Below are 107538 nucleotides of genomic sequence, written 5' to 3'. Positions count from 1 at the left end.
GCACATGCGTCTGAGAAGTAACAGTTATGAAGTCAAGTTTTAGTCTATTTTTAGAGGGTATTTCACCATTTCAAAGTCACAGACTCATGTTTCACTCAATTGTAACTTTATCCAAATGTGTTACAGGTTTGTAGATTAACTAAACTTAGTGTTAATTTTCACGAGTTAAAACTAGGCTCTGTCCCTTTAATATTTAGTTTTAATGTTTATTATTAGAAATTAGCTACCATTTTGAAGTTAAGATGTGTAATTAGTAGCCTTTGAAATATATTAATCAATTGTTTTGATTGAAATCCAGATGTGTAATTGTATAAAATCATGCACATACATGAATGCACGATCACACGCACGATTATACGCACACATGCACGCACAATCACAAACACGCACGATTATACGCACGCATGCACGCACGATCAGGCGCATGCATGTACTCACCACGTTTTTTAAAATTTGTTATTTATTTTTACTTGTTACATAAACATTACTCGTAAAACATTTTAAAAACGTTTTTCTTATAATGTATGTAGTATAAAATAAAATTAATAAAGCAAATAGCAATGTGTCGTGTTTTTTTTTACCAACTACAAGTTCACTGCCATACTACAGTGCATTTATTTATTATTCCCTTTTAGTTTTTTTAGTTTTTTTTTATTGTTATTTTTAAAGATACGTTTCTTTTATAACTCAGTCGGTTGGATGCTCGCATGAGGTGCTTGTGTTGCAGGATCGAACCACCTCGTTGGAGTCATTCAATTGATTGTTTTTTCTCTCGTTCCAACAACTGGTCAAAGGCCGTGGTATGTGCTTTCCTGTCTGTGGGAAAGTTGGAGAAAATTACATCACAACAGTCAAGTTGGCTAACTTTCTGCTGGCAGTTGACAGTCTGATCCTAGCATGACGGGCATGAATGTAGTGTTATATTTCTTATATATTCTCAAATTAAAAAAAACACCGCCCCTAACCCCCCCCCCCCCCCCCCCCCATTATAAAAGAAATTAAAATACTTTTCAAACTGAAAGCTATTTACGGTCCTAGCGCTTATAATTAACTTATGCCTCACAGACACGTCAATTTTAGGTTAACTTGTGCGTCACAGTCAAGTCCTTTTCAGATTAACTTATACGTCACAGACAAGTCAATTTCAGGTTAACTTGTGCGTCACAGTCAAGGCAATTTCAGATTAACTTGTACGCCACAGACACGTCAATTTCAGGTTAACTTATGCGTCACAGTCAAGTCCATTTCAGATTAACTTATACGTCACAGACAAGTCAATTTCAGGTTAACTTGTGCGTCCGGGTCAAGGCAATTTCAGATTAACTTGTACGTCACAGTCAAGTCAATTTCAGATTAACTTGTACGTCACAGTCAAGTCCATTTCAGATTAACTTGTACGTCACAGTCAAGTCCATTTCAGATTACCTTATACGTCACAGACACGTCAATTTCAGGTTAACTTGTGCGTCACAGTCAAGTCCATTTCAGATTAACTTATACGTAACAGACAAGTCAATTTCAGGTTAACTTGTGCGTCACAGTCACGTCCATTTCAGGTAAACTTATATGTCACAGTCAAGTCCATTTCAGGTTAACTTGTGCGTCACAGTCACGTCCATTTCATGTAAACTTGTGCATCACAGTCAAGTCCATTTCAGATTAACTTATACGTCACAGACAAGTCAATTTCAGGTTAACTTGTGCGTCACAGTCAAGTCCATTTCAGATTAACTTATACGTAACAGACAAGTCAATTTCAGGTTAACTTGTGCGTCACAGTCAAGTCCATTTCAGATTAACTTATGCCTCACAGACAAGGTCAATTTCAGGTTAATTTCTGCGTCACAGTCAAGTCCATTTCAGATTAACTTATACGTCACAGACAAGTCGATTTCAGGTTAACTTGTGCGTCACAGTCAAGTCCATTTCAGAGTAACTTATACGTCACAGACACGTCAATTTCAGGTCAATTTGTACATCACAGTCAAGTCCATTTCAGATTAAATTATACGTCACAGACAAGTCAATTTCAGGTTAACTTGTGCGTCACAGTCAAGTCCATTTCAGATTAACTTATACGTCACAGACAAGTCAATTTCAGGTTAACTTGTGCGTCACAGTCAAGGCAATTTCAGATTAAATTATACGTCACAGACACGTCAATTTCAGGTTAACTTGTGCGTCACAGTCAAGTCCATTTGAGATTAACTTGTACGTCACAAACACGTCAATTTCAGGTTAACTTGTGCGTCACAGTCAAGTCCATTTCAGATTGACTTCTACGTCACAGAGAAGTAAATTTCAGGTTAACTTGTGCGTCACAGGCAAATCCATTTCAGATTAACTTATACGTCACAGACAAGTCAATTTCAGGTTAACTTGTGCGCCACAGTCAAGTACATTTCAGATTAACTTATACGTCACAGACAAGTACATTTCAGGTTAACTTGTGCGTCACAATCAAGTCCATTTCAGGTTAACTTCTGCGTCACAGTCAAGTCCATTTCAGATTAAATTATACGTCACAGACAAGTCAGTTTCAGGTTAACTTGTGCGTCACAGTCAAGTCCATTTCAGATTATCTCATACGTCACAGACACGTCAATTTAAATTGTTATCACACGTATGAATGTTAATCTAATTTCTTACATACCTGTTGGTGAGAAGAGCATGTGTTATTTTTTATAACACATAGTTGTTTAGACACGTACGTGTGTTAACAATTTCAAGAAATAGTATTGGCTGCTCCTAGGTGATGACCAGGTCACCAATGCCATACGTCCAATAAAAAAAACCCAGCACGATGGAAATCGATTACGCTGTGACGTATAGTTAATCTGGCAATCATGTGTCTGTGACGCGTAAGGTAAAGGGTTAAAATTTGAAATTAAAATTAAATTAAAATTTAAAAGATGTTAAAATTTGCTTAAAACATGGAATTTGAGGATATTTAAGAAACAGAATAATACAATCGTGTCCGTTAGATACCATTTATGAACCTTTCGTTTCAAAATGTTTCAAACTCGCTTTCGCTCGTTAGATATGTTTTAAAACAATTCGTTGTGAGATAAATGGTATTATTCTCTGTGTGTTATCAAAAATAACGAATAAAAAAAATAAAAATAAAAATAATAATAACGAACAATATTCTCACTAAAGGGTGTGTAAGAAATATTATCTTCAAAGTAAAGCACACAGGTATCAAAGTAAAGTTTCACCATTAAAGGGACAAACCCTAGTTTTTAAAGGCATATTGTCACAGACCACTGACCTATTTAAAAGTCTAACAAAGTATTACCTGAACAAATGTTTTTTGATTTGTCCCTAAATGTACGTTATTCAACCATCTTCATAACCACCATGATCCATTTATTAATGATATTTTGTAAAAAATAATTGAATTATGGCAATTGTCCATAATTCAAAAACTAAGATTGCCAAGAGGGTTGACATGGATTTCACTCCATCATGGTTCAGTTAAGGTGATGCGATAGCTATGTTTGGTTTCCAACAATTAATGTAATTTTTATTTATTATCATTTTTTTTGAGAAATTAGGTCCTAAAATCTGTGACAATATGCCTTTAAACACAACAGCATATTTTTTGTTTTTTTACTATTAGAGCCGTTTATGATCACTGAAATCAAACACCACTCATGTTTTATTGTTTTGATTATCCATTTCCGTACAACCGACGTTTTTCTGGTCATCCTGGTGTTTCTAATACCAAAAGAAAATGAAATTTTCATATTTTAAAAATCGCACGTGCGTCTGAAAGGTAGCGATTTATTGAACCGTGTTTCGGTCTATTTTTAAGGACATTTCCCGTTTTAACGTCACAGACTCTTCTCTCACTCTAATGTAACTTTATCCAAATGAGTTACAGGTTTGTAAACTAACTCAACTAGTGTCCATTTTTTTTACGGTTTAAAACTAGGGTCTGCGCCTTTAATAAAAAAAACCCCCAATAACATGATGTTGTGCAAATATTCAGTACTCTAGTTTGTTTTCTTTTTTTCTTACTCTTTTGTGTGATTTGTTTCATTGGATGGTATGGCATTGGTGACCAGGGGCCTAATTGACTAAACTCTCGCAACTTTGCGATCTCGCAGTGCCATGCTAAACGATTTGCAAAGAGGATACTTTGTTGTCTAGTAGAGCCTAAGAGACCTTTGTGAATGAGGCCCCTGATCATCATCTAAATCGTTATCACACGTATGTGTGTTAACAGTATGTGTTATGAAAAAAATAACGAATGATGTTCTCACCAACGGGCTGTGTGAGGAAATATTTTAAAGATGTTCTCAAAGAAAATATTACATACGTACTGATAATTACACCCGAAGGAAAGTCAAGGTTTGCTTGGCTTAACGACACCACTAGTTCTAAGAGTATATTGACTTATTAATCATTGGCTACTCGATGCCAAACATTTGGTGTAATTTTTGACACGAATAAGTTTGTTTTGTTTAACGACACTACTAGAGAAGATTGATTTATTAATAATCGGCTATTGGATGCCAAACATTTGGTAATTTGAGACAGGACAGTACAAACCACAGCCTGTGTTAAACTAGTGTCGTGGGGCATTGTTTGGGATGGAAGAAACCCATGGGTCCTCAGAAAGGAAAGAAGGAAATGTTTTATTTAACGACGCACTCAACACATTTTATTTACGGTTATATGTCGTCAGACATATGGTTAAGGACCACACAGATTTTGAGAGGAAACCCGCTGTCGCCACTACATGGGCTACTCTTTCCGATTAGCAGCAAGGGATCTTTTATTTGCGCTTCCCACAGGCAGGATAGCACAAACCATGGCCTTTGTTGAGCCAGTTATGGATCACTGGTCGGTGCGAGTGGTTTACACCTACCCATTGAGCCTTGCAGAGCACTCACTCAGGGCTTGGAGTCGGTATCTGGATTAAAAACCCCATGCCTCGACTGGGATCCGAACCCAGTACCTACCAGTCTGTAGACCGATGGCCTAACCACTACGCCACCGAGGCCGGTTATCCAAATGAGTTACGGGTTTGTAAACTAACTAAACTTAGTGTCCATTATTTACGGTTTAAAACTAGGTTCTGCGACTTTAATAAACAAACAATAACGTGATTTTGTGCAAATATTCAGCACTCTAGTTTCTTTTCTTTTTTCTTACTTTTTTTTGATTGGACGATATGGCATTGGTGACCTGATCATCATCTAGGAGCAGCCTGTCGTATGACTTTAAATTGTTGTCACACATATATATGTTAACAGTATGTGTTATGAAAACAATAACGAATGATGTTCTCACCAACGGGCTGTGTGAGGAAATATTTTAAAGATGTTCTCAAAGAAAATATTACATACGTACTGATAATTACACCCGAAAGACAGTCAAAGTTTGCTTGGCTTAACGACACCACTAGTTCTAAGAGCATATTGATTTATTAATCATTGGCTACTCGATGCCAAACATTTGGTGTAAATTTTGACACGAATAAGTTTGTTTTGTTTAGCGACACCACTAGAGAACATTGATTTATTAATCATTGGCTACTCGATGCCAAACATTTGGTGTAAATTTTGACACGAATAAGTTTGTTTTGTTTAGCGACACCACTAGAGAACATTGATTTATTAATCATCGGCTATTGGATGCCAAACATTTGATAATTTTTACAAATAGTCTTAGAGAGGAAACCTGCTACATTTTTCCATTAATAGCAAGCGATATTTTGTATGCACCATCCCACAGACAGGATAGCACTAACACGGCCTTTGATATACCAGTCGTGGATCACTGGCTGGAACGAGAAGTAGCCCAACGGGACACCAACGGGGATCGATCCCTGACCGACCGCGCATCAGGCGGACGCTTTACCACTGGGCTACGTATCGCCCCTACCAGCAAATGATATTTCACACAGACACATACCACGGTCTTTGATAATATACCAGTCGTGGTGCACTAGTTGGAACGGGAGAAAAAAACACAATCAGAGAATGGGTCCACGGTGATGGTTCGAACCTACGATGTACGCAACTCATGTAAGCACTCTACCAACTGAGATCCTGTCCCTCGCACAGAGACGGCCAGTTTAAAGGTAGGTGCATCGGGTTTCTTCTTGTAGCGTTTGTAGGCTATTAGTCACTAACACGAAAGTTGCAGTTGTCACACGTCTCGCCCCTTAATGTTCAAGTAATCCTACCTCTTTCGCTACTCTCACTATGGTTTGGAATAGGACAGACAGACAGAGTAACAATCAGCATTAACGAAGGAGGAATTTATAAAGGCATAGAGTTGAAAAATAATAGCGAAATGAATGTTTGTTTAAGGACACCTCAGCACATTTTAGACTACAGGAGAGAGAGAGAGATAGAGAGAGAGAGAGAGAGAGAGAGAGAGAGAGAGAGAGAGAGAGAGAGAGAGAGAGAGAGAGAGAGAGAGAGAGAGACACACACACACAGACAGACAGACAGACAGAGACAGAGAGACAGAGACACAGAGACACAGAGAGAGAGAGAGAGAGAGAGAGAGAGAGAGAGAGAGAGAGAGAGAGAGAGAGAGAGAGAGAGACACACAGAGACAGACAGACAGAGACAGAGACACAGAGACACAGAGACACAGAGACACAGAGAGAGAGAGAGAGAGAGAGAGAGAGAGAGAGAGAGAGAGAGAGAGGGAGGTAGAGGGAAATAAAGAGAGAGAGAGAGAGAGAGAGAGAGAGAGAGAGAGAGAGAGAGAGAGAGAGAGAGAGAGGGGGAGGTAGAGGGAAATAAAGAGAGAGAGAGAGAGAGAGAGAGAGAGAGAGAGAGAGAGAGAGAGAGAGAGAGAGAGAGAGAGAGAGAGAGAGAGAGAGAGAGAGGGTGTGTGGACAGATAGATATATAGAGGGGGGATAAAGGGAAAGAGGAGAGAGACAGAGAGACAGGACAGTACAAACCACAGCCTGTGTTAAACTAGTGTCGTGGGGCATTGTTTGGGATGGAAGAAACCCATGGGTCCTCAGAAAGGAAAGAAGGAAATGTTTTATTTAACGACGCACTCAACACATTTTATTTACGGTTATATGGCGTCAGACATATGGTTAAGGACCACGCAGATATTGAAAGAGGAAACCCGCTATCGCCACTTCATGGGCTACTCTTTTTGATTAGCAGCAAGGGACCTTTTATATGCACCATCCCACAGACAGGATAGTACATACCACGGCCTCTGTTACACCAGTTGTGGCGCACTGGCTGGAACGAGAAATAGCCCAATGGGCCCACCGACGGAAATCGATCCTAGATCGATCGCGAATTAAAAAAGTAAAGTTTGTTTTATTTAACGACGCCGCTAGAGCACATTGATTTTTTATCTTATCATCGGCTATTGGACGTCAAACATATGGTCATTCTGACACTGTTTTTAGAGGAAACCCGCTGTCGCCACATAGGCTACTCTTTTTACGACAGGCAGCAAAGGATCTTTTATTTGCGCTTCCCACAGGCAGGATAGCACAAACCATGGCCTTTGTTGAACCAGTTATGGATCACTGGTCGGTGCAAGTGGTTTACACCTACCCATTGAGCCTTGCGGAGCACTCACTCAGGGTTTGGAGTCGGTATCTCGATTAAAAATCCCATGCCTCGACTGGGATCCGAACCCAGTACCTACCAGCCTGTAGACCGATGGCCTGCCACGACGCCACCGAGGCCGGTTCGATCGCGAATCAGGTGAGCGCTGTACCGCTGAGCTACGTCTCGCTCTGGATCCTCAGAGTATACGATCCTAAGAACTATGGCTCTCGGGCGACCACTCTACACAATAAGTTATCATTCAACCCACACACCCCAACACACACACCGCTTCTATCTGTGCTTTAAATGAAATAGATTATAAGTTACCGTTTGCAGTCTGATTTGAGGAAAAAAAATTAATTGCAGTAAATATAATTATTGACCATTTACAAAACAAAAGAAAAAAAAAACAAACAAAAAACAAAAAAAAAAGTAAAAAAAACAAAAAAAAACAAACAGAAACTAAACAAATCTCAAACCCCCGAAAAACAAAAAGGGGGAGGGGGAAGAGGAAACAAAAAACAAAACAAAACAAAAACAAAACAAAACAAAAACAAAACAAAAACAAAAACAAAACAAAAAAACGGTAAAAGGTAATTTTGTAACCATAGTTTTGTATTCCTAAATGCTCTGATAAATATTTTACAATGCTTTTAATACAGTCACCGTTCAGCAATTATTCTGTAAAATAATATAACTGTCGTGGAAATGGGATGTAGGGTAACAAAACGGGTAGATACACACAGAAAGTTGTGAGTCTCGCAATGCTATCATACATTTTTCATCCCTAGGGATGTAGGCCTTCACAAAAATCACTATGAGCATTCGTCCCCTCAGATGGTACCGACCGACCCCTCTGGCTTATGGGCAATGGTATAATTAACCTTTTTTCAAACTGTCAATTTAATATTATTAACTCCTAGAAATGTTAATTGCCCCATAAGCCAACAATTAAACTCAAGAGTCAACAAGGTACACAGGTATTTACGAATTGGTGGCTTGGAGTGTGGACAATAGCTTCGCTGAAGCACGTGAATAAACAAATTTATGTCTCCCACGATGCACTTCACCTGTATTTTGCTTCATGCTTTCGAATAATCTCAAATCAACTCGCCCACGCTTTTCCCCCGCTTTATTTTTATTTTTCTGTATTCTAACTTGAAAACAACAACATCAAAATCAACAACAACACCAAACCAAGAGCAACACTGTTACACAATATCAGCAGTGACGAGCCAAGGGCAAATGTAAAAGTTTATTTTGTTTATCAACACCACTAGAGCACATTGATTAATTAACCTTCGGCTATTGGATGTCAAACATTTGGTAATTCTAAAGCAGCCCATACACGACCAATTTTATTGACAATAATATTGATACAACATTATTGATGAATATTTATTGGCCACCGACAATGCAATTATTTACACACTATTTTAAGCCATTTGTCCTCTAGCCATTGCTCTAAGCTATTGCCTTTGCTTTGATAAGCGAAAACATAAAAAAGAATTACATGGTGCAATGGTTTCTGGAGCGAAAAACGTTTGACCATGTTGAACTGCTAAAGGAACTTAAAACAAATGAGCAAGGCGTATTATCGAAATTTTCTTCGTATGGATGAAATAGCAAATCATTATTAAATAATTAACATTTTATTCATAAAATACTAATTTGTGTAATTTTGCATTAATGATGACATCAATAGGTGAATATGAGAAAATGCTTTTGGAAAAGAAAATGCTAGTAAATATTGCAAGAAAATTAGTATAGTTAGTATATATTTTAATACAAATAAAAGAAACAAAGCAGACAGTGGATTGATAATTTTATTAATGTTATATTTATAAAGAAGAAGAAATTTTCTCTCTTCTTCTTTTTCCTGCCTGGACATGTTTATCCTTAGATAACTGGCTTCAGAGTGAAATAGTGTGCAATAATTTGATAAAGTGCCATCAACGACACAATAGTATTGAGAAACCTTCAATAAATATCTACCGATGTTTGATTCTGTCAATATATTGTGTCAATCAAAAACTTGCTTCAGTATCACACACTAATGATCAATAATATTGTCAATTTTTATAAATGACAATATTATTGTCAATAAAATTGATCGTGTATGGGCTGCTTTAGAGGAAACCCCATCCCCCTCTACATCGACTTTTCTGTGACTGTCCAGGAGCCAGATGGTGTCTACTGCTATTTGTTTTTTAGGCGCCAAATAGTAAAATTAGGAGCCACATTTACATACTAATAGAGTGTATGTGTGTGTGTGCATGTATGCATGTATGCATGTATGCGTGCATGTGCATGCGTGTGTGTGTGTGTGTGTGTGTGTGTGTGTGTGTGTGTGTGTGTGTGTATCATCAGGCGTCTCGCTACATGTCATAAGCAATGGCGGGCCCGCCATCTCTTAAGACTAATTTCCAATATGCCCGCCATCCATTGGCAGCGATAGTAATATCCGCCATCCGTTTATTTAGGCCGCCATCCAAAATCACAAGTCATGCCATCGTCTTGAACTACCAGAGTTATCAGGTTCATCGTCGTTTACAAGACATTTTCGAAGTACTTGTACCCTGCAAATCTTAGGTACCATCCCTTCCTATAAGTGGAACCAGCTCTACCGATTCCCTCCATCCCTTTCCTGAATACTGGAGAGACCACTGGTATGTATGTATGTATGTATGTATGTATGTATTCATTTATGTATGAATATCTCTATATTGTATGTATGTCGAGATTGACTGTTACATACATAAATATTAACGATCTGGCACACGGGATAATTAAACCCTTTCTGGTTTCACCTGTGGCACCGAGTCGCCCGCAAATTCCAGACTAACCACGATGCGCTCTGAGCTATTGAGGCATTCATAAAAAGGATGCTCTTTAACTCAACGACATGCATGGTGCCTACAATTTACGCGGTTGATCCCGTTTACGTGCATGAAACAGTGGGCAGACCTGGCACTGGCTAGTATGTATTTATGTATGAATATCTGTATATTGTATGTATGTCGAGATTGACTGTTACATAAATAGATATTAACGCACTAGCACAGGGAATAATTAAATCCTTTCTGGCCTCACAAATTGTCCCATGCCGTTGCTGGGACTCGAACCTGTGGCACCGAATCGCCCGCAAATTCCAGACTAACCACGATGCGCTCTGAGCTATTGAGGCATCCATAAATATGTATGTATGTATGTATGTATGTATGTATGTATGTATGTATGTATGTATGTATGTACGTACGTACGTACGTATAAATGTACGTATGTGTATATGTGTGTGTTTATGTGTGCGTATGTGAGTGTGTGTAAACTATTGGTGCAAATATTAAAGCACCTTGACAAGCATGAAGTGTATTAGAGAAACAATTATGCAATCTGTAATTGTCTGTTGAGTATTACATCAGAAAGTAAATTCTAAGTCTCTATCATAACACATTGATTGTAATAATTTTATTGAAAAAACAACTTACTAAAATTCAACGCTGGCAAGTGTCAGTTCTCCTATACACGAAACGCAAAATAGTACTGAAACTCGACTCCATAACTGTTACTTCTCAGACGCACGTGCGGTTTTTAAAATCTGAGAAATGCATTTTGTGATATTAAAAACACCAGGAAGACCAAAAACACTTTGAATGTACCGAAATGGATAATCTAAACCATAAAATCTAATTAAAGAATGATTTCAGTTATCAAAAACAGCTATAATAGTCAAAAATATGTCTTAGTGTTTAAAAACTAGGGTATGTCCCTTTAAGTAAAAAACAGGCTTCGTAAATTCGGCCCTTGGTATTTAGACATATAGTTTTAGAGCAGACCCGCTACATTTTTCAATTAGCGACAAGGGATCGTTTATATTTCTTCCCCCCCCCCCCCCAACAGGCAGGACAGCACATACTACGGCCGTTGATATGTAAGTTATGGCAAACTGGCTGGAACGAGAAATAGCCCAATAGGCCCCCAACTGGGATCGATCCTAAGCCCACGGCGCATCAGGCTACCACTGGGCTACGTCCCGCCTTGAAATGCAAAGAGAGAGAGAGAGAGAGAGAGAGAGAGAGAGAGAGAGAGAGAGAGAGAGAGAGAGAGAGAGAGAGAGAGAGAGGGAGAGGGAGAGGGAGAGAGAGAGAAAGAGAGAGACAGACAGACAGAGAGAGAGAGACAGAGAGAGAGAGAGAGAGAGAGAGAGAGAGAGAGAGAGAGAGAGAGAGAGAGAGAGAGAGAGAGAGAGAGAGAGAGAGAGAGAGAGAGAGAAGAAAGAATGAATTTGCTGGGATATTCTTAAACAATCGTATTCTCCTTTTCACGAAACAAATTTATTTATTCGTGCATAAACCCGACGACGTCTTTATAGGTTGGACGCTTACAGAAAATCTAATATGCAGAATCAATAAAGGAGGGATTTACACCGAACACAATTCACTTTTTTTTTCTCTCGCGCCAGAAATTATTTGCGATGTATGTATAGCTCAATAAATATATATGTACTTATAAAGGAGAGAAACATCAATTTGTTTATCAAGCTGACAAAATTGTTTTCTGATTCGATATTTGATTTGCCTCTTGGTCGCAACAACAAAACACAGCAGAGTCGACGATGGTGATGACAATACAAAGTGATCCGAATTTACAGTCCGTTTGGGTCCAAAGGGTAGGCAGGGCGGAGCTGTGTGTGTGTGTGGGTGGGGGGGGGGGGGCATAAGGGAAAGGGGGGCCCAATAATTCTTAATAAAAAATATTGGTAGTAAATCTTAAGGCAGAGATGAACTGTACTTGTAAAACGCAGAAAATTGCATTTCAGGACATCTAGTTTTCACAGTTTTACGGGGGAGCATACCCCCCAGCACCCCATAGAACCCATGCTTTGCGCTCTCGATCTGTCCGCCTACCCAGAGCCGGTTTAAGGATCAGCGGGACCCCCTTCCCAGGATATATATTTTGCAACCCCCTTGGAGAGAGGGGAAAACTGACCTGGGGAAAATAAATGTACACATCACCGCAGGCCCCCCTGAAGCATGGGGTCCGTAGCACATGCTCTATGTGCTACTAGGATAAACCAGCTCTGAGCCTACCACCCACCCACAATGTTTACTTTCTTCCGCCGTGCCCGAAGAGAACCGATTAAAGTGGGCCTGTAATTTTTTATATGCAGCATCCCACAGACATGATAGTACATACCACATCCTTTTTTTTCTTACACCAGTTATGGTGCACTAGAGAAAATCCGCTATATTTATTTCTAATGCAACAAGGGATCTGTTATATGCACTTTCCCATAGACAGGATAGCACATACCATGGCCTTTGATATACCAGTCGTGGTGCGCTGGCTGAAACGAGATATAGCGCAATGGGTCCATCGACGGGGATCGATTCTAGACCGACTGCGCATCAAGCAAGCGCTTTACCACAGGGCTACGGACTAACAAATACCGGCTCACTCACCCAATCCCAAAAGGTTCCAGCAAGGAGCTACATTTCGATCAACTAAGTCAAATTAACCAATTAGTTTCATTTTCAATTTGGCTATTTCTCGTTCCAACCAGTGCTCCACAACTGGTGTAACAAAGGCCGTGACATGTACTATGCTGTCTGTGGGATGGTGCATATAAAATATCCCTTGCTGCTTATCGAAAAGAGTAGCCCATGAAGTGGCGACAGCGGGTTTTCTCTCTCAATATTGGTGTGGTCCTTAACCATATGTCCGACGCCATATAAGCGTAAATAAAATGTGTTGAGTGTGTCGTTAAATAAAACATTTCCTTTCTTCCTTTCATTTTCAATTTTGATGAACCATTATGCTACACACTCAACACCTTTTATTTACGGTTATATGTGTCGGCATCCCCAAGAAAGAAAGAAAATATGGGTTGTATCTAGCTCGGTCAGTAGAGCGCTCGCTGAGGGTTTTGGGTCAAAGGATCGAAGGATCGAATCGCTTGGGTGGACCTAGTCTCTGACTTAGTTTTTCGCCGTCCGAATCAGTGCTCCACGACTGGTATATCAAAGTCCGTGGTTTGTACTGTTTAGGATGATGCATATAAAGGACAATCCTTGCTACTAATAGAAAAATGTATACTAATAATATTATTTTGTTTTGGTATGTAGGTATTGTCGAAATACCGGCCTCGGTGGTGTCGTGGTTAAGTCATCAGATATAAGGCTGGTAGGTACAGGGTTCGCAGCCCGGCACCGGCTCCCACTCAGAGCGAGTTTTAACCACTCAATGGGTAGGTGTAAGACCACTACACCATCTTCTCTTACACTAACCACTAACCCACTGTCATGGACAGACAGCCCAGATAGCTGAGGTGTGTGCCCAGGACAGTATTTTTGAACCTTAATTGGATATAAGCACGAAAATAAGTTGAAATATTGTAGAAATAAATTATTTTATTTGCCATGCATGACAGCGTTACATTCAAACGTATACTGAACGTTACAGAAAACGCACCAGTCAGCTTTTGGTTTAAACAATATTTATTTGACAAAAACATACTGGGATTGCTCAACAGGCTTAGCCTATATTTGTGATGGGAATCGGTCTGGATTTCATCATCGATCATCGGTTATAATCGGTTGGCACCAACCGATCAACCGGCCTCGGTGGCGTCGTGGTTAGGCCATCGGTCTACAGGCTGGTAGGTACTGGGTTTGGATCCCAGTCGAGACATGGGATTTTTAATCCAGATACCGACTCCAAACCCTGAGTGAGTGCTCCGCAAGACTCAATGGGTAGGTGTAAACCACTTGCACCGACCAGTGATCCATAACTGGTTCAACAAAGGCCATGGTTTGTGCTATCCTGCCTGTGGGAAGCGCAAATAAAAGATCCCTTGCTGCTAATCGGAAAGAGTAGCCCATGTAGTGGCGACAGCGGGTTTCCTTTCAAAATCTGTGTGGTCCTTAACCATATGTCTGACGCCATATAACCGTAAATAAAAATGTGTTGAGTGCGTCGTTAAATAAAACATTTCTTTCTTTCTTTCTTTCTTTCTTTCTTTCCAACCGATCAATTTTCGATTGAACAATCGGTTAGAATTCCATGACCATAAGAAGGCTTTGAATTATAAGGACCATGCACCTATTATCGTGTGCACCCTGCAAATGACTAATAAGTTTACCTTTAATAACTATTTAATCTAATTTTTCTTTTTGTGCACACGAAAACAAACCCAAACCACTGTATATTTACATCAAATTTATCATCTAAACTGGCGGAACAGTTACAGTTAGCATTTCCCCACACAATCGATAATGACTTTTTACAATCGATCATCACATCCTAAGCGCCAATCCGATCAATGACCGATTACAATCGATCACTGGAACATCACTAGCCTATATTAAAGCCACACTGTCACGGATTTAAGAACCTTATTATATCAAAACAATAATAATAAATGAAAGTTACATTAATTTTTGGAAACCAAATCAGGCTATTTTATTTCCTTAACTGAACCATGATGGAGTGAAATCCATGTCAACCCTCTTGGCAATATTAGTTTTTGAATTATGGACCATTGCCATAATTCAATTATTTTTACAAAATATCATTAATAAGTGGGGTATGGTGCTTACGTAGATGGCTGAATAAAGTATCTTTAGGGACAAATCAAATTTTGTTTTTTACGTGTAATACTTTGTTAGGCCATTTAATAGGTCAGTGGTCTGTGACAATATGCCTTTAAGACCTCTCCCTACATATTACATGCGGATACATGTTTACACACCACAGACTTACATAGTAGATTTGAACAAAAAGGAATGAATGAATGAATGAATGAATGAAATGAATGAATGAATGAATTTTTAACGACACCCCAGCACGAAAAATACATCGGCTATTGGGTGTCAAACTATGGTAACGGGAAAAAACAAAGTGATCATCAATATAAAAATTCAAAATTTAAATAAAAAAACAGTGTAAAGAACTGTACAAAAATACAAATATCAGATACTGAATTTTACTCAAAACTTCGATTTTGTGCTGTATTGGCCATTCTCAAAGAGAATGTTACATCCCTGCACCACGGTGAGGTTACAGCACGCGCAGGGGTGAACAAAGAGGACGAAAAGGAGAAGGGGTAGAGCAAGGGGTGTGGGTATAGAGAGTAGAAAACTGCAGAACGTTTACATTGGATTGGGGGAATTTCTAGCATAAAATTAGTTAACCTTAGCGAAAACATTTAGTGGCAGTTATGTATTTTAAAATAGTTTTAAAATCATTTCTTCATTTTTGTTTTGTTCACTAAATTCTGCATTTCCCCAAAAAGATCAGTTTATAATTTAAATGTAAGTAATTTGACATGAAATTGTTTCTTTGTTCATTGACCGGCCTCAGGCTGGTAGGTACTGGGTTCGGATCTCAGTCGAGGCATGGGATTTTTAATCCAGATACCGACTCCAAACCCTGAGCAAGGCTCAATGGGTAGGTGTAAACCACTTGCACCAACCAGTGATCCATAACTGGTTCAACAAAGGCCATGGTTTGTGCTATCCTGCCTGTGGGAAGCGCAACTAAAAGATCCCTTGCTGCCTGTCATAAATTCTGGATTTCCTGTCGTAAAAGAGTAGCCTATGTGGCGACAACGGGTTTCCTTTAAAAAAAAACAGTGTCAGAATGACCATATGTTTGACGTCCAATAGCCGATGATAAGATAAAAAAATCAATGTGCTCTAGTGGCGTCGTTAAATAAAACAAACTTTACTTTCTTTGTTTATTGTGCAGGGGGCAGTAGAGAATGAGATGATCTGTATCTTTTATAGGATGCCCACAATTTCATTAATTTCAACTTAGTTTTGTGTTTATATCCAATTAAAGTTCAAGCATGTTGTCCTTGACACACACACACACACACACACACACACACACACACACACACACACACACACACACACACACACACACACACCTCAGCTATCTGGGTTGTCTTTCCAGGACAGTTGTTAGTTGGTTAGTGGTTAGTGAGAGAGAAGAGGGTGTAGTGGCCTTACACCTACCCATTGAGCTCTTAAGAACTCACTCTGGGTTGTAGCCGGTACCGGGCTGCGAATCCTGTACCTACCAGCCTGTAGTCCGATGGCTTAACCACTGCGCCACCGAGGCCGGCCTGATGCCCACACAAACAATTTATGGTTGTACAAACAATAAGAGAAGAAAAGAACAACATTTAACTGTCTTTGTATAACTAGATATGTAGATGCATTCTGGTAAGAAGTAAATCCCCCCCCCCCCCCCCACACACAATTGTATACAAGGGTTAGGGTTATTGTGTGTCTTGTAGCAATATCACACATGCAATAGCAATAACCACTAGACGTTCGTTATTTAAAAGAAATAACTAAAATCAGAATATGTGCACATAAATTAAATATAGAATTTGACAGGTATATAAATATTGAAAGATCACAGACAAAATGTACACTATGTGACAAAAATGAAATAGAAGGCGAGTATCATTTTATCTTCCAGTGCCCACAATATAGTGATTTAAGAAATTTATTATTAAAACACATTACCATAGACGTCCAAGTGTTTTCAGACTTACCCATCTATTAGCGTCTGACAATACTAAAGAACTTAATAACCTCGGAAACTATTTATTTAGAACAAATGCCGTAAGAGATCAGCTGTTGGAGCAAATTGGTTAATATTAACATTACTTCTGTTTATTCAGTACAGTACATATGAGAGGGTATTTCATGTTTTTTTGTCAAATATGATTTATATCTCATTGAGTGAAGTTTGCAATCATATCTTACGAGTCGCGCTTGCGCGACGAGTGTGATATGATTGCAAACTTCACGAGGTGAGATGTAAATCATATTTGACAAAATACATAAAATGTTCTATTTATTATATAACTTTTGGTAATTTACCTTTATTTTTAAAATGACAGCTTCAAAATAGTTCCGGCTTTCTTACAGTGAAGATAACACTTTCTACAGTGACGATAACACATTTTAGACTGAAATAGTGAAATGTTCACTCTAAAATGTGTTATCGTCACTGAGTGACTGATAACACTTTTATTTCACTGATATTTTAAGATATTTCACTAAATGTTATATAATAATATTCGTTTACATGTATATTGAACCAATAATACATGTATCTCTCAGTATACGTAATAATGACTTGTATGTATTAAATAATATAAGTCAATAGAACCTTATTTTATTTATTATTATTATTATTATTATTATTATTATTATTATTAGTAGTAGTAGTAGTAGTAGTAGTAGTAGTAGTAGTAGTAGTAGTAGTAGTAGTAGTAGTAGTATTTACTAAATTACTCTCCACCATAATCCTGTACATATCCTGTACATATTTATTATTTTCTTGTACATTGTATTATGTTGACAAGTTGTAAAAACTTAAAGCAATAAAGACCTTGAACTTGATACTGGACATTGGGTGATGCGTTTTTCAATGGAGTCCAGTATATGTTGTGGTTAGCCGCAGATTGTCTAGTTTATTCTGTGAGCGATGGTCACTAAAATAAATTACACCCCAGCCTTGCACAGTCCAGTCGTTTCTTTAATAAACCGTGACAAAGAAAACAATGTCCTTGGAACCTGTCAGAACGTATCAACGTCCCTTCAAGGTCATAGCTTCGCTGTTATTCAAAATACCGAAAATGAGATAGTGTGCGTGTACGTGTGCGTGTGCGTGTGCGTGTATGTGAGAGAGATAGATAGAGAGAGAGAGAGAGAGAGAGAGAGAGAGAGAGAGAGAGAGAGAGAGAGAGAGATATGTGCAACTGAGGCATATTTAGAAAGGCGAGTCATCCAGAGAGACAGGAGAGCGTGTGCGGGGCAGGGAGGGGGGGGGGAGTCTTACGTCAACCCCCCCCCCCCCCCCCCCCCTTTAGTTTCAAGCTAATTTTCTTTTTCTTTCAATATATATTTCGGGGTATCATGACTCGTCGCCTATAAAAAGTTCGGTCACCACAGTACAGATCCACCCACTCCCCTTACACAATTTAGTGCGCTACACTGGTCTTTGCGCCTAACGTTAAAGTAATGTGATATGGTAGAAGACGGTGGTACCAGTCAATTTGTTAACGAGCGCACGGCCTCCTGGGCCGAGTTCAACCAAACCGAGTAGAAAAAACGTCCGTTAAACTGGTTTATGCGCTTCACAGTAAAGCAAATGGCCACGTCGGGAACCAGTAAAATAGTCCGCGAAAGTTAGCGAAATGTTTTCTGGATGAGCTTGGGGCTGAAAAATGCAACTGATTGGAAATGTGGCTAAATATTCAGTCGCAAATGAGGGCTATGCAACTGTTTAAAGTTGGTTTTGTTTAACGACACAACTTGAGCACATTGACACCAGACTGGACAACACCTACCACGGTCATTGATTTACCAGTTGTGGGCACTAGTTGGGACGGGAAAACCCCCCAAACAATCATAGAATGGGGATTCGAACATTGATTTATTAATCAGCTATTGGATGTTAAACGTTCCCCTACATATCAATGCCAATAAGGGGAGGGCTGGAGGTGACTCGAGCCATTCCAGCCAGTGCTCCACAACTGGTGTAACAAAGGCCGTTGATGTACTATCCTGTCAGTAGGATGGCGCACATAAAAGACCCCTTGCTGCTAATAAAACATTTCCTATCCTGGACGGAGGAGCCGGCATAGGTCTGCACCTGCGCCCATGACAGGCGTGCGCAACAACAGCTTGTTCTGAATGTGCACGTTATGCCCTATGACCTGACCTGACCTAATAAAAAAAAGAAGAAAGAAAAGTAGTCCAGGGAGTGGCGGCAGCTTATTTCCTCTTTCATTATGTAGGCTAACTAGATAAAATGTGTTGAGTGCGTCGGTTGCATAAACCATTTTTCTTCTTTTCTATCTTTTGAGGAGATATACTATTTCCGATTAGCAATACATGTACTAAAACCTCAACTACTTAGAAATGGTTTATAGCTCAGACAAATAAGCCTTCCCCCCATTCAAACCAAGGTCTTAAAAGGCTTTGTATTACCTTAATCTGCGTTTGGATAATTTACCGTAGTGTTGTATACTCCTGGAAATTAATTCAGCACAGCCTAGTTTCAACCAGGGCCCCGTTCCACGAAGCGATCTTAGCCCAAAGATCAATTTGAGTGCATAGGGTAGCTATGCGCTTAAGGTAATCTTAGGGCTAAGATCGTTTCGTTGACTAGAGCCCCAACGATTCCAAAATATTGGACTCGAGTACTCACGGGTCAAACTCGACCTTGACCCGCGTACCCGACACTTACACTAGATGACAATGAGACTAAAGAATAAAGTAAAATAGCATTATTCATTTTAATTCCAGTTGTTGAACATAGATGCCCAATCATACCATGGTATTGCATTCTTGACCCGGACCCGAGTACCCGACACATACTCTAGATGATAATGAGACTAAGGAATAAAGTAAAATAGCATTATGCATCTTAATTCCAGCTCTGAACATGGATGCCAAATCATGCCATTGTATTGCATTCCACACATTCGACTTTTCGGCTAATCGAAAAGAGTAGCCCATATATCAAAGGCCGTGGTATGTACTATCCTGTCTGTGGGATGGCGCATACAAAAGACCCCTTGCTACTAATGGAAACAAGATAGCGGGTTTCCTCTCTAAGACTATATGTGAAAATGACCAAGTGTTTGACATGTAATAGCCGTATGCACGTGCTTATAAAACGTTTTGAATCTAGACTTCGGGACACTAACATCGTCTGTGACTTCAACGTCATGGCAACATGCACGCGTGTGACGTCATAAGAGATTTAAGTCTAGACTTTAAAGTTTTATAGGTACGTCCATGGGCTCAATTTTACAAAACGTCGTAAGCCTAGTTTTGCACGTAAACGTAAATCTACGACTAAACCACAGTTCTTCTTATTGTTAAAAGTACAATAAATATAGTTTGAAAAATACATATATAATTTTCGTTTGTCATTAAAATATTCCATCTTCCGTAATGATGTAATTTTCTGCATGAAAAAAGATGCCAACCACATCTAGACGTATGACCGGTATAACTGCTAGTCGCAGACGTAAACTTACGATGTTTAGTGAAATAGATGCCAAACACATGTAAACGTATGACCGGTATAACTGCTAGTCGCAGACGTAAACTTACGATGTTTAGTGAAATAGATGCCAAACACATGTAAACGTATGACCGGTATAACTGCTAGTCGCAGGCGTAAACTTACGATGTTTAGTGAAATAGATGCCAAACACATGTACACGTATGACCGGTATAACTGCTAGTCGCAGACGTAAACTTACGATGTTTAGTGAAATAGATGCCAAACACATGTAAACGTATGACCGGTATAACTGCTAGTCGCAGACGTAAACTTACGATGTTTAGTGCAATAGATGCCAAACACATGTAAACGTATGACCGGTATAACTGCTAGTCGCAGACGTAAACTTACGATGTTTAGTGAAATAGATGCCAAACACGTGTAAACGTATGACCGGTATAACTGCTAGTCGCAGACGTAAACTTACGATGTTTAGTGAAATAGATGCCAAACACGTGTAAACGTATGACCGGTATAACTGCTAGTCGCAGACGTCAACTTACGATGTTTAGTGAAATAGATGCCAAACACGTGTAAACGTATGCCCGGTATAACTGCTAGTCGCAGACGTAAACTTACGATGTTTAGTGAAATAGATGCCAAACACGTGTAAACGTATGCCCGGTATAACTGCTAGTCGCAGACGTAAACTTACGATGTTTAGTGAAATAGATGCCAAACACGTATAGACGTATGCCCGGTATAACTGCTAGTCGCAGACGTAAACTTACGATGTTTAGTGAAATAGATGCCAAACACATGTAGACGTAAGACCGGTATAACTGCTAGTCGCAGACGTAAACTTACGATGTTTAGTGAAATAGATGTCAAACACGTGTAAACGTATGACCGGTATAACTGCTAGTCGCAGACATAAACTTACGATGTTTAGTAAATTTGGCCCATATCACAAAACATCGTAAGTTTACGTTTGCCACTAACAGCTATTGATAACCGTTGCATTTTTAAACGTGTTTTGCATCTATTTCACGCAGACGATAATTACATCTTTACTGCAGATGGAACTTTTTAAAAACAAAAGAAAATTAAATATGCGAACGTCAAGATATATTGGGTCGGGACGTAGCATTGTGGTAAAGCGCTCGCTTGATGCGCGATCGGTTTGGGATCGATCCCAGTCGGTGGGCCTATTGGGCTATTTCTCGTTTCAGCCGAATGCACCACGACTGGTATATCAAAGGCCGTGGTATGTGCTATCCTGTCTGTGGGAAAGTGCATATAAAAGATCCCTTGCTGCATTAGAAAAAAATGTAGCAGGTTTCCTTTGGTGACTTCATGTCAGAATTACAAAATGTTTGACATCCAATAGTCGATGACTAATTACTCACTGTGCTCTAGTGGTATCGTTAAACAAAAACATTTTTTTCCTCAGGATATATTAATTGTACTGTTAGTAGTAATATGGAATGTAGTTTAGTCGTTGGTTTACGTTTACGCGAATCAAATTAGGTTTACGATCGGCCCTTTTGCACAAGCAACTGACCCCCTCCTAGTGCTGGAGCAAAACCTCAAATTCGGGCAAAAATTATACAGATATTCGTGGGAAATGTGCTAACCCGAGACCTGTATTGACCTATGTGTATTTCCATCATTCTATCCTCAAAATTAGTTGTAAACCATGAACAAATGCATAGTGATTCGTTTGTAACCCTATTTGGTAGTAATGCTAATATGATTAAATGATTTTGTTTCCAGATTCGGGCATTTTTGTTTAATTCGGAAAAAAAGCCAGCCTGCACACACACACCCCGAAAAAAATAAAAATAAAAAAAAATAAAAAAATGAAACAAATAAAAAATGGGAACCCGAACGCCCTTGTTCCAGATTCGGGCATTTTCGTTTAATTCGTACAAAAGCCAGCCTACCAATTCCCCCCCCCCCCCCAAAAAAAAAAAACAAACCCAAAAAACCCCCCCATACCCCATACCCCCCACCCCACTACAAAAATGGGAGCTCGTACGTCTATGTCCTTTTGTGAAATTGGTCCCTTCATTTCATTCAACTTATTTTCGTGCTTATATCCAATTACGGTTCAAGTACGCTGTCCTGGGCACACACACCTCAGCTATCTGGGCTGTCTGTCCAGGACAGTGGGGGTAGTTGTTAATTGTTAGTGGTTAGTGAGAGAGAAGAGGGTGTGGTGGCCCTACACCTACCCATCGAGTCGTTAAACCTCGCTCTGGGTGGGAGCTGGTACCGGGCATGAGGTGGAATGCCAAGGGAACTTTGGGGGGAGGTTTGGATGCGGATCGTAAAAATAAATAAAATTAATATATAATAAAATTATAACTATCGCAAAATTTAGGGGGGGGGCGGGGCCCTGGGGGTCCCCCTTAGATCTGCCTCTGGGAGTTGCACGGAACCAACCCTGCCATGAGAGGTAGGTATAAAGTTCACGCCCGTCACGGCGTCTTTAACGCTTTCTCAAACCGACTATATTTTCGATTCGCCAAGTCATGACAATTTTCCTTTCAGTTCTTTTTGCACACTTGGACAGTCCTATTCAGCGAACACTCAGATCGGGTCGTCAGCTGACCTTCAGACGAACCTGGTGGTGGCCAGGGAAAAGCACCATGGTTGGGGGAAAAAGACAACAACAACAACAACACAAGAAACAGCCGACGTTTACTTATATAGATGTTATTATGTACAACTATAGCGGCCTTGATCGTACTGGTTACTAAGCATTGAATTTTCAAACGCATTTAGCTTCCATTGTCTCGAAGTGTATAAAATAAGGTGCGAGGATATTCTTTCTCACCACCACAACCGCCGAATATTTTTCACTGACAGCAAGCGAAGTTTGAAGATTACTATTTTGGCATCATGAAGATCCTCTGTGTTTTGGTTCTGCTTGGCTTCATTGCCTGCAGTCAACAATTTAAACTTCAGGTAAGTGCTGCCTTGTTATAATATATACTCCATAACAGGGTTTCTGTCAAAAGGTAAAATAGGTATGGCGCCATATCCAAAATGTTTTGCGGATTTATTATTATTTTTTTTAAGTTAACCTTTTGACAAATTAATTACTTTTATCATTACTGTATGATTTTCTTAACCCTAACCCTAACCCAAAACTTAACCTATTTTCTTTCTTGTGGAGGTTCCCATACCCCCTGTTGACTGTGATTGCATTCAGTTCTATAGCGCCATACCTAAACATTACTTTCTGGCAGAAACACCTCATAATAAACCAAAAGTTTGTTTTATTTAACGACGCCGCTAGAGCACATTGATTTTTTATCTTATCATCGGCTATTGGACGTCAAACATATGGTCATTCTGACACTGTTTTTAGAGGAAACCCGCTGTCGCCACATAGGCTACTCTTTTTACGACAGGCAGCAAGGGATCTTTTATTTGCACTTCCCACAGGCAGGATAGCACAAACCATGGCCTTTGTTGAACCAGTTATGGATCACTGGTCGGTGCAAGTGGTTTACACCTACCCATTGAGCCTTGCGGAGCACTCACTCAGGGTTTGGAGTCGGTATCTCGATTAAAAATCCCATGCCTCGACTGGGATCCGAACCCAGTACCTACCAGCCTGTAGACCGATGGCCTGCCACGACGCCACCGAGGCCGGTCATAATAAACCAAAGAAACTCCTCAATCAAGCACTAGCAAGAAAAGAAGAAGAAGAAGAAATGTTTTATTTAACGACGCATTCAACACATTTTATTGACGGTTATATAGCGTCAGACATATGGCTTAGGACCACATAGCTATTGAGAGACTCACAAGTTAATTATAAGCGCAAGAGCCATCAATACGTTTTCTTTGAAAAAAGCATTTAAATTTTTTTTTCTCAGTATATGTAAGAAATAAAATATAACATTCGTGTCCGTTAGATACCATTTATCTTACAACTCGTTGTTTGAAAACGAATCCCACTTGCCTTCGCTCGTTCGATACGTTTTTAAACAACTCGTTGTAATATAAATGGTATCTAACGGCCACTCATGTAGTATTCTCTCTGTATATTTACCGGCCTCGGTGGCGTCGTAGTTAGGTCATCGGTCTACAGGCTGGTAGGTACTGGGTTCGGATCCCAGTCGAGGCATGGGATTTTTAATCCAGATACCGACTCCAAACCCTGATTGAGTGTTCCGCAAGGCTCAATGGGTAGGTGTAAACCACTTACACCGACCAGTGATCCATAACTGGTTCAACAAAGGCCATGGTTTGTGCTATCCTGCCTGTGGGAAGCGCAAATAAAAGATCCCTTGCCGCTAATCGGAAAGAGTAGCCCATGTAGTGGCGACAGCGGGTTTCCTCTCAAAATCTGTGTGGTCCTTGACCATATGTTTGACGCCATATAACCGTAAATAGAATGTGTTGAGTGCGTCGTTAAATAAAATATTTCTTTCTTTCTTTGTATATTTATATGTTACATGTATACAATCCTCTGATGCTGCCGGTGATCACCTTGAGCGAAATAAAGATTTGGGGTAAGTTCAGCCAGAAAACGTTTCGCTAACGTTCGCGACCTATTTGATTGGTTACCGACGTGACCATTTGGTTTATCGTGAAGCGCATAACCATAGTTGCATAGTACCAAAGAAGACAGTTCCGTATCAAAGTTCGAGGTGCATCAAATATTTACGGAGTAAAAGCAGCTGTGGGTTTGATTGGTAGTAAGATGTGACATTGATTATTTGTGCAAATACTATTATCCATTGACAATAAATAAATACACTTTTATTTGTTATACAGTTATTATACAGTATATACCAGAGGTTGAAACTGATGCGGGGTACCCCTAAAAATGGAACTGCAATTTTCAGGTAAAAATGACGGTTGCTATTAAAAACATTAATTAAATCTCTTAAATGGAATGTGACACCCCATTTTCTTGCAGGTAGATTAAATGTGAGGTGCCACACTGTTTATTGCTGTACTTCCTGGATGTGTTGATACGCTGCTTATATCAGTTTTATTAGCAAACGTTAACTTTATCGGCAATAGAAATTGATTTGCTCTATTAGAATCTATAGCGGACGTTTTTCTGATCGGTCTGGCTGAACTCGGCTCTGGACAGACCGAACAGAAAAACGTCCGCTAGACTGGTTTATGCGCTTCACATTAAATCAAATGGCCACGTCGGGAACCAATCAAATAGTACGCGGACATAGCGAACCGTCCGTTGGCTGAACTTAGGGCTGTTATGTTCTGTTCTGTTTTGTTCCAGGTTTATCTTAAAATACAGTATATTATAATTCTTTTTTAATATGTACACCATTTCTCAACTTTATATAGAAATGTAATGTTGAATGGTGAAGAATAAGATGTTTCCACTTGCGATCTTCGTTCAACAAGCTTTTTTGTTGTTGTTGTTTTTGACTAGCCTGATTTTAAACTGAATAAATTATACTCCCGCCATTCGTGAATTGTTGATTGCGAACTATGACTTTCTGAATGTTCTGAAACACTGAACCTCCATCGGACTACAGGCTGGCAGGTACAGGGTTCGTAGCCCGGTATCGGCTCCAACCCAGAGCGAGTTCTTAAGGGCTCAATGGGTAGGTGTAAGGCCACTACACCCACCTCTCTCTCTCTCACTAACCACTAACCAATCAAACAACTAACCCACTGTATTGGACAGACAGCCCGGGTAGCTGAGGTGTGTGCCCAGGACAGCGTGCTTGAACCTTAATTGGATATGAGCACGAAAATAAGTTGAAATAAAATGAAACACTGATATATTCGGCTGGTCTTTGGTCAGGCCGCAATGTACTCTAGTGGTGTTGTTAAACAAAACAAGTCAGACCAAACTTCTAAAACTGATGCGGCGACGCGGTTTTTTCTTCTTGTTTCTTTGTTTTTCAGGCGGGGCGTAGTCTGGTGGTAAATCTCTCGCTTCATGCGCGGTCGGTCTAGGATCGATTCCCGTCGCTTGGCCCATTGGCCTATTTCTCCTTCCAGTCTATGCACCACCACTGGTATATCAACGGCCGTGGTATATGGCATCCTATCTGTGGGATGGTGCATATAAAAGAACTACAAAATATGTTTGACATCCAATAGTCGATGATTAACAAATGAATGTGCTCTTGTGGTGTCGTTAAACAAAGCAAACTAAATGTTTTCGCTTTTTTGGGGGTGGTTTTTTTTTTTTTTTTTTTTAATTTGTTGGAAACACATGGATTGAACAGAAACGGTAGGTACAGCTGTTCATTCATTTAAATTTATATCCAGCTAAGGTTTAAGCACGCTGTTCTGGTCACACACCTCAGCTATCTGGGCTGTCTGTCGAGGACAGTGGGTTAGTTGTTAGTTGGTTAGTGAGAGAGAAGAGGGTGTAGTGGCCGTACACCTACCCACTGAGTCATTAAAACTCGCTCTGGGTGGGAGCCGGTACCGGGCTGCGAACCTAGTACCTGCCAGCCTTATGCCCGATGGCTTAACCACGACACCACCGAGGCCGGTGTTAAATATCCATCCTTGTCAAATATCAATCCTTGTTAAATATCCATCCTTGTTAAATATCAATCCTTGTTCTGTAATACACGTAGTCATACAGTGTGTATCATCGTGTTTTCGATTCATCTTACATGAACCAAAACATAATTGCGGTCAATTCTTAATTGATTGTAATTATTTTAAGACACCAAATAGCTATGCTAACCCTCCACGTGTCCTCGCTATACATAAACCCGTCGGTAGGCCCATTAGGCTATTTCTCGCTCCAGCCAGTGCACCACGACTGGTATATCAAAGGTCGTGGTATGTGTTATCCTGTCTGTGGGATGGTGCATATAAAAGATCCCTAGCTGCTTATCGAAAAGAGTAGCCCATGAAGTGGCGACAGCGGGTTTCCTCTCTCAATATCTGCGTGGTCCTTAACCATATGTCCGACGCCATATAATCGTAAATAAAATGTGTTGAGTGCGTCGTTAAATAAAACATTTCCTTCCTTCGCTATACATAAAAGTAAAAAATATGGCTTCCGCCCCCCCCCCCCCCCACCCATTAGAGGCTATAACCCCTACTAGAGATCTCCCCCTCTTTCGCTAACTCTTTTTATCCTAATAATTGTCAAAATAAGAAATTAAGGGTTTTTAGTTTTTGTTTATATAGACACCACTAGAGCATTAATTAATCATCGGCTATTGTTCATCATATGAAACCCGCTACATTTTTATTTTCATTAGCAGCAAGGGACCTTTTACATGCACTTTCCCCACAGCCCGGAAAGCACATACCACAGCCTCTGACCAGTTGTGGTGCACTGATTGGAACGAGAAAAACCCCAATCAGTTGAATGGATCCACTGAGGTGGTTCGATCCTGCAACGCAAGCACCTCAGGCGAGCGATCAACCGACTGAGCTAAATCCCGTCCCCAAATAACAATGTTAGTCACCAGATTAATATGTTATTAGTCGTGGGGGGGGGGGGGGGACGGTCGGTCTGGGATCGATCCCCATCGGTGGACCCATTGGGCTACTCTTTACGATTAGCAGCAAGGGATCTTCTATATGCACCATCCCACAGACAGGACAGTACATACCACGGCCTTTGTTACACCAGTGTGGTGCACTGGCTGGAACGAGAAATAGCCAAATTGAAAATGAAGCAGCAAGGGAACTTCTATATGCACCATCCCACAGACAAGACAGTACATACCACGATCTTTGATAAGCGAGTCGTGATGCACTGGCTGGAACGAGAAATAACCCAATGGGCCCACCGACGGGGATCGATCCCAGACCGACCGAGCATGGAGCGAGCGCTGTACCACTGGGCTACATCCCGCCCCCTCATTGGCTGACGTCACTTGCTTATTTTATTTTTTTAGCGCCGCTTTCCATCAGGGCCGCCCCCAGGTGGAGCACCGCCCCCAGGTGGAGCGCCGCCCCCAGATGGAGCGCCGCCCCCAAGTGCCGATGGTGGGGATGGTGAGGATGATGATGATGATGACGGTAAGTCTGAGGCAACACGAGAGAGAGAGAGAGAGAGAGAGAGAGAGAGAGAGAGAGAGAGAGAGAGAGAGAGAGAGAGAGAGAGAGAGAGAGAGAGATAGAGAGAGAGAGAGAGAGCGCGCGAACGTAATGCTAGGCACAGACTACCAACTCCCATTGAGTCGTTAAAACTCGCTCTGGGTGGGAGCCGGTACCGAGCAGCGAACCTTGTACCTACCAGCCTTATGTCCGATGGCCTAACCACAACACCACCGAGGCCGATCTTTCTGCTATGACGACTTCTACGGCTGTCCAGTTGCTAATCTGAGCGCTCTTACAACTCGATTCTTGTCGTATACAACTCCTGCGACCGATTAGTTGTTAATCTGAGCGCACCATGCAGTCGTAAGTTGGGAGTGGAGGAAATTACAGCGCAACTGTTGAGTCGCCCGACTCCGTCGTGACAGTTGGTAGTCTGAACCTAGCATTACATACGTTGACGAGGGACATGGGTTAAGAGCTGTAACAACAGGGCGATACAGTTTCAAGGTCGTACCTAGACTAAACTAACAGGGGTAGCAGTACGCACACACACGCACGCACGCACACACACACACACACACACACACACACACACACACACAACTGCCCACTCCCAATACACCTCCGCTAAGTGCAATCCATCCATCATTTCATCCATTCATTCATCCATCCATCCATTCATCCTTCCATCTATCCATCCCTCCATTTATCGATCAATCGATCTATCAATCCAGCCAGCCAGCCAGCCAGCCAGCCAATTTATACGTCCGTAGCCTATCCATCCATCCATCCATCCATCCGTCCATCATCTCTCTATATGTCTGTCAGTCCATCCATCTATCCATTCATCGATCGATCGATCCATCCATCCATCCACCCACCCTCCCATCCATCCATACACATCCATACTCATCCATCCATCCATCCATCCATCCATCCACCCATCCATACACATTCATACTCATCCATCCATCCATCCATCCATCCATCCATCCATCCATCCATCCATCCTCCCATCCATCTATCCGTCTATCCATCCATCCATCCATACATACATCCACCTGCCGTTTAACCTTTTCTGTCCAGGGCCCCGTTCCATACAGCAATCTTAGCGCTAAGATCATCTTAAATTCTAAGGTAGTTATAGACTTAAAGTGATCTTAGCGCTAAGATCATCTTAAATTCCCGAGGCAGTTATGGACTTACGGTGATCTTAGCGCTAAGATCCATCCGAGAGGACGGTTCCCAGAGACAGGCGTGCGCCGTAGAGTTCCAGCAGCTGGTTCTGACCGTTCTCGTTACATCCCTCCCCTGAACTGAAGTGAACTGGTCTGCACGTGTGTGTTTCAGATCATCACGACGTGAACGCCGAGGATGTTAAGGAGCACATCGTCAAGGCGACGGAAGACATAGGGGAACTCATCAAGAAGATCTCAGACTTCCAGGACGTCGTCAACGCCGACAACGCAAACACAGGTCTGTCTGTCTGTATGTCAATCAATCTCTCTGTCGGTGTATCTGTGTGTCTATTTGTGAATCTGTCAGTCTACCTTCCTGCCTGAGCCCGCCCGCCTATCCGCCCGCCAATCCGCCCATCTGCCCGCCAATCCGCCCATCTGTCAGCCTATGTTTCTCTGTCTGTGTGTTTATCTGTCTGTCTGTCCGGGTTTTTTTCTGTCTGACCGTCTGTCCGTCTGTCTTTTGTATGTCTGTCCGTTTTGTTTCTGCCTAACTGTCCGTCTGTCTATCTGTCTATCTGTACGTTTCTTTCTATCTGACCGTAAGCCCGTCTGTCTTTTTTTTGTCTGCCTTCTTGTCTGTCTGTCAACCCCTTCTTGTCTGTCTGTCAACCCCTTCTTGTCTGTCTGTCAACCCTCTGTATGTCTGTCTGTTCGTCCGTCTTCTTGTTTTTCTTTGTCTACCTCTATGCCTGTCTGTCTGTCTGTTTCTATGTGTCTGTATGTCTGAATGTCTATCCCTTTGTCTGTTTGTAAGATGGGGATACGGCATATTTCTTTCATGTCCTAGGGGTGGGACATAGCCACGTGGTAAAGCACTCGCCTGATGCGTGGTCGGTCTAGGATCGATCTCCGTCGGCGAGCCCATTGGGTTATTGTTTTTTCACTCCAGCCAGTGCTCCACGACTGGTATATCAAAGTATGTACTATCTGGCCTGTCTGTGCTACTGATGGGAAAATGTAGCGGATTTTCTCTCTGAGACTATATATGTCAAACTTTTTAACTTTTCAGAAGAACATTGGCATGAAATTGCGGATCACTTTGAAAAGGTTTCGGAGAGTATAAAAGAAGACGTCGGACACCACATGCACGAGCTAAGTCGTGTGTTTGGACACCTGACAGGTAATTTTAGGTGTAATCTAATTACAATTAGCTCCACTGGTTAATTACTATTACCTGTGGATCTAACAGCACTCCGTTGGAGCTCATGTCCAGTTGACCTTTCATTCGACCAATCAAAACCTTACTTGTAAAATCATTTTAACGTGCCCATATACCACAAGGGTTTCGAACACGCCCATCCCGAGTCCGACCTCCGATAAGATCGGTGGCCTGACTCGGGATGTGTGTGTGGGGGGGGGGGGGGGGGGGGGGGAGGGGAGGTGATAGATTTGATTTGATGATGATGCTAAAAACTAGTTTAACGTGCCCATATACCACAAGGGTTTCGAACACGCCCATCCCGAGTCCGACCTCCGATAAGATCGGTGGCCTGACTCGAGATGTGTGTGTGTGGGGGGGGGGGGGGGGGGGGGGGGAGGGGGGGGGGGGGGGGGGGGGGGAGGGTGTTGAAAATGGGCAGAATTTTGAAAATAGCAATTAGTAAAAAGTTAATAAAATAGAATAAAAAAAAATAAAAAAAATAAAACATTACAAGCCAAAAAAAATAAAAAATTGACTGCTCGGCCGAATATTTATATAATTTGGAGCATTTTAGAAGGACAGTCCAAAAATAAATAAGAGAAAGAAGAGAGGATCGGACTATTTAATAATATTTAAAAAAAAGAAGTAATTTCGACATAAAATTTTTAACGAAGGTCTAAATGTTTAAAGTCCGATTTATATGTCCACGTGAGTGGCCTTGTTAAGGCCGTTGAAGGTTGGCCAACGGCGAACCGATGAGCGGAGAACCGGCAAAGGCGGGGATGAAGTACTTCCATCTCTGGTCGGCGAGGATGGTTATGACACTCCGATAGTCGTTGCCGAAAAGGGCCTTGACGATCCTGTGGATGGTGTGGCTATCCATCTCTCTAACCAGGACCGCTTGTCGGTAGACTCCTCCTCGGCGCTGAGTTAGTACCAACCCCGTCTTGCCGGCTGTAGATTTGATGGTGTGTAGCTCGTAAGCGCTTCCATCAGTTTTAACTCTGGTTTCACTAGTCCGCCCATCAGTGATGCCGGATCCGAGGTGTCCCCCTGCACGAACTTCAGGAAGACGGCCCTGATTTTCCCCATCTGAACTTTCCAGACGGCTTCCGAGTCGGAGGGGGACGGTGCGGGTGTTGGAGGTGGCCGGGCCTTCCTCTTTCCAACGGCGGCTAATCGGGCCGGTAGCTTGACGACTGGCAGTACCGGGGATACCAGCCAGTTCTGTCTGGGCCACGTAGTGGCCGGCGACGGAGGGCCTTTACGGGGCGTCTCACACACTGCGGTGTTGAGTCTGTCCCTCTCGGTGGTCGACGGTTCCGGTGTAGCTGGTTTCCTCGACTCAGGCTGGGCTGGGGACGGCGTCGCGGAAAGGACCGCCGCTGGCGATCGAGCCGCCAGTTTTGGTACCCCCCCCCCCCCCCACCCTTGCCGTTCCTGGCGCGCGTTTCTTCTTCCTCCATTTCCTTTTCTTCTGTACGATCGCGGCGTCGTACACCAAAGTCACAGAAACCCGTGACCCGGTGTACGTGACGCGATACTCAAGTAGCTTCCCGTAACTCAGTAAGGGGGGGGGGGGGGGGGGGGGGGGGGACCCGAGAGTACACGGCGAGACGTCTGTCCTCATCGCAAGTTAGCTTGGAAGTCATTTGATTTGAAAAGAATTTGAAAACATTCGGGATTATGCCGAGGGTATACGAAATGATTCGGGTGAATTACGAAGTATGCCGGAAACTAATTTCAATATAAAATTTATATAAAATTCGTTTCAAGACGAAAAAACCCAACCCCGTGATGGTATAGCCATAAAATCTGTTTATACTAGTTTACAATCCAGAGTTTATTACTGCACTTTTCCCCCTGTTTTTTAATGTTGAAATAGACCAACAAGTTCGCCTATTGCATAAATAGTCTCGCCCGATATTTTTAGAATTTGTATGCTCCCGAATAACGCTATAAAAGGCGAAGTGTGATTGGCCGATATTCAAATTATTATTTATAGATAAAATGTCACCTGGACATGGGAGTCCACACAATGCTGTTAGATCTACTGGTAGACCAGTAGAGCTAATTTTAATCAGATTGTTTTGGGCGGATGCAAGCTTGCTGGAGGGGGGAGGGTTGCATGTGGTTGGGCATAATCCTCTTTGGAGACCTAGATAGAGATTTTCGAAGTAATCTTTGCGCTACAAATTTCTTGTGGTGGGTGGCTGTGGTTGGACATAGTTCCTCTTTGGACAACCTGGACGGCAATTTAGGATGGATACAAGGATCTTGGGGGTGGGGGTGGGGTGGGGTGTGTGTGTGTGTGTGGTTGGGCATAGATCTTCTTTGGAAGGAAATGTTTTATTTAACGAGAGCGATATTTCTAGTCATCCTTCCCCGGATAATACAGTATATATATTTTTTAAAATTGGGGGTGGGGGCAGCTGTCGTGGTGTCATTACGGAAAACAATCTTTAACTTTGACGGGACTGGAATTGTATATTATTATATACTTTGTCCGACTCTGCCCGACTCTTCCCGAGTATGCCTGACGCTGCTCGAGTATGCCCGAGTATGCCCGACACTGCCCGAGTATGCCCGACAAAGCCCGACAGTGTCATAGTATATCCGACTTTGATCAAATCTACTTTCATTATGTTCATGCTTGATCCTATTGTATTACTATGTTACAAAAGAAAGGTGTAATAACTGTTTCTGTCTTTTTTCTTTCATGGCAGGTGAACTTATATGCAAGGACATGGTTGAACTTGCTAAACATTGTAAGTAAACCTGTCAGTACCATACCTGGAGCCAGTTTCACAAAACATCGTAAATTTACGTCTGCTACTAGCAAATAAACCGGTCATAGTTTTACATGTTTTTGGAATTTATTTCACGCAGAAAATGACATCATTATGGAAGATGGAGCATTTTATTGAAAAAAGAAAACTATATTTTATAACTATTTGGTTTCTTGTTAATAGTAACAAAAACTGTAGTTTAGTCGTAAATTTACGTTTACGTGCAAAACTAGGCTTACGATGTTTTGTGAAACTGGGCCCTGAGGTCTGTTGAACAGTCAAATTGTCCGCAAACGACTGACCTCCTGAACACGCCCCTCAGTTGGACGCACCCAATAATTCAGTCGGATGTCTACTAAGGTTTTAAAATTTTCATATATATATATATAGTATGTGATATTTTAAAGAATTTGATAACTTATATACACAATTGACGTATGCATTCATAGACATCAAACAAACACATTTCAATAGCAACTTTATATTGCAAGCTGCCCAGCGTGCAGTAAAACCCCCCAAAACGTTATGCACTAGTTTATTTTTATGTAAGGATATCCAAAATGACATCATTCGAATTTGATGATGATGATGATGATGATGATAACTAGTTTAACGTGCCCATGTACCACTAGGGTTTCGAACACGCTCATCCCGAGTCCGACCTCCGATAAGATCGGTGGCCTAACTCGGGATGGAGGAGGGAGGGGGGGGGGGGGTTTGAATTTGGGCAGAATTTTGAAAATAGCAATTAGTAAAAAAGTTAATAGAATAAATTAAAAAAAAGAAAAAGGTTACAAGCCAAAAATAAAAAAGAATTGACTGCTCGGCCGAATATTTATATAATTTGGAGAATTTTAGAAGGACAGTCCAAAATTAAATAAGAGAAAGAAGAGAGGATCGGACTATTTAATAATATTAAAAAAAGAGTAATTTCGACATAAAATTTTGAACGCAGATCTAAAAGTTTAAAGTCCGATCGATATGTCCACGCGAGTGGCCTCGCTAAGGCCGTTTGGATGCACAGCTTAAAAGGACGAGATGGGTTGCATCCCGTCAAGAAAACCCCTAGATTGACAGTCGTTAGACGTTGAAGGTGTAGTGCTGTGCTGAAATACAGATCTTGAGAAGCCGGATCCGTCTGAACGAGAGAGAGAATCAGACTAGGGTATAGTCCAGTCGTCATGGGTTGGTATAGTGGTGCGGACGGGCCCGACTCCGGAGGATACGAGATGGTATCACTATAAAGCAAGGTAAAGTCTAGAAAAAGAGTATTAGGGGCTGACCCCGCTTCCTATTTCTTCTTAGAGTGGGGCGGTCAGTCTTCCAGTGCTGCTAGGACAGGCTCGGACATGTAGAGACTAAACGCGAACAACCGTGGCGTTCTGCAGAATGGCCGTCATACGAGTCACGAAAAAAACAAGTCGACAGCCAGACGGAGAAATGACGTGGAGGCAAGGAATCTCGCTAAAAAAGAATCCAACCTGGTGGTGCAAGCTGTCGAAACGAGAAGCGTTTCAGCGTTCAATCAGTTCCAATGGCCGCATACATCCCAGTAGAAAACTTAATTTCGCTGACAAAAACAACGAAGTGAAGGACCCCCAAGTCGAGCACACGAAAGCACGTGCAGTGTGCACAAGCGAAACAAACACGTCTTACCGCGTGGAGCTCCAGACTGGGAATGTGTTCGAATTTGACGTCAGTTCCTATCAAAAAAACATCCCGTCACATAGTTTACGTCATTTGAATATCTAGTAATGGCGGACTGGAATTAAAGTTGTGTGTGTACAGTTTACAAAAACACGTATTAATCTTGAGATTATATGATAAACATATTATTACCCTGATGTGTTTCGGTATCGTCAGTATCATATGTTAGGAATAAAAATAATGTATTATGCTCGTTAGAGGTTCGCATAATACAATTTTTATTCCTAATATGTGATATTGACGATACCGAAAAACACTGGTAATACCCTCCCCCCACCCCACCCCCTCTCTCTCTCGGGATCGGGGGGGGGGGGGGGGGAGGGGGAGGGGGAGGGGGCTGGGGCCCGGTCCCTTAATTTTGCGAGTTATAATTTTCTTATATATTAATTTTCACCCCTCTCCAAACCTCCCTCAAAATTCCCTTGGCATTCCGCCTCATGTCATTCCCCCCCCCCCCCAATGGATTTTCTGGATCCGCCACTGAAAGCCGTTGTTTTGATTATTTAAATTAGAAGGACTTACATTTTATTATTTAGAATATTCATTTTCGTACACCTGAAGTAGTTCTAGTCATCCAAGTTTTTGTAATATGCCAACATGCACGTTCGTCTGAGAAGTAATGGTTATCGAGACAAATTCTAGTCTAGTTTTGGACGGTATTTTCCCGTTTAAACAGCACAGACTTCAGCTTCTAACTGTTATAAGCTTATTCCAATGTGTTGCAGGTTTGTAGATTAACTAAACTTAGTGTCCATTTTCAAGGGTTGAAACTAGGGTCTGCGCCTTTAAAAAAAGGCTTAGGTCAAGGTCATTGTATTTAACGTGCAGATTCAAAGCAAGCTGTTGTAGCGCACGCCTGTCATGGGCGCAGGTGTCGACCCATACCGGCTCCTCCGTCCAGGACAGGAAAGAAGAAACAAGCTTCTTAAAATCGGGGGACGGGACGTACCCCAGTAGTATAGCGTTCGCTCGATGCGCGGTCGGTGTGGGATCGATCCCCGTCGGTGGGCCCATTGGGCTATTCCTCGTTCCAGCCAGTGCACCACGACTGGTATATCAAAGGCCATGGTACGTACTACCCTGTCTGTGGGATGGTGCATATAAAGGATCCCTTGCTGCTAATCGGAAAGAGTAGCCCATGTAGTGGCGACAGCGGGTTTCCTCTCTCAATATCTGTGTTGTCCTCAACCATATGTCTGACGCCATATAACCGTAAATAAAATGTGTTGAGTGCGTCGTTAAATAAAACATTCCTTTCTTTCTTGCGTAAAATCGGCCTTACAATGTTTTACAAACGCAAGAGTATTATCAAGGGAGACAATCTAACTATTTTTTGTTCTGTTAACAGACGAAGAAAACGTAGACGAACCTATTGAAATAGAAAAAGTAAAAGAAGCCACACTTAAAGATTCAGAATGTTTGAAAGACCAACTCAAAGATCTGCTCCAGCTGCCAAAACCAGAAGGTTTGTATATTTTTAATCAATACGTTTTGGATTGAAAACATATTTTATTGCATATAATGTATATATATAAAAGGATTGGGCACAAGTTATCCAGCTTACAAAGCCCTCTCCTAATTACGAAACATTGAGTCTTGGTCGTTTTCGATATACACTATATATCAGTGATTCATTATGAAAACCAAAATTAAACAATTAAAAAAAAAAAAAATCAACAACAACCACACAAAAAAAGTAATCAAAATAATAAGTAAAATAATAAAAAAGTAGTAACTCCCCCCCCCCCCCCCCCCTCCCCCGAAACGAAAGAACAAACGTACAAACAAACCACAATAAATAAATAAATAAATAAATAAATAAATAAATAACAAGCGCCCACTTTTAAAAATTAAATAGCGGGAAATGTTTGCAAAACAGAAGACTGAAAATCTGCACAAAATAATTTTATTGTTTTTCTCTATTAATGGTGAAACTTTACTTTGATACATTTGTGGTTAACCACTTAATTTTTGCATTTACTATAGTTTTACACCCAACAGCCGATGCATTTTTCGTGCTGGGGTGTCGTTAAAGTTACATTCTCTGGTTACCATATTATAACATCATGTACAAATATGAAATACAAACTCAAAATGCACTTTAAAAAACTCGTGTGTGTTCGCTATGAACGGAGATCGTCAAAAGTATACGCTTGATTCGTCACCTGTGCCGCCATAGCTCGGCAAAACACAAACGACAGCCTGTTGTCAGTTTCAGTTAACACGTGCGTTTGCCGATTTCAAATTGTAGGGTTCGTCTCAAAAAATTAAAAGAGAAATCTTGCGCTGAGGATACGGTACTAGAGTCTTTCGTTAAAACCGGTTTGATCTTGACAACGTATAAACTTCGCTCAACACAGTCTATAACCTCAACCCCGCTGAAATCCCTGCACACGCGCCTTGGAAACCCGCTACATTTGTTTTTAGCAAGGGATCGTTTATATGTACCATCCCACAGACAGGATATCACATACCATGGTCTTGTATATACCCGCCGATGGGGATCGATCCTAGACTGACCGTGCATTTCCAAAAATAACCCCACCTTTTTAGGTCTAAATAATGAATAAAAATAACATATACTAGTAGTCTTGAAAAATGTTACGTAAATCGAACACAGTACTCTCTTCCTCTACCCCTAGAGCGTTACGTAATTAGTAACACCCCCTTACATGTAACGCGTATGCCAACAGCTGGCCACTGTCAAAATTTCAAGGCAAATCCCCCACCCACCGACCCCTGGAAAGGCGTTGTACCATACCTCTATGGATATAAATATGTTTTGGAGATATGAGATGACCCCTCAATCAAGACAGTTAAATTTGTTCAAAAATTGCGAAATCTCACGTGGTCTCCTTGTTGGGGAATTCCACACTTGTGATAAGCCAATGAAAACCGAGATCGGTAGGAGCCCGTCAAAAGTGTCCCACTTTCAAAATACTGGCTTTGTTTTTGACCCGGATAAGCCAGCGTAGTGAAATCAATGTTGAGTGCGGCGTCATATATGCACCAAACGTAATTGGATTTTCTGTTATATATGCTTAAATATAAAAAATATTCCGGATACTGCCGCTTTAAACATTCATTTATTCATTCGTTCATGCATGCATTCATTCCTTCATTACTTTTGAAAATGGTACTTCCGTTGGTGAGAACATCATTCTTTATTTGTGATAACACATACCCGTTAACACACATACGTGCGATAACATTTTAAAGACATTCTACTGGCTGCATCTAGGTGATGACCACTCCTGGTGCTTATACAACTTTTAAAGTCTAGACTTGAGACTCTAACAGAGTCTAAGACGTGAACGTCATGACAGCGCCATACAAATTGTATGCGTGTCACGTCATTAGAGATTGTGTCTAAAAAGTTTCATAAGCACGGGCCCAGGGCCCCGTTCCACGAAGCAGTCTTAGCCCTAAGATCACCTTAGGTGCATAAAGTAGAAAAACACTTAAGGTGATCTTAACGCTAATGCCATAACATCCAATGAAAAAAAAAAAAAAAAAAAAAAAAAAAAAAAAGAGAAAAAAAAAAGAAACGGTCGAAGCGATCACTCTGTGATTTGCAAGTTAACGTGATATTGACTTGTCTGTGACGCACAAGTTAACGTGAAATTGACTTGTCTGTGACGCTCTACAGGCTGGTCTACAGGTTGGTAGGTGCTGGGTTTGGATCCCAGTCGAGGCATGGGATTTTTAATCCAGATACCGACTCCAAACCCTGAGTGAGTGCTCCGCAAGGCTCAATGGGTAGGTGTAAACCACTTGCACCGACCAGTGATCCATAACTGGTTCAACAAAGGCCATGGTTTGTGCTATCCTGCCTGTGGGAAGCGCAAATAAAAGATCCCTTGCTGCTAATCGGAAAGTGGCGACAGCGGTTTTCCTCTCTATATATCTGTGTGGTCCTTAACCATATGTCTGACGCCATATAACCGTAAATAAAATGTGTTGAGTGCGTCGTTAAATAAAACATTTCTTTCTTTCTTTCTTTGTCTGTGACGCACAAGTTAACGTGAAATTGACTTGTCTGTGACGCACATGTTAACTATAAGCGCTTGGACCGTAAGGAGGAATTAGTTGGAAAAGGCGTTTAAATTTAATTTTAAACTTTGTTTTGTTTTTCAGGACGTTAGATACGTTTTAAAACAACTCGTTGTAAAATAAATTCTATCTGATAGCCACTCGTGTAGTATTATCTATATGCAATGGCAAAGGCGTAGGGTGTGGTGGGGTGGGGTGTTGGGTTGGCAGGGGTGGGTGTTCACGGGGCCACACACTATCAATCAAACTTCTTTTTTTTTTAAACTGTATTAAATTTTGTAAAATCATACATACATAGATACATACATACATAAATACATACACACATACACACATACACACATACATACATACATACATAGTTAGTGTCGGTTACCCCCCAATATGGGTTGCCCCCCCACCCCTTATTATAAAATCCTGGCTACGCCTGTGTCTATATGTAGGCTTGAATTTTTCGTTGCAGGAGAGCCGACCATTCCTGAAATCTTGGAACATGTCTCTAAGTTTTTGTCCAAGTTAAGCATCTTCACCATGAACTCCAAAGCCTTTCATCATGCGACGCACACGATACACCGTTGGTATATGGAAGAGAAAGGTAATGGCACTAAAGGCGGCGCCACACGATACACGATTGGTATATGGCGGAGCAAGGTAATGTCACTAAAGGCGAGGTCACACGATACACGATTGGTATATAGCGGAGCAAGGTAATGTCACTAAAGGCGACGTCACACGATACACGATTGGTATATAGCGGAGCAAGGTAATGTCACTAAAGGCGGCGTCACACGATACACGATCGGTATACGTCCGAGCAAGGTAATGTCACTAAAGGGGGTGTCACACGATACGAGTGTCTCGTACGAGAATAGTCACGGGAATAACTGGGAATAGCAGGCGAGGAAATCACGATGTTTCTCTCGTCGATCGGCTATTCTCGTGACGGGCCTCGTACCAGGTGTACGCCTTAATACATCATCGTGTATGTTGTACTATACGAATTAAAAGCCTCCAGGCAACAATCCATGCATCCATGCAACATCCATCCATCCATATAACAATCTATGCAACCAACCATACATCCATCCATCGACCCATCCATCCATCCATCCATCCATCCATCCATCCATGCAACCATCTATGCAACCATCTATGCAACCATCCATTTATCAATCCATCCATGTAACCATCCATCCATGTAACCACACATGCAATCATCCATCCATCCATCCACCCATCCATCCATCCATCCATTAATACATCCGTGTAACCATCCATGCAACCATCCATGCAACCATCCATCCTTCAATCCATCCATGTAACCATCCATGCAACCATATATCCTTCAATCCATCCATCCATGTAACCACCCATCCATCCATGCAACCATCCACCCATCCATCCATGTAACCAACCATCCATCCATCAATACATCCATGTAATCATCCATGCAACCAACTATTAATACATCCATGTAACCATCCATGCAACCAACTATCAATACATCCATATAACCGTCGATCAATACACCCATGTAACCATGTATGCAACCATCCATCCATCCATGCAACATTCATCCATGCAACATCCATCCATCCATCCAACCATCCATCCATCCATGCAACATCCATCCATCCATGCAACCAACCATCAATACATCCATCTAACCATCCATGCAACCATCCATCCATGTAATCATCCATGCAACATCCATCCAACCTTCCATCCATCCATGCAACCATCCATTCATGCAATCATCCATCCATCCATCCATTTATGCATTCATGCATCCATCCATCCATTTATGCATTCATGCATCCATCCATGTAACCAACCATCAATACATCCATGTAACCATCCATGTATCCATCCATACATGCATCCATCCATCCATCCACCCACCCACCCATCCACTGATCCGTCCATCCATCCATCCATCCTCCATCCATACAACCATCCATCCATCCATCCATCCATCCTCCATCCATACAACCATCCATCCATCAATAGATACATCTTCTCCCCCATTTTATTTAGGTGGAAGCGCTGCTAGTGGAGCAAGTGGAAGCGCTGCTAGTGGAGCAAGTGGAAGCGCTGCTAGTGGAGCAAGTGGAAGCGCTGCTAGTGGAGCAAGTGGAAGCGCTGGAGCAAGTGGAAGCCCCCCGGCAAACGTTCGCCAACTCGAGAGAGAGTTGCTCAGCTTCCTGAAGAAACGCAACAATTTTGCTCGTCGCTCACTGTACCGGAACTACTAAACTGCGCAGTCGCGCTCAGTGGTCGTGATCAACCAATGAACTCTGGTTTTACAAACTGATACTTTGAAATCACTGGTTTTCGTTATAAATCGTGGACTTAAGAACACAACCAAAACGTAATACAAGTGTGTACAGATAATACACATTTATAATACTACCTTTTCGATCCACGAATTTAAGTATCGAATGAAATGTATTTATAAATATAGTTGTTGTTGATTTTTTTTTTTTTGATTTTTTTTTTTTTTTTTGATGATGATACTATTAATTCGGTAAATGATACAAAATGGATCTAAAATGTTAAAAAAGCATCAGTTTCGTCAACAACAACAACAACAACAACGACGACGATCACGACGCATGTGTACATTTTATTGTAGTATCTAGTTTTACACTTTAGATAATCGGATAAGTTAGTAATGCTTTTGTTCCGAGAATATTGGAGTGTTTTTTTGTTTTGAAATGTATGGCATTTTGGACTGATAGATTTGGAAAAATATAACCTTGAAAATGTACAAATTAATAAAGCAATGTCATGCTTTGATTCAGTCTCCAAATAAATGTATTACAAGAAAAAATTGTAATTATATTTTTAGGAAATAAGTGAAATATTTTGCACATGAAATTAATAAAAATATTTGTATACCTAACAGACATGTGAGTGGGCCCATACAGGAATCTCACCACCCCCTGGAACCACTCCTCGTATGTTTGAGTACCTGTTTGAGGTTGATAACATGGTGTGTTTTTTTACTTGTTATAGACCTATGTAACATGCTTTTAGAATCCTGTTTCTTACAAATTGTAGTTTTAATGAGTTACAAATAAAACTATGGTACACCAAAACAAAGCTCGTTTTCGTTTGTTGTTATTTAATGAGGATTCCTATAATACTACCTCTAGTACCACGATCACCACCACAACTACCACCACCACCACCACTACCACCATCACCACCACCACCACCACCACCACCACTACCACCACTACCACCACCACCACCACCATTACCATCACCACCACCACCTATTATTTTAATACTACAGAGGTCAACGTACTTGTTATCTTCATAGACAAATTTCAAAAGATAATTCAAATGTTAAGTTTTTTTTTTTAATTATGAGGAATAATTTCCTAAACCGAACTATATTAAGCCCCCCAACCCCCCCCCCCAAAAAAAAAAAAAAAAAAAGAAGAAAAGAAGAAGAAGAAGAAGAAACCCAACCAAAAAAACCCCCAAAAAACAAAAACAAACAAAACCCACACAAATGAACAAACAAACAAAACAAATAACGACACAACCGGCCTCGGTGTTGTCGTGGTTAAGCCATCGAATAAAAGGCTGGTAGGTACTTGGTTCACAGGCCACTACACCCTCTTCTCTCTCACTAACCACTAACAATGAACAACTTAACCCACTGTCCTGGCAGACAACCCAGATAGCTGAGGTGTGTGCCCAGGACAGCGTGCTTGAACTTTATAATTGGATATAAGGCCGAAAATAAGCTCAAAAGAAATGAAATATTTGCGAATCTTTGGCTGAGTTTATGCATATCATCCTGTGGTATCACAAATGCCAATCTGTGTTTTAAAACTACATGTGTTTTTAGTTTCAAGTTTCAAACTTATTTTACACATGCCCTATATCCATTGAAGGAAATGTTTTATTTAACGACGCACTCAACACATTTTATTTACGGTTATGTGACGTCGGAGATATGGTTAAGGACCACACATATAATGAGAGAGGAAACCCGCTGTCGCCACTTCATGGGCTACTCTTTTCGATTAGCAGCAAGGGATCTTTTTATATGCACCATCCCATAGACAGGATAGCACATACACGGTCTTTGGTATACCAGTCGTGGTGCACTGGCTGGAGTGAGAAATAGCCCAATGGGCCCACTGACGGGGATCGATCCCAAACCGACCGCACATCAAGCGAGCGCTTTACCACTGGGCAGCAAGTCGTGGTGCACTGGCTGGAACAAGAAATAGCCCAATGGGCCTATCGATGGGGATCGATCCCAGACCGATCGTGCATCAAGCAAGCGCTGTACCACTGAGCTACGTCCCCATCCCTATATCCATTGAAGGTTCAGGCATGTCTCCCTAAGGCCCTACTCCTGGCAAGGCCAGCAGTTTGATCAAAGGGAGAGTGGAGAAAGTGCAAATAGCGTCATAATTATAAATAGCGCTTATTTTAAATATTTAAATAGTTAAATTTGTGTGTTCCTTCGATCATAATTCAGGGTCGTAGCTAGCGGGGGAGTGTGTGTGTGTGTGTGTGTGGGGGGGGGGGGGACAAGGTAAAATCCGATAAAAATAATAGAAACTTAAAGAAAATCCTCTTCTAAATTGACCGGCCTCGGTGGCGTCGTGGCAGGCCATCGGTCTACAGGCTAGTAGGTACTAGGTTCGGATCCCAGTCGAGGCATGGGATTTTTAATCCAGATACCGACTCCAAACCCTGAGTGAGTGCTCCGCAAGGCTCAATAGGTAGGTGTAAACCACTTGCACCGACCAGTGATCCATAACTGGTTTAACAAAGGCCATGGTTTGTGCTATCCTGAATGTGGGGTGCGCAAATAAAAGATCCCTTGCTGCCAATCGGAAGAGTAGCCCATGTAATGGCGACAGCGGGTTTCCTCTCAAAATCTGTGTGGTCCTTAACCATATGTCTGACGCCATATAACCGTAAATAAAATGTGTTGAGTGCGTCGTTAAATAAAACACTTCTTTCTTTCTTCTAAATTGTTTAAGTAATTTTAGGTATGCACAAAATTCATTTGAAAAAAGTTGCGGGTTTCCTCTCTAAGACTATATGTCAAAATTACCAAATATTTGACATCCAATAACCGATGATTAATAACTCCATGTGCTCTAGTGGTTTTGTTACAAACAAAAAAACTTTAACGTGTACTGCTACCTATATATATATATATATATATATATATATATATATATATATATATATATATATATATATATATATATAGAGATATATATATACTCTATATGTAAATGCAAATAGGAGGAAAACGTTTTGTTTATCGATACCACTAGAGCCCATTTATTAATTATCCATTATTGGATGTCAAATGTTTGGAAATTCTGACACGTAGTCTTCAAGAGAAACGCGTAACATGTTTCCATTGGTAACAAGGGATCTTTGATATGTACTTTCCCACGGACAAGGAGGGGGGTTGGGGGTGGGGGGTGGGTGGGTGGCGTAGGTCGGTGGTACAGTGCTGGCCTGATGCGCGATCGATCTAGAATCGATTCCCGTTGATGGGCCCATTGGGCTATTTCTTGTTCCAGCCACTGCTCCACAACTGGTGTAACAAAGGCCGTGGTATGTACTATCCTGTCTGTGGAAATTGTGTATATGAAAGTTCCCTTGCTGCTAATTAAAAAATAGTGGCCCATGAAGTGTCGACAGCGGGTTTCCTCTCTCAATATCTGTGTGGTCATTAACCATATGTCAGATGCCATATAACCGTAAATAAAATGTGTTGAGTGCGTCGTTAAATAAAACATTTCTTTCCTTCTTTCCCACGGACAGATCAGCATCTACCAAGGCCTTTGATTATGTCAGTTGTTGAGCACTGGTTGGGACCGGAAACTCCAAAAGGTCTATTTAATGAAACATTTCTGGGGAGCATGCTCCCCAAATTCGCTCACTCCCTTGTGAGAGCTCGGCTCAGTTGCCATCGAGAAATTCAAATTTTTTTTTTTTCAGAAACAGGGCGAGACGTAGCCCAGTGGTAAAACACTCGCTGATTGCGACAGTTATAATTTTATTATATATTAATTTTCTTTTTTTACGATCCCCCTCCAAACCTCCCCAAAATTTCCGTTGGCATTCCGCCTCATGTCATTGGGGCCCCCCTAAATAGATTTTCTGAATCCGCCACTGATTTGGTAATTCTGACACTTTTCAGAGAAGCAGTTCATTTTCATGTATTGTTATTTTCGTGCTGATATCCAGTTCAAACACGAGAGAGTGAGAGTGAGAGAGAGGGAGAGAGAGAGAGAGAGAGAGAGAGAGAGAGAGAGAGAGAGAGAGAGAGAGAGAGAGAGAGAGAGAGAGAGAGAGAGAGAGAGAGAGAGAGAGAGAGAGAGAGAGAGAGAGAGATACACAGAGACAAAGACAGAGAGAGAGAGAGAGAGAGAGAGAGAGAGAGAGAGAGAGAGAGAGAGAGAGAGAGAGAGAGAGAGAGAGAGAGAGAGAGAGAGAGAGAGAGAGAGAGAGAGAGAGAATGAAAATGAGTGACAAGAATTCTACGAGCCCCTCACTTTTATTACAGCGGCCCCTCGGATCGACTAATTTGTTTTCTTTGAACATGAAATGAACATATTACTGTTATTAGCCCTACTGATTCATGCTCGTCATCGTGTAAGCCTAGCGAAAGGAAAGAAAATTGTTTATTTAACGACGCATTCAAAACATTTTATTTACAGTTATATGGCATCGGACATATGGTTAAGGACAACACAGATATTGAGAGAGGAAACCCGCTGTCGCCACTTCATGGGCTACTCTTTCACATTAGCAGCAAGGGATCTTTTATATGCACCATCCCATAGACAGGCTAGTACATACCACAATCTTTGGTGTACCAGTCGTGGTGCACTGGCTGGAGCGAGAAATAGACCAATGGGCCGGCCCACTGACGGGGATCGATCCCAAACCGACCGTGCATCAAGCGAGCGCTTTACCACTGGGCTACATCTCGCCCCCTAAGCCTATGGAAGTATGGTGAGTTCGTTTATTGTTGTCATTATACAATGTATAAGACAATGGTTGGTGGTGGTGGTGGTGGTGGCATTTGTATTAAGCTGCCGTTTTGCTATAGGGCCCCACAGATGCTTAAACGACACGATATAATATTTTATAATCTAATAAAAAAGAGCATTACGGACAATCGGTACTAAGAAAAACTTGTTTTATATTTCGAGATCTCTAAATATTAAGTCGAGATCTTTAGATATTAAGTCGAGATCTCTAGATATTAAGTCGAGATCTCTAGATATTAAGTCGAGATCGAGATCTTTAGATATTAAGTCGAGATCTCTAGATATTAAGTCGAGATCTTATTATCTCGAAATCACAACATACCTCGAATGAATGAATGAATAAATGAATGAATGAATGGATGGATAAATGAATGAATGAATGGATGGATGGATGAATGAATGAATGAATGAATGAATGAATGGATGGATGGATGGATGGATGGATGGATGGATGGATGGATGGATGGATGAATGAATGAATGTTTAACAACACCCCAGCACAAAAATAAAAGTCGGTTATTGGGTGTTAAAAAAACCCAAAAACAATACAAAACAAAAGATTTACATCGAGATCACGAAATATAAAACTCCTTTTATTTTAGTACGGATTGGCCCTAATGCTCTTTCGTGATATACTAGTATAATTAAAATAAAAAATAACACCAATAACAATAAATTAAAGTTTAATAACAGAATGATGTATTTCTGAAAACGTAAAGCAAGCATTATGATTACATCTTAACGAAATTGAGTTATCTACTCGAAATTTTTTTTTTTTTTTATTGTTTTACTTCTGCTAAAGCTATATACATTTTCTAATAACTGATTGTCTTTGGAATTAAAGCAAAATGTAAAACAGTGTGCGATTGGTTGATGTCTAATGGCCGCGTGAACCAAAGTGGCGCATGCCCCCCATTCTGCCTCCCATTCGTCCACTTGATCTGCCCCTACTGCCCATTCTACCCTGTTGTTGGCTGTCTTTGTCTGCAAAAAAAGAAAAAAAGAAAAAAAAGTAATAATAATAATGATAATAATGATAATAAAAATAAAATAATAATAAATAATAATAATAATAAATGATAATGATAATAATGATGATAATGTTAAAAGTTTGTTTTTGTTTAACGACACTACTAGAGCACATTGATTTTTTTTAATCATCGGCTATTGGATGTTTGGTAATTTTGTACATTTAGTCTTAGAGCGGAAAATCCGCTACATTTGTTTTTTCTTTAGTAGCAAAGTATCTTTTATATGCACCATCCCACAGACAGGATAATACATACCACGATTTCGTGGTGCACTGGCTGGAACGAGAAATAGCCTAATGGACCCACCGACGCGGATCGATCGTAGACCGACCGCGCATCAGACGAGTGCTTTAGCAACCGGCTACGTCCTGCCCCATGATAATAATGATAATAATAATAATGATAATGATAATAATAATGATGATAATGATAATGATAATAATGATGATATTGATGATAATGATAATAATGATAATAATAATGATAATGATAATACTGATAATGATGATGATAATGATGATAATGATAATAATGATAATGATAATGATGATGATGATAATGATAATGATAATGATGATAATGATAATGATAATGATAATAATGATAATGATGATAATGATAATAATGATAATGATGATGATGATGATGATAATGATAATAATGATAATGATAATGATGATAATGATAATGATAATGATAATGATAATGATAATGATAATAAAATGAATAAAACTACTAAAATAAAAAGTAAACAAGTCTAGACAAAACAAAACAAAATCCAAGCAAAACAAATACAGGTAAATAAAATTAAAATCTATCTATATATCACATTTAATAATTGCCCCCCCCCCCCCCCCCCCCCACCTCCCCATTCACGGGCATTTTCTGACGCCTATGACTATTCTTGTACCACGACTGAACAGCGGTAATAAAATTGTTTTAACATACAACTCACAGTTGTAACTGATAATTAAGCAATTATAGACCCATATTTAAGACTTTTAACAAACAAATACGCCAAACAATTAATTTAGAGTATACAGTTATTTACATGTCGTTCGGTTTTGTAAAAATAACTGGTATAGCAATTCACCGTACAGTCGTAATATAAATGTTTAGAGTACACAATTCAAATGTCGGTCGGTTTTGTAAAAATAACTGGTATAGCAATTCGCCGTAATGTTTAAAGACAGAAATGTGTTATGTAATGTTAAACTGGAAGCAATATCTGGTGGTGGTGTTTTGCTTTGTTTTGGTTTGTTTTTTGTTGTAGTTTTTTCCATCGTTGTGGGAGCACAACCTAGATTTTTTAATCGTTATTTTAAAAGAAGAAGTTTTTTTTTTAACGACACCACTAGAGCACATTGATTTATTAATCATCGGCTATTAGATGTCAAACATTTGGTAGTTTTATCATAGCCTATAGTGTTACAGATGAAACCCGCTACATTTTTCCATTAACACATACCACGGCTTTTGATATACCAGTCAACGAGAAATAGCCCAATTGGCCCACCGACAGGTATCAATACCAAACCGACTGCACATCAAGCGAGCGCTTTACCACTGGGCTACATCCCGCCCCTTTATTTAAAAAAAAAAAAAAGAAAGAAAGAAAGAAAGAAATAAGAAAGAAAAAACCCCCAAAACCAACCAAAACCTACGGGCCTAATTTCCTTGTGAGCAGGGAGGTCCAGAGCCATCGACACCCTCCCTGGATCAGCGCCTTGTTAAAACACTATCACAAAACGTACATTACCCCCACCCCCCCCCCCCCCCCCCCCCCCCAAAAAAAAAAAGAAGAAGAAAAAATAAAAAATAAAATAAAATAAAAATAAAACAAAAAACAACAACAAAACAAAACAAAACAAAACAAAAACAAAAGAACAAAAACAAAAAAACAAACAAAAACAAAACCCCTTACCTTGTCCTCTCTGCATCTGTCCTCCCTTCCTCTGCTCTTTCATCATGTCCATCATCTTTTTCTTCATCATTTCCTTCCTCTTTTCCATGTCTTTCTTCTGCATCTTGTCCTCCATCTTCCCGTCCATCTCCTTCATCTTCTTGTGCATGTCCTTGGCCTTGTCCTTCATGTCCTTGGGCATGTCCTTCATCATGCCCTTCATTTTCTCATGCATCTTCTCCATCTTCTCCTTCATCTCCTTCATCTTCTCTTTCATGTCTTCCGGCATTTCGTCCATCATCTTCTTCATCTTTTCCTTCATCTCCTTCATCTTTTCCATCATTCCTTTCATCTTTTCTTGCACTTCCCCAGACTCTCCGCTGTCCGGCTGATCGTCGTCATCTTCATCGCTGCTGTCATCGTCGTCGTTTCCATTGCCATTATTATCTCCTTGATGCTGCTCGTTCTGGTCGTTATCGTTTCCTTGACCCTGGCCTTGTCCCTGACCCTGACCTTGACCTTGACCCATGCCTTGTTCTTGCCCATCATTATGTGACGACTGCTGGAGCCAAAAATAAATAATATAAATAATAATAATAAATAAATGAAATTCATTTCAATATGGGCAACAAGTACACAGTTTTATAACCCATATATATTTTTTTTAAACGTTGATGACTATAAATAAATTTTTAAAAAGCCCCTGCGATTTCTATCTTTAATCTAGTAAAGTAAACTTTCTCTGTTTCACACCATCTCGAAGGAAGGAGTGGCTCCTGAACGTTTCTCCATGTAAATATGAAAGCCTTTGGATGTTTACCTCAAAGTTTTACATAAAAAAACCCACTCGTGTTATCTCAAATACCGGCCTCAGTGGTCTCATGATTAAGCCATCGGACATAAGGCTTGCAGGTACTGGATTCGCAGCCCGGTCCCGGCTCCCTCCCAGAGCGAGTTTTAACGACTCAATGGGTAGTACCACTACACCCTCTTCCTTCTTCTGATAAAAGAATCTAATTCAATTTAAAAAAAATTTATTTCAAGAAACAGTAGAGAACTTGCCACGTATTAAATGCACGTCTAAAAATACGCATTAAATATATTTTCTTGTTTAGAATATCAGTGTCTGTATATTCAATCTGTTTCTGGTCATCTTAATATTTGTAAGAAGCTCAAACTGAATTTTGTCAAATAATTTCATACGTACGAAAACATTTTTTTTAGGAAATAAAATGAAATTTAACCTAGTACAAATACTAGAAACTCGTTTAATATACAGCCACTAATATTTTATGCAGAAAAATCTATTTGATATGTAATTACAGTCGTTAAAAGGTCTCTGTTAGTCGATAACATCTTAAAAATTGCAGCAAAATCAGGACTGTCGCTTTAAATGAAGGCACATGGTGACACGATTATCAAATATACTATTTTCAACAAGTCTGTATTTTAGTTCGTATGTAGTGATATTGGAGATGTCTGTGGTTTACTTAATTTGCTTGTAATTTCATAAATTAATTTAGAAATTTTACGGAAGGTGCTTATACTGATGCAATTAAATAGTGCTTTCAATTTTAATGCGCTAGTTTTTTTTTTTTATAAAAATAGCATGGCTTCATAAGCCTTTTGCATGTGTTCATAAAAGAATTACATTGAAATATGTAGTGATATTCATCTCCAATATCATTTCCTTCGCACACTGTACATACTCTCTGTTTTTGACAGGGGTGCTACTCCAGCGTCCTGTTTCAATGGGTAAGATTTCTAAACAATGATTATATGTTCAGAATTTTAGAAGGATGGTCCACAATTCATTCATCATTTCGCTCAGACCAAATCCATGGTATATGAGGTAAAATAAACATAACATATTCTATACAATGAGAACAAATATAAACATTTAATATTTCTATTGGGAGAATAAAATAATAATGAAATAATAGGATATATACATATACACACACCAGTATATAAATGACATAAATACATATACATACATCTGTAAAATTGTCTTGTTTTAAGACCTTGTGTTACATACTAGCAAAGATTTATTAATATTTATTTTACTGTGTCTGTTAAACAATATCTTCAATTTAATGGGACATTCCTGAGTTTGCTGCATTGTAAAATGTTTCCGACTAATAAAATATTTCTACGATTAAACTTACATATTAAATATATTTTCTTGTTTAGAATATCAGTGTCTGTATATTAAATGTGTTTCTGATCGTCTTAATATTTGTAAGTAGCCCAGACTAGATTTCGTATGTACGAAATTGTTGGGGTTTGTTTTAGGAAATAAAATAAAATTTAACCTAGTACAAATATTAGAACGATCAGAAACACGTTTAATATACTCCCACAAATATTTTATGCAGAAAAATATATTTGATATGTAAGTACAATCGCTAAAAGGTCTCTGTTAGTCGATAACATCTTAAAAATTGCAGCAAACTCAGGAATGTCCCTTTAATAACACTAGGAGATTGGCACTAGTAGCTAGATAATAGCGTTTTCTAAAATCATTTAATGTATTGCATTCAAATAAAAAAAATGGAATTCGCCGCCGATATATTTTTTGTTACAAATACAGCAATTTTTCGGCTAATTTAATAAAGTAATTTTACAAAAATAATAAATTAAATAAAAGCACTGCTTGTTGATAACAGTTTCGCTAATCCACACTTAAAAGGACAGAGAGACAGAGAGACAGACAGACAGACAGACAGACATACAGACAAATTGTTTATTAAAGTCTCACCTCAGTTAAAACATAACACATCACTAAACACCATAAATCTAAAATGGCACTGAACCACTCCATATGGAGTTATCAGAGACTATAACATATTAATAAAAAAAATATTATATAAAAAAAAAAAATGCTAAAACACCTTTAAAACATTTAACATGAAATAAAATATTATAAAAAAAAAAAAAATGCTAAAACACCTTTAAAACATTTAACATGAAATAAAATATATCAAATAGTTATCTAAATAAAACGCCCAATTGCAGTTAATAATACAGAATCATACACTTATATAAAAAAAAATCAGTTAACGTATAAAACACCATGACGCTTTCCTAAAATTAATGTGCAGGTCTTGGCAATAAATCTGTTCAAAGTATGACTGGATAATATGACTCTTTTTTTCTTCTAGATCTGTAGCAGTTATAAAACCATCCCATAATTCTATATATTTAATAAGCAAAATATCCCTCAAATCTTTATACATGAAAGGTCTACAACAACATTAATTGATTATTAAACTGATTTTGCTGCCACCAAATAAAACTTAAAGGAACAGACTCTAGTTTTTAAACACTAAGGCGTATTTTTCACCTAGACTCTAGTTTCAACCCGTAAACATGGACACTAAGTTTGGTTAATTTACAAATTTGTAACAAATTTGGATACAACAGAGTGAAACAAGAGTCTGTGATGTTGAAATACCCTTAAAATAGACTAAAATGCGATTCCATAACAGTTATTTCTCAGACGCACGTTCATTTTTAAAAATATGAAAAATGGATTTTGTGGTATTAGAAACACCAGGATAACCAGAAACACTTCGGTTGTACGGAAATAGTTAATCTAAATAATAAAGTATAAGTAATGTTTGATTTCAGTGATCATAAATGACTCTTAATAGTAAAAAATATGCCTTAGTGTTTAAAAAATAGCGTGTGTTCCTTTAAAGTAAAAACTGGATTTGATGAATTTAAAATCCCATTATGTGACTTAACTCATGATTTTTATTTTGTTTTACTTGGTTTTATTTTATTATATATATAATTATAATATACAGTTATATCAAAATATTTTATTTAAAATATATTTTATTTTGTTTTTATTGTTAATTTAATTCAACTTATTATCTACTATATTTAATTTAACATAACATTTTTTGTTAATCTCATACATTGTATATTTATTTTTATTTTATATCTAGTTTAGTTTATTTGTTTTAATGCAGGCCTATATTCGTCTTATTTAAATTTCATTTTATTTACAGTTGTTTTCATTTACTAACTAGTACATGTATCTAACTAGTATATTATTTAAGTTATCTGAATACTACTAATAATAGAAAGTAAATGATATTAGTATTACGTTTTATTTTGCACTTTGATGCCATTTAAATTAAGCATGGATAATCACTTAAGCAATCAATCAGTTTGTTTGTAAACCTCAGTGGCGTAGGAAGGTGCCAAAAAGTGTGTGTGTGTGGGGGAGAGGGGGGGGGGGCACACTTTTATATTTACACACTTTTACACTATTATAAAGCAAATATAAAGCAAAATATCTTAAAAGTAGGGGGTGGCACATGCCCCCCTTGCCCCCACCCCCCGCTGCCTACACCAGTGATCTTTTTAGATACTATTTTACTATTGTCATATTATTTTAGCAAGGTTTGATCATAAATGACATTTGAACATTGTTTTTTTCTAAATCCGACCCGTCATACTCGCAAACATCTTGTACAAAGTTTTCGTGCATTTATTGAAACTACCGAAATACGCGTTGATCGGTTAGGATTCGTTACACGTTGGTTCGTAATAATATTTGTACTTTTATTCGCTCTAAATTGTTGTTTAAATCATTAAGTTTAAGAACATGTCACACAATGTCGACATATTGCATATATATATATATTTTTTTTTTAATAAAAATAAATATACATTTTTAAAGAAAAATGCAGAACATATCTATAGCAGGAACGTTTTTGTTTTAAATTTATTTTGTTAATTATTTTTTAAAACCATATTTAAAAACCAAATTCTGAAAATATCCTCTGACCTTTACGTAATTTTGTAATGTAAATGTGTTAAAAATACAGCAATAACCATTACATTTTGTAAAAATGTAATTAAAAAATAAATGTTTTATGCAAATAAAATAAGATATATGAGTGATCCCTACAGTACTCACCTGCTGTGAAATGCCTATAATGGCAAGCAGCAAGAATGCAATTACAATTTTCGAGTTCATGATGTCCCGCAAACTTCTAACTAAATTTGCCTGTAAACTTAAACTTTTCGCTACCCTACACTCGGTATTACTGAGGACAAACCAGGTATCACCCCGTATTTATTGCCGACGAAACACGTGAGTCATTTAAATATACATGACTTAGACATTTTTAAAACTCGTGACCATGAGTAAATATTTTTAAAAACAAGATATGCTTTGTTGAACGCTATTCAATACCCAAACCAGTCCCGTGCTACAAAAACTGCTGCGTCAACCTATAATTTTGACCTCATTTGTAATACGTCATTACATTTTTCTAGAATGATCGAATTAACGTTAAAAAGAAGTTCAGTTCTGTTTGACTAATTCCATTTCTCGGTGCATGTGGGTCAATCCAAAGGGGTTATTTCCCGTTCCAACATTTTTGTTTGTTTGTTCAAAAACCTAAATGTATATGCCATATCAGTGGCGTAGGAATGTGTCAAAAGGTGTGTGTGGGTGGTGGGGGCACGTTTTTAAATTTACACACTTTTACACTATTATAAAGCAAAATATCTGAAAAATGTGTGTGTGGGGGGGGGGGGGGGGGGGGGGGGCACATGCCTTAGTTGCCCCCCCCCCCCCCCCCGCGTCCTACGCCAGTGCACATTTATCAATATAGTTCATGAACTGTAGTAGAACGCTATCCTGAAAAATAGTGGACAGCAGCAATGTCTAATGACACAGTGCTATATCCGTCGAAGAACACCTTTAGTTATTTTCCGTTCCAACCATTTTTTGTCCGGTCACATATTAAAGAGAGAGAGAGAGAGAGAGAGAGAGAGAGAGAGAGAGAGAGAGAGAGAGAGAGAGAGAGAGAGAGAGAGAGAGAGAGAGAGAGAGAGAGAGAGAGGGAGAGAGAGAGAGAGAGAGAGAGAGAGAGAGAGCGAGAGAGAGAGAGAGAGAGAGAGAGAGAGAGAGAGAGAGAGAGAGAGAGAGAGAGAGAGAGAGACAGACAGAGGGAGGGAGTGAGTGAGTGAGTGAGTGAGTAAAAGAGAAAATGATGATATATAACTGTAAATGTAAAATAAAAGTTGTTTTGTTCAACCACTCCATACAGTTTAGGTAAAACAAAGCTGCCACAAACCTTCTGACCACCGGCTCAGTATTAGGATCTTAAAGACAGTATCATTCCATTACGTCTAATCCCCGATTTGTCCAAGTGCCAATTGGTCTGGAAAAACAGAGAGAGCTCTAGTTGTAATTTAAGATCGTATCTTGGAATTACCTGCGTAATAAATAGACTAGTAGGGTGCAGTCTTTACTTAGGACGCTTGGGCGCTTATATTAGTTAACGGATTTACTTAAAATGCCATGAACATGATTCTACTTGTTTGGGTCTGTTTTGTACTAGTATTAACTGATGTAAGTATTTAATTGCGTTAGCTAATATTAACTGATATGTCTCCATTGATGTAACCAGGATTTGATACGTGTGGATCGGGGAGGGGGTGCTAGCAACACTCAAGTTATGTTATGGGGTGTCAGAAAAAAAAAGGTTGTGGGGGAAAAATGGGTGTGATTGTGGCTACGTCAGTAGATACCTCCAATTCGGTTTGGATTTGTTTGAAATGTTTTGGATCTACTTAGTTATACTTTTTCTGCGATGTGTGTACTACATATCAACTCATGTTAATTGAGAATTTTCAACGTTTGTTTGAAATAAGAACAGGTGCGTCTTGAACCTTTCAAAATGTAAATAGTGGATTAGTTACGAGTATTTTTCAATATGGAAAATATCAACCGAGTCTTATGTTGACTAGACGAGGTTGATATTTTACATATTAAAAAATACGAGTAGCGAATTCTATTTATCCTATAACACTTCTAAAATAACATTCTAATTAATTTTTTAGTAAATCACAGTACTAAAGTCGCCGCCATCGATAATATAACGTCATCACGATTAGCACGGATTATTTTGATGTCATGCATTTTAAACAAATCTTTGAAAACGTTACGCTCAGGTACACGGGTCTTGTTGGCTTGTAGCAAATGACCCATCCACAGCAACACATTACCTAGAGACCGTGTAAATTTGCATACCATTATTAACCGGGTTAATAAAGTAAATTATCACATGGGTTTATGACATGGATATCATGGGTAAGTTATAGGATAAACAATTTTAATTCACTTCAATGCACTTTATTTCCTTACAGAACATAAGAATAAAATAAAACTCGAATTTCACTACAGATGACCAGTTATTGTGAGATATGTGGAAAAATAAATTCAAAAGGAAAATTAAATTAAAAAAAATTTAAATAAATTAAATTGAGTGACTTACAAAAAACGATGCTTCAAATGATATTGAATGTTTAACGACACCCCAGCACACAAAAAAAAAATAAAAAAATAATAATACACATCGGCTATTGGGTGTCACATAAAATAAAAAAAATATAAAAAGTATAACAGTTGGAAACATAGAATTCTTATTAACTCAATTTGCAAATGACAAATCTATAGGATGTTAAACAAAAAACTAAAAATAATGAATGAATGAATGAATGTTTAACGACACCCCAGCATAAAAATACACATCGGCTATTGGGTGTCGCATAAAAAAATATATATAAAAAGTATAACAGTTGGAAACATAGAATTCTTATTAACTCAGTTTGCAAATGACAAATCAGTAAAAAAAAATTAGATGCAGCAGAAAAAAAAGACTAGATTTAGTTATTGTTTATTTTATTTTTTAAAATAATTAAAACAATTTTGTGTTTGTGTGGTGTTTTTTAAAAAACCCAAAAACGTTTACTGACAATATAATGCCAAATGTAAATGAATCAAATTTTTTTCAAAACATACTTCATACAACTAGGACTAAAAATTAAGACAGAAGTTCATTAAAGGGACAGTCCTGAGTTTACAACCATTGTAGAATGATTCCGAGCAATAGAGCCTTTTCGATGACGTAACATACAAATTAAATACATTTTCTTATTTAAAATATCCCCTGCGCGTGCTGTAACCTCACCGTGGTGCAGGGGTGTAACATTCTCTTTGAGAATGGCCAATACAGAACAAATTGAGTAAAAGTCAATATCTATCTGTGATATTTGTGTTTTTGCACGGTTCTTTACACTGTTTTTGTTTAACTGTTGAATTTTTATTATTGATGTTGATCATCACTTTAGATTTGCATTTACCATAGTTTGACACCCAATAGCCGATGTATTTTTCGTGCTGGGGTGTCGTTAAACATCCATTCATTCATTCATTATTATTTAAAATATCAGTGTCTATATTTACACGGTGTTTATTGTTGGCTTAAGAGAGCGTGCTTGAACCTTAATAGGTCAAAAAGAACCAAAAATAAACTCGAATGAATAAATGACGTTTTCCTTTCAAATCTGCTACAAAAAAGGTTGCCAGAACTACGGACCCGTAGCAAAACGAGTCACGAATTTGCACTCGATCTTTTGAAAGTGTGCTGATCATGTTTACAATAGACGGTCGTCCAAAACAGGTCAGACACGATCTGTACGTCACAGTGACTAGCTGTGGTTCATATTTACTTCGTTTCGCAGGGCTATTCTTTCATGGGTATCCATTTTCATTTCAAATTATTTACGTATTTATATTCAATTAGGGACGAGACGTAGCCCAGTGGTAAAGCGTTCGCTTGGTGTGCGGTCGATCTAGGATCGATCCCCGTCGGTGGACCCATTGGGCTATTTCTCGTCCCAGCCAGTGCTCCACAACTGGTGTAACAAAGGCCGTGGTATGTACTATACTGTCTGTGGGATGGTGCATATAAAAGATCCCTTGCTGCTAATCGGAAAGAGTAGCCCATGAAGTGGCGACAGCGGGTTTCCTGTCTCAGTATCTGTGTGGCCCTTAACCATATGTATGACACCATATAACAGTAAATAAAATGTGTTGAGTGCGTCGTTAAATAAAACATTTTCTTCCTTCCTTCCTATATCCAATTACAGTTTAAGTACGTTGTCCTGGGCACACACACACCTCAGCTATCTGGGCTGTGTGTCCAGGACAGTGAGTTAGTTGTTAGTGAGGGAGAAGAGGGTGTAGTGGTCTTACACCTACCCATTGAGTCTTTAGAACTCGTTCTGGGTGGGAGCCAGTACCGGGCTGCGAACTCTGTACCTACCAGCCGTATGTCGATATCGCCGAGGCCGGTATGGGTATTCGTTCAAGTCGTGCGGGGTGTAGGCCAGTGGTAAAGCGCTTGCCTGATACGCGGTCGGTCTGCGATCGATCCCTGTCGGCCGGTTTTCACTAATAATACAGGGTGGATGTGTACTGATGTTAAAAAAAAAGAAGAAAAAAAAGGATCTCATTAAAGGGACATACCCTAGTTTTTAAACACTAAGACATATTTTTGACTATTATAGCCATTTTTGATAACTGAAATCATACTTTACTTAGATTTTATGGTTTAGATTATCCATTTCCGTACATTCGAAGTGTTTTTGGTCATCCTGTTGTTTTTAATATCACAAAATGCATTTCTCGTATTTTTAAAAACGCATGTGCGTCTTAGAAGTAACAGTTATGGAGGCGAGTTTTAGTCTATTTTTAGAGGGTATTTCATCATTTCAAAGTCACAGACTCATGTTTCACTCAATTGTAACTTTATCCACATGTGCTACAGGTTGGTAGATTAACTAAACTTAGTGTTAATTTTCACGGGTTGAAGCTAGGGCATGTCATTGGTTTAATCTGGGTAAAAAATGTATGCAAGTTTACTTCATCTAGTACCAGTATCTGTGTGGTCCTTAACCGTATGTCCGACACCATATAACCGTAAATAAAATGTGTTGAGTGCGTCGTTAAATAAAACATTTCTTTTATGTCTTTTCCTTCCTTCATCTAGTACCACTGTGTAAAATAGCTTTGTGCTTGCTTGAAACATGTATGGAGTACCTGTAAAAAACACCTATCAGTATCCACAAACACCTAACCAGTGTAACCAGTATAGCCTGAGTAAATACACGAATGGATGAATGAGTGAGTGAATGTTTGATTGAATGAATGAACGAATGAAGGAATGCTTAATAAAACGTGAGGGTATGTTCACAATCTAATTAAAATTAGCTCCACTATTACATGTGGATCTAACAGCAGCCCGTTGGAGCTCATGTCCAGTTGACCTTTCATTTGACCAATCAAAACCTTACTTGCAAAATCATGCCAGTGATTTGAAAAGAATTTGAAAACATTCGGGATTATGCCGAGTATACGAAATGATTCGGGTGAATTACGAAGTATGCCGGAAACTAATTTCAATATAATTTTTTTATATAAAATTAGTTTTAAGACGAAAAAAAACCCGTGATGGTATAGCCATAAAATCTGTTTATATTAGTATACAATCCAGAGTTTATTACTGCATTCCCCCACCCCCACCCCCCTGTTCTTTCAATGTTGAAATTGACCAACAAGTTCGCCTATTGCATAGTCTCGACCGATATTTTTAGAATTTGTATGCTCCTGAATAACGTTATAAAAGGCGAAGTGTAATTGGTCGATATTTAAATTGTTATTTATAGATGAAATGTCACCTGGACATGTCCATGCAATGCTGTTAGATCTACTGGTGAGACCAGTAGAGCTAATTTTAATCAGATTGGGTATGTTCACAAAACGACCTGAATGTGTTGTACATAATACATACTACTGTCATCAGATTCCTTCTCAACGGACGGGGTCAGACGTAGCCCACAGGTAAAGCGATCGTCTGATCGATCCCAGTCGGTGGGCTCATTGGACTATTTCTCGTTCCAGCCAGTGCGCCACGACTGGTATATCAAAGTCCCTTACTACTAATGAAAAAATGTAGCGGGTTTCCTATCTTAAGACTATATGTTACAATTACCGAATGTTTGATATCCAATAGCCAATGATTTTAAATCAATGTGCTCCAGTGATGTTGTTGAACAAAGCATACTTTAACTCGGCTGACATAACTGGTGTTGTTGGATCTACACATGCAACACAATAATCTGGTGCATCCCTTGAATACATCTAAATGCTGCTGTGCAAGGTTGTCCAGTGTCAAGACATTAGCACTTTGAAGTACATGCGTATATAAAAAGGGTCGCCTGGTGCACACCTGGCCCCGTGCTTATAAACCTTAAAGTCTAGACTTTAATAAAGTCCAGACTTTAACGTCATGGCAACGCCATTCAAATAGCATTACGTTAAAGTCTGGACTTTAAGTTTTATAAGCACGGGACCTGGATGTTCAGCAATTCTCGATCAATTAATGCATATAGTCTGTTTCATCAGTTTTGGTAAACCCTACCTTTTTTAAGTGTATTCTCAAAATCAAATTTCGTGCAATCTCAGGCCCGTAGCCAAGGGGGATCGGACGATCATCCTCCTCCTCCTCCTCCCCCCCCAGGATTGAGAGTTCCGCTCAAATGAAAAAAAATAAAATCGGATTTTACATATAAAAGTCCTTGTCCCCAAATGACCGGGATAACGTAGCCGGGTTTGCTACCCGTCGGACTCCTCAATCACCAAATCCGTTATAGCGGCATGGTTAAATAATAACAATGTATTAATGCTTTAGCACCTCCGGCGACTACATACATACATACATACATGAGTGCTTCTATGAGACAGGAGCGCCTTTCTAATTTGACGCTTCTAACGATTCATTATGACCAATATATAGATGTGAACGAGGTTGCAACATTATTCGCCCAACAGCACCCGAGGAAAATGCAACTCGACTCTATGTTTATACAGTGAAATGATATAATCTTATGCAAGTTAGGGAGCGGAACGTAGCAAGAACGTTTGTCCGAGGTTCCATTTGCTGAAGGTTCGATCCTCCTCGGTGGGCCCGTTTGATTATTTCCCGTTTCAACCAGTGATCCATAACGGGTCCATCAAAGGACGTCGTGTGTGCTATCCTGTTTGTGGGATGTGGAAAGTTTCCTCTCAAAATCTGTGTGGTCCTTAACCATATGTCTGACGCCATATAGCCGTAAATAAAATGTGTTGAGTGCGTCGTTAAATAAAACATTTCTTTCCTTTCTTTCATTATACAAAATACATGGTATCGGTCTGAACAACACGAAGATGCTGTCTCTCAGTGTTGAACAGGACAAGACAAGTAAATATTACAAAATGTGGCAGTTGTGAAGTCAGTATATTGAAACACGAATTAGGCTGATATCAGAATTGTGCTACATGCAAAATGTACTTCAGGAAAGTGAACACAACACATTGTAATTAGCAGTGATGTTCTCGTATTGCTTCTGTATTGTCGTAATGCGAGTATAGTTAGAGTAAAGAAAATACTCGTGTATCTCCTTACATACAATGAAAGAACATATTCCAGTCATACCCGGTACCGTATAAATCAGCACTTGCTATGTATGACCAGCTAAAGCGTATGCAGCACTGTAATATGAAAGAAAGAAAGAAAGAAAGAAAAATGTTTTATTTAACGATGCACTCAACACATTTTATTTACGGTTATATGGCGTCAGATTTTGAGAGGAAACCCGCTGTCGCCACTACATGGGCTACTCTTTCCAATTAGCAGCAAGGGATCTTTTATTTGCGCTTCCCACAGGCAGGATAGCACAAACCATGGCCTTTGTTGAACCAGTTATGGATCACTGGTTGGTGCAAGTGGTTTACACCTACCCATTGAGCCTTGCGGAGCACTCACTCAGGGTTTGGAGTCGGTATCTGAATTAAAAATCCCATGCCTCGACTGGGATCCGAACCCAGTACCTACCAGCCTGTAGACCGATGGACTAACCACGCCGCCACCGAGGCCGGTTTATGGTTATATGGCGTCGGACATATGGTCAAGGACCACACAGAAATTGAGGGGAGGAAACCCGCTGTCGCCACTTCACAGGCTACTCTTTTCGATGAGCAGCAAGGGATCTTTTAAATGCACCATTCCACAGACAGGACATACCACGGCCTTTGTTACACCAGTTGTGGAGCACTGGCTGGAACGAGAAATAGCCCAATGGGTCCACCGACGGGGATCGATCCAAGACCGACCGCGCATCAAGCAAGCGAACGCTTTACCATTGGGCTACGTCCCGCCCCCCCCCCCCCCCCCCCCCCCCGCCCCATAGTGAGATGAAGCCGCCAGTGTACCAGATGATAATTAATATGAGGACGGTAGTATGCATAGCAGTGTGTGCTTAATTTATATATTACCTTCAGTGGTTCTCGTGTTATGGATTTGTTAACAATTCATTCATTCATTCATTCATTCATTATTAATTCGTTCATGGTTTGGTATTGTAGTTGTGGTAACTCGCGAGTGCTAATAGCTCTATAATGTTATTGCTTACTCAATGAGCAAAGAAAGAAATGTTTTATTTAACGACGCACTCAACACATTTTATTTACGGTTATATGGCGTCAGACATATGGTTAAGGACCACACAGATTCTAAGAGGAAACCCGCTGTCGCCACTACATGGGCTACTCTTCCAATTAGCAGCAAGGGATCTTTTATTTGCGCTTCCCACAGGCAGGATAGCACAAACCATGGCCTTTATTGAACCAGTTATGGATCACTGGTCGGTGCAAGTGGTTTACACCTACCTATTGAGCCTTGCGGAGCACTCACTCAGGGTTTGGAGTCGGTATCTGGATTAAAAATCCCATGCCTCGACTGGGATCCGAACCCAGTACCTACCAGCCTGTAGACCGATGGCCTGCCACCTCGCCACCGAGGCCGGTCACTCAATGAGCAATGAAATGATCAATGGTATAGCATATATACCTCATCTTTATTTATCACTTTAGACGAACAGGTACAATTTTAAGTTACATTTTGTTTTAGTAGTCTTCAAAAAACATGACAACTAAACTTAACAACCAGTGTGTCCTCATCAATCAGTTTTTTTTGGGTAAATTGCATTACAAAACCAATATGTAGACATACAAAGTGTGGGTTGCCTCCCCCACTCCCCACTTCACATACACCTGCCCATATGGGATCGATTATTTATTACAAACACATGAAGACATAACAAAATATTGTAGAATCAATTTTGACATAGGACCTTTAATCTATGTCCTGGAGAGTTCAGATCGCTGAGGTGTGCTCAGAAATAGGGCCTCCATGAGTCCAAAATATTGGACTCGAGTACTCGTGGGTCAAACTCGACCTGGACCCGAATACCCAAAACTTACACTAGATAACAATGAGACTACGGAATACAGTAAAATAGCATTATTTATCTTAATTCCAGCGCTGAACATGAATGCCAAATGATGCCATTGTATCGCATTTAGAAACCGGTTGATACGTTCAGTATTGTGACGGACGGACTGACGGCCAGGTTAAAACGAGAAACTAGCGCATGATCATATAATTATTGTGTAACTTGTATAGCTGATTAGTTATGGCTGAAATTAAAGCTCTTCATTGTCTTACTTGTATGGGTTACTCAGAGTCCTGTGAATGGACTCGAGTCCTGCTAGACTCGACCCATGCCCGAGTACTCGTGGAGACCCTACTCAGAAAGGCGTTTTTCAACTTCAACTTGATATAAAACAAGCCCATAGGAACAGGGAATTTTGTTTTTGCCTTGCACTATATACATCAAAATAAAAAAGGTGGCTTGTGTCCCCACACTAGAGACGATGGTCCCATCACTAGATATTATGCCCTATATACATAAAAATAAAAAGGTAGCTTGTACCCCCAACCCCTCCCACACACTAGATACCATGGCCCCCTCACTAGAATTTATGCCCCCTACTATATCATTCCTACAGGCCTATGAAAGTTTGTTTCGTTTTACACCACCACTAGAGCACAATGATTTTAAATTAATCATCACCTATTGAATGTCAAACATGTAGTCTTCCATTTTTTCTTCTCGTTCCAGCCAGTGCACCACGATTGGTACAACAAAGGTCGTGGTATGTGCTATCCTGTCTAAGGGATGGTGCATATAAAAGATCCCTTGCTACTAATCGGAAAATATAGAGGGCTTCCTCTCTAAGAAAAGAGTAGCTCATGAAGTGGCAACAGTGCGTTTCCTCTTTCAATATCTGTGTGGTCCTTAATTGTATGTAATAAGTCTGTCGTTAAATAAACCATTTCCTTTCTTCTTCCATTTTTCCATTATTGGCAAGAGATCTTTTATAAGCACCATTCTACAGACAGAACAGCACATACCACAGCTTTTGATATATACCAGGTGTGTGGCACTGGTTGGGATGGTTAACAACAATTGGTTCACTGAAAAGACTCGAACTTACAACCCAAGCAGCTATGGTAAGCGTTCTACAGACTGCACTAAATCCAACCCACTTCAATGGACAGTGGTAATAAAGTGACATGACAATGCAATGTCTTTTACCGTGAGTACATCATTATAAAATAATATCGAGACAGTCTAGCGCAGCATTATGTAACTCGTTGCAGGGGTGCAGAAGTGGAAAATACTTCACTAGCCCGCCAGACCAGAACCAACTAAAATTTACTAGCCCGCCAGAATTTTTTAGTAGTCTGCCAGCCTGTAGAACAATATATTATTGTTTTAACAATATTATGATATATTGACAAAAACATGAATAAAGACACTTGGTAAGTGATCAACATCAAGTGGCAAATGAAATCAAGACCCAAACCTTGATGGACAAATAAATACATTTTTATTGGAAAGAGTCCAACCCGTATCCCTCTATATCAAAGGCTCTAAAGATTGACCCTAAGCCTAACCCTAACCATTGAAATGGGGGTACAGGTCAACTCATGCCCAGAGTCGTGGATTCAATGTGTGCATGCACGAACACACACACACACACGCATGCATGCACGCACACACACACACGCATGCATGCACACACACACACACATACATACACACCAAAACACCACCAGTCAGTCAGAAAAACAGACAGATCGCCTGTTGGACTGGTAGTTTCATTTTTTAACTCGTCCATCAGAATTTTCACTTGCATTTGGCAAGCGGGCGAGTACATTCTGCATCCCCTGCGTTGTCATTAAAAACACCATTACACACTATGTCCACAGCTTGTCAACTGGCATAGGCTTTCGGTGCTGCTATAATAGATTCTGCTTCTGAAAAAAAAAAAAAGACATCTAAAAGTAAATATTGAAGGTTAAATGTTAAAGTAAATATTGAAGGTTAAATGTTAAAGTAAATATTGAAGGTTAAATGTTAAAGTAAATATTGAAGGTTAAATGTTAAAGATTGCTTTGTTTAACCACACCACTGGAGCACACTTAATCATTGGCTACTGGGTGGCAAACAGTTGGTAATTTTGACAATATTATAGTCTTACAAAAAGAGTGGTAAAGCACTCACCTGATGTGCAGTCGGTCTGGGATCAATTCCTGTCAGGGGCCGATTGGGCTAATTCTCATTCCATCCTGTGAACCATGACTGGTATATCTAAGGCCGTGGTATGTGCTATCCTGTCTATGGGATGGTGATCACTTGCTACTAATGGAAAAATTAAGCAGGTTTTCTCTCTGAGACTATGTCAGAATAATCAAATGTTTGACATCCAATAGCTGTTGATGAATAAATCAGTGTACTCTTGTGGTGTCGTTAAACAAACCAAACTTCAACTACGGTACATTATATATAGTATTATATTAGTGACTCAGTCTTCTTGAGCTATTTGTTTATATTATAAACAAAACGCTTAAGAAGACTGAGTCAGCTATATTTAAGTTTGTTTAACGATAACACTAGATCACATTGATTAATTAATCATTGCTATTGGATGTCAAACATTTGGTAATTCTGCGATACAATCATCATGAGAAACTCCCACAGACAGGAAAGCACATACCATGGCCTTTGATGTACCAGTCTTGGTGGAGTGAGAAACAACCCAATAGGACCATCGACATGAATCGATTCTAAGTGGACCGTGCATCAAGCTAGTGCTTTACCACTCAACTATGCTCCCGACCCAATTCACCAATATTTATGACCAATAATAAAAAAAAAAAATTAAAAAGCTAAAAAACACAGAGATTAAAAAATGGATTAAGAAGACTGAGCCACCTTACTAAACTATGTTTGATCTGTCCACGATGTTACAAAAGAATAAGAAGACTGAGTTATTGTATATTACATGTACATTGAAGATACACCACACCAGGCCAGTTGAAAATGACATTTTGCTACCGTAAATCTCAATTTATCCTGCATCCACCATTTCTATTGACAGAATATGATGATGGATAGAGCAAAGTCATATCCTGCTACTAGCAGTTAAACCATCCGACATAAGGCTGGTAGGTACAGGGTTCGCAGCCCAGTACCGGCTCCCACCCAGAGCGAGTTTTAATGACTCAATGGGAAGGTGTAAGACCACTACACCCTCTTCTCTCTCACTAACCAACTAACCCACTGTCCTGGACAGACAGCCCAGATAGCTGAGGTGTGTGCCCAGGACAGCGAGCTTGAACCTTAATTGGAATACATGTATAAGCATGGAAATAAGTTGAAATGAAATGAAATGATGAAATATAAATGGTTCCCTAGGTAACAATTGTGTATCTATTTCTGATGACCTAAACGTTTTAAATGTTTTTCAATGACAATTATCCCCACCTCTTCCTGGGTTTTAGAAGACGTTTCTTTTGTTTAATGACACCACTAGAGCACATTGATTGATTTATTAATCATTGGCTGCTGGATGTCAAAGTTTTTTTGTGTTTTTTTTAAAATTGTTTATTGCCCCAAAATACATTGGTAGTGTTAGGATTGGGGACTCCTAATTCACCACCTTACAAAATAAGTGATCAAAAGCTATATTTGTACATCTAACTAATAAAGACATGTTGAAAACAATATTTTGCACAACAATTTGGAAACAATAATTGTTAGTATAGAAAACATGTGGTAATTTTGACATATATAGTCACAGAGAGGAAACTTGCTACATTTTTTCTATTAGTAGCAAGATATCTTTTATATAAACCTTCCCATAGACAGGATAGCACATACCACAGCCTTTGATATACCAGTCATGGTGAACTTGCTGGATAGAAAAATAGCCCAATAGGACCATTGGCTGGGTGTCCAGGGCTTTAGGTCTCACTAATATGGACACAACAGAGTTTTATGTCTGCTCAGAGCACATCAAGATCTTTTTTTGTACAGTAATGTTAGTAACAGCCGATAAAGAGATGTACATATTCGGAAATGCTTTTCAAGGTACAATAAAACCCTCCAAACCGAACACCTTCGGGACCAAGTAAAATGTCCGGTTTTAAGAGGTGTCCGGTTTAGAAAGGTTAATTTCTGTACTGAGTTTTTTTGAATTAAAAAAGGACCATGAAAAATGTCCAGTTTGGGGGGGAATTCCGGTTTACAGAGGGTCTGGTTTTGAGAGATTACACTGTACAGTAAAGTACGTTTAGAACGAACACGCTTATAACAAACTACCGGTTAGAACGAACTGATTGTAAAGTCCCGATTTTCTCCCCTATATATTAGTAATACATTTTAATGTACAGAACGAACTATGTATAGCGAATTAACTGTTAAAACGAACCAATTTTGTGGTCCCAAATAGTTAATTCCAGTGTAAATAAGTGTTTACATAACGAACCGTGAATACCGGAAGCATTACGTATCAAACCAATCAGTGTAAAACGCTACAAAGCCGTGGGATCGACCGCACGACCGCACTAAAACAACAGCCTAAATAACTTTTGTTTGTCTGGACTTGGGAACAGGTATCAATTAAGGGATTAAGTCACTAATTATACCGGAACCGTTACGTATCAAACCAATCAGTGTTAACGGACAGCTGAGCCGTGAGATCAACCGTACTCCAAAAACAGTCTGACACGTTCAACTCAATATATATATACAATGATATTAATCAGCGGTAATTAATGGGATGGTGCCAGATGGTGTCACTCTGGAAGATTATCTCACTGCAGACGAGCAAGTTGTAATCACCGAACAGCTGACAGATGACGACATCGTTTCAGAGATTATCGGAAAACGAGACGGCCACAGTGATTCTGAACCAGAGGACGATACACAGGAGCCACCCGAACAGCCAACGCCCACAGCAGTTGAAACGCACAAGGCACTCGAGACAGTCAGACTGTTTTTTCAGAGCAAAGGAGATATTCGATTGCCAGTATTTGACAGCATTGCGGACATTGACTCGGCATTAGAAGTTATGCGTCCAACGCTAAGTAAACAAACCACGATTAGTGATTACGTGATGAAACGTGATTAGGTACATGTAATTCACTAAACTCTTTTGATGTGATCTTTCAGTAATGTTTTGTTGTATTTATTTATTACTTATATATTTTTTATAAATGTCTTATAATCACCAAGGCATTTTTTATTTTTTTTACTATTATATTGAGTTCAAAATTCAAAATGGCCGACTTTCGGAATAAAAATTACCAACTTCTGCAAATGTGTACAACGAACTACTGTTATAACGAACCAATGAAGCTGGTCCCTTGCAGTTCGTTATAAGCGTACTTTACTGTACATGTAAATATATTTTAATCTAATTATATCTTAACGTTCCATTGATTTTGAGGCGATGAGTTTTGAGGTTAGCAATATCTGTACTTAATTTGGGCATACTTAATTTGGGCATGTTTATTTTCGGCATACATATTTTCGGCATACCTTTTTATCTAAAACCCTGCGTTTTCTTGTGTACCTGTTTGGAAAATAGGCCTACCTGTTTCATGAAGCAGGTTATTAAGAATTAAACCCACAAATGATGCCGGCTTCCTTTCTGGTTCTGCTGTATCAAACACCCTGCAACCAAACAAAGGAATATTTATTATTACAACACCCCTGCACATTGTTTTAAAGGGACATACCCTAGTTTCAACCCGTGAACATTAACACTAAGTTCAGTTAATCTACAAACTTGTAACACACTTGGATAAAGTGACTTTGAAATGGTGAAATACCCTCTAAAAATAGACTAAAACTCGACTCCATAACTGTTACTTCTCAGACGCACATGCATTTTTAAAAATATGAGAAATGCATTTTAAGATATTAAAAGCACCAGGATGAACAAAGACACTTCGAATATATGGAAACTGATAATCTAAACCATAAAATCTAAGTTAAGTATGATTTCAGTGATCAAAAACGGCTTTAATAGTAAAAAATATACTTTAGTGTTTAAAAACTAGGGTATGTCCCTTTAACTGCACACTCAGCATTTTGTTAGATGTGAAAGGGCGGGATGTAGACCAGTGGTAAAGTGTTCCTTTGATGCATGGTAGGTCTAGGATCGATCCCTGTCAGTGGGCCAAATGGGCTATTTATTGTTTAAGCCAGTGCTCCACAACTGGTGTAAGAAAGGCCATGGCATGTACTATCCTATCTGTAGGATGGTGCACATAAAAGATCCCTTGCTGCTTATCGAAAAGAATAGTCTTTGGCATAGTAGCAGCAGGTTTCCTCTCTTATTATCTGTATGGTTATCAATCATATACCCTGTGCCATATAACCCTAATTAACAAGAGTACCAGTGAGGTACATGATATGCCTATCAGGAGTTTGATGGAAAACCATATCTATATTAATGAATATGTTACAGGTATGATTCAAGTCTAATTATATGAAATTTGTGTAATGGGATGGATGAACAGTTTGATTTGGACCAAACACCATCCCAAGTTGTTGCTACATGTGGTTTGATGGTCCCGAACACATCTGTATGCAAGATACGATCAGGACAAGGATTTGCTGTTATGTGCAGTAGACTGTGAAAAGTAGGTCACAGTGACCTAGTAATAGTATGCCACACACCGCCATGCCAAGTTCCTACATGTGAGGTTAGAAGGTTCTGTATGCATCTGTATGCAAGATATAGTCTGGACAAGGATTTACTGTTATGTGCAATAGACTGTGAAAATTAGGTCACAGTGACCTAGTAATAGTACGTGACACACTGCCATCCCAAGTTGTTTCTACATGTGAGGTTTGATGGTCCTGTATGTATCTGTATTCAAGATATGGTCCAGACAATAAAACGTTAACAGATGGATGGACGGACGGACGGATGGACAACACCATACTACAATAAGACCCACCATAGATGGGCATATAAAAATGCATTAAGAGCTTTGTTAATAAAACATTTCTTCTTACTTGTTACTGCTTTAGATAAGAAACACATTGTAACTGTTGAAGTTTGTCTAAAGAAAGGACAAAGATCAGAAATGTATGATTAAAAATAAATTGTACTATAGCTATTAGCCCTGGGAGACATGGGGAGGACATAAGGTTTGTTTTGTTTAGCAACACCACTAGAGCACATTAATCATATTAAGGGAGGGAATGGAATGGACTGGAGTGAACAGATATTGAGTGGAGTGGACTGGATTTGAATGGATGGTATGGAGTGGATGGTTTGGAGTGGGATGTGGTGCAATGGAGTGGTAGAGTGGTATGGAATGGTACAGAGTGGTGTGATATGGAGTGGTATAAGTGATGTGATATGGAGTGGTGTGGTGTGTGATATGGAGTGGTGTGAAATGGAGTGGTATGGAGTGGTGTGATATGGAGTGGTATTTAGTGGAGTGATATTGAGTGGAGTGATATTGAGTGGAGTGATATGGAGTGGGGTGACATGGAGTGGTATGGAGTGCAATGAAGTACAGTGGTATGAAGTGGTATGGAGTGGGGTGATATGGTGTGATATGGAGTGGTATGATATGGAGTGGGGTGATATGGAGTGGTGTGATATGGAGTGGGGTGATATGGAGTGGGGTGATGTGGAGTAGTGTGATAGTGAGTGGTGTGATATGGAGTGGTGTGATATGATGTGATATGGAGTGGTATGATATGGAGTGGTGTGATATGGAGTAGTGTGATATTGAGTGGTGTGATATGGAGTGGTGTGATATGGAGTGGGGTGATATGGAGTGGTATGGAGTATATTGATATGGAGTGGTATGGTGTGTAGAGTATTGTGGAGTGAATTGGAGTTATACCTCATCATATTTTTAACTTAAAACAACAAAAGAAATACAGGACTAACCAGCCTAAGTGATTGTTGCACCGAGGACAAACACAGATTGTCCACCGGTAGCCTGGAAACCAGCTGTCTTCTGAATAGGCCTAGAAAATATACACATTATACTTAATAGAGGGCTGCTGGAAAATACACACATTATACTTAATAGAGGGACTGCTGGAAAATACACACATTAAATATAATGGAGGGCTGCTGGAAAATACACACATTATACATAATAGAGGGCTGCTGGAAAATACACACATTATACATAATAGAGGGCTGCTGGAAAATACACACATTATACATAATAGAGGGCTGCTGGAAAATACACACATTATACATAATAGAGGGCTGCTGGAAAATACACACATTATATATAATAGAGGGACTGCTGGAAAATACACACATTATATATAATAGAGGGACTGCTGGAAAATACACACATTATATATAATAGAGGGACTGCTGGAAAATACACACATTATATATAATAGAGGGACTGCTGGAAAATACACACATCATGGTATGGAGGGGCTGCTGGAAAATACACACATCATGGTATGGAGGGGCTGCTGGAAAATACACACAGTATGGTATGGAGGGGCTGCTGGAAAATACACACATTATGGTATGGAGGGGCTGCTGGAAAATACACACATTATGGTATGGAGGGGCTGCTGGAAAATACACACATTATGGTATGGAGGGGCTGCTGGAAAATACACACAGTATGGTATGGAGGGGCCGCTGGAAAATGCATACAGTATGGTATGGAGGGGCCGCTGGAAAATACATACAGTATGGTATGAAGGGGCTGCTGAAACTGAGGGTAAGTGAGTGGTATGAATATACCCAGTAAATATGACACTTTAAAAAACCCTTTTAAACACTATTTATATGATTTTATCTGTTCTAAATAAGTGTGGCTGTCAATTTGTTTTAAATTCTTTTCTTTTTTTAACTTCATTGATATAAAATCTAATTTACATGCATACTACTTGTTTTCGGTAATGTGTCACTAGCATATTATTGACAAAATGCTGAAACTGAAAGTCTGTTACTCATTATCATGTAACATAATTATTGGTTGTTATCTACCATAACCATTATTACAGAAAAACAAGTTTTTCCCAGGTGTTAAACATTTGTGAATGGAAAAATTGCTCATCCAAAGAACCTTTTTCCCAGTATGCTGAATGCCCTTGTGTCAAATCATATATGTGGAAAGGTACTGTTTATATGCATTGTATCAATAAAAATTGTTTATAAAGTTTAACGACACTACTAGAGCACACTGATTTATTAAACATCGGCTATTAGATATGTCAAACATTTATTAATTTTGACATATAGTCTTAGGGAAAACACCTGCTATATTTTTCCGTTAGTAGCAAGAGCTCATTTATGTGCACCATCCCACAGACAGAATAGCACATACCATGGCCTTTGATATACCAGTCGTGATGCCCTGGCTGGAATGAGAAATAACCCAATGGGCCCACTGATGGGGATCGATCCTAAACCGACCACGCCTCAAGTGAGTGCTTTACCAATGGACTACGTCCCACCCACTTTATCAATAAAGTTGTGCAAGGCATTTGCACTAATGGAAAGTGGGCCTAATGGGAAATACATGTTTTAATTTGCCTGTATTCTAAAACAGCACGAAGCATGAAATTAAATTAAAATAAACATACACATGTACTGAAACAAGAGCTGCTACTTTAGTAATTAACATTGCTCTAGCCAGTGCACCACAACTAGTATACCGAAGGTCGTGGTATGTGCTATCCTTTTTGTAGGATGATGCATATAAAAGATCCCATGCTAGTAATGTAAACATTTTAGTCAGGTTTCCTCTCTATGACTACATGTAAAAATTAACAAATGCTAAAAAATCCCAATAGCCTAGGATTAATTAATCGATGTGCTCTAGTGGTATCGTTAAACAAAACAAACTTTTTAAAACCAGTCTAGCAGACGTTTTTCTGCTTGTTCTTGCGTGAACTCAGGCCCGATATCAGCACAGTTATGACAGTGGTTCATGAGTGCAGGTAATTACAACTGAACTTATTCTAATGAGCACTGAACAACAAAAGAATTGCAAATATTTTAGTATATATTTATTTTTCTTCACTGTATACAATTATTTTGGTAAATAAAGACTAAAAATTATCCTAAATGTTCACAAGACATCAATAGTTTTAATGGGTCCACAAAAACTAACTGGATTGAAACTGAATATTTTAAATAAATTAAGAAAACAAAATTAAAGGGACATTCCTGAGTTTGCTGCAATTTTTAAGATGTTATCAACTAACAGAGACTTTTTAACAATTGTAATTACATATCAAATATATTTTTCTGCATAAAATATTAGTGGCTGTATATTAAACATGTTTCTGATCGTTCTAATATATTTACTAGGTTAAATTTCATTTTATTTCCTAAAATATTATCTTACAATGCAGCAAACTCAGGAATGTCCCTTTAATATTTACATTTATGTTTTGCTGCTCAGTATTATATATGTACATGTACTTACGTTGCCTACTATTTTAACCTCTGCTTGTGATGAAGCTATCACTTCAAAATATGTTTCTGTAAAATATAAAAATAAATAAATGTTATATATTCTCAACAAAATTAATAAAGATGAGTAGAGATGGAGGATACTCTCCAAGTGTCTTGTGATATCATAATTTATCAGCACGAGTTGAAATAAAAGTATGAAATTCCGAGGCTTGCTGAGGATTTTTATACTTTTATCAACAAGTGCTGATAAATTAAAATATTACAAGACACAGGGGTGGTATTCTTTTTATCATCCATTATCATTCTTTTCATTTGCAATTGTAAACAATGTCACTATATTTGGCAGTGGTAGACTCGTTAACTAGCAGAACAGTAGTGTGATGTCACCAATGATTGGCTTAGCGCTGGAACATACACAGTGACGTAACAAAGGAAGCGATACCTCCTAGGAGACTATGGCAGGAGATATCGCAAATTATAGTGTCAGCAATATCTCCTCCAAAAGCCTTTAATGGATGATAAATAAGAGTCCAATAATTGTGAATCACAACTACATAGTACATATGTATTATTGATAGTAAATCTTAAGGCAGAGACAAATTTTACTTGTAGAATGCAGGAAATTCCATTTCAGGTTATCTCGTTTTCAAACTTTGATGGGGGAGCATACCCCCGAACCCCCTAGAAACTTTGCTTTTCCCCCTTGACAGTCTGCCCCCAATGTCTACTTGCTTTCATTCACCATGTCTGCAAAGGCTAGCCTAATACAATTTTTATTCCGTAACTTTGCTAGTAACATCTCTCTCTCTCTCTCTCTCTCTCTCTCTCTCTCTCTCTCTCTCTCTCTCTCTCTCTCTCTCTCTCTCTCTCTCTCTCTCTCAATAAAATAAGAAATGAAATAATAATAAGTAAAAACAAGCATTCTGAGAGTACGACTTAATAGAATCTATCACCGTTGTGAGGTATAGATACGGCAATTCCAAACCAAGGGACAAAATGTTTTTGTGAGGGCCGAGGTTTACCGAGGCCCTTACAAACACATTGTGTCCCGAGGATTGGAATTGCCTATCTATACCTCACAACGGTGATTGATTCTTTTTCTTGCCCATTTAATTACAGTAACAAACTCATTTAATCATACGCAGGAAAAATATAGTCCACCTCATGCAAAGACATAAAAATGTAACAACTTACCAATAAATATAAAGTTGAAAATATTAATTTGTTTAAATAATTTTAAAATAATTCTTACAACGTGAAATGGCAAACAGAATTCTGAAAACCATGAGTTATAACGTCAATCGTTGTAAAACATGAGTTATGAGGTCACACATATGTAGAAATCGTCTAGCCCTCGGAACAGATGGACAGACAGACAGACAGTACGGAAATGAAACCTATATAGCTATATAGTCCCCTCCGGTTGGACAAATAAATATACTAAAAGATGTCATGGTTTACTTAACAACTCACTCAACACATTTTATTTTCGGATATATAGCGTCAGACATATGGATAAGGACTACATAGATACTGAGGGAGGAAACCTGCTGTTGCCACTTCATGGGCTACTCTTTTCCAATAGCAGCAAGGGATCTTTTATATGCACCATCCCATAGACAGGATAGCACATACCACCGCCTTTGATGTACCAGTCGTGGTGCACTGGCTTGATCGAGAAATAGCCTAATGGGCCCACTGACGGGGATCGATCCCAAACTGATCACACATCAAGCGAACGCTTTACCACTGGGCTACATCTCGTAAGATGTCATTCAGTAAAGTCTAAATATGTACTTAAACAGTCCTTGCCTTTAGAAAAACAAAGGCGAGTGAAAAATCGCACACCTCAAAATGCTTAGGTGAGTGAAAAATCGCACACCTCAAAATGCTTAGGTGAGTGAAAAATCGCACACCTCAAAATGCTTAGGCGAGTGAAAAATCGCACTCCTCAAACTGCTAAGGCGAGTGAAAACCAAGCATTTATTAATTTATGAAGTAATTGGTACTGGTACATGTAAATACAGAGACATATGTCGCAAAAATGAACCAATAAACCAATAATGTTTTCTTCAATTTTATGTTGTTTGGTTCCTTAGTGTAGTCTGACTTCTTTTCCTTTTCAGGAATGGAGTTACAGTTTATTAAAAAGTTTCAGAAGTGGTACAATAGAAATATAATTTTGACATGTATACACTGATGCAGACCACTTAAATTTTACAATATGTGCTATTCAGATAATTTGATGCTCACAATTATATATATATACCTTTTCAGTGTTAGATGGTTTGATGAACGTGCAGCTAATATAGGAATCAAGTTGTCTTGAATTTCATTATTAAGTACAACGAATGTGATTAGGATAGTTGGAATGGGAAAATTGGAAAAAACCGTTGGTTCCGAGGAGGTGGTGGTTCATGAACAACGAACCAAGCATCTCAGGTGTGCACTACTGATTCATATTATTAAAACATTTTTTTTAAATAACTCATTAAACGTAGGCCTACAATTACTTCAATTGATAGTGTTAGTTGGGACATTGACATTCCCGTGGCATTTTTAATTCAACAATTATGCAACCAGTCTCCCTCCCTCAACATTCTGTAACACGTCATTTGACCTACCGCTACAAGATACGAATGGCTCTGACGACGTTACGTCATTGATCTAGAACGGCCCCAATATTGTTTATAACAAAATATACAAACTCTGAAAAAAATCTGTCATTACAAAGGATTTGATTCCAAACGTGGGATGCCATAATAAATATATATAATAAAAACCCCATAATTTTAGACACCATCATCAATGCGTAATAAGTTGTCAAGTAGACCAGCGTGTGCGTGCAGAATTCCAAGAGTAAAAATAATCTGACCCCGATAGCTCTGATTGGTCAATATGCTACAAAGTACTGCACATCAAATCATGTTCCAGTCACATAGTCTGTGACTTTCTAACAAACGAAACAAAAATTAAATAATCGGAAATGACCATTACTTACTGTTACTATAGTGTGTACATATATACATCAGACCTGTCAACCCTCCCGGATTCCGCGGGAGTCTCCCGGTATTTGATCAAATCTCCTTTCCCCTGTGCGGGAGACAGTTTCTCCTGTTAAATGACATTTTTGTAAGCATAAAAAAAAAATCGATCCTCTTTTGTCAAAATAACATAAGGGAAGTAACTCTACCTTTTTTTTCTCATTCGGAAAATGTCGACTACTTTCGGTTTCTGAGAATGTAACAGGCCGAATTGTCCCGACTGTTTAACCTTTGCCGAAGTGAGAATTGTGGGATAGCCTATTTATATTGTTAAAAAAGCACATGAGAGTTTATAAAAATGAGCTTATTATAATGTTTGTTGTCATCGTAGTGGCTACGAAGTGTGTTGCCGCTAATTCAACAGGCTGTGTATTGACATTCAGTGTTGCATATATAAAAAATAAAACTATTTTAGTTCTAATAACACCTCTGAATGCAAAAGTCTCCCACTGGATTACATAATGCAACTAAGAATAATGCAACGAATCTGAACTGCCAGTCTCCGAGTTGACAGCGATACACACGATGCATGTTAAAATCACATGTCACAGCAAGACAACGAAAAGACCAATTAGCTGTATAAACATACTTGTGTCAGTTAATTTTGTATGTTTGTGCAGTAAAATGTTGGTTATACGGGTACTCTTCAAGAAATTATTAATTATTTTTGTACAAAAAAAATGTTGTCTGACATTGACATAAAGTTACTCACGGAAATGGGTATAATCCGGTATATTTGCGATGTCCAATGAGGTTTTACTTATGATTAATGAAAATAATGTTTATTGCATCATTATAATGATTTTAAATAAGTACCCGCCACCGTTCCTCATTATAGTAACAACTGAATATCAATTTATAAGATTTATATAAAATTGTCTTTGGTACAAGTAACGCACCCTGTAAACTGTAAGTGTAAGGCTGTAAGTGTAATACCGTAAGTACTAATTAAATTTTTTATTTCTTGTTCATGTTCTTAACATTTTTGGATAAAATATTATAATTTTTTAAAATATGTATTAAATCATAATATTTAAACTTTAAAAAAAAGAAGTTTTTAATATTTTTATTTTTATTTTTTTTATGCCAAGATCTAAGGTTAAGAAGTATATATGACATTATATAGTATTCATATAACTTATTGTAATAATGTTTTTTTTTAAATCTTGCGATTTTGGGTTAAATTGTGTGAATTAAAAAAATCTCCTGCTTTTTGACAAAATCTCCTGCTTTTTCAACACACACCTCCTGCTTTCTCTTGACTAAAGGTTGACAGGTCTGATATACATATCTAAATAACATATGCGTATTCATTAACCTCTAGCTGAAATACAAATATTTAAATGAAGTTTTATTTGATTTTTTTTTTTAAAGAGAAAAAAAGAGAAAAATAATAGACGTAAAAAAAATACCTAGGCTTATTCCTACAAACCTATTATCATTTCTTTTCCTTCTTTTTATTATTCTGTTTAAATTTCATTTCTTTAAAAAAACAAAAAACCCAAAGTATAAAATTACATGATTGACATTTTCAGGACCTAACGTAATCTTTGTGGACTAACAGTTATGAACTAATCGAGACAATTTTACTGACTTCGCTCATTTCCGTAACGAGTTCATTTGTGTAGGCTACAGAAGCCACTATTTAATTCAATCCCTTTTCTCTTTTTGTCATAATTATATGAACAGTATAATTGAGTTATCCTTATCAGACGTTGTGACCTATTACTTTAAAAAAGTGGACTGTTTCTAATTAATAATAAATTAAATAGGCAAAGAAGTTTTGATCGGATTGGTACGTCTTCAAAGATGTCTATTAAACCTGTGTTTTCCGATTTGTATAGCAAAGATAAGTACCAGTCATATATTAAAATCTTGCATGGACGCTATCGTTCTCGTAAAAAAAAATTCTGGTATTATTAAACCAATCTTTCTATCAGCTACATAAAGTAAATAGTGGCAATCAATATACAAAATTATTTTACGTGCGCTGTTTGTTAAGTGTAACATGTGTTATTTTTCTCACTCGCCTGACTGAAATTATGTGCGCTGTACGAGCGCGATCGCACCAGCTCACCTTAAAAGGCAAGGTCTGCTTAAACATATGACTTATAGGCGAAGATATACCGCATATATTTCTTTCACTTACCTTGAGGATTTTTGAAAAGTTGAATAAGAACACCTTTATTTTGAGCAATCGTATCATTTCGCTGTCGGTGGGCGAGCTTGCTTGGGACCGACAGAATGTGAGATGAGCTGGCGACATCATATCCACAGTGGCGACAGAGAAGAAACCCGCCTAAAACAAAATACAGTTAAAGATTAGAGCTGTCTGAGAACCGATTGATTGAGGGGGTGAGGTGTGGGGTAAGGGGGCAAACTTTTTTATTTAAAATATTTTAAAGCAATGCCAAACATTGCAGGGATAGCTCTGGGTTGTCAGAAAATTTTGCCAAATTATTTCAAAACCTAAATCTATTTCCCAACAAAATGTCAACTATCACACAATTTTTTTTCACCAAATCAAAATAAAATTCACCAATCGTTCTTAAAATTCACAACTGGCGAATTTGGCGAGTGGCAGAGTTAGCCCTGCCTCAGCTCTCTCCTAAAACTAGAGTTGAGTAAGACTGATCCCTTAGTTAAAAAGTTTGTTTTGTTTATCGACACCACTAGAGACCATTGATTTATTAATCATCTTCTATTGGATGTCAAACATTTGGTAATTTGACATATTGTTTTATCCAAGGGCTCGAACTTAAAAATATGTCTCCCACAGCAATTTTTAAAAGAATTGCCATGGGTTAAACAGTCCACCTAGTGTTTTCCCTAGCTTGTTTTAGCATGGTGCAGCACCATGCCTCAATAGTCTAGCACCATCTTGCCTTAATCAGCACCATGCAGCACACTGAGATTAAACAAAGCCTTTTTTACTAATTAATTCTAAAATTGCCTTTATAAAACACCCAAAAAAGGTACTATTAATTAATAAAATATGCCTTTTATATCTTTTGCCATTCATTTATTAAAGCAAGCACGTAAATTACATTAATGTTTATTTCAATTAATTTTTGTGTATTTTTAATTAAAAACAAGTGCCCTGAAAATGGTGAAAATGCCCCAAAAGTGTTTGGTCTACCATGCCTTACGAAATTTCTAGGGAAATCACTACCACCAATGGCAATTTTGAGCCTGTCTATGGCAATTTTTTTGCAGCAAATAAACCTGACTGAAAGACTATCTTGTGATATGTAGACATCTTTTAAATGTGCAAATGTTAAATATTAGCAGATAATGTACACCATTGTTGAGGAGCTTTATCGACAGCACAAAAGTGCCATCGGTGATGCTCGCTACCTATGGCAATTTATATCTCAACGACGGCAATTGCTTTTGGTGCCGCCGTTAAGTTTGAGCCCTGTTATCTAGAGAGAAAACCTACTACATTTTTCCATTAGTAGCAAGGGATCTTTTATATGCACCATCCCACAGACAAGATAGCACATACCATGACTGTTGATATACCAGTGGTGATGCACTGGCTAGAGTGAGAAATAGCCCAATGGGCCCACTGAAGTGGATCAATCCTAGACCGACCATGCACCTAGTGAGCATTTTACCACTGGGCTATGTTCCATCCTTAGTCCCTATACAAACAAAAATATTATTTTAATATATACACACTAGTACATGTAACATCCCAATACTTGCTACATCCCCGATCGATACGTGTATGTGGCCGTCCAAGCAAGAACTACATGTATTTATCCTTCAAGTGAGGGCAGGACTTAACCCAGAGGTAAAGTGCTCACTTGATGCACAGTCGGTCTAGGATCGATCCCTGTTGGTGGGCCCACTGGGCTATTTCTCGTTCCAGCCAGTGAACCACGACTGGTATATCCGTAGTAGTGTAGGTATAAACTTCTCCTACTGGCAGTAGCTAATGGTAATTTATCTATTGGCTCAGTTGGTAGAGTGCTGGACTGTCATACTGAGAGGCTGTGGTTTGAATCTGCTCAGTGGAGGCTGATTTTTCTGTTACATTTGGAGCCGACGTAGCTGTGGTATGTGATATCCTAGTCTGTGGGATGGTGCATATAAAAGATCCCTTGCTACTGACGGAAAAATGTAGCTGGTTTCCTCTCTAAGACTATATGTCTGAATTATCAAATGTTTGACATCCAATAGCCGATGATTAATAAATCAATGTGCTTAAATGGTGTTGTTAATTAGAATGCATTTTTAAGTTCCAAGTTTCGTTTTTAAAAAAAAATTAAAGTACTTGTGTGCTTGTGGTTACTGTCTAGACATCCCATATTGTGGGGGGCAAGATTTAGCTCAGTCAGTTGAGTGTACGCTTGAGGTGCTTGTGTCACAGGATCAAACCACCTCGGTGGATCCATTCAACTGATTGGGGTTTTTCCTCGTTCCAACCAGTGTACCACAACTGAACAAAGGTTGTGGTATGTGCTATCCTGTCTGTGGGAAAGTGCATATAAAAGATCCATTGCTTCATAAGAAAAAAATGTAGTGGGTTTCCTCTGATGACTAAGAGTCAGAATTACCAAACGTTTGACATCCAGCAGCCAATGATTAATTAAGCAATGTGCTCCAGTGGTGTTGTTAAACAACTCCCCCACCCCCACCCCACCCACCCCGACTCATATTGTGCTTATATGGTAGACATGACAGCTCATACCATGGCCAATGAGATGAGTAATCTTTCAGGGCTCGAACTTAACGTCGACACTGATGGCAACTGCCGTCATTAAGATATAAATTGTTGTAGGTAGAGAGCATCACAGACGGCACAATTGTGTCGTCGGTAAAGCTCCTTAATGTTTACACCTCAGTCCTCATGTACTTTATCTGCCAATACCGGTATTTAACATAAGCACAATTAAGTGCATATAAAAGAAAAAAAACAGGTTTTGTTTAATGACATCACAAGAGCACAGTGATTAATTAATTATTGGCTATTGGATGTCAAACATTTGGTAATTCTGACACATAGTCATCAGAGGAAACCCGCAAGGGATCTTTTATATGCACTTTCCCACAGACAGGATAGCAAATACCACGGTCTTTGATATACCAGTAGTGGTGCACTGGCTGGAACGAGAAACAGCCCAATGAGCTCACCGATTGGGATCGATCCCAAACCGATCAAGCATCAAGCAAGTGCTTTACCACTGGGCTACATCCCACCCCGCATATAAAAAGAGCTCTTGCTGCATTAGGAAAGATGTAGTGGGTTTCCATGATGACTACGAGTCGGAATTACCAAATGTTTGACATCCAATAGCTGAAGAATGATCAATCAATGTGCTCTAGTGCTGTCGTTAAACAAAACAAACTTTTGAAATATGTCTACATACCGAAAAATAACCTATCAGTCAAGTTTATTTGCTGCAAAAGTCACTTCAATAAAAAAAATCGGCATTGGCAGGCTCAAAATTGCCATTGGTGGACCTTTTCACCCATGGCATTTCTTTCAAAACAATAGGGCGGGATATAACCCAGTGGTAAAGTGCTCGCTTGATGCACAGTCGATTTTGGATCAATCCCTGTCAGTTGCCCCATTGGGCTATTTCTCGTTCCAGCCAGTGCTCCACAACTGGTGTAACAAAGGCTGTGGTATGTACTATCCTGTCTGAGGGATGGTGTATATAAAAGATCCCTTGCTGCTAATCGAAAAGAGTAGCCCATGAAGTGGCGAGAGCGGGTTTCCTCTCTCTACATCTGTGTGGTTCTTAACCATATGTGTGATGCCATATAACTGTAAATAAAATGTATTGAGTGAATCGTTAAATGAAACATTTCGTTCCTTCTTTTAAAAATTGCCGTGGGAGACAAATTCTTAAGTTCGAGTCCTGATCTTTTATAGGTACTTTGTCAGACAGAACTGAGAATACAACATGGCATTTGAGTAGTCTGAATCAGACTTACATGTACATGCATAAAATGAGTAAAGCATGATGTACATATTAGATTAGTTGTCGAGCGCTGGTTGAGACTGAGAATAAAAGACAATGGATCCATTGATGATATTCAATCCTGCAACCCAAGCACCCCATACGATCACTCTGTCACCGTAGCTTGATGTGATCACAGCAATTGGATACATGCTACTGCTATGCAGGTAGAATGACAATCCCACAGTGCATGCCTAAGGAGTATGGTGGATCCATTCCCAGCCTACCCAGTGTTCTATGACTGATATATAATATATCAAAAGACATGATGGTAATATTGCCTTGCAGCTTGCCATACATCATTACATGTGCTGTCATGTCCGTTGGAAAATACATATATAAAAGAGCCCTTGCTGCTTATGAAAGAAAGAAAGAAGTGTTTTATTTAACGACGCACTCAACACATTTTATTTACGGTTATATGGCGTCAGACATATGGTTAAGGACCACACAGATTTTGAGAGGTCGCCACTACATGGGATACTCTTCCGATTGGCAGCAAGGGATCTTTTATTTGCGCTTCCCACAGGCAGGACAGCACAAACCATGGCCTTTGTTGAACCAGTTATGGATCACTGGTCGGTGCAAGTGGTTTACACCTACCCATTGAGCCTTGCGGAGCACTCACTGAAGGTTTGGAGTCGGTATCTGGATTAAAAATCCCATGCCTCGACTGGGATCCGAACCCAGTACCTACCAGCCTGTAGACCGATGGCCTGCCACGACGCCACCGAGACCGGTTTGCTGCGTATGAAAACTTGTTTTGATCATTTCTTCTGAAGACTACTTTTCACAATTATTAAATGTTTGACATTCAATAACCAATAATTAATTAATCAATCAATCAATGCACTCTTGTGGTGTCGTTAAACAAAACAAACATAACCACATTTATTTAATTATTATGGATAAAAACGGAAAAAGAAACCCTTCTACTAGTTCTAGAATATGTCAGCTTTTTATAAAGCTTTCTAAACACGTCAAACCTTGCAGTTCATGTGCCACTACGTGAATGCCATCATAAACAATATTAACAAATAAAATAACGCTTAGTATTTCCACAGTAACGGACAAACTATCCCAAAAGTTAACAGGCTTCATGGCCGTAGCCATTTGTTAACATGCATTCTGGGATATGTTGATGACTTGATGACCTCCATGTGACTGGCTTTGCAGGTTATCGAAATCCCTCCCGCCGCATTTTATATAATACGATGTCGGTAAACATAAAATATATATCTATATCAACCCAGTTGATAAAATATATTCAATATTTACTTTATCTACATCATATCGATTACTTAAAGTAGAAAGTAATTAGTTTCTACCTGCCGGTTAATTTTGGAGGATTTTGTAAATCATTCAAATATCCTTCGACAGGGGGAAGCTAAATGTATGTCAGCATCAACATCAACACCGATTGACCTATTTCTTGTAACACGGTAACACGTCGTCGAATTTGATCTTGAACGAATTGAATGTGAAATGTCCTACTTAATTTCTGTTACATTTTTCGCTATGAAGCTATAAAATATTAAAATGTCAATCATTTGCGAGTATAAATAATGATAAACTATCCAATTTAGCTGTTGGAAAAACAAAGAAAACTCGGTGCGCAATATAGACATAACCTTTAACCCAGCAACTTTGCAGCTGATATTGCCGTTTGATTGACAGTTTTTAGCCGCTGACCAATCAACTACTGGAGGTGTGGTGCACGTAGCCAATAGCTGGGCCGTAAGGAGATCATATGGTTTTGTTGATATTCGCTCGATGCCCCGCCTCCAGTTACGCCAAAACAAACCGGCGCAGTAAACCGGCATATGTTTACATCATCTTAGCAGCGTGAAAAACGATCACTAGGAGGAATCAGCTCTTAATTGGACTTATTTTCTTGATGTGCTAGATGATTCACAAGTGTGAGTACAAGTTTGACGATGTTTTCTAACAGACGACTGGCCAAAAGATCGATCGTAGGAACGCGAGTTTGTGCTCTTTGGCAAGATGGCCGGTATTATCCGGGCGTCATTGAAGCCCAAAGCTCGGACGAAAGTATGTTCACGTGTGCTATGTTCATTGTGAAATTTGACGATGGATATCAGAAGGACATTCCTGGCAAGTTTATTATAGGACCGGGCTTCCAGTCCGGACCCACCACCCAACTGAAACACGGACAAAAAGTGTACCTTACTTTACACGGTCGGGAAGTGTCAGGTATAATTATAACTCAGGATGACGACAGCGTTTTGATAAATGTCAGACTGCAGACTGGACAGGAGGATCAGATGATTCGAAAAGTTGATGATGTCAGACTTTTGGAAAGCCGAAAATCGGCTAGGCTGGTCGACCAAGAGACAGATTACTCGAAACTGAACGACCTTTCGTTTACGGAATCGTCCGGGAAGAAACGAACCGTTTCGCACGTCATCGACGTTCCCACGAAAGCACCGTAAGCATTATATTCACACACAAGTTAAAACGGTCCGTATGCGTGGTCTATTTATATACGCAGATTTATTGCGAGCTGGTAATATATAAGCTAACATGATCATGATGAAATACGGTGACGGTCACAAAACAAAGACTGAATGTATATTATTATATCTTCCCACTGTTTACATTCTTTCTTCGTTATTATTGCGCAGTGGCTGTGAGTTATGATATGGCCGAATTATTTTTAACGCGCAGTGAGTTTAACAACATACATATTTATTTCGTATTAGTATGACATAATATTATTTCACCCATATCATGTATATTATAGTTATAAGTTTATAAACGAGCATCTAGAACTCTAATTTATGAAGTGACTGTGTATTAGTGACGTCATACTAAAAACTTTTCAAAACAAACACTGACCTTTAAGATCTGTAGCGTAATTATTCACTTCATTCATTTATAATCATTTTAAGGTATAATATCCGCCCGGTCCCCCCTTTATTATTTTTATTTAGGGTTAGGGGTAGGGGTAGGGTTAGGATTAGGGTTAGAATTAGAGTTGGGGATGGGGTTTGGGGTTGGGGGGGGGGGGGGACCGGGTGGATATTTTCCCCATTTTAATGCTTATATCCAATTAAGGTTCAAGCACGCTGCCCTGGGCTCACACCTCGGCTATCTGAACAGTCGGTCCAGGGCCCTGTTTTACGAAACAATCTTAGCGCTAAGATCACCTTAATTGCGTATCTAAGGACAGTGGGTTAATGGTTAGTGAGCAGAGGCGGATCTAGGGGGAGCAGGGGCCCTCCCCCCTAAATTTTGCGACAGTTATAATTTTATTATATATTAATTTTCATTGTTTTACGATCCATCCAAACCTCCCCCAAAGTTCATTGGCATTCCGCCTCATGTCATTCCCCCCCCCCCCCCCAATGGATTTTCAAGATCCGCCACTGGTAAGAGAGAAATCGGTGTAGTGCCTGTGGCTGAACATATACCCACTCACCGAGTTGTTAAACTCGCTCTGGGTGGGAGCCGGTACCGGGAGGCGAACCCAGTACCTGCCAGCCTTAAGTCCGATGACCTAACCACTACATTACCGAAGCCGTGAAAAGAGTGACAGTACTTACGTAGGCTAACGAGTCAACGGAGTCCCTCTTTAGACTACGGCTTTATCGTGGGCCTATGAGTCGAGGACGAGAGGAGGGGTGGGGATGGTATGAAAATCCATATATCATTCACCATTCAACTGGCTGGTATAGCCTGCTTCCCTAACCCTGCCCCCTCCCGTCCGACATTTTCAGAGTAGGGAGTTAATACCACCCAGCCAATGATTACGACGCCTATGTTCATACATTATTAAGACATGCATATTTAGACTATTAAATTCATGGGCCCCGGGCCCCTCTTTAAATCCGGACCCTGTCTACCCCACCCTATCGACGTTACTGGCAACATCTGCCTTGACAATAGTAATTTTGCTGCTAATAGGCGAGAGTAACCTGTGAGGCAGCAGCGTGTTTCTTGTCTTACCTTCCTAGATCAAAGTTAAAATTAGCAATGTCATATACACCGTATTGTATACAGACAGCAGGGCTCGACCTTTGCGGTAGCCCGATAGGCGCGGATCCAGGCATTTTAACAGGGCGCGTCTTCGTGCAACTTTTTTAATGGACGTTGTGTGTTAGATGTGAATGCTCTTTAAAATAAGTGGACAAAAAATAGTTTTTCTCGAGAGTAGGAGAGCGGGGGGTGGGTGGGGGGTGGGGGTGCAGACACCCTCGACATTAATGCAATTTAGACCCAGTTCCCATAGAACTGAGAAATTAAACTCCTCAGATTATACAAAGGCACAATTGATTGCCATACCAAAGAACTCTCTCTCTCTCTCTGTCTCTCTCTCTTTCTCTCTCTCCATCTTGCTCCCCTTTTCTTGCTCCTTCTCTCTTCCCTTGTCTCCCCTCTCTCTCTCTCTCTCTCTCTCTCTCTCTCTCTCTCTCTCTCTCTCTCTCTCCATCTTGCTCCCCTTTTCTTTCTCCCTGTCTCTTCCCTTGTCTCCCCTGTGTGTCTCTCTCTCTCTCTCTCTCTCTCTCTCTCTCTCTCTCTCTCTCTCTCTCTCTCTCTCTCTCTGTGTGTGTTTGTGTATGTGTGTGTGTGTTGAGCCCCACCCTACATTCAGACCTAGAAACGTCTCCGCTTTCTGTTTTGGTTTGAACCAAGTGAACCGTGTCATCATGTCGTATCATGTCTAAACAAGTGTGACTGACAACAGTTGTCAACACGTCTTGTTAAAAAAATGCACACCAGTCTGCTTTTACGACAGCATGCCACACTTCGCTTGTTATATTGCATACCGAGCCGTACTGGGGGAGGGGTGAGGGGGGTGAGGCGGGACGGGATTGGGTTTGCACGTTTTCGTGAATAATGAATATGTAAAGGCGCGTCTGCAAGAAATTCAATTTTAGAAAGGTGGATGGGGTCAATTTGAAGAGAAAAGTTCATGAGGGGTTGTCAACCATCCCCCACCCCTACTAGAGAGTATACCTCCAGTTTCAGATATTCTCCCTACGGGTAGGCTTTTTGTATTATTTGTATCTACTGCATTCAGACTGATCAAAGTATTCAGGATCGATGGCAGGTTGTTTCGAGGATAGGGATGCAATGCGCCAAAAGGGTACCCCTGGATCCATACCTGAATTATTATACTTTCTTAGACGACTGAACACAATATCTTTGAAGATTTTTTAACTTCTCTCTCCCCCCCCCCCCCTTTAAAGAACATATACATCACGATGTAAATTTATAAAGTCAGTTATTGTTGTTATTTTTCTCTCACACGAAGAATTTCATGTTAAAACTAGAAATGTGTCTAGGAGGCACAGACTACCCCGTGACCCGGTAGATGCGGACCTCATTGAGGACACCGAGATGGTGAGTGAAGAAACGGACATGGTGAGTGATGACACGGACGTCGCGAGCAAGAACTCTGAAACGATGGCAGCCATCGCCCTCACCAACCTGTCTTGTAGTCCTGCGTCTCCAACCTTCCCGTCGTCCTTCAAAGAAAAGGGTAAGCAACAGTGTTTTAAAATATACTCTCTCTCTCTCTCTCTCTCTCTCTCTCTCTCTCTCTCTCTCTCTCTCTCTCTCTCTCTCGCTGTCTCTCTGTGTGTCGCTCTGTCTGTCTCCCTCTGTCTCTTTCTGTGTGTGTCTCTGTCTGTCTGTCAATCTCGCTCTCTCTCTCTCTCTTTCTCTTCTCTTGTGTGTGTGTGTGTGTGTGTCTATATACTGTGTGTGTGTGTGTGTGTGTGTGTCTATATATCTGTGTGTCTGTATGTGTCTTTCTCTCTCTCTCTCTCTCTCTCTCTCTCTCTCTCTCTCTCTCTCTCCCCCTCCCCCTCCCTCCCCCTCTCTCTCTCTCTCTCTCTCTCTCTCTCTCTCTCTCTCTCTCTCTCTCTCTCTCTCTCTCTCTCTTATTGTCTCGTGACCATATAACCCTATTTTAAGATACAATATGTAGCTGTGTGTTTGGTACAGAGTTCCACACTCCGCCTGTCGCCCATCCATGTCCAGAGGGTTTCGGCTTGTCATGTAGTACCACCAGCAGCGGTTTCGGGAGCGGCAATTCGGAGAGAAATGAATACTCCCCGCCCCTCCCCTTTCCTCTCAGTGAGAGCGCCCCTGCCGCCGTCGGTAGAGACCTGCCCTTCTCGCCAGACGAGGGCGTGGATTTGGAGGAAGAGACAACAGATTTCTACAACGAACAACAAGAGGTAGGTAAAAGACACACCCACCTAAAGCAAGGGCGGATCTAGGATTACCGATTACAAAACATCTCCGTCTTTATTCGTTCGTTCGTTCGTTCGTTCGTTCATTCTGTCTTTACACGAGATACGCAAACTACATTTAAAGTCGAAAATTACCTGTCATCCCAAAGGGGTGTGTGTCGGGGGGGGGGGGGGGCGGCATTGTGATTCCCTTAGATATGCACTTGCTAAGGATAAGTATTTGGTTGTATTTTTGTAGTTTATTTGGTTATATGTTGATGGTATATATTTTGAGAAATGTAATCCAATCTTGTCTCGTGTAACATCGTGACACGAATTTCAGGAAAAGTATGTGTTGTTTTCTATTTTTGTGAATTTATAAATTTTTAATTAGTTTTTTTTAATTATTTAAATAAGAACACACACTCTCTCTCTCTCTCTCTCTCTCTCTCTCTCTCTCTCTCTCTCTCTCTCTCTCTCTCTCTCTCTCCCCCGAGGTTTATTTGAACGAACTATGACTGTGAGTTTTTTTTTTTAAGTTACTAAAACATGTAACAGAAAAAAAAACACTTTCACGAATAAAACGAACTAGTGACTGTATTTTCGTTTTATGTGTACTTTGGATCCCAGTTTTCATTGTAATTGTGTGTGTCGTGCTCATTTGTATCTTGCCTTACAGTTACATGTATAATATGAATGTGTAGTTACGGAACTGTGATCAGCCTTCTTTGTTTACGTAGGTTATGTCGTACAACTTCTATTAGAATTAAAATTAAAAAAATTAAAGATTTTTTATCAGAAATAAAACTTTGTTTTTAATTATAATAGCTTCCACCTCACCCCGCTACGTTAACTATTAAGTATTCCCAAATAGTTTTACGAGCGAAACTAAACTAGGATAAATTATGCTGCATTGCAAAGATCTCGCGCAATCTAGCCGGTTTTGCCGCTGACCTAATTGAAGTCAGCTGATTCAACTGTCAGTTGGCTCTATTTTTAGCTCTGACCCACTTGTGTTGGCTTTGTTGCCAAGTGTCAGATAGTAGCACGTTCGGTAACTCGATATCGTGGGCTCTTTTCTTTCTTTTGAAGTAGCCCGCATGAAAGTGACGTGTGATTCGGCTGTTGTGTCTATTTTCATTTTATTTAATCATCAAAATGATTTTTCCGATATATTGTGACGTGTGACGTGTGACGTGTCTACAGTGCATCGAATACTGCAACGGCTCGCTGCATGTGCTGCGACCATGATTGTTTTGATCACGTGACTGATAGAGGCGGAGTTTAATGTACAAAGGGAGATTGACATCAGCGTTTTTCTTTCCCCAACGAGCGTGACGTCAGTTCTTAAAATACAGATGTACAATACTACCGCTGACGGAACTCTCTGTTAAAGACCCACCAACTGTGGGATGGTGCATATAAAAGATCCCTTGCTACTAATGGAAAAATGTAGCGGGTTTCCTCTCTATGACTGTAAAAATTACCATATGTTTGACTACTTTATTATTATTATTATTGATTCTTACATTAACTTTATATTTCGTACAGGTTTTTGCTTCAATTAAGAAAACCCCAAAACAAGACACCCCCCCCCCCCCCCCCAACACACACCCACACCCACACACTCCTCCAAATAAACACCAAGAAAGAAACGGAAAAGCAAAGCAAATCTAATATGTATCTGGTTGTTCTTAACCTTATGTTTGTATAGCTCAAAAGTTTGTTTTTGTTTTTGTTTTTGTTTTTGTTTGTGAAACCAAAAAGGTATGTACTTCTGGATATAGGGTCAGTGACTTTTAGCTTTTCACAGATGCATGCACACACCCAGTGAACCATATATGGAGGGGCGGTAAATTATTTTGTTTGCATCCAAGGAAATACGCTAAGCATACGCGAAGAGATTGGGAAGGATGTTTTCTCTCTATAGAGAATAATACATGAGTGGCCGTTAGATACCATTTATCTCACAACGAGTTGTTTTAAAATGTTTCTAACGAGCAAAAGTGAGTTTGATACGTTTTTGAAACAACGAGTTGTGAGATACATGGCATTTAACGGATACGAAAGTATTATTTTATTTCTTACATATCCTAAAAAAACAGGTTTTAAGCAAATTTTAACATCTTTTTTAACTAAAAGTTATTTACAACCCTTTGCACTTGTAGCTGCCTTACGCGTCACAGACATCTGATTGTCAGGTTAACTATACGTCACAATGTAATCGATTTCCATCGTGTAATTTTTCATTGGATGCATGGCACTGGTTGCCTGGTCATCACCTAGGAGCAGCCAGTCGTATGTCTTGAAATTGTTGACACACGTACGTGTGTAAATAGGGTGGTGTTCTCACTAACGGGTGTGTAAGACAATACTTTACCACACACAATAAAACATTCATTATGCAGGCGTGTCGTTCAGTGATTTTTGCAGGGACGGGGGGTGGGGAGGTGTCTAGACTGGCGAGCCAAGATTATAGGGAGAGGTGGGTCGAGACATTCTCTTTCGAAAAATATATTTAATAAAAAAGAAAAAATCTGCTTGGGTGTGTGTGTGTGGTCTACTCCCGAACCCTCCCCCTGCACGCACACACGCGAGACGTAGCCCAGTGGTAAAGCGCTCGCTTGATGCGCGGTCGGTCTGGGGTCGATCCCCGTCGGTGGGCCCATTGGTCTATACATTTTTCGTTCCAGCCAGTACACCACGACTGGTATATCAACGGCTGTGGTGTGTGTTGTCCTGTCTGTGGGATGGTGTATATAAAAAGATCCATTGCTACCAATGCACACAAATATAGCGGGTTTTATCTCTAAGACTACATCATGTAAAAAAAATTACCAAATGTTTGACATCCAATAGCCATTGATTAATAAATCAATACACTCTAGCGGTGTCGTTAAACAAAACAAACTTTACTTTAACTTTTTCTCCTAGCAGAAAACAAGAGTACAGTACAATACGTTCGTTCATTCCATTTCATTTCAACTTATTTTCGGTCTTATAATCCAATTAAGGTTCAAGCACGCTGTCCTAGGCAAACACCTCAGCTATTTGGGCTGTCTGGTTAGGACAGTGGGTTAGTTGTTCGTGGTTAGTGAGAGAGAAGAGGGTGCAGTGGCCTTACACCTACTCACAGAGTCGTTAGAACTCGCGCTGGGTGGGAGCCGGTGCCGGGCTATGAACTACCTACCAGCCTTATGTCGGATGGCTCAACCACGAGGCGACCGAGGCCACCGAGGCCGGTAGTACAATACGTATGTCATTGTCCTTGATAACTAGCGCTGCAATGAGACGCTTATTCTACGGCTAGTCGTCTGCTTGGCCAAAAAGGCAATGACCTTGGCTCTGGCCTACCGAACTGGCAAGTCAAAAGTTTACAGCCGGGCATTGACTGGTTTTATAGGCGTCTATACGAGAAATAACCCGCGGGCGTCTGTTATCATTATATATGTATTTATATATACATGTATATATGTTTTTATTTCCTTCGTGTACATATAATCATATATATATAGTTGTGGTATATTTGGATTGATGCAAACATGTTGCTGAAATGTGAAACGTACAGTATCCATACCGGCCGTTGCTAGGATTTTTTGTTGGGGGTGGGGGCAACTGAGTAGTTAATAGTCTAAAACTCCTTAAACGGTTAAGTAGAGAATTATCTTTAAGTTTCTATAATGGTTTCCGGATCCCGCCCCCCCCCCCCCCTTGCTAGCTACGGCCCTGCATAATGGCTATACAATTTAGACATCTTACGTTAGCCCATAGAGTAATAGTGACCTATTGCTTAACATGACTGATTAGGCTATTCCAGAAATGATTAACGGGGGTGGAATGGTTTGTGACATAGGCGTACGGGCTTCCATTTTTGTAGGGGGTTGGGGGGCTGATTTTTTTGTCCGAATTAAACAAAAGTGCCCGAATCTGGATTACTACGTTATTTCGTATTAGCTAAATTGAGTTGCAAACGAATCGCCACGCATTTTTAAACATGTATTACAACTAATATTGTTTGTAGAATGATGAAAATACATGGTGAAACGTGTTCATGGCCAACTCATTTTTCCCGAATTTTTCTTTTGTTTTTGCCCGAATTTGAGGATTTTTTCCAGGAATAGGAGGTGGGACTTCCCTGTTCCCCTCCCCCACCCCGGTCTCGTACGCTTATGGTTTGAGATTTGGTAGAATGTGGAAAAATCCTATTTTTATTATAATTTATTTTTATTATTTCATTTCAAAATCGCTTAACAAACCTACGTGTGGTTATTTCCATTGCGGTTCTTGATGCTTTGACGTTTTTAGAGTGTATAGAAAATAGGTTTAACATCACTAGAACGTACTTAGTGGCGGATCCAGAAAATCCATATGGGAGTGGGGGGGGGGGGACAATGACATGAGGGGGAATGCCAAGGGTACTTTGGGGGAGGTTTGGAGGGGATCGTAAATAAAATATACATGTATATAATAAAATTATAACTGTCGCAAAATTTAGGTGGGGGCGGGCCCCTCCCCCCTACATCCGCGTCTGAATACTAATTTATTAATTATCGGCTATCAGATGTCAAACATAATTGTGACATATAGTCTTAGAGGAATCCCGCTACATTTTCCAAATTAACAGGAATAGATGTTTTATATGCACTTCCCCACAGGCAGGACAGCACACACCACGGCCTTTGATGTACCAGTTGTGGGGCACTGGTTGAGATGGGAAATAACCCAATCAGAGAATGGGTCCGCCGAGGTGATTCGATTCTGCGACGCAAGCACCTCAAGCGAGCACTCAACCGACTGGGCTAACTCCTGCCCGACCTGTATTTAGACAAGTACTGCACTCAGTATGTTTGACACCCAATAGCCGATGATTAATAAATTAATGTGCTCTAGTGGTGTCGATGAACAAAATAAACGTTATTGTGACATGAAATGGTTTATTTAACGACGCACTCAACACTTTTTATTTTCGGTTATATCGCGTCAGACATATGGTTAAGGACCAACTAGATATTGAGGGAGGAAACCCGCTGTCGCCACTTCATGGGCTACTCTTTTCGATTGGCAGCAAGGGATCTTTTATATGCACCATCCCACAGACAGGGTAGTACATACCACGGCTTTTGATATGTCAGTCGTTTAGTATATAGAGAATAACCTGTTTAACAGTAATACTGTCTTTCATTCATTCATTTCAACGTATTTTTGTGCTTATATCCAGGGGCGGGATTTAGCTGAGTCGGTTGAGTGTTCGCTTGAGGTGTTTGCGCAGCAGGATCAATTCAGCTGATTTTTTTTTTTTTTTTTTTTCGTTACAACCAGTGCATCACAACGGGACAAAAACCGTTGTATGTGGTTTCCTGTCTGTGGGAAAGTGCATATAAAAGATCCCTTGCTGCATTAGAAAACATGTACGGGTTTCTTCTGATGACTACTAGTCAGAATTACTAAATGTTTGACATCCAATAGCCGATTATTAATTGATCAATGTGCTCCAGTGGTGTCGTTAGACAAAACAAACAAACTTGTTTTGCTTATATCCAAGTACGGTTAAAGTACGCTGTCCTTGTCACACACCTCAGCTATCTGTTCAGGACAGTGGGTTAGTTATTATTTGTTAGTGAGAGAGAAGAGTGTATTGGTGTTACACCTACCCACTGAGTCGTTAAAACTCGCCCTGGATGGGAACCGGTACCGGACTGCGAACCTAGTACCTACCAGCCGAGGCCGAGATCTTAAGATATTGGCTTTATCCAGCTTTATCAAAGGATAGAATGGCGAATGCCACGAGGCTCTGCCGATGTTTTAAGACAATAACGAGTTATTTTATTTATCCTGCAATCCACATAAAATGAAAACTTAATGAAATGAACTGTTTTGTTTCACGATTTACCGTTTTTTCCGGAATAGTAAAATCCGGAAATTTGTCCGCGCAAGTAGTCTGCTGTTTGACTGTGATTATTAAATTTTCATGGCAGAAAGCTATGAAGTGGCAGCTATTTGACTGAAGTGACAGGGGGGAGCATGTAGTTTGTAAACATGACATGTGTGACTTGTTGACATTGAAGACTTGTTTGTGGTAATTCTGGCCCATGCAAAAGTAGTGTTTTTTGTGTAAAATGGGTGTACTCCGGCCTGGTTTAGAGGGTATGTTTGTTTAAACCAATATGCTGGGAGAAAGAGCTGGACAACAGGGGTTGTCCTTTTCAGGGTATGTGTCCCCCGGGCAGGCAAAGGTACATACAAAAATCTACGGGCCTGCTGATATTAATAAAAAATGTTATAGCCACTAAGGCTATAATAGAAACATATAGCGAAATTAATTGTGGTCTGAGGCCGTTGAATGCTTTGTCGTCTACAGTACATGTATTTATACTCCGAAACTAAATAGTTCTTAAATAACAACAATTTATTTCTTATTTGTAAATGAAAAATTGTCTTCAAAACTTTTGTTTTAAATAAAAAAAATGAATAAGTAACTTTGAATAATATGACATTCCTTTGCTGATCATAATTAGTGTAAAAGAAGTTCCGTTCCAAAAAGTTATATTTTTGGTCAGTGACCGAAATATTGAAATTTATCCAGTCATCATATCTTGACAATATGAGTACATATACATAAATCAGATATGTATGTATGTATTGATGTATGAATATCTATATATTGATGTATGAATATTTATATATTGTATGTATGTCGAGGTTGACTGTTACATACATAGATGTTAACGCACTGGTTAAGGGGATAATTAAATCCTTTCTGGCCTTATAAATTGTCCCATGCCGTTGCTTGGACTCGAACCTTAGGCACCGAATCGCCTGCAAATTCCAGACTAACCACGATGCGCTCTGAGCTATTGGGGCATCCATTAAAAGGATGCTCTTTAACTCAACCACATGCATGGGGCCTACAATCTACGCGGTCGATCCCGCTTGAGTGCACGAAACAGTGGGCAGACCTGGCACTGGCTAGTATGTATTTATGTATGAATATATATTTATATATAGTATGTTTGTCGTCTTACACCTATTTACTGAATCGTTAAAACTCGACTTGAGTGGGAGCCGGTACCGGGCTCCGAACCTTGTACCTATCAGCCCTGTGTCCGATGGCCTAACCACGACACCACCGAGGCCTTTTTTTTATTCTAAAAGTTGTCATGGTCGTTCTTTCAGGAACTCAAGAGGACGGTGTATCAATGCACGTGGAGAAAATGCGGCCATACCGATCGCTCATACACAGATGTAGCGCGACACGTCAGGAAAACTCATCTACAGTAAGATCGCAACATTTACTTCCCTTAATTAGTTATCTGTAACGATATTCCAATTTATCAAACGTTCAATAAGACTGAGTCTATGACAGTCGCGTGACGATTTTGTTGTGTATTAAAAACAGTTTTGAAATAATAATTTGCATAATGAAGTAATGATGGGGCTTTAGATATAAGAAATACAATTAATGTTTTTTTAATAAAAAAAATGTACAATGAAGGTAAAATTATGAAAGTTATAATAAACTAAAAAATAAAATATAGCATGATTTTTATCTCAAATCATGAAGTGTATAGAGGCATCATGGAGGTTTTTTAAAAACGATTTTTATGTCAACTCGTGATATGTGAAAAACATATTTTCACTATTGTGATGTGTGAAAAAACATATTCAAAGCAATGAGTGAAAATAATTTTTTTACTCATCATGAGTTAAAATAAAAATCATATTCGACAAAAGACCATGATATGGTCTTTTTATTTTTTGACAATAGTTGTGGAAAAAAGGATACCCTCAGTGGTGAAAATTTCGACCTGGAACGAGGCTTGCGGAGTCGCAATGTTGAAATTTTCAAGCCTCCTTCCAGGTCGAAATTCGTTCCAGGTTGAAATTTCCACCACCCATCTCAGGTGTACTTTTTCATATAATAAACAGTCGTATCACATTGTAATTTAATACGTCATCGTTTCAGACGTGACAGTGACTCGGAGTTGTCGGACGAGGAGGAGTTTTACATCGATGACGTCGTCGTGGGCAGCGTCGACACCATGACAAAGCAGTTCGCCGAAATGCACACATCGTCGCCTCCGGTCGTCCGCCTCGACATCACACCAACATTGAAGTCATTCGATCACGACTATCTCAAAAAGGTATTTGTCACGAAATATACACAACAGATCTTAAAGACGCAATATCAAAGTTTTATAATAACTGAAAATATATATTCATTATTTCTTGTGATTTATTAAGGTTATAGCTTGAATTACTTGTACATAAAAAATTACAGGGTTGAAAATTAGCAGTCACCCGGTTGTCCGTGGTGACCTTTATTGGCTTATGTCAAACAGGTGTTTATCACATATTATATACAGCAGGTGTTAAAGATGCAATCTCAAAGTTTTATGATGACCGTAAATATTTGTAAAAAAACCATTAAGAATTACATGCATATAAAAAATTACATCGAAAATAAATCAAGATTATGTCAAAAGGTGTTTGTCAGAAATTATATACAACAGGTGTTATACATACAATCGCAAAGTTTTATAACCGAAAATGTTTTTTGAAAATAATTTATTAAAATTACAGCTTGAATTATTTGCACATAAAAAATTTACATCGAAAATAAATCAAGATTATGTCAAAAACGTGTTTATTAGAAATTATATACAGCAAGTGTTATACATGCAATCGCAAAGTTTTATGATGACCGAAAATATATGTTAATTATTTCTTGTGAATTATAACAATTATACATGCCCATAAAAATTATATCCGAAATAAATTAGATTTACTACTAATATTCAGGGCTTGAAATGAATCGGCAATTGCAGTCACTGTGATACTGATGACCATAGACAGCAGTTTTTAGCTACAGGATATTGTTTGGTTTTCATATTTGTTGCTACGGTTACTGGTTTAAAATTGCTGAAGGTAGGCTCAAAATTGCATGTGGCAAAAAGCATTTCAAAAGGCCGTAAATAACAAATTCATAAGTTGGAGCCCTGTGTATATATAAATTTATATTATAACAATTTCATCTCTGCAGAAAACCTTTGTTTCAGACAGGACAGTTAAAGGGACATTCCTGAGTTTGCTGCATTGTAAGATGTTTCTCTTAAAGGGACATTCCTGAGTTTGCTGCATTGTAAGATGTTTCCAATTAATACAATATTTATACAATTAAACTTACATATTAAATATATTTTCTTGTTTAGAATATCAGTGTCTGTATATTCAATGTGTTTCTGGTCGTTTTAATATTTGTAAGAAGCCCAATCCGGATTTTATCTTCAAATAATTTCATATATACGAGAAAATATATTTTAGGAAATAAAATTTAACCTAGTACAAATTTTAGAACGATCAGAAAGACGTTTAATATACAGCCACTAACATTTTATGCAGAAAAATATATTTGATATGTAATTACAATCGTTAAAAAGTCTCTGTTAGTCGATAACATCTTTAAAATTGCAGCAAACTCAGGAATGTCCCTTTAACAATGTTGCAATTGCAGGTCAGGTCAGGTCAGGTCAGCTCAGTTCAGGTCAGGTCAGGTCATAGGGCTTAATGTGCACATTCAGAGCAAGCTGTTGTAGCGCACGCCTGTCATGGGCGCAGGTGTCGACCGTCCAGGACAGGAAAGGATTTGGGGTGGGTTGGAGGAGCAACCGCCAGTGCTGGCAAGTGCAAAAGAGCACCAGCAGCCCGTCCAGGGTTGGTAGCAGGAGGGGGCACTTGCGGTGTTATTGAATTTTGAATGTCCCGTAGGATTGAGTCCAAAATATAAGAGATTGCACAGTTTTCATGAGGTGATTTGGCACATACCAGGGAACAGTGCATTGAAATGGAGCTACAGTGAAACCCCTCTAAACCAGACACCATCAGGACCAAATAAAAAGTCTGGTTTTAAGAGGTATCCAGTTTAGAGAGGTTCTCTTTTGTACATATATTTAAAAAGGGACCTAGGTTTTGAGAGAATTCCGGTTTACAGACGGTCCGGTTTTGAGAGGTTTTACTGTGTTTGAGTAATTTCGACTTAGTTTGTCGAATTGTAGCTCATACTGGATGGTACAGCGTTCGCTTGATGTGCGGTCGATCTGGGATCGATTCCCATCTGTGGGCCCATTGGGCTATTTCTCGCTCCAGCCAGTGCACCACGACTGGTATATCGAAGGCTGTGGTATGTACTACTCTGTCTGTGGGATGGTGCTAATCGAAAAGAGTAGTCTATGAAGTGGCGACAGCAGGTTTCCTCTCTCAATATCTGTGTGGTCCTTAACCATATGTCTGATGACGTATAACCGTAAATAAAATGTGTTTAGTGCGTCGTTAAATAAAACATTCCTTTCTTCTCTTTTTTTTTAGAGGTTTCACTGTATTTGAGTAATTTTTGTCGAATTATAACTCATACTGGAGGAACCTTCTTTAATTGCCGAATACTAAGTATTATCTTGCGTTTAAATTTTTCTTTCACGCCAGGATAACAAGTGTATACCAATGGCGTCGTCTGTGCCAACAGAGAACATGGTTGTACACCCAGGCAGTACTTCGAGTCCGATTCCCATCGCGATTCCTGAAGGGCAAATTAAACGATCTCTGTCGTGGCAGGTCCACTCTGTGTCACCAGCCAACTCGGTACGTAACTCTCTGAATTAAAGGGACATACCCTAGTTTCAACCCGTGAAAATTAACACTAAGTTTAGTTAATCTACAAATCTGAAACACATTTGGATAAAGTTACAATTGAGTGAAACATGAGTCTTTGACTTTGAAATGGTGAAATACCCTCTAAAAATAGACTAAAACTCGACTCCATAACTGTTTCTTCTCAGACACATGTGCGTTTTTACAAATATGAGAAATGCATTTTGTGATATTAAAACCACCAGGATGACCAAAAACACTTCAAATGTACAGAAATAGCTAATCTAAACCATAAAATCTATCTAAAGTATGATTCCAGTTATCAAAAACGGCTATAATGGTCAAAAATACACCTTAGTGTTTAAAAACTAGAGTATGTCCCTTCAACACTGTAGCAGGCCCATAGGAAGTTCTAAATTATAGGTAAGGCCTATTTGCACTCCCATCACACGTGGAGAATGTATGATAACAACCCACCCACACACCACCAACAGCCATGTTTAAAATGTTATGTTTTTGCTGCATTCTTGGGCATTTAAAGGGCAAGATGGGGTGGGACATAGCCCAGTGGTAAAGCATTCACTTGATGCGCTGTCGGTCTAGAATCAATCCCAGTCGGTGGCCCCATTGGGCTATTTCTCGTTCCAGCCAGTGCTCCACAACTGGTGTAACAAAGCCTGTGGTATGTACTACCCAGTCTGTGGGATGGTGCAAGGGAGCACAAGCAGCCCGACCAGGGACGGTAGTTGGTTGGTTGTTTTAGGTGCTATTGAATTTGCAAATGCCACGTAGGATTAAAGCCAAATAGAAAATGTTGCTTACTTTCTTGTAGGTAATTCTGACGCATAATTTAGAATTGTTCATTAAAATTGAAAATGAAGCTAATTGGTTCATTTGACTTAGACTAAGTTAGTTGATCGAAATGTAGCTCCTTGCTGGAACGGTCGACTAAACAGTCATTCTTGCATCCATCAGCCAATCCTAAATCTAAATTCAGCCAATCACAAGTGTCGTCTTTTTCATTACCAGATTTCTCAACCAATCCGAATGAACCGCCCAACGGCCCAGGAGAGGCTGCACCAACACCAGGCTCAATCCCCAAAGACTCACGTGCTCGCCGCGTCACCCAAGGGAAACATAATCCACCGGAAGCCGCGTAGTGAGGTGCGCAAGTGTCGCAAGGTCTACGGCATGGAGAAACGGGACATGTGGTGCACTCAGTGCAAATGGAAGAAAGCATGCACACGATTTCTGGACTGAAACAAAAACATAACTTAATTCTTTGTAAGATCTTTAGTTTATACTTCCTTTGGTTTTAAATGATGAAAAAGAGAGACAAATGGAAGAAAGCATGCACACGATTTCTGGGCTGAAAGAAAAACATAACTTAATTCTTTGTAAGATCCTTAGTTTATACTTCCTTTGGTTTTAGATGATAAAAAAAGAGACACAAATGGAAGAAAGCATGCACACGATTTCTTGACTGAAATTAAAAACGTAACTTAATTCGTGCCATAATGGTTACTTTCCTTTTGTTTTAAGTGGTAGAAAAGAAAGATAAATGGAAGAAAGCATGCACACGATTTCTGGACAAACGAAAAAAAAATAAAAAAAATAACTTAATTGTTTGTCAGATCCTTAATTTGCTTTCTTTAGTTTTAAATGATAGAGAAAACAGTGGCTAATGGAAGAAAGCATGCACACGATTTCTTGACTGAAGCCAAAAAAACGCAACTTTATTTTTGCCAGAATGGTTAGTTTACTTCCTTTTGTTTTAGGTGGTAGAAAAGAGTGGCTAGTGGTAAAAAGCATGCACCCAATTTCTTGACAGAAACAAAAAACATAATTTAATTCTCTGTCAGAATCTTTAGTTTACTTGCTTTTGTTTTAAGTGGTAGAAAACAGAGATAAATGGAAGAAAGCATGCACACGATTTCTGGACTGAAAACAACAAAAACAAAACATAACATAATTCTTTGTCAGGTTTGAGGGCTAATGGTAGAAAGCATGCGCCCGATTTTTTTTTACTGAAAGTGAAAAACGTAACTTAATTCTTGTCAGAATTATTAGTTTACTTTCTTTTGTTTTAAGTTATAGAAAAAATGGGCTAATGGAAGAAAGCATTCACGCAATTTCTTGACTCGAAGAATTTTTAAAATTATTATTGTTTGTCAGTTTCCATCCTTTAGTTTTAAGTAATAGAAAATATTAACTAATGGAAGGAAGCATGCACACAATTTCTTGACCAAAACAATAGTAACACTTCTTTTTCCAGATCTATTGTAAGTTCTCTCCCTATATAGTGATTACAAAAGGGACAAATGTTAGCAAGCATCTAAGACTTAAAATCCATATAACCGTAAATAAAATGTGTTGAGTGCATCGTTAAATAAAAATTTCCTTTCTTTCTTCCGTACATAAAACAAGGATTTTAAAGTAACTAAATCTAAATCTATTTCTGGAAGTTATACTTTTTCCTAAAATACATTTTTAACCTTTATAAACACCAGAAACACATTGATAACTGAATACTGAAATATTAAGTAATATGTTATTTAACAGTAAATAATAGTAGTGCTAATATTTTTCACTTCTTAATAACTGAGGTCATTGCATTGGATTGAATGCCATATCTTTGCGCACATTGCTTTTCCCATTAGGTACATTGAAAATCTTGAGAAAGAGAGACAGAGAGAGAGAGAGAGAGAGAGAGAGAGAGAGAGAGAGAGAGAGAGAGAGAGAGAGAGAGAGAGAGAGAGAGAGAGAGAGAGAGAGAGAGAGAGATATATATATATATATATATATATATATATATATATATATATCATGTGTATGATTGTTAAAACCTATTTTTCTGTAACAAAAAGAAAGAAAAAAGACCCCAACAACAACACTCTAAAATGAAATTTAAAAAAAATAGAAATCATTTGTATATACTATGTAAATATGTACATATTTGTTTAATGTGAAAATGAGCATATATCACTGAGAAGAATTGAGACGATTTAGTGTTTCAGGGTATTTTGTTTATAAAAATATGTATTATTTGCTGTGTATTCAAGAAACAATAATTATACAATAACTTACTATATAATACTATCCACGATTTTTTAATTGTGTTTTAACAATTTACTGTAACGATGCTGTTGTTTCCAATAATCGTAGTGCACAGGCGTCGGAAGAGGAGTGGGGGTGAAGCAGGGGTCACTTCTGTCACCCTCACCGTTTCTGAAAACTATATTGTATAAGCCCCTCTTCCTCCTAGATAAAAAAACGAATTGATATACATATCGAATGCGTGTGCATAGGAAGGGGGATGGGTCGAACCTCCCCCTGCTCGAAATTGTTTTTTAAAATGTATTTTGGGGAAGCATAACCCGACCCCCCCCCCCCCCCCCCGTTATAAAAAGTTAGCTCGCCAGTCTAGACTCCCCAGCACAATGTCTTGCACGCGCCCGTATATAACACACACACCCCCCATTTTGTTGAAAGGCGAATTTATATGTAACTGTACCACTTCCAGTGCCCTCCTGCTGCCTTCCGTTTTCCGTTACCTTCCGACGCCAGTGTATACTTAGTATTAATGCAGTTCATTCATTATTTTATTGCATATTAGGGCGTATAGTTTTTTTTCTCCCATTTATATGTACACATGTACATGTAGATTCACATAACGTAGTGTCATATTATATTGTACCAAGGACGGTAGAAAACGTACCCTAGGTTAAGTGGAGCTCCAACACTAACCTACCCCAAAACATATTTATATTTTATTAGGCCATTATAAATTAAAATACTAGATTTGTATTTTATCTTCTTTTTGTAAATCTTTTTTTCATTTTCTTTTTTTTAATCTTTTTTTTAAATCGGAGCGGGGTTGGGGATGGGTGGATTTGTTAAATTTAATTTTTTATTTAAATTTTTAGGTCAAAATATGTTTCTTTTATTATTTGCTGTGTATTCACATTTTTTTTTTTTTTTTTTAAATTTTAAATTTCAGGACATTGGTGTAAAATATGTTCCATATATTATTTGCTGTGTATTCACATCCCCTGTTTATGTACACATCGGGTAAAAAAGATTGGGGGAGGGCACATAAAAAAAGGGGCGTGGGCATTTATTTCCGGAGTAGGCGGGGATTAAAATCTAGGATCTATTTTATAATGACCTTATTGGTAATAATAGTTGTATGCACAGTGGTTAAATATGTGAATATCGCGTGTGTTCATTGGTCAGTCATTATCAAATGGACGTGCTTCAAAACAGTTTGTCCCGACAGCGGTATACAAGTTTAGTTTTTACTTGTATCATGACCTGCTGTTAATAATTTGTAAATAGAATTATTTTCCACGTGTCGAGATAGTGAAATGTAATGGGCTTGTTGATCTGCAATGTTATGGTTTGGTTTATTTTTGTTTGTGTTTATGTGTGCACACACAGACCCACATGGAGACACACACACACGCAGAGAGACAAACGCACACATACACAGAGAGAGAGAGACACACACACACACATACACACACACACACACACACACACAAACACACATGCATGTGTGCATACGTATATACAATTCAGAAACAATATATGCACGCACTCACGTATACACATAAACTCTCTCTCTCTCTCACACACACACACACACACACACACACACACGTGTATTTAACTTGTTTTGTTGTTGAAATTTCACTTTGACGGTGTACATAGTTATAATAATGTCTGTAACTGTTTGTGTTATTTCCATTTAATTATGTTTAACTCTTTCATAAATGCATCTTAAACTAATGTTCTAAAATTTCCAAAACATTTATTATTATTTTTTTTATTTTTTTTATTTTTTTTTTTTTTATTATTTTTTTTTTTAATACTTAAGACTGATCTTATACTACACGAGTGGTCGTTAGATACCACTTATCTTACGAGTTTTTTTTAAAACGTATTTAACGAGCGAAAGCGAGCTAGATACGTTTTTAAACAACGAGTTGTAAGATAAATGGTATCTAACAGACTCGAATGTAGAATTCTATTTCATACATATCTTCAGAAAACAGTTTTAAAATAAATTTAAACGTCTTTTCCAGCTAAAGTCTATTTACGGCTCTAGCGCTTGTAGTTATCTCATGCGTCACAGACAAATCAATTTCAGGTTAAATTACGTCAAAGAGTGATCGATTTCGACTGTGCATTTTTTTTTCATTGGATGGTTTGGCATTGGCGACCAGGTCATCACCTAGGAGCAGCCAGTCATATGACTTTAAATTGTTATCACACGTATATGTGTTATAAAAAATAACGAAAGATGTTCTCACCAACATAATGTGTAAGAAAGTGAATTGTATGAGGGCGGAGAGGTTAGGGGTGGGGGTATTACTTCAGGTTTCAAGCTAGACCCCAAAAACTGATTAGTCATTTAACGAATGTGTAAGGAAATCGGTAGCGAAATTCAAACTTCAATTACTTAGCTAAACTGAATATAACCAATTAATTTTTTTTTTAAATAATTAAATTTGAATTAGATTTTAGGGCATTTATTAATAAAATTCAAATTTCAGTAACTTAGCTAAACCGAATAAAACCAAATTAAGGTGGGGGTTTTTAATAATTAAATTTGAATTAGATTTTGGGGCATTGATTAATGAGATAATTACACTGACCAACGTTTATTTATTTTTTCATCCCAAGTGTAGTCGACCTTTAAATGAAAAATGCGACGTGGTCCGAATGCCACCAGAGGTAAATTTGTGAAATTATTCGAGGGTTACCAAGAACTTACGAATGTATCCGATGATTAAAGATCAACATCGCTAGTATTTTTAAGCTGTATCCTAAAGCTGTATCCTAACCGGACGCGAGCGATCTGAGCAATTATTTCAGAAATCATTGATTTCAATTGCCACATCCTAACCGCACGCGTGCGACGCGACGTATTTATCTGTCGCGCAGCACGCGTGCGGTTAGGATGCGGCGGTTTGAAATAATGATTTCTAAAATAATCGCTCACTTAACCGGCCGCGAGCGATTATTTTAGAAATCATTGATTTCAATTGCAGTATCCTATTCGGACGCGTGCGAGGCGACATATGTATCTGTCGCGTCGCACGCGTGCGGTTAGAATGCGGCAGTTGAAATCGGTGATTTCTAAAATAATCGCTCGAATCGCTCGCGGGTGGATTAGGATACAGCTTTACTGGTGATAATAATAAAAGAAATGACCGACTCCTTCTACAGTGTTTGTGAATTTACGAATGAATTAAAAAAACAAGTGACACTTGGGCGTCAGTTTTTGTTAATAGTATTAGCAATAAAATAATGACAGTGCCATGTGCTAGTTTTAGTAAAATAGTAAACTGGTCTGTGAGTGGCAGTCCTCATTGAGCGGTACATGGAGGATGTATTGTCCTGGACCCCGTTCCACAAAGCGATCTTAGAGTTAAGACCACTTTAAGTGCATAAGGTAAAAATAGACTTAAGGTGATCTTGACGCTAAGATTGCTTCGAGGAACGGGGCACATTAAAGGATTTCCTCGGGAGTGGCTGTCCTATAGACGAGACACAAGATAGATTCGTGGAATCAACCACTGTTTTGTTAAATACCCATTTAACTCTGTATTGTGCAGAGATGCGGTTTTGATCATGTATAACGGTAGCTCGAGTGTCCTCTAGCGCTGGTCTAAGGTATAAACAGACCTGGGGCCCATTTCACTTAAACATCGTAAATTTACGTCTGCTACTAATAGTTATACCGGTCGTGCGTTTACATGTGTTTGGCGTCTATTTTACGCAGAAAATTTACATTATCGCGGAAGCTGGAGTAATTTGAGGAAATATGTGTTCTTCAAACTATATTTGCTGAACTATAATAATAATAATTAGAATTGTGATTTAGTCGTAGATTTACGTTTACGTGCAAAACTAGGCTCACGGTCGGATGTGTTGTGAAACTGGTCCCAGTTCTAGGATGAAGGAAATGTTATATTCAACGACTCGCGCAACACATTTTATTTACGGTTATATGGCGTCGGAAGGACACTCGAGCTGGGAAAACGGTTTTGTCGTTCAGATTTTAAAATCAGTTATGAGATAAGAATTAATATTGGTTGTTATTCCACGCCTATAATAGTAATTAGAATTGTGGTTTAGTCGTAGAGTTACGTTTACGTGCAAAACTAGGCATACGATGTTTTGTGAAACGGGGCCTGGTTCTAGAGGACGCTGGAACAGGGGTTACGGTTTTGTCGTTTAGATTTTAAAATTAGTTATGAGATAAGAATTAATATCGGTGGTCATTCCACGCCTGGTTAACCATGGAGTGAACTCGAAATACCAAGTCTTTCATCAAATGAAGTATGATTTTAGTGCTATTGAATTACTCACTTATATATTTTCTTATGTTGTATTATTATAAAACATTTATCCGTGTTAGAATAGTGTGACGTGTTTCCTCCCTTTATGTAAACTTAAAATGCCATGTAGGATTTTGTCAGACCAGGCCTGGTGCTTATAAAACTTTTAGAGTCTAGACTCGAGACTCTAATAGAGTCTGAGACACTAATGTCATGACAACACCATACCAATTGTATGCCTGTG

At 39.2% G+C, this 107538-nt stretch overlaps 4 protein-coding genes across 7 annotated transcripts in view; 2 read left to right on the top strand and 2 right to left on the bottom strand.

The window, feature by feature from the left end:
• Positions 1-23503: 23503 nt before the first annotated feature.
• Positions 23504-42979, top strand: LOC121378040. Its single transcript, XM_041506136.1, has 8 exons — positions 23504-23569; positions 28477-28600; positions 29972-30097; positions 30872-30982; positions 33730-33771; positions 36848-36964; positions 40016-40147; positions 41590-42979. The coding sequence occupies exons 1-8, from the start codon at positions 23504-23506 to the stop codon at positions 41805-41807; spliced, it is 936 nt and encodes a 311-aa protein (XP_041362070.1). The 3' UTR covers positions 41808-42979.
• Positions 42980-47277: 4298 nt separating this feature from the next.
• On the bottom strand, positions 47278-54636 carry LOC121376876 (suppressor of Mek1-like). 2 transcript variants are annotated; one of them, XM_041504661.1, is made up of 3 exons: positions 54478-54636; positions 49563-50103; positions 47278-47591 (listed from the first exon to the last, which is right to left on the bottom strand). In XM_041504661.1, the coding sequence occupies exons 1-3, from the start codon at positions 54535-54537 to the stop codon at positions 47485-47487; spliced, it is 708 nt and encodes a 235-aa protein (XP_041360595.1). In that variant the 5' UTR covers positions 54538-54636; the 3' UTR covers positions 47278-47484. The 2 variants fall into 2 exon arrangements, with proteins under 2 accessions (XP_041360595.1, XP_041360596.1); XM_041504662.1 differs by having other exon boundaries at positions 49563-50100; positions 54478-54634.
• Positions 54637-64631: 9995 nt separating this feature from the next.
• On the bottom strand, positions 64632-84232 carry LOC121377132 (protein cereblon-like). The gene is made up of 6 exons (XM_041505018.1): positions 84088-84232; positions 79276-79425; positions 74093-74148; positions 71569-71648; positions 69244-69323; positions 64632-65620 (listed from the first exon to the last, which is right to left on the bottom strand). Exons 1-6 carry the CDS (start codon positions 84212-84214, stop codon positions 65577-65579), a joined length of 537 nt encoding a protein of 178 aa, XP_041360952.1. The 5' UTR covers positions 84215-84232; the 3' UTR covers positions 64632-65576.
• Positions 84233-84899: 667 nt separating this feature from the next.
• The window catches only part of LOC121377046 (zinc finger protein 704-like), a 23387-nt gene continuing 748 nt past the window's right edge, over positions 84900-107538 (top strand). The window contains exons 1-7 of one of the 3 annotated variants that reach the window (XM_041504896.1): positions 84900-85550; positions 88411-88607; positions 89075-89310; positions 96478-96578; positions 97268-97445; positions 99781-99936; positions 100975-107538. The exon at positions 100975-107538 is cut by the window's right edge and continues 748 nt beyond it. In XM_041504896.1, the coding sequence (XP_041360830.1) occupies positions 85039-85550; positions 88411-88607; positions 89075-89310; positions 96478-96578; positions 97268-97445; positions 99781-99936; positions 100975-101205 (1611 nt within the window). In that variant the 5' untranslated portion in view covers positions 84900-85038 and the 3' untranslated portion in view covers positions 101206-107538. Of the gene's footprint in view, positions 85551-88398; positions 88608-89074; positions 89311-96477; positions 96579-97267; positions 97446-99780; positions 99937-100974 lie in introns of all 3 variants that reach the window. The other 2 variants (XM_041504895.1, XM_041504897.1) reach the window with 2 other exon arrangements.

Source organism: Gigantopelta aegis, chromosome 7, assembly GCF_016097555.1.
Source record: "Gigantopelta aegis isolate Gae_Host chromosome 7, Gae_host_genome, whole genome shotgun sequence".
NCBI classification, from domain to species: Eukaryota; Metazoa; Mollusca; class Gastropoda; order Neomphalida; family Peltospiridae; genus Gigantopelta; species Gigantopelta aegis.
The sequence above is the reverse complement of the archived record's forward strand: the minus strand, read 5'-3'. Positions and strand labels throughout refer to the sequence as shown.

What these genes read in the sequence shown, in the direction of transcription:
- LOC121378040 (XM_041506136.1), top strand. Translation starts at nt 23,504, where the DNA reads ATGAAGATCCTCTGTGTTTTGGTTCTGCTTGGCTTCATTGCCTGCAGT. An exon ending in GGATGATGATGATGATGACG is followed by an intron (nt 28,601 to 29,971) that starts GTAAGTCTGAGG and finishes TGTGTGTTTCAG; the next exon opens with ATCATCACGACGTGAACGCC. An exon ending in CGCCGACAACGCAAACACAG is followed by an intron (nt 30,098 to 30,871) that starts GTCTGTCTGTCT and finishes TTAACTTTTCAG; the next exon opens with AAGAACATTGGCATGAAATT.
- LOC121376876 (XM_041504661.1), bottom strand. Translation starts at nt 54,537, where the DNA reads ATGAACTCGAAAATTGTAATTGCATTCTTGCTGCTTGCCATTATAGGC. An exon ending in TTATAGGCATTTCACAGCAG is followed by an intron (nt 50,104 to 54,477) that starts GTGAGTACTGTA and finishes TTTTGGCTCCAG; the next exon opens with CAGTCGTCACATAATGATGG. An exon ending in ACAGATGCAGAGAGGACAAG is followed by an intron (nt 47,592 to 49,562) that starts GTAAGGGGTTTT and finishes CTTTTTTTGCAG; the next exon opens with ACAAAGACAGCCAACAACAG.
- LOC121377132 (XM_041505018.1), bottom strand. Translation starts at nt 84,214, where the DNA reads ATGGCTACGGCCATGAAGCCTGTTAACTTTTGGGATAGTTTGTCCGTT. An exon ending in AGGTTAAAATAGTAGGCAAC is followed by an intron (nt 71,649 to 74,092) that starts GTAAGTACATGT and finishes TATATTTTCTAG; the next exon opens with GCCTATTCAGAAGACAGCTG. An exon ending in TAACCTGCTTCATGAAACAG is followed by an intron (nt 65,621 to 69,243) that starts GTAGGCCTATTT and finishes TTTTTTTTTCAG; the next exon opens with AAGCAGAATCTATTATAGCA.